This window comes from Ornithorhynchus anatinus, chromosome 5, assembly GCF_004115215.2.
Source record: "Ornithorhynchus anatinus isolate Pmale09 chromosome 5, mOrnAna1.pri.v4, whole genome shotgun sequence".
NCBI lineage: Eukaryota > Metazoa > Chordata > Mammalia > Monotremata > Ornithorhynchidae > Ornithorhynchus > Ornithorhynchus anatinus.
The window spans coordinates 6,515,892-6,657,058 of record NC_041732.1 but is presented as its reverse complement, the minus strand read 5'-3'; the positions used below and the strand labels follow the sequence as shown (position 1 = coordinate 6,657,058).

The following is a 141,167-nucleotide window of genomic DNA, read 5'->3' as shown; positions in this document are numbered from 1 at the left end:
GGAGTGAGGGGGAGGGGGAGCCACGGCAGCCGGGCCGGGAGGAGGGGCCTGGGATACCCGCAGGGGGAAGGATCTGGGCCGGACCCCGGCTCACCCCACCCTGGCCCCTCTCCCGCTCCCTTTCCTCTCACGGGACGGACTTGGGGAGGGGGCGTCCCCACTCACAGAGCTGTGACTTGCCCCACCCGGAGCCCAGCGGGCCCCGTGCCTTGCCGGTAGCCGTCGGACCCGCTGCCGGGTACCCACCCCGAAGGCCCCGCAGGGCGAGGTGGGGGTCTGAGCTGAGGCCCGAGGTTCACTGACCATTTCGGGGGGTTGGGGAGAGAGGGGTCTGGGTGGAAAGTGAGGGAAGCGCTGCCCTATCTCACCTCCCTCTGGCAGTCCGAGCAGGGGGCACGCGCCGGAGACGAGACCCAGCGGCCACCATCCGCAGGAATCCTCTGCTCTGGAAACGGTGGGGGTGGCTACGGGAGCTGGGGAAACTGAGGCCGGGGAGAGGAGTTGCCAGAGAGGGAAGGTCAGGCCGAAACTGAGAGGTTGTGACCCATGACCTCCAACCGGCATTGACGGCACGGGAGGGAGCGAGGGGCCCGCCCGAGGGGACGGGCTGTTGCTGCCACAGGACTGTAAGCCCCATGAGTGCCCGGGCCTGGGAGTTAGAAGGACCTGGGTTCTAATTCTGGCTCCGCCGGGGGTCTGCTGTCTGACCTTGGGCAAATCGTTTCCCTTCCCTGGGCCCCAGTTACCTCACCTGTGAAATGGGGATAAGTTTTGTGAGCCCCGAGTTAGACGTGGACTGTGTCCAACCTGATTAACTTATATCTACCCCAACGCTCAGTACAGTGCCTGGCACATAGTAGGTGCTTAACAGATACCAAGTGCTCCCCCAAACGCTCAGTACAGTGCCCCTCTGGACGGGTCACCTGGGTGCCGTGCCCAGGTTTCTCCTGGGGCGTCGGCAGCTCGGCCTATCAGACGGAGGGTGCGTGGGACCAGGATGGGAAAGGCCCGAGCATCTGGGACATCTTCACTCACAAGGGAAAGAGCTTCCGGAACCAGACGGCCGATTCCTCCTGCGAAAGCTACTATAAATTCAAGGTGAGTGGAAGGCTGGCGAGGCTGCCTACGTCTACACGGTAGCCGGCGCCGCTATTTGTTGAGCGCCCACCGGGTGCAGTGCGCTGGGTTACGTTTCGGGGCCGACAGAACGGGAAGAAGAGATGCGATCCCTGCCTCTGAGGAACGTCGCGTCCGAAGGGGAAGACGGAGAGCGGAAGCTCCTCGTGGGCAGGGATCGGGTCACCTCTCTGTCGGGGGCACTCAGTACAGCGCGTGGCTCCCGGTGGGTGCTCAATAAGTACTATGACTACTGTGGACACAAAGGGCTCTGTGACCTGTGGTTAAGAGAGAGAGCAGATATGAATGTTGGTCAGCGGTGAAGAGACGTGCGTGCATCGAGGTGCCCGAGCAGGCCGGGTGGCTAGGGGCTAGTTGGGGGGGTGTTTTCCCATGCCAGTGTCAAGGCCCTTTCCCACTTCTGGTCGGTCCCTCCCACCCCCAAACTGTCTCACCCCTGCTGGGGGCTGAGGAGGGAGAGGGGACTAGCCAGCTCTCTGGTGCCTGGAGGGCAGCCTGGGGGAAGAGCCAGGTAATAATAATAATAATAATGTTGGTATTTGTTAAGCGCTTACTATGTGCAGGGCACTGTTCTAAGCACTGGGGGAGATACAAGGGAATCAGATTGTCCCATGTGAGGCTCACAGTCTTAATCCCCATTTTACAGATGAGGTAACTGAGGCACAGAGAAGTGAAGTGACTTGCCCACAGTCACACAGCTGACGAGTGGCAGAGCCGGAATTCGAACCCATGACCTCTGACTCCCAAGCCCAGGCTCTTTCCACTGAACCACGCTGCTTCTCCGTGGCACCTGCTGCCCACCCCGAGTGGGAGGGAATGCTACCGGCAAGGGGTGCCACTGCGGGTCTCTCAGCACGTGGCCAGCTGGGGAGCAGCGGGTGCTGGGCGGGGAGGGGAGCCACTGGGACAGCCCAACTCGGGCCACAACTCGGGCCGTCTGGGGGAAGGTCAAGCAGACCCTCAGTTGGGAAGCGGAGGGGGCGACTTGCCCTGACACAACGTGGGCCCCCCTCCCCACAGTGCCCGGGTGGGATTGACACTGCAACTGAAGCAGGCTGTGACTAGTTGGGGTCGCCGAGTTCAGGAAACCAAGCCCCCGCACGGGGCCCCGAATCCCAAACCCCGGCCCGGCTCTCTGGATGACAAACTGGCTTTTAATCCCCACAACTCCAGTCGGCCCCGGGAAGCCTGGGAACCCGGCTGGAGTCGGGCGGGGAGGGTGGGGGTTTACCTGGACGCAATCCCACACGGACGTCTCGGACCGGCCCGGAGCCAGGGTGGCTTCGTGTGGTCGGGGGACGAGGAAGGGCTGCCCAGCTGACAATGGGATGTTTCTGTCCCCTTCAGGATGATATTCAGCTCCTGAGGGATCTGGGCGTCAGCCACTACCGCTTCTCCATCTCCTGGCCCCGGATCGTACCTACCGGGGTGAGAAGTAAGCATCAGGCCTCTGTGGACTCGGCTTTCCCTCCCCGGGTGAAGGGTGCCGTCACCCTCTGTGGTCGCCGCCGAAACCACCGGCCCTTTTAACCCAGGGATGCCCCAGTGCCTCAGCCGGCGGCTTTAAACCGGGCAATCTGCCATCCGGCCTGCCACCCGCCTCCGTCTCTCCCCCTGCATCTGGCCTTCCGGAAGTCAGGCTGTGCTGGAAAAAAATCAGGCTGAGAGGAAGGCCGTTAATAAGCATGGAAAGCAGCGGGTCCGGGTCCGGCCCTGCCCCTGTCCTAGCCCCAGGTCGCCACTCCCTCGTGGTGAACCCCATGCGCCGATCGCCATAAGGGCCCTGGCCAGAGTGGGGAAGCTGAAGATGGTCCAAGCCAGGCGGGTAGCGCTCACTGGGGTGGTGACGCTCTAACAAGGGCTTGTAGGACACATGGCGTCGGGGGTGACGGTATCGACACCGCCTCCCCGAGGCTTTCTTTGTCTCTGGTGCCTGTGGGGTGGTGAGGGAGGGGAGCCCGGGAGTAATGGGATCACCCAGCCCACCTCCCATGCTCAAGCGTCTCCCCCCGGCCCCGCCCCGTCCTCCGCAGGCGACGGGGTGAACGAGCCGGGCATCGCGTTCTACGGCGCCCTCCTCGACTCCCTGCTGCAGAGCCACGTGAGCCCCGTGGCCACCCTCTACCACTGGGACCTTCCGCAGGTGCGAGGATGCAGCGTCCGCCCCACGAGGGGCCGCCTGACTCGGGGGGTGGAGCCCGGATCTGGGGGGGAGGGGATGGGCCTAAAAAGCTGGGCCGCCCTCACTGGACACGAGGGTCCACGAGGAAACCAGACTCCCCCAGACCACCGCTCCCACTAAACAGGTTTATGCACCCCAGCAGAATCCCAACGCCTAGGGAGGGAGAGGGTCCAGGTTCTAATCCCACCTCCTCCACTGGCCGGCTGTGCGACCTTGGGCGAGTTACTTAACTTCTCAGGGCTTCACTTTTTTCTCCCCTAACTTGAGGATAAGGCACTGGCTTTTCCTCCCTCTTAGACAGTGAGCCCATGTGGGAACAGGGACTTTGCCCAATCCGTTTGTCTCCAATCTACCCCAGTGCTTAGTGGAGGGCTGGACTCTGAATAAAAGCCTAATGCATATTTTTAGAGAGCTAACCCTAAAGCAAATTGCCCCGGGCGCCTTGGGGAGACGGTCTCTCTCCGCCACGGGGGTCTCTAGGCGCTCCAAGAGAAGTACGGCGGCTGGCAGAACGCCAGCATGGTCTCTCACTTCGATGACTACGCCAACCTGTGCTTTGAGGAGTTCGGGGATCGGGTGAAGCACTGGATCACTTTCCACAATCCTTGGGTAAGCCATGGACGCCCGTCCACCGAGACCCTGTGTGTGTGTGTCTGTCTCTGTCTCTCTCCCCTACCCCGGATGCTCCTCTTTCCTCAGGCCAGCGCGGTGGGCGGCTACGACACAGGACAACACGCTCCCGGGCTGAGGCTCCGAGGGACAGGGTCATACAAGGCAGCGCATCACATCATCAAAGTAAGAGGCACAGCCACCCGTGGGCACCCGACCCCTTCTGCCCTTTGGGGGCGAGGGAAGAGAGGCAACCGCCTCAGCCAGCACCGTCATGGCGGGGAGGGCGACTGTTAGCAGTGCCTAGTGGAGAGAGCCTGGGCTTGGGAGGCAGAAGGACCTTCGCTTTAATCCCGGCTCCGCCACTTGTCCGCCGGTGTCCTTGAGCAAGTGACTTTACTTCTCTGGGCCTCAGTTCCCTCCTCTGAAAAATGGGGATGAGGACTGTGAACCCCATGCGGGACAGGACGGTGTCCAACCTGATTACCTTGTATCTACCCGGCGCTTAGATTAGTACCTGGCACATGGTAAGCCCTTAACGAATACCATAGGAAAAAAAAGAAAGGATGATGAGAGAGGGGCCAGCCAGGGTGGTACCTAGAAGGAGAGGCCGGGGCAGGGCAGAGGTCCCTGAAGGGTCCGAACAGATTTCCTATGATGTGTTCGTGCTACGCTGCTCCGGCTCGTGGTGTAACGGAGTGATCGTATTAATCCCTTCTCTGCCATGTCAGCTGTGTGACTGTGGGCGAGTCACTGCACTTCTCTGGGCCTCAGTTCCCTCATCTGTAAAATGGGGATTAAGACTGTGAGCCTCATGTGGGACAACCTACCCACGCTTAGAACAGTGCTCTGCACATAGTAAGCACTTAACAAATACCAACGTGATTATGACGGCAGGGGAGGCAGCCCGGCGTCTGAAGCCAGCCCGGCCCTAGGGACGGCCTTCCGGCGGCCGGACCGGGACCCGTACAGTCAGCTCCGAGACGGGGACCGACCCCAGGGAGCCTACAGGTCCTCCTAGGAAGCCAGTCTGTGGCCGGGTAACCGAGGGGAGTCACTTCCCTGTCGGGCATAAATGCCATTTCCCAGTGGCTTGTATGCCTAGAGGGAATGGGCAAGGCCAGACCACCTCCTTACAAAGCAGGAGGTGCCCAGCGGGCACCCGCCCAGGGACATCTGGCCAGTGACTCAAAGCAGTGATGCTGGCCCAGCTATTGGCCACTCCGTCGCTGGCCCAGGCCCCTTCCGGTTCATTGTGGGCGAACAGGAAAGAATGCGTCTTGTGCTTAGCATTCATTCATTCAATCGTATTTATTAAGCACTTACTATGTGCAAAGCACTGTACTAAGCGCTTGGAAGAGGACAGTATATCAATAAGCAGACACATTCCCTGCCCATAATGAGCTTACAGTCTAGAGGGGCAGATATTAATAGAAATAAATAAATGACAGATATGGACATTAGTGCTTTGGGGCTGAGAGGGGGGATGAATAAAGGGAGCAAGTGAGGGTGATGCAGAAGGGAGGGGGAGAAGAGGAAAGGAGGGCTTAGTCAGGGAAGGTCTCTTGGAAGAGATGGGCCTTCAATTAGGCTTTGAAGTTGGGGGGAGAGTCATTGTTGGATTTGAGGAAGAAGGGCGTTCCAGGCCAGAAGTAGGACATGGGTGAGGGATCAGCAGCGAGATAGATGAGATGGAGGACCAGTGCGCGGGCTGGGTTTAGTACAGCTTAGTACAGCTCTCTGCACACGGAGCAGCACCCTGGCCCCCAGGAGGCTCCCAGTAAATTCGGGGGAATAAAGGAAAGGAAAACTTGTGTGTACTTGTTCGGGTTGGTGAGGGGAGCCATGGTACGGCTCTGTTCCCAAGGCTCCTCCGTCCCCCGCCTGCCCCTTTCCTCACAGGCCCACACCAAGGCTTGGCACTCCTACAACAAAAGATGGCGCAAGAAGCAGAAAGGTAACCCGGGAGCGTCTGGCAGAGGCCGGGTGGCCGGGGGTGAGGCGGGGAGACTGTGGGACTCCTTGTCTTCCTTCTCCGCATCCTCCCGCTAGGGAAGGTGGGGATCTCACTGACCTGTGCCTGGGGGGAGCCCGTGGATGACACCAACCCCAGGGACGTGGATGCCGCCGAGAGATTCATGGACTTTTGCCTGGGCTGGTTCGCCAACCCGATCTTCGCCGGAGACTACCCCGAAGCCATGAAGGAGAACGTGGGTGAGTCCAGCCGCCGCCCCTTCCCTCGTCCATCCTCGTCCATGGGAAAAAACCGATTTTTCACAGACCCTGTGTCTGGGCACTAGCGAACGTCCACCTCCCCGCATCGATCTCCCCAGCTAGACCGCAAGCCCCTTGAGGACGGGGATCGTGTCCACTGACTAACTCTATTGTGTTCTTCCCCACTGCTCGTACGGTGGTGGGCACACAGTAGGTGCTCAATCTAAGGTAGCGATTGATTAATCGAGCATCTGAGGATCAGCTCTCCATGTACGGAGAGGCCTTGAGAAGCGGGAAGGTGAGGAGGACCCCTCTCTGAGACAGGACAGGGCTCCTCCATCAGTCTCTTGGCTTATTCCTTTCTCCCACCCGCCCTCTCACCCCCTCCCTGCCCCAAGGTGGCTTCTGCGGGAAATCCCAGGAGAGACTGCAAGGGTGAGGGCTTTAGGTGGATAGATCATCCCCTCCCAAAGACCCTCTTCACCTGGCTGCCTCCAGAGCACTTTGAATCATCAGTGGTATTTATTAAGTGCTTACTATGGGCAGAATATAGTTCCAAGCACTTGGAGTGCAATAGAATGCAATACAGAGTGCTATAGAACAGAGTTGGTAACCAGGTTCCCTGCCCACATCGAGCTTACAGTCGGGCTTACAGTCTACAGTTTGAAGGCAAAATAATAATAATAATGATGGTATTTGTTAAGCCCTTATTATGTCAAGCACTGTTGGAAAACTGGAGTAGATACAATCTAATCAGATTGGACACAGTTCCTGTCCCACATGGGGCTCACAGTCTTAATCCCCAGTTTCCAGATGAGGTAAATGAGTCCCAGAGAAGCAGAGTTATTTGTCCAAGGTCACACAGCAGACAGGTGACGGAGCCAGGATTAGAACCCAGGTCTTTCTGACTCCCAGGCTGGGGATCTATCCAGGGCTGGGACTCTGGAGGCGACAGCATCCGCCGGTCCCCTTCATCTGAGTCCTCGTTGTCTAAGGCTCGGGCAGAGTTGGAACGCTGATGGGTGGCATGGATTTTCCTGGGAACATTCTTGCCTCAGTTCCCTCATCTTCAAAGCGATCTGTTGTCCATCCCTCTTAGACAGTGAGCCCCGTCTGGGACCCGATGATCTTATATCTACCCCAGTGCTTGATACACAGTAAGCACTTAAAAAACCCCACAATTATCATTATTAATCTTTTTCTAGAGCCGGGCTCCTCCTGCAGCATCTTAAGCCTATTTCCCCATTGGATTCCTTTTTCCCCTGCCCCCAGGACTGAGGAGGAAGTTTCTTAGAATTTCACTTTGATTCCATTTTTCTGCCTCCCCGTTGAAGAATGTTCGCCCAACAAGAGTAGAGGTTTTAGATGTCATTAGCCAATCGTTGCCATTTATTGAGCTCCTACTGAACACTGTACTAAGCGCCTGGGAAAGTACAGCAGTGGCGAGACACCCTCTCTCCCCTCAGGGAGCATGCAGTGGAAAGGGGGAAGCTACCATCTCGGTAAACGAGGGAAACCTCAAGGCCCAAGTTGGCGGGGAAGCCCGACCTCTCGGGGTAGCGGAAGGTCCGAGGTTTGGCCGAACCCCGGCGTTCCGGCCGGTGAGGACCCGGGCCTCGTGGGCTTGTATTCCCTGGCAGGCCAGAAGAGCGCGGAGCAGGGCCTGGCGAGATCCCGGCTGCCGCTCTTCTCTGCCCAGGAGAAGAGTTACATCAAAGGCAGCGCCGACTTCCTGGGGTTGGGTCACTTCACGACCCGCTTCATCACGGACAAGATTCAGCCTTCCCGCCGGGGGCCCAGCTACCACAACGACCGCGACCTGGCGGAGCTGGCCGACCCGGACGGGCCCCAAGCCACCCCCTGGGGATTCCGCCGCCTGCTCAATTTCGCTCAGGTGAGCTCGGTGCCCTGGCTCTCCCTTCAGGAGGCCTTGCCCCTTGGAGCACCACTTATCCCCTAGTGTCCGTGTTTCCTTCAGCAGCCAGGCTGCTCGAGCCCGAGGGTAAATTCAGAAGCCGGGGCCTACCCCTTCCTCTTCTCCAAATTCCGTATCCAAGCAGCTTGTGGTGGGGAGAGATGGTTTCAGGGCAAAGCTGACGGTGCCGGGGTTGGAGGACCGTGGGGGTGCTTGCCTGCCACCCCCTCCCACCAAATGGCCTCGTCACGAAGGGAGGGGCCAGAAAATCTGAGAGGCACTTGAACCCGGGTTAATTCAGCACCTCAGGGGCCAATCTTCCCCCAGGCGCCAGCTCTCTAACTCCGTAGTCTTCACTACTCAGGTCCATGAGAGCCCCGATGCTAAATCACAATCATCATGGTCTCTGTTAAACGCTGGGGGAGACACAAGGCAATCAGATCAGACACAGGTCCCTCCCGACACGGGGCTCACAGCCTGACGAGGAGGAGGGAGACTAGCTACTCGGTCCCCGATTTTACAGATGAGGGAACTGAGGTACAGAGAAGTGATGTGCCCAAGGTCACATAGCAGGCAGACGGCGTTGCCGGGATTAGAATCCACGACCTCTGGTTCCCAGTCCTGTGTTCTTCTCACTAGATCTCACTAGATCACTAGATCTCACTAGAGAGATCAGTATCTCTCTCATACTGCCAGTTACTTACTATTATTAGTAATAATAATAACAATAATTGTGGCATTTGTTAAGTGCTTACTATGTGCCAGGCACTGTACTCGGTGCTGAGGAAGATACAAGAGCTCGGGCTTGGGAGTCAGAGGTCATGGGTTCGAATCCCTACTCCGCCACTTGTCAGCTGTGTGACTGTGGGCAAGTCACTTCACTTCTCTGTGCCTCAGGTACCTCACCTGTAAAATGGGGATTAAGACTGTGAGCCCCACTTGGGACAATCTGATTACCCTGTATCTACTCCAGCGCTTAGAACAGTGCTCCGCACATAGTAAGCATTTACCAAATACCGACATTATTATTACTATTATTACAAGGTAATTGGGTTGGATACAGTCACTGTCCCACAATGGGCTCATAGTCTTAATCCCCATTTTACTGATGAGGTAAACTGAAGTTCAGAGAAGAAAGTGACTTGCCCAAGTTAAAACAGCAGGCACGTGGTAGAGCCAGGATTAGAACCCAGGTCCTTCTGACTCCCAGGCCCGGGCTCTATCCACTAAGCCATGCTGCTTCTCCAGTACATGCACCAATGCAGTGCGGGCAGGCTGCTCCGTTACCTTGCGTTTGTTTCTTCTGCCTGCTCGGGGTTAACTCAGTCCCGTTTGTCCGGATTGAAGACATCGAGGAAGGCCGCCTCCGCCCACCTGGGACGGCCATCCCGAGTGAAGGGACAGTCACTCTCTCCCTGCTGCAACGTCCGCCGGGCCGGAGGCGGAGCCCCGGGCCCAGCCGACGGGCAGCCCTTCGTTCTGAAAGGATTCCGGTTGTCCATCTTCAAACCCGCCTCTGATTCCAGATCCAGTACGGCAACCCCGACATCTACGTGACCGAAAACGGAGTCCCCGAAAGCTTGCAGTGTGCCCAGCTGTGCGACGAGGGGAGAATTCGCTTCCTCCGGGATCACGTGAACGAAGTGCTCAAAGGTGAAAGCGTTTAAGATTTGAGAACGTGGGAGCTTTTGAAAAGGGGAAATAAAGTGCCCCCAAAGTTGCCCTTTTCTCTAGAGTCTCACAGTACGGGAGTCTAACGTAAGCAGCATAGAAAGGGGCGTGCGAATATTTTTCAGCTATCAACGACGGAGTGAATGTAAAGGGATACACTTTCTGGTCGCTACTGGATGGCTTTGAATGGGAAAAAGGCTATGCGGACAGATACGGACTATACTACGTTGAATTTAAAGACAAGCGCAAGCCCCGGTATCCTAAAGCTTCGGTTCAGTACTACAAGGAGATCATCGGAGCAAATGGCTTTCCCAGTCCGAGAGAGGTGAGACCCTCTAGCAGATGCGCACGTTAACCAACACACTGAGCGACAGAGAGGTCACTGAGTGACAGAGAGGTCTAGGGTCAGAAAGCCACCGTACCCCTGGCAGTCTTTTCGGCCCTGCTCAATAAGATTAGAGAATTTCCAGAGACCCAGGATGAAGTCTGGTTCCAAAAAATGGAGCCGTGGGCCTTACGGAATTGCCCATCTACGATGCCTACTCTCAAGAGGCTTCCAGTCTAGCAGGAAAGGCAGATGCTAAAGTTAAGGGTAGGGGGAAGCGATAGAGTGTAAAGGTAAGGGCAGAAGGGCTGGGGAGGTGAGGGGAGAGGGTAGCATGAGTGCCCAGTTCTTAGGCGGCCATTGTGTAGACATAGGTAGGGAGCTGAAAAATGGATAATAGCAGGCCTCCTCCAGGAGCTGGGACATATGGGGAGCTTTGAAGAAGGGGAGCATGGTAACTGGAGAGGACGGGGAAGGAGTCCCAGGCAGGTTGTGAGTGAGAAACACTGTAGCTTAGCCAACAGAGCACTGGCCTCGGAGTCGGAAGAACCTGGGTTCCACTCCCAGCTCTGCCACATGTCTGCTGTGTGACCTTGGGAAGTCAGGTCACTTCTCTGGACCTCAGTTACCTCATCTCCGAAATGGCGATTAAGAGCGTGAGCCCTTTGTGGGACAGGGCAGTGTCCAACCTGATTAACTTGTAGCTACCCCAGTGCTTACAACAGAGTTTAGCACATGGAAAACAAGTACTTAACTATTATTATTATTATTATTAAGTCTGTGGCAGGAGACAAGGACGAGGTGGAGCGAGAAGGTTAACTTGAGCCAACTGAAATTGCAAGCTGGAGTATAGTAGGAGTAATTGCTCCTCAATTAATACTCCCGTGAATCCCAAGTGCTGACCAGCCCCACGTGGGCATTAATTGAGAGGCAGCGTGGCTTAGTGGCTGGAACCTGGGTCTGGGAGTCTGAAGACCGGGGTTCTGATCCCGGCTCCACCACTTGTCTGCTGTCTGCGGGCAAGTCGCTTCTCTTCGCTGTGCCTCAGTTACCTCATCTGGAAAATGGGGATTAAGACTGTGAGTCCCACATGGGACAGGGACTCTGTCCAACCCACTTATCTTGTATTGACTCCACTTATCTGGTAATAGGTGCCTGGCACATAGTAAGCGGTCAATACCATAAAAAATAATAATATTGTTGACAGCCAAGGGCAGCCAGTGGCTGAAAACCATCATGCCCTCACTGCTCTTCCACATAGGCGGAAGGAAGCAAATGAAGGGACGAGGCGACATTGCTTCCACCCCTTGGCCTCCCTGCGTGGGCTGGTGGTTCACTGAGTTGCTCTTGTTAGGTGGAGAACTGGCAGACTGCAGCCACAGAGACCTGCTCTACCTCCAACCAACTCCAGGCTGCAGGTAAGACCCCGCTCGTGGCCCTCCCTGTGCCCCCCAATGCCCCACACCGGTCTTAGGCCTTTTTTTTCCCAAAGGAAGAGTACCATGGAATTAGTGGACATGGACCCTGTTCTCAGGGATCTCATTGGGCAGGGAAAAAAAAGAAGGATAGCAATCGGTGTTATTTGTACAGATGGATGTGTATCAAAACACTGAGGAAGGTTGTGAGTTCACATATCCCCTGGCATGGCAGCTGCAGGGATAATGATAATAATTATGGTATTTGTTAAGTGCTTACTATGTGCCAGGCACTCTAAACGCTGGGGTAGATACAAGGTAATGAGGTTGAGCACAGTTCATGTCCCACATGGGGCTCACAGTCTTGATACCCATTTTACAGATGAGGTAATTGAGGCACAGAGAAGTGAAGTGACTTGCCCAAGGTCGCAGAGCAGACAGAACCTGGGGAAGAGTAGAAATTAATCAGGGGAAGGTTAAGACTTGATGTTTGCTTCCAGGAAAGAAAGGTGTAGAGGGTGTAATGACTGTAAAACAGAAAGGTAGCAGTAACTATTTGGCTCACATTGGCACCTTGGGTCACAGCAGATTAATTAACAGTTTTCATTGAATACTTTAAGGTTTCTGGCCTTAGAGTAAAACGAAAAGGTATTGCAGCAAAAGTCAGATTACAAAATCTCAGTAGTGAGGGAAAGAAGGCATTTCTGGCCCTACAAATCACGAACTGCCCCCTTTTCACTAGGAAAAAGATTTAGGGGGAGGCACAAAGTGGGAAATAACCAAAATAGGATCAACAACACATGGAGATATAGAAAGGATGACTCAAAATATTTGGTCCCTTTGTGCCTCTAAGATGCACTTTCTTCAACTCTTAATAATCTGGGCAATTCACTTGTCAGTGTTAAGAAAAAAAAAGAAGAGTGCTGTGACAGAGTATATATCAGGTGCCCGGGGCTCTGCGAGACGGCTACAGTCTTGGATAAAAAAGTAATGCTGTAGAAGTTGGGGGCTAGGACTTCATCCTAATGGAAAACACCAAGGACCGGCAGCCAGTGGTGTATGGCAATAACTCTCGGTTCCCGTCTACTGGGTTGAGAAAACGCGCTGCGAGCACATGGATTTGTCTGCCCAGACTGCTTCATGGGGGTAAAGGGTGGAAGCTGTACAATCGGACATGACATACCCTTTGCACTGGCTTTTTAACTGTAAAACAGCCACTGAACTGAGCCCCCCTCCGGGTGAGACATGATCCCTGGCGATGAGTATTATTATTATTCTTTAACTTTTCCAACTCCCCTCCCCGCTTACCTAAATCTTAGAGGAACAGTGGATTTCTGCTGTTAATATTCGGAGACTGATTCACGGTCAATACCCTTTGAGCAGTGACTTGTTTTCAGACATCAAGGACGGAAGGAGGGGCAAAACACAGGACGATAACCCAAGCGGAGAATACTTTGTTATTGGGGTTTCCTATGACAAAAAAATCCATTTTATTCGAAAGGCGGGGGACATTGCTGAAGCCGTTATCCCCTTCAGGATAAAGGTGGAAGAGTCAAAGTTTGAACCTGCCTCCATCCTGCCCCTTAACCTTCAGATCCCTCGGTAAGCCCCGTGCAGATGATGACGGAGGTCGTGGTGCCCACGGTGTGCGCGCTTTGCATCCTGATCAGCGCCGTCTTCTTCTCCGTCCTCCTCCGGAGACCAAGTGGGCCAGAGCCAGCGTGAAAGGTGGCATCTCTCGGCGTCTGGTGAAAGGGATAATACAGTGTCTTCATCGTCGGGTCGATTCATAGGTTTGCGGATTCCTTTTCCCTCTGTCACTGCAATGATAGGGGAAGATCATCTCTTTGCCAGACGCAGTCAAAGGCCAACCATGTTAAGAGGCTGCATTAACAGGGAGCTGGCTTGAGGGCCCTGTCGATTCCTTTGGCATAACTCATTTTATAAAGGAGGGGAGACATTGGGAAGAGCCTACGCCTGAGCAACAACCAAGATTAAAAGGGGAACAAAGGTTTAAGGACTGGATGAAGGGAGTTTGGTCTGGATCCGAGAGTTATGAAGTGACTTCAGGTCTTCAAGAGCATGCCAGGGTTTTTTCAGAAGGAGGGCTCTAGCCAATTGTTCCCCGTGGCTGCCTAAGAGTGAGCCAGAAGAAATGAGAGCAAGAGACCATCACAGAGAGTTTGGGTTATCTACAGTGCACATTATATGATAAAGGCTGCCGTTTCTGCCGCTAAGAGTGCTCAGAAAATGGGAGCATCTGAGGTGGATTAGGGTAGCGGCCCGGTTCTACTGCACCCGGGCCAAGCCTGGAGACTGCTAGAAAGCCAAACCAGATGGTCGTGGCTTCTCTGGCCATTCACTTGCCCAAGGGAAGACCATCCCTTCCACAGGTGTGCGGACTACCAGTAAAGCCAAAACTGGGTGAGAATTAAGAATGTGAATTATTATGGATGCACTTTTATGGGCTGGGGTTCTTTTCATTCTTCAGATACAAGCAACTTTCGCTAGCAACGGTAGCTTCTTCAAGTAAGGAAGCTGCTATATATTTAATCTGAGTCCACATTACTGACACATTGCAAGGGACTTCTGTTATTTTAGTTAATCTCTTCTTGGGAACAAGGAATAGAGTGTGTTTTTCATGACCTTAAGAAGAGTAGAAATGTGTTTTGTTTTAGGATGCAATTAAAACCACAGGCCATGGGACCCGCGTCCATCGATAACACCAGAGGCGAGATCACTGTCAGATACTTTAGTCATTTTTCTGGTGCTACTGAACACAATCTCCAGGCGCTAAGAAAAACTTTTCAAAAGTTCTTTACAGTTCTAAATTTGATATTACATATGCGATTACATCTGCTCTGGGAGGATAGCTCCACAAATCCGAGAAGACTGTGTGCTGTAGGACTCAAAAATGTGCAATCTCACTTCAGACTACCTATTCAAAACTTTGAGACTTCCAATTCTGTATATTGGCATGAAAAATGAATGTTTCTGCTCCAATTCAAAAAAATAAGGTATAGGAAGGAAAGTCCTATTTCTTGATGCTATTTGAAAGGTTTTATCTTGGTGGTACATTCAAATCAGTGACAGAAAATATGTAAAACCCATGAAGCTTCTTTTGAAATTTTAAAAAAATCAACTGTTGAACAGAATGCCCAGCTAGATCACTTAAATAAATATTTGTGATGCAAACAAAATATGCCGGGAAAATCAGAAGCTGAATAGAAAATACCTTTTCGGAGAGCGTAGCTGCGCTGTCATGTAAAATACACCCGACTGCAGTTTGCCGTTGTAGTGAAATACATTCTTTCCTCAATGTTACTGTTAAATGTTGATTCAGAAAGATCTGTAGCCAAAAAAATAAAACCAGGTCAGTTTACATCTGCTCTCACAAAAGGAAAAGGTACTTTGGATCTGCTGTAGGTGACAGGTTTAAACGACCTGTAGTAGCTAACTGAAAGGAAATATCTTCATTTTCTTGAATGAGCAAGCTGTGAATGTAGTCAGAAGTTGCTGATGTGGGGCTTTTTTGTTGTTTTCTTCTTTTTGAGGCTCTGACTATATGATGCACGTCATTGTCAGGGCCTAGAAAGGGGGCTTCGCTCTGACAAGAGGTCTACATCTCCAACTCAGTCCTGGGTAAGGGGACAGGCAGTGTTTCTGCTTATTGCCTCCCACTACTCCTAATAAGACCATCCCACTTCTCTCACCTCTTCTGATCCAGGGGATGAAAATTCCTGGTTTTTTGAATTTTCAAATTACATTATCCTGGAATGCTGGAATTGGCTGGTGTTTATTCGGGAGCCTCCTTTCACCCACCCTTAGTTGCCCCAGCTCAAGCCAGGAATATGGGTAAGGCAAGATGTTTTAAGAAGGGCAAAATCCTAACGAGTCTTATTTCCTCCCCTGATAGCTTTTTGGAGTGACTGTCGGGCCAGGGTTCAAGACTCACCTTGCTTACTAAAACTGAGATGCTCCACTGGGGGGTTATCGCTCAGCTGCCAGAGGGTTTTAACCTCTTGTCCGGGTCCACTACTAACTTCCACCCTCCACGTTTGCGGGCTCTCACTTCAAAAGCCAAAACAAACAAAAGTGAAAATCCCAGCATCGGGGCTCGTTCAGTGACAAGATCAGAAAGGGGACTGCTCACCTTTGGTAAAACTTTTTGATAGCAGTGGGTCTAATGGGCAGCTGAAAGAGGTGTTGCTCGTTTAGAGGATTTTGTTGGTAGTATTTTATACAGGACCTAGAAGAAAAGTGAATTTTGAAAAGCAAAAGAATGGGGAACAAGCAGCAGTTAGACCAGAAGAAAGACTATTTATTTTTCCCCAAAAATGTAACGAGGTCCCCACCTCCAAGAGGGTGAGAGAGATCGATCAACCGATCAGTGGTAGTCATTGAGTGCCTACTGGGTGCCGAGCACTGGATTAAGCACTTGGGAGAGTACCATACAATAGAGTTGGCAGACACAATCCCAGCTCACAAAGAGCGTAGTCTAGAGGGAGAAAATGACATTAAATAGCTAGGGAATATGGCAGAGTATAAGGACATGGACATAAGGGCTGTGGTGAATATCAGGTTGTTAAGGGGAACAGACCCAAGTGCCGAGGTGATCCAGAAGGTAGGGCTAAAGAGGGAAATGAGGGTATTTACTGAGCACTTACTATGTGCAGAGCACTGTACTAAGCACTTGGGAGAGTACAATAGAACAGAGAAGGGAAGGCCCGTTGAAGGAGATATTTTTAGAAAGGGGTCGGTACCAAAGAAAAGCTATTAGCTTCGCCCTTGTGGAATCTGGGGCCGGGTGGGGAGCCGTAGCTAACCCAGACCACCACCACCCTGGGAGGGCGGTCAGTTAGGAGCCGGCAGGGCAACCAAGATGGCAGCCCCCCTTGAGGCTGCTGCGAGAGGTGAGGTGACCTTGGGTGTGTGTGTTGGGGGATGGGGGCAGTCCTACACACTCACCCTACTACTTTCTGGCCAACAACTACCAACCACGGCAAGGGAGTGGGGTCGTCTGAGGGGAGGGAGGTGGACCCTGGTCAGAAAGTGGTGCGGCAAGTGAGTGGCCCTGGGGGTGGCCACTGGCCCAGAGGCTCCAGCGTACTAACGCCAGGCTGGCTCCCCACGGAGCCCCTAGGCTGGCTGGGATAAGATGGGTGAAGGTCACTTTTGGGACCCAGGCCCCAGCCCGGAGAGCACTGCTGTGGGCAAGGACTGGAGAGGTGAGTCAGACCTTTCCCTTCCCTTCCCCCTATGCCACCACACTCAAAAAGTTGTTCATCTCCCCCAGCCTTGGCACCCAGCTACTTACTGTGTCAAAGGAAACAGGATTTCATGTTTCAGTTTAAGTAAAACGGTGCAGCTGATGACTATTTCTAGCATGTGGTGGAGTTTCTGAACCCGATGGACTTGTTCCTGAATATCTACCGCTGAGGTAATGAAGTATTCCTGGAAGGAAAAAAAATTCCAAAAACACGTGAAAGAAGAAAGCTATTTAAGAGGAACCTCTGCGATGTACACAACTCAGGGTAGGGCTAAATTCTGGGGGTGTGAAGGAGATATCAGTGTAAGGTTTCCAACTTTCAATGATCATTTTTCGAGCTTCCAGTGGCCCAAGCTCTGGAGGACCTTGTTCTCCTGACCAAAATCCAAGAGCCGTTTCCAGGTCATTCACCACACTGACATCAAGGTGGAAGACTGTTTCTCGGAGGAAGACAGAGGACTTTATCAACACTACCGCGCTGCAGCTTGGGAGAAAATCCTTTGCTCCGGTGTATGATTCTTTATGACTAAAGGAGTGGATGAAATCACAGCTGTGTCTCTACAAATAAACATATCTGCCCAACTCTCCCATTAGACTGAAAGCTCCTTAAGATAAAGGAATTTGCTTGCTACTCCACTGAATTCCCCACAATGTCTAGGCCAGTGTTCTGAACAAAGTGGGTCCTTTGTTAATGCTGACCACAACCAGAAAGAGGCCAGATGAAAACCACCGAATTATGCTAATGCTTGCTGCGCATAAGAGATATTGGTAGGTTTCCAGGTTGGACTGCTGGGAAACAGGGAGGTCTCAAGCCCTAACAGATAATAATGATTATGGTTCTTCTTAAATGTTTACCTTGTACCAAACACTGTTCTAAACATTGGGGCAGATACAAGTTAATCAGGTTGGACGCAGTCCCTGTCCCACATGAGGCTCACCTTCTTAGTCCCCGTTTTTTTTACAGCTGAGGTAACCGAGGCATGGAAGTTAAGTGACTTGACCAAGGTCACACAGGAGACATGATTTCCTCACCCATTCATGTGCTGTTCTTCCTCCTATTAGACTAGACTGTGAGCCCAGGTGGGACTGTATCCAACTTGATAATATTGTATCTCCCCTCATCACTTAGTACAGGGTTGGCCCACATTAAGCGCTAAATCCAGAACAATAACCACAATAATAATTTGGTCCATTCAGATACAAAAAGTCTCCACTAGAGCCTTTTAACGTCTGAACAGCAAAGCGATAACAGAAATACCACAAAATGATAAAAATAAAGAACTGTCCAAATAAACTCACTCACCAAGTGATTTAATGATGCCAGTTCCTGGCCTGAAAAGTAAAGACATTGTAGAGGTCAGTCAAAGCCTATACCTACTACACGTTAGCCCGGCCTTGGTGAACTTCGGCGTTTTAAACCAAACGCCGCCCAACTACTGTATTTAGAATAATAAAGTTGCCCCAGATCATTTTACCGATCAAATCCACAGGTACAGATTACTCTCTGAAATTACCGCCAGTTAACGAACACTAATTTCTAGATTTTTGATATACGCAGAGAACAGCAGTTGGTGTTCCACAACTATTTTTAAGTGCTGGTTGATAAAGGCCAAATTGCTTTCCTAGGTGTAGGAACAAAGCTTTGCGGTGGGTGTCAGTGCCCGGATGTCTGATTTCTTGTGTTATCATGTCCCCGTGTGCGTCTTCCAACTCTCCCATTACCTTCGCTGACCCTGCTAAGGCAGAATTTGAGAACTCTTTGTGTTTGGAGATTGAGGGGGATCGCTTTCTGGGGGGCGGAGGGGAGGAGGCGACGGCCGGCATACCTATGAAACAGTTGATGTAGTCTTTCTTTATTTTGTCCAAGCCGATCTCCAAAAGCATTTGGATCGGGGTGGAGCCGCTCAGGGAAACCACATCCATGGTTCCGTGGTAAGACTGCTGAATCAGCTTGCCCAGTAAACTGCTGCTCCCACTATGGAGCTGGAAAGGAAACAAGCCAGTGGTGTTGAAATAAGAAAACGTACCATGTGATAATAATAAAAAAATAATAATTTCATGGCATGTATACCTAAATACACATACATTTAATTTCCACCAGACCTGTAAGCCAACCAGTGGGCCTATATGAAATATTTCTAGCCTGGGGTGGTCTCGACTTTCAAAACTCTGGGAGGGTTGTGGCCACAACTGTGACCGGTGGGCCCTGAGCCCAGAGGAGCTCTTAGCACCATGGGCTAGTGGAAAGGGCTCGGGCCTGAATCAGAGAACCTGGGTTTTAAACCCAGTTCTGTCACTTGCTTGCTGCGTGACCTTGGGCAAGTCCCTTCACTTCTCTGTGCCTCCGTTGCCTCATCTGTCAAATGGAGATTATGACTGAGCCCCAGGTGAGACCTCATTAGCCTGAATCTATCCCGGCAGCACTTAGAACAGTGCTTGGCACATAGTAAGCACTTAATACCATAAGTATTATTCTCTGTGCCTCAGTTATCTCATCTGTGAAATGGGGATTCTCCATTCTCCCTCCTACTTAGGCTGCGAGTCCCATGTGTCTGATCTGATATGACTGCATCTTCCCCAGTGCTGGCCACAGAATGAGCACTTAATTCCACAATTAACGAGAACTCTGCTTCTCTATTCCCAGTTTGTATTCCTCCTGTTGTAGTTACCACTGCCCTGGTCTTTCATATCACTTTTGTATTTTCGTTTCACCCTTCCACCCTTTCCCTCTCAGAGGGCAGGGAACAAGTCTAATCTTCACATTCACTTAGTACAGCGCTCTGCACAAAGTAGGTGCTTGAAAAAAACCTATCCCTAGTATTTTTTTTCTCCCCCGTCTAAATCTATAAGTAGGAAGCCCTGGTCATTTATACTGCAGTCCCCAGGAGAAAACCCCAACTTTCATACATACCCACGGCTGGATGTCCCCACATTTAAGAGCCTGGATAACCAGGGTGAAGCACTTCACCAAATCTTGATATGAGGCGATACCTTGAAAGACAAAAGTTTTTCCACATCAGCCACCTGGCTTTCGGACCCAAGGCCGGCCTTGCCTGACTTCTCCGCGGCCCCCAGCGACAGCTGGCTGGCCCTCCCCTATTGGAAACCGACCGTCCCATCTATGTCGGGGCCGGGAATCAGTCAGTAAATCGTATTTACTGGATGCAGGGAATACATTAAGTGCTTGGGAGAGTACAATACAGCAATAAACCAACACATTCCCTGCCCACAAAGAGTGGGAAGCAGCCAGCCGTCGAAGTTGGGCTGGGGAGAGGTAGCTTCCCTTGGTTGTGGGGTTTTGTGGGAAAGGTCTGCTCCCCCTCCCTCACCACCATTGAGAGAGTGGAGATGAGCCCACTCACCATTCCCAGGGAAGAGGCACCAGGGATTTGGTGCTAAGAAGGACCATAAAAAAGAAGGTCCTGCAATAGAAGTTGTCCGGCAGCAAAATATCCAGGGGCACATACGCAGTCCATTTGGCTAGCTGTCGTCATTCCCATGGCAAAGGAATCAGAATCTGCCCTCTTGTGGGGATAGAAATCCATTCGTACGGATCTCGGATTTGCTACTTGGCCTGATGCCTTAAATTGAAAACACAGCCTGGAAATAAGTCCAGGCATGGCTCTCATCTTATTACCATTTTTCATTAGCGTCGGCCAAAGCATCCCTAGGCAGACACTTGAGAAGTGCAGGGGTGGAACCTGGCTGCATGAGAGAACGGGACCTTCAAGTGGAGAGGCAGTGTGGCCTCGTGGGAGTCATAGGAACTGGGTGCTAAACCTGGTTCCATCACTGGTCTGCTGTGTGACCTCGGGCAAGTCGCTTAACTTCACTGCACCTCAGTTTCCTCCTCTGTAAAATGGGGATTAAGTTCTACCCCCTCATACTTAGGCTGTGAGCCCGATGTGGGACAGGGACAATAGCTGACCTGATTATCTTGTATCCACCCCTGCTCTCAGTAGAGTGCCTGGCACATAGTAAGGGCTTAACAAGGACTGTAATTATGAGGTAAATCATGACATTTATCAGTGGTTCCGATGGAGTCCGAAAAGAGAGAAGAATCAGCAAGAGAAGCCAAATAGTGTCTCCACCCCAAATTTGGTCAGGATGGATTCCTACTTTTCCTCATCTTGCACCAAAGCTGCTCCGCGAAATCCAGGTCTCCCCGCTCCATGAAGAGCCACTTAATGGACTCGTCCACGGCAGCCGTGTCGCACTTCACCTCCTGGAAGAGAACAACCACACTTTAGAAAATGGGCGGCTCCTGAAGATCAACTCCCTGAGGTCTCCAAGAAGGGGCTTTCAAGCGCCGCTTCTGTTTTCCCGCCCCGCTACCAAGCCTGAGCAAGCAGGACAACGGGGGGAGGCCTGCGCTGCTTGCAGGCAATGCTTTTGACACACTCTCCGTTTTCTGCATACGGAAACTACGATGTGGAAGGAAAAAAAGGGGGATTTGCCCACATCCACATTCTTTTCAGAAGGTAAACTAGAATTTTTGGCTTGCCCCCTGACTCCGATAATACGGTGGGGGACTGTGGCCATCTTTGCTCTGGCTATCACTCTAGAGTCTCCTTTTAGGGGGAGAGGGTGGTCCTTCCCCGCTGCCTTCCCCTAGCAGGGTGGGCCTAGCTCCAGGCATTCTGGATGCTATTTTCAGAACTGGGCTGCTGCGGTGGACTCCTAGGTGGGGGCTGAGAGCAGGAGGGATACATCCCCCTCCCACTCCACCCCAACTCTCCTGTGGGGATGGTCCAGGCCTTGTTGAAGTGATCCCCATACGATTCAGCTTTAAGGACCACTGTGCACCAGAAAAAGCAAGCAACCGACTGACCACTTTGCAGGAATGAGTGCATTTATGCAAATTTAACAGCACCAGGACCCTTTCTAAATGCCACCCCTCACGTTAACGATCTACTAAGACTCATTTGGAAAAGTACCGAGAGGGCTAGCAGACAGGTACATTTGAGATGATACAAAAACAGTGATTTTGGACCCGGTGCCAAGGCTCCTTACCTCTGCTTCCTTTTTTCCCGAAGTAACAAATCCATCCAGTTTATTCTTTAAATCTAGAGAATAGAAAATAAGTGCCTTGAACAGGATGAACTGTAGGAGTATGAATTAAGCACCTACTCTCACTGTAATGGACGATGTGAGCAGTTTGAGGGGCACTGTCGGGAAAATAAATGAAAGGTAAAAGAACAACTAGTGAATACAGGTCTCTAATTTACAGAGATTGAGCCTAAATGCCAGGGGCTACACAGGGAACAGCTGGGCCCGGATCAACTGGGATTAGTCTGGGAAAGCTCTGTTGAAGAGCTCGGTTTTCATTCATTCATTCAATAGTATTTATTGAGCGCTATGTGCAGAGCACTGTACTAAACACTTGGAATGTACAAATCGGCAACAGAGACAGTCCCTGCCCATTGATGGGCTTACAGTCTAATCGGGGGAGACAGACAGACAAAAACAATAGCAATAAATAGAATCAAGGGGATGTACATCTCATTAAAATAATAGCATTTTCAGTCAGGCACTGAAGGAGCACGCAGTATAGGCGACAGTAGACCCTACGTAAAGGATGGTGAGCTTTTATGCTGGGTCAAAGGGAGGCCCCAGGCCAGGGGTACCTGGGAGACGGGTACACTAAGAGAAGTCAATTAGTATACAGCCTGGAAATGCTGGGTTGATTTATGATTTTTTGCCCCCAAATAACGTGGCCTAGTGGACAGAGCCCAGACCTGGGAGTCAGAAGGACCTGGGTTCTAATCCCGGCTCTGCCCCTTGTCTTTTGGGTGACCTGGGGCAAGTCATTTCACTTCTCTGGGCCTGTTCCCTCACCTGTAAAATGGGAATTAAGACTGAGAGCTCCATGAGGGACATGGGCTGTGTCCACCCTGACTAGCTCATATCTAACCCAGTGCTTAAAAAAGCGCCTGGCATATAGTAAGTGCTTAACAAATACCATAAAAAAAATTACAGGACTACTTGCTCAGCACACAGTAATCAGACCTTCAGGAGGCTGTTTCTTAGTTACATTTTCCCTGGATCTTGTCACTCAGAAGATCTAATCTAACACAGTCCACAGTCCGGAAGCTTTGAGAATACTCTTCACTACTGTTTACCTCTGGTCATTGGGCACTTTTCCCTGAATCCCAAGATGCCTTTTCATTTTGCAGTGCCTCCTCCTTGATCAAAAACCCAATCACAGGGGAGAACATCTATATACATATATATATATACTCGTATGTGTGTGTTTGTGCATTATATATATATATATGTAATTTCTGAGCCATTTTTATGGCAGAGAACACGAGAGTGAGATACAAAAATCCAATACCAGTTAGAAGCTCCTGAACAAGTTCAACAGCTGGCTTCGCTTCCAAAGGTTCTGGCCACTCTGTAATGCCGGTCTTCAAACCACCAGCCAAGACCTGTAGGGATAAGACACCCAGAGTAAACAGAGACGCCGATCTTCATATGCTTAGACATATTTTGATCCATCAATCCTATTTACTGAGTGCTTACTGTGTGCAGATGATAAAATCGCCCTACTCCATGGGCAAATGAATACAGCTGGGATTTAGTTACGGTTTAATTGCACTAGGCAGGGTAGGCTCATGGAAGGAACATGGGACCCAGAGTCAAGAGACTAAGGTTCATTCATTGGTATTTATTGAGCACTTTCCATGTGCAGAACACTGTCCTAAGTGCTTGGGAAAGGACAATAAAACAGAGTTAGTAGAAATAATTCCTGCCAACAAGGAACTTGCAGTCTAGAGGTGGGGAATAGCTCTGCCATTGACCAGTCTGTGTGAATTTGAGCACATCACTTAACTTCTCCAGACCACAGTTTCTTTATCCGTAAAATGGGGGATATAGTTTCTGCTCTCACCTCTTAAATGGTGAGCCCCTTATGGGACAAGGACTGTGTCTGGTCTGATAATCTTATATCAACCCTAATGTTAACATAGTGTTGGAGAAATTCAGTCAGATTATCAACCAAAATCAAGTCCTTCTCTAGTTTGGTGAAATTCCATTACGGCAAGATTAAAGTCTCCCAAAGAAGTTACTGCAGTGAAATTTCACCTCCAATGCAAAGGTACAGCTTTCAAAATATTGAAATCGCACTCTAGGCTGGTGTAAAAATATCGACTTCAGGGCAGCTGTGGAGTAAGAGATGAAGGTTGACATAGATTGTGCCCATATAATGTCAAATTATCAATTAGACAAGTAGCTGCCAATTTTTAAATGATAGGACAAAAATAAACTGCTCCCAGAATGCCCTAGTGAACAGAGCACGGGCCTGGGAGTCAGAAGGACCTGGGTTCTAGTCCCGGCTCCGCCTCTTGTCAGCTGTGTGAAGTTACTTAACTTCTCTGTGCCTCAGTTACCTCATCTGTAAAATGGGGATTAAGACAGTGAGCCCCATGTGGGACACGGATTGTGTTCAAGCGGATTTACCTGTATGTTCTAGTGCTTACTACAGTGCTTGGCATAAGTAAGTACTGAACAACTACCACAATAATTATTATTATGATGTTAGCAGCAAACTTCTTCAATGAAATATATTAGTAGGGACCAAAAACCTCAAAGGGAAATTTACCAGGAGAAACTTGAGTTCTCTGTGTAGATGATACAAAAGGCTCCTAGGATCCCCAGATTCCACTTTAATGTTCTGAAAGTAACAAAAGGTTAGTTTTCTCTTTAATATCATCTTTCCACATGCGTGAAGTTTCCGTTCCCGATGGGTTTCATTTCAGAGGTCTGGGCCTGCCCCAACCCGGCCCCCCACAGGCCGATCTCCGTGTGCCCCTTTAACGAGGAGTCTGGGAGGAAGAAAATTCCAACTGCGCCCACCCTGGCGGCCAATCCCCTACCCGAACCCGCCTGCTCGTCTCCCACCTAAGCCACCACACCATCTTTCGCTCCTCTCTCTCTCTGGTCTCCCTGACCCCCTCCCCTGTCACAACCTCCTTAATAGCCTCTTTCCACAACTCCCAGCCCAGGATAAATTTTTCCCCCAGAACACTCTCTGGGCTAGGAGAGAGCCCTCCAATTTTGGGGAATTCCCTAATCTGAGTTTGGTCCAGATCCGATCAGTTGGACCTGATGGACCCTGATCTCCCAGGGTCTGCAGGGCGCATCCCCCAGCCCTCAGTCCTCCCCGGGCAGTGATGGAGGAGGAGAAGCACGGCTTGACCAGAGAAAGCCCCTGATGGCCATGCCCAGGAGTCGGTGTTATTAACATGGCCTAATGGATAGAGCCCGGGCCTCGGAGTCAGAAGACCATGGGTTCTAATCCCGGCTCTGCCGCTTGTCGTGTGTGACCTTGGGCAAGTCACTTCACTTCTCTGGCCTCAGTTACCCCATCTCTAAAATGCTTGTAACTATCCCAGCACTTAATACAGTGCCTGGCATAGAGTAAATGATTAACAAAAAACATACTAATAATAATGGTACTTGTTAAGCGCTTACTTTGTGCCAAGCACTGTTCTAAGCACTGAAGTAGATACATGTTAAGCAGGTTGGACACAGTCCCTGTCCCAGATTGGGCTCACACTCTTAATCCCCATTTTTTTTTTTTACAGATGAGGTAACTGAGGCACAGAAGTGAAGTGACTTGCCCAAGATCACAGAGCAGGCAAGTGGTGGGGCTAGGATTTGAACCTATAGCCTTCTGACTCCTAGGCTCGTGCTCTACCCACAGCACCACGCTCCTTCTCTAATCATCATCATTATTATTTATTGATGAGGGAATGATGAAGATGAGGTTCAGCCACACCTCCCACCCACTGCGAGAACTGAGACAGCAGCCAGTGGCTGGGCATAAAATTCAGTTTACAGAGACCGGCCCTGGCTACAAAAGAGGGAGGGGAAGTTCTTCTCCTACCAGGGTGGCGGCCGAAGTCAGCGGTGGGATTTGAAGAACCTCGTCTACGGGGCTCCAGGATACATCCAACGTTATAGAACTCTCTAACGCACTGATCGTATCATCCAGGGCTGTGGATCTGAAGAGCTCGTACCGGGCAAAGCCCCTGGTCGCCACCTAAAGGGGATTTCACGACAGGGCACGTCTGCCATCTTACACCGTTATAAGGCGCAAATAGAGAGACAACAGCTAATGATGTTTATTAAGCATTTACTCTGGAGCAAACCACTGTCCTGAGTGTTGGGACAGACTTTTTTTGAATGGTACTGGTTAAGTGCTTACTACAATCCAAGCACTGTACTACGTACAAGCTAATCAGGTTGGACACACACCATTAATTCATTCATTCATTCAATCGTATACACTGAACACTTACTGTGTGCAAAGCACTGAACTAAGCACTTGGAAAGCAAAATTTGGCAACAGATAGAGTCTCTACCCAACAACAGGCTCACAGTCTAGAAGGAGGACACAGACAACAAAACAAACAAGTAATAATAATAATGATGGCATTTATTAAACGCTTACTATGTGCAAAGCACTGTTCTAAGAGATGGAGAGGATACAAGGTGATCAGGTTGTCCCACATGGAGCTCACAGTCTTAAACCCCATCTTACAGATGGGGCAACTGAGGCACAGAGAAGTGAAGTGACTTGCCCAAGGTCACAGAGCCGAAAGGCACACTGTTAAGATTAGACTCCAGGTCCTTCCGACTCCCAGTCCGTGCTCTATCCACTAGCCCACACTGTTTCCGAAATTTAAAAAAATATTCAATATACTAGTTAGACATAGCTTCTAACACACAATGGCGCTCACAATCCTAGAGGCTAGATTCTGCCTTTCACAGTCTTTCTGAAGAGAAAGTCACTGAAAAGATGTTTAAAACAAACAAAGCTCTTGATTTAGATTCTAGAATGTAAGCTCGTGATGGGCAGGGAACGTGTCTACCAACTCCGTTATACTGTACTCTCCCAAATGCTTAGAAAGGCGCTCTGCACACAGTTAAGTCCTCAATAAATACCATTGAATTATTATAAAAATACATACAGTCTAAAAGAGAAAAAAGCTGGTCCCTTTGTCCCCTGGGCTCCCTATGCTAGAAAAGATCTGGGAAAACAGGAGATTGCTCAGAAAGGCACCTAGCTACAGCAGAGTTTTAAAACGAGGCTTCAAAACTAAAATGACACCAAAGAGTTTGATGGAAAATATGCCTGGAAAGGGATACCTACAGTGGATGAATGATGCCTTTTCTTGTGTCTCTTTTTCAGATCTTCAAGTTTTACAAGGCAACTTTTATCAGCCACAGGCCCTGGACAAGGAAGAAGACAAATTCAGCCAAGAAGAAGGACGTTATATGTCATGGTTTAAAATTTGCAAAACCAGAATAATATATTAAACAAGGTACATCACTATTTCACACCAATAATAGTACATCTTATTTAGCATGTACTGCGTTCAGAGGACTGTGTCAAATGCTGGGGAAGAATGCAGGGGGAGAGTTAGATACAGTCCCTGGCCCTTTAGTGGCTCACAATGCAGAAATATGATGGGGAAGGGTTAGGCAACAGACACAGTAGGAAAGATGAAATAGTAGAGACACACGACAACTAAACAGTGAAACCTCATACATTCAGATCCTGTACCTGGATATTTTCTTAAGTAAAACATCCAGAATGATTTCTCACACTACGAATTTTCAATGCCTTACTCACAAGATTAATTCCAAAATAGGAGCTTTTAAAGTGTACAGGTCACAGTGCAATATTGTATGATGCCAGGGCTTAATTCTTGGAGGACATACTGAGGTTTTTGGAGGGAAACAAAACAAGGAATGACTCTACCCCTGCTGCTGGCATATCCTGATAGAGGCTTGTGACAAAGGCAAATGAATTAAATTGAGGTGCCAATGGAAAATGTATTTTTGATACATCTAATGGAACAGGATGGTAAAAATACATATTGGGCCAAGAAATTACAGCAGAACTGTTTGACTTGATATCAGATCTTGTTCTCGACAAGTGTGCTACATTTGAAGCACCCTAAAATTTGGTCTTTTCATTTACTCGGCCTGGATTTTCTCCCCACTGCTTTTCTGTACTAGTGAGGATTGACTGTATATGCAACCATTGCATTTGATGAGAGATGCCTCATAACTTGCTTGGAAAATTTGGAAAAAGAAAAACTGAAGGGAAAACAACACAAATGTTTCCCAAAGGCCTGTTGGGTACATGGCCTTGAACTTTAATTTAGAACCAAGTTGTATTCTTCCACTTAAATTCCTTTAAGAAAACAAGCAAACCAAAAAAGAGAGACACCTTGTTGCAGTGAACTCCTGACCAACATTTCAGGAGCTTTGTTTAAATGTGAATGGCTTGATTAAACCCCCAGAGTTGTCATTTAAATTATACCTCAATGGTGGTTAAACTATTTTTGCTTATTAGATCAATCAATGGTATTTAATGAGCACTGACTACAGGCAGAACACTGGACGAAGCACTTGGAAAAGTACAATAGGGTAAGAGAAATGGCCTATCAGAGCCCCAAGACTGTGAGCTCGCTGTGGGCAGGGAATGTTAGTTATATTTTCCTACTGTGTCTTCCCAAGAGCTTAGTACACTGTTCTGCACACAGTAAGCGCTCAACAAATACGATAGATTGACTGCTTTCAAGGGGCAGAGGCATCGAACTCCTTTTTACACCCCCCAAATCAATGGTACTTATTAATTTTATTTTTAATGGTATCTGTTGAGTGCTTACTTATGTTCCAGACACTGTACTAAGTGCCGGGGGAGATATAAGCCAATCAGGTTGGCCAGAGTCCATGTCCCACCTGGGGTGGAGTCTTAATCCCATTTTACAGATAAGGTAACTGAGGTCCAGAAAAGTGAGGTGACTTGCCCAAGGTCACACAGGAGACGAGTGGAGGAACCAGGATTAGAACCCAGATCCGTCTAACAGGCCCCATGCTATATCCACTAAGTTATGCTACTTCTGTAGGCAGAGCACTGTATTAAAGTACTTGGGAAGAATACTGTACCACAGAATTGGTAGACATGTTCCCTGCCCACAACGAGCTTCCAGTCTTTGACTGTTTTCCCCTCCTGTATGAGCTCCACTTGACGGAGCTCCGGACCCATCCTGGCTGGTGAATTCCCACCTGTACTGGTGACTATGTGGAACATGATTCCCGTGATGCTGCTTTTTGTTTTGAGAGGCTCGGCTCCAAGCCAGCAGGTGCCTTCCGGATCGGACCCATCACATCTTACCCACAGTGGGGGAAGAACAGGAACTGGCCTGCTAATCTCCAGATGGGTCATATTGGGATTTTGGGACATGGTGTAAAGTGCCATTAATTGCCTGGAAACCAAAAGCAAAAAGAAAAAAATCATGATATATCAGAGTATTTTTTTTAATCAACCATAATCACAAAAGATCAGTGAGGTCTCAATGTGGGCAGGGATTGTGTCAGTTATATTATTCGACTGCCCTCTTCCAAATGCTTAATAAGCAATAAGTGCTCAATCCATATGACTGTCTCCCAAAGCATGACGCTAAACTGAGCTCAAACATATTTACTGAGGGCTTACTGTGTACAGAGCACTGTACTAAGCACTTGGAAGAGTAAACCTAACAGATACAATTCCCTGCCCACAGTCAAGAGGGGCTGGCAGTTAACTGAAAAGCAGCACGTGATTTTTAACTTCAAAATAATTCACACTTGGACCGAACACAAATTAAACCTCATTTCAGGCATGTGGGAGTCTTTACTGTTTTCACTTAAACTGAAAAACACATCACCAAAGGAAGAAAAACTAAAAATCTGCTTGGCATCTTTGTCTTTAATTTAAATCTTAAGATATCTTATTTTAAAAAATGCAAGGTTATCAGTATGCCTTTGAAAAAGGCAATCCATTTCTATACATTAACGGTCTAAGGGAAAAAAAAATCTCAACTTGTTACTGTCAATTCTTTTGTCATTTTCACCCTAGGAAAGAAAATCCACTAATCTGCCATATTTACACCCTGCTGAAAGAATTCTACCCTCCCCGACAGTCCTGAAAACCAGGTTCTTTCCAGGTTCAATAGGAGCATGGTTTTATTTTCGGGTTTGGTTTGTTTTATGTTATTTGTTAGGCACTTACTATGTGCCAGGCACTGTACTAAGCATTGAGGTAGATACACACTAATCAGATTGGTCACAGTATAAATGCCCATTTTGCAGATAAGGTAACAGAAAAGTTAAGTGACTTGCTCAAGGTCACACAGCAGACAGGTGGGGGGAGCCGGAATTAGAACCCAGGTCCTTCCGACTCCCAGGCCCTTGTTCTATCCACTAAGCCATGCTGCTCTAAAACTACACCTGGCTTTGAGAAATAAAAATATAAATCTGTATGTTTTGATTTTATTTTTCAAAATCGGACAGGCCAATGTGGTCCTGGGAGTTTTAAATCCTCCTGAAAGGAAAAAAATTCAGTGTTTTCCCTCCTTTTAGCAAGAAACCTACTTCGCATCTTCTCTGCCTCCCCTCAGCAAAGGCATGGGTGAAAACAAGGTCCTGGAGACCATTTTCCTTTGGGAAATCCTAGATCAGTCAATCAAATCAATGCTATTTATGGAGCATTTAATGTGTGAGCTAACAGTCTATGGGACAAGACAGACATTAAAATCAATTCCAGATAGGTGGAATAGAGTATAACGTGATGCACATTATTGCCGTGGGTTAGACTGGAAGCTCGTTATCGGCAGGGAACACGTCTGCTAACTCTGTTGTATTATATTCTCCCAAGTGCTTAGTACAGTGCTCTGCCCATAGTAAACGCTCAATAAATACCACTGGTTGGGGCTGCGATGACTATCACAGTTTAAAGATAAGTACACAAGCCTTCAGGTGCTCAGTACAGCTCTGCAGAGTGGGTGCCCAGGACAATGCTCTGTACACAGTAAACTCTCAAAAAGTCCTTATGAATCAATGGGAGAACTGAGTTAATTAGTTAATAGGGATGCAGGATGGCCTAGTGGCTAGAGCCCGGGCACGGGAGTCAGAAGGACCTGGGTTCTAATCCTGATTTTGCTATTTGTCAGCTATGTGACCTTGGGCAAGTCACTTAACTTTTCTTTGCCTCGGTTACCTCATTTCTAAATTTAGAGGGGAGTAAGACTGTGAGTCCCATGTAGGATAGGGACTGTATCCAACCTGATTACCTTGTATCTACCCCAGCACTTAGAACAGTGTCTGGCACATCGTAAGCGCTTAATAAATACCATAAAAAAAATTAAAACCAACCTGATGAGCTGAGGAAGAAGCCAGTTGAGTCAGCTTCTGCCCCAAACATCCCTCGCCCACCAACTTCCTCCAATCTGCCATGTCCAGGTACCCACCATTAGCGTGGAAAAGATTCTCGGGAGATCATCTGGCCCAAGCTCAGCCTGTTGGCATGTGAGCAACTAAATCAACTCAGACACCTCTAACACCACCAACTCTAGCCCGTGAACTCGTTGTGGGAATGTGTCTGCCAGCTCTGTTGTCTTGGACCTTCCCAACTCCTTTGGGATGACTTTCACTAATGGGCTTCTCATTCCTTCAATCGATTCTATTGAGCGCTTACTATGGGCAGAGCACTGTACTAAGCACTTGGGAGAGTATATTCAACAATAAACAGACTCATTTTCCGCTCACCATGAGCTTACAATCTAGAGTTTTTCTTGTCCCCAGGTCTCACCCTCCCGACTATCATCTCAGCACTCTTGCATCACCTCAGCATTTATGCACTCATAAATTGCACTTTTGTATTTCGATTTACATACCCGAGCGCATACTTGAGGATTTCTTCCTAATTTTTTTTTTTTTAATGGTACTTGTTAAGCGCTTGCTATGTGCCAAGCACCGTACTGAGCACTGGAGTAGATACACCATAATCAGGTTGGATACAGTCCCTGTTCCACATAGGGTTCACAATCGTCACCCCCATTTCATAGATGAGGTAACTGAGGCCCAGAAAAGTGAAATGACTTGCTCCAGATCACAAAGCAGGCAAGTGGCGAAGCTGGGATTAGAAACCAAGTCCTCTGACTGCCAGGCTCGTGCTCTTTCAACAAGACCACGCTGCGTATTTTATGTATGGCATCCTTCCCATTAGAGTGAAAGCTCCGTGTAGGCAGCGATTGTGTTTCTTACCTCTACTGTACTCTCCCAGGAACTCAATCCAGTGCTCTGCAAACAGCAGACTTTCAATAAATACTAATAATTGGTTGACTGATTGATTTACCCTTAAAGCTCACTTCAACCTATCTTGGAAGTCCAGTCTGCGTTTTTGCAAACTTAAGAGCCAAAATGGAGGAGGTTCTCCAAGTGCTTTTCAAATTAAAAAGGATGAAACATTTTACAGTATTTTGTGCTAGACTGAGCGTGGCTTAGTGGAAAGAGCCCGGACTTGGGAGTCAGAGGTCGTGAGTTCTAATCCCAACTCCACCACTTGTCAGCTGTGTGACCTCGGGCCAGTCACTTAACTTCTCTGTGCCTCAGTTACCTCATCTGTAAAATGGGGATGAATAATAATAATAATGATCGCATCTGTTAAGCACTTACTATATGCAAAGCACTGTTCTAAGCACTGGGGGGATACAAGGTGATCAGCTTGCTCCACGTGGGGCTCACAGTCTTGATCCCCATTTTACAGATGAGGTAACTCAGGCTCAGAGAAGTTACGTGACTTGCCCAAAGTCACACAGCTGACAAGTGGTGGAGCCGGGATTAGAACCCATGACCTCTGACTCCCAAGCCCGTGCTCTTTCCCCTGAACCACGCTGCTTCAATGATGAAGACTGTGAGCCCCACGTGGGACAACCTGATTATCTTGTATCTCCCCCAGCGCTCAGTACAGTACTTGGCACATAGTAAGCGCTAAACAAATACCAACATTATTATTATTTATCGTAAATCCATTTCCTACAAACTGACTCACAAAAAAAAGCTAAAACCTCAATTTATCAGGGGAAAAAAAGGAAAACTTGCCTGGCTCTCCCAATAGATAAACCGAGTGGCCCCACATTCTCCCCTACAGAAAGCTCCGAAATCACTGTCTCCTCAGGTTGTATGTCTTCCACGTGGTTTGCTTCTTCCTCCTTTATTGGCTTTAAAAAACAATGTTCAGCATTATTTCACTGAGGGGCAGCATTGACTTTTCCCCCAAATCCTTCTGAATATTCCTAGACCACCCAGGAGCATTTATTGAACATAATTTGAGCTTCACAACTGCAGCTTCAAGACCTACATGTCCCCTGAGCATTTAAGCACTTTCAACAAGCCCTCATGTACACAGCTTTCATACCCCACCACTTGGAGACTAACTCATGCTTATTTACCCCTTTACTCTTTCCTATCTACCGTAGGGTAATACAGTGCTTGTCCCTCAGGGCAGACTGTAAACTCTCTGAGGTCAGGGATCATTTCTACTAATTCTAATGTTCTCTTCCAGACACTCAATAAATACTATTGTTTGCTTACACACAAGATACTGGATGAGGCACTTAAGAAGTTACTCCAGTTCCTTAGATTGCCCTTAATCTAGAATTAGAGCTTGCAGAGACTGATAATCGAAGACTGCACTGGGCTAGAAAATGTATTTTCCACTGGCTTTCCTCATCTCTAAAAACTTTTTTGTTTGTCCCCCTCAATCTCTGGAATCACAAGCTCCTTTAAGGCAAGGAACATGTGTCTTGCTCACGGCCGAAGCTCCTTTAAGGCAAGGAACATGTGTCTTGCTCACGGCCGAACTGCCCCATGTGATGCGTCCAGTGCTTCGCACTGGATAATCCAGTGCAGTGATTATCAGCTCCAAAAAAAAAGTCCTAATCACATAGCTGCAAAATGAAAAACACTTTGTTCCTGAAGATGTCATTTGCCTTAATGATTTTAAAGAATCACAACAATAAAACTGAACATCAACCTAGTTTTTTGCTGTGAGGAGAAAGAGGGATGGATTTCGCAAGGGAAATTCCAACTCAGGTGCTGAGATTTAGAGATAAAGGGGATGTGTCTACCAAGTCTGTGGTATTGTCATAATAATGATAGTATTTGTTAAGCACTTACTATGTGCCAAGCACTGTTCCCAAGAGCCTAGTAAAGTGCTCTGCACACAGTAAGCACTTAATTAATACCACTGATTGGAGAATTAAGAAACAAAAACCCAATTCAACTTACCGCTTTCTCCACAATAAACACCATATCCTTTCCATTCCAGAAACTTTCTAAAGGACTTTGCTGACCTGCACTGACCAACCGCACCTGGACATCCGTCTGCCAACAAACATATCGAGTGAATTAGTATTACTGTAAGAAAGAACATATGCAATTACTTATTCACCTATCTCCTCTTGATACCCTTTGTTATTATTAGGTTATCTGTTAAACATTTACCGTATGTCAAACACCGCTCTAAACGCTGGGGCAGATACAAATTAATCAGGTCGGATGGGAAGGTCTCACAGTCCTTTGAGGAGCAGAACCCACTTATTCTGGGGGACCGGCAGTGACATATGTGGGGGGAATTACTGTGTCCAACTTATTCCGCTCTCTAAAAGCCCTTTATTTTTCCTTATTCTTCCCTCCCATCTCACCAGGTAAGTTGTCTGGAGCACTGAACCCACCTGAGAAAGCCCCATAAATATACCTGCCTTGGCTAACTACATTTAAGATATCCTCTTATGACATAAGCACCGCACCCGGATTATTAACCGACATATTTGACATTAAATGATATAGTTTTTGTTTTTCAGATATTACTGAGCTTCACTGAACAATAAAGCTAAATTATTCATTCATTCATTCAATAGTATTTATTGAGCGCTTACTATGTGCAGAGCACTGTACTAAGCGCTTGGGATGAACAAGTCGGCAACAGATAGAGACAGTCCCTGCCGTTTGACGGGCTTACAGTCTAATCGGGGGAGACGGACAGACGAGAACAATGGCACTAAACAGCGTCAAGGGGAAGAACATTTTATATACCTGGTAGGTAAATGGTTCTTTCAAAATCGCTTTCTTTCCATCTTCAAATGCCCTGAAATAAAGACATACGTGGAAAATGGAGGAGAGATATCGGTCAGATTACTCTTTGAAACATGTGGTGAGGATAAAATGAGAAAAATTAATAGGAAAGTACTCTGGATAAATGAAAGTTGAAGATACTGTAACATCCCTGTGGGGTAGAGAGAGGTAGGTGCACAAGAATCATCTCTTATACATGAGGAAACTCAGAACCAGAGAGGTCACCTAAAGTCAAGTAGTCAAGTTAGGACTAGAGCCCAGGTCTCCTTATTTAATTAATCAATGGTATTTAATGAGCAATGACTGGGTAGAGAGCACCGTACTAAGCCCTGGGGAAAGTAACATATAACAAAGTTGGTAGAGACACGTTCCCTGCCCACAACCGGCTTACAGACTAGAGGGAACACCTTGCCTTTTCCACCAGACCAACAGACCTTCTCTATGAATACATTTTGAAGAAGGTATTCATGACCTTCCATTTTCAAGGTCCAGCTGCTGCTTGGTTATAGATAAATGATCATTTATTAATGTAGTGTCCTGACCTGAGGATCACTCAAAGCAACAACAGCTTCTTGGCTTCAATTATTTCTTCAGTTGACATGTTCCTATTTTAATTATTAATGAACCTAGAGACTGTGCATCTGAAAGGGGCACTGGACAAATAAACCTAAAAATCCCATAGAACAGCTGAGCAATTAAAAGAGCAAGAGTAATTTGGAGATATAATGGGTAGAATACTAGTCACTTTTTAGGGGGGAAAAGCTGTGAAAATAGTCACAAGTTGGTCTATATAACGTCTCCCCCGCCATCTCCAAAAAGCTCCTATTCCATCCCATTTTCAATATTGTTATTTACAACAGATATGCCATGCCTCAGTCTCACTCCCTTTCTGTGGGCCAGTTGTAATCACAGGACTCAACGACAGTATCAATCAACAGTATTTACTGAGCACTTACTGGGTGTAGAGCACTGTGCTAAGCACTTGGGAGAGTACAATACAACAGAGTTGGTAGACATGTTCCCCGCCCACAATGAGCTTACAGTCTAGAATAGGAGATGATAAGAAGGGTAACCACGGGATAGACTACGCTACAACATGACAATAAGGGACACAGTTGCCGCAATGTGGAAAAAGCGCAGGACTGGGTGTCGGAAGACCTGGGTTCTAATCCCAGCCCTGTCATTCCTTTACTTAGAGAAGCAGTGTGGCTTAGTGGAAAGAAAGTGCCCGGGCTTGCCAGTCAGAGGTCATGAGTTCTAATCTTGGCTCCGCAGCTTGTCAGCTGTGTGACTTTGAGCCAGTCACTTCACTTCTCTGGGCCTCAGTTACCTCGTGTGTAAAATGGGAATGAAGACTGTGAGGCCCATGTGGGCCAACCTGATAACCTTCTATCTAACCCAGCGTTTGGAACAGTGCTTGGCACATAGTAAGCACTTAAATACAATTATTATTATTGTAAACTCAGTGTGGGCAGGGAACATGTCTACCAACTGTCATACTGTACTCTCCCAAGGGCTTAGTACAGCGCTCTGCACACAAAAAGCGCTCAATAAATGATCCATTGCCTATGTGCAACCACGGGCAAGTCATTTTCCTCATCTGTAAAATGGAGATTAAACCCCCATGCTTCCATTCCTTAGACCGTCATCCCCAAGACATACAAGGACTGTGTCCAATCTGACTGTACTAGATTCACCTCAGGGCTTAGTATAATACTTGGCAAATAGTAAGTGCAAAACGAATGGTCCATGTAAATATTGAAAACATACTTGTAACTCCCCAATTTCATACTCCTCACTACAGCTCTTGGGGAAGATCACTTCAAAAAAAAATCACACCTCCTCCAGGAGGCCTTAATAATAATTTAGGTATTTGTTAAGTGCTTACTATGTGCCAAGCACTGGGGTAGAGAAGAAGCGTGGCTCAGTGGAAAGTGCACAGGCTGGAGTCAGAAGTCATGGGTTTAAATCCCGGCTCTGTCGCTTGTCAGCTGTGTGACTTTGGGCAAGTCACTTAACTTCTCTGGGCCTCAGTTACCTCATCTGTAAAATGGGGATTAAGACTGTGAGCCCCACGTGGGACAACCTGATCACCTTGTAATAATAATAATGATGATGACATCTGTTAAGCGCTTACTATGTGCCAAGCACTGTTCTAAGTGCCGGGGAGGATACAAGGTAATCAGAGTAAGCACTCAATAAATACTACCACTTACAAGCGCTTACAAGTGGCAGTGCCGGGATTAGAACCCACCACCTCTGACTCCCAAGCCCGGCTCTTTCCCGCTAAACCAGGCTGTTTCTCATTTATTCAATGGTATTTGTAAAGCGCTTCCTATGTGCAGAGCCCTGTGCTAAGCGCTTGGAATGGACAATTGGGCAACAGAGAGAGACCATCCCTGCCCAATGACGGACTCGCAGTCTAAACGGGGTAGACGGACGACAGAGCAAAACAGAACAAAACAAAAACAAGACCACATCGTCAAGATAAATTCATTCATTCAATAGCATTTATTGAGAGCTTACTCTGTGCAGAGCCCTGTGCTAAGCGCTTGGAATGGACAATTCGGCAACAGAGACCATCCTTGCCCAATGACGGGCTCACGGTCTATAAGGAGGAGACAGACGGCAGAGCAAAACAGAACAAAACAAAAACTAGACATCATCAAGATAAATTCATTCATTCAATAGTATTTACTGAGCGCTTACTCTGTGCAGAGCCCTGTGCTAAGCGCTTGGAATGGACAATTGGGCAACAGAGAGAGACCATCCCTGCCCAATGACGGACTCACAGTCCAAACGGGGGAGACGGACGACAGAGCAAAACAGAACAAAACAAAAACAAGACAACATCCTCAAAATAAATTCATTCATTCAATACCATTTATTGAGAGCTTACTCTGTGCAGAGCCCTGTGCTAAGCGCTTGGAATGGACAATTCGGCAACAGAGACCAACCCCGCCCAGGGACGGGCTCACCGTCTAAACGGCATCATTCAACCCTTCAATAGTATTTATGGAGCGCTTACTATGTGCAGAGCACTGCACTAAGCGCTTGGAATGGACAAATCGGCAACAGAGAGAGACAGTCCCTGCCCACTGACGGGCTTACAGTCTAATCGGGGGAGACAGACAGACAAAAATAGCAATAATAGAATCAAGGGGAGGTACATCTCATTAAAACAACAGCAATAAATAGAATCATCGTTGTGCTGCCCTTCCCCAAGCCCTGAGCGCAGCGTCCTGCACACAGTAGGGCTTCAGTAGTTAGGAAGGACTGGCCCTGACCAGGCCCGGCGCGGGGGATTCTGGGGGTTGGGCCCTGAGGGGCCAAAGGACCGGTCTCCTGCCGCCGAGGGGGCCACGCTCACCGCAAGAGGCGACGATACAGCCCCTCGGCCGCTCGGTTCGAATCCTGCCACATCCCGCCCGAGGCGCTGGGGAGCGTAGAAGACGCCCGGCCGCCCCGAGGCCCAGCCAACTACGCGAGCGCTGCCTCACTCGAGGCCCAAACCCACCGGCGCCCCCTCCGCCCCGCCGGAACTACTTCCCAGTCTTGCTCTCCTCACCCAGACTTCCCTTTTTTCTCCCCCTTTTCCAGCCTAAACCTTCCTGTCTCCCGCTCTAATTCCTCATCTCCTCCCCCGAAATCATGAAATTAAAAAAAAAAGCCCCGAATTCTGCGGGAGCCCGCCAAAGATCGGGGGCTCCTCCCCCTTGGTGGATTCCTCCGCCTGAGAAAATAGTCCCTGGACCTAAAGAGGCCAAGAAGGAGGCGGGGGGGTCTCTAGGAGTGTGTTTTGGTTATGAAGGGGGATAAATCTATTAAAGGTGTTTAGGGTCGGGGGTGAGAGGGGGGGAATTTGGGGTCTGGGAGGGTGTTCCCGTGAGGGGAGGTGAGGGGGGGAGGGATACATATAGCGGGAGGGGAGGATGCGCACTTCCTTTTCCTGCGGGAGCGGTCGGAGGGAGAGCAGCGTGGCGCGGCCTCTCCGCTGCCGGCCATGGTGAGTGAGGGGGTTCTCTCTATGCCGCCGCCGCCGCCTCCGCCTCCTCCGACCGCTCCTTAACCGGGGGAGCGACGTCGGGCCGAGGGGAGGCCTGGGGGTCGGCCAAGAGGGAGGACGGGGACGGGAGCCCGGCCCTCGGGGCCGGTCCTGCTTAGGCCCAGGGGCCGCCATCTTAAAGGCAACGTGGGTGAGGGGATGCGATTCAATCGACTTGATGGAGCGCTTAATGGGGGCAGAGCACTGGACTAAGCGCTTGGAATGGACAGTTCGGCCACAGAGAGAGACCAGCCCTGCCCGTTGACGGGCTCACGGTCTAATCGGGGGAGACAGACGGACAAAACCAAGACAACTTGATAGCAATCAATAGAATGAAGGGGATGGACTCCTCGTGGAGAAAATAAATCGGGTGATAAAAATGTAGGTGAGCACGGGGCTGAGGGAGAGGAGCGGGGGGGAAGGGGAGGTGAAAGGGGAGCAGGGGGGAAGGGGAGGTGAAAGGGGAGCAGGGGGAGCTCAGTGTGGGAAGGCTTCTTGGAGGAGGTGAGCTCTCAGCAGGGCTTTGAAGAGGGGAGGAGAGTCCCAGGCCTCGCTCGTCCTGCCCCTAAAGCCCCCCCCCGCCTTAAATTACCCTGTATCTACCCCCAGCGCTTAGACCAGTGCTCTGCACATAGTAAGCGTGTAACAAATAATATTATTATTATTTTGATGGCGTCTGCAGGGGCCCGACCCTGGCGTTGGCTCCAGCGCGGTCCCCTTCGTCTCCCTGCCCCTCGCCCTGCTCCTTATTTATATTTATTGAGCGCTCGCTATAATAATGGTGCCATTTGTTAAGCGCCTCGTGGCTCAGTGGCAAGAGTCCGGGCTGGCGAGGCAGAGGTCGTGGGTTCAAATCCCCCCTCCGCCGCTTCTCAGCTGGGTGACTTTGGGCCAAGTCACTTCACCACAGTGGGCCCCGCGTGGGACAACCTGATCACCTTGTATCCACCCCAGCGCTTAGAACAGTGCTCCGCACATAGTAAGCACTTAACAAACACCAACATTATTGTTATTCCTATGTGCACAGCGCCAGGAGGGGTTCAGGTTGTCCCACGTGGCCCAATTTTAATCTCCATTTTGCAGATGGGGTCACTGAGGCCCAGAGAAGGGACTTACCCAAAGTCACACAGCTGGCAGGCGGCTGATCCAGGATTAGAACTCATGACCTTTGACTCCCCAGCCCGGGCTCTTGCCACTGAGCCACACTGTTGAACCTAGGCCTATGTACTCGTTGGTTTGCTCATTCATTTCATGGTATTTACTGAGCGCTTCCTGGGTGCATAGCACCGTACTAAGTGAATGGGAGAGTACAATACAACAAACAGACAAATAATCCTGCCCACAACGAGTTTACAGTCTAGAGGCGGGGACAGACAATACGAATAAATTACAGATACATAAGGGCCTAGACAATCGATGGTATTTACTGAGCGCTTACTTTGTGCAGAGCACTGTACTAAGCACTTGGGAAAGTTCAATCCAATAGAGTCGGTATACATGTTCCTGGCCCACAACAAGCTTAGACGGCTTGCTGTGTGGGGGGGACCGTACTAAGCGCTTGGGAGAGGGCAGTAGAGTAGACACTTCCTGCCCACAGTGAGCTCGCCGTGTAGCCAGACTACCCAGTCTAAGGGCAGAGGCAAGGTGTTTTAATCCTCATTTCACAGATGAGGAAGCAGAGGCCATGAGGGACTAGCCCAAGGTCAGACACGCTAGGCAAGTGGCGGGGCTGGGATTAGAACCCAGGTCTCCTGACTCAGTCCTGTGCTCTTTCCACTAGGCCACGCGGCTTCTCCTTAAGGGGGCCCAGGAGCCTCTGGACAGCGACTGGTTGGGGTGCCTGGAGGTGAAATTGCCCACCCCCCCGGGAGGGAGAAACATCTTTAAATCAGCTTTTCCTGGCCATTCGCTACCCAGGCAAAGGTTGGGGTCTGCCCGATTGTCTAAAGTAAAAGGTATATCAGTTTTTGAATGAATGTCTTCTTCCTCCCTAACAGAATTGGTATTTATGATTAAGAGTTAGCTGGGCCGTATGGCTACCATTTTAAATAACTGACTTTGTCATTTGGACAAACTGAATGATTAGGGAAACTTTAGGTGCTACTGTGGGCCTGAGGTCGTAACCTGCTGAGCATAGACGATTGAAAGGGGAAGAATTAGAAGATTCTTTGGAAACGAACCCCAAGCCATCTCTCCGTAATAGGATTGGGAACATTGCTATGATGCTGTAATTTGCGTCTTATCCAAGCGTTCGGCGGCAGTTGCCTGCTGCCAGAAAGCTGGCGCTCTTTGGATGACGATTACTCGTGACTGAGCAATGCTTAGTGAAGCTGTTGAAATGGGATCCGCTGCCGAAGAAACTCATCTCTCCATTTCTTTTTTCCCCCCAGGCTTGTACACGTCCGCTAATCTCGGTGTACTCCGAAAAGGGGGAGGTGTCTGGCAAAAATGTTACGATGCCCGCAGTCTTCCGGGCTCCCATCCGTCCAGACATCGTTAACTTTGTTCACACCAACCTGCGCAAAAACAACAGACAACCTTATGCCGTCAGTGAACTTGCAGGTACTGTCTGTATACTAAGACTGGATTTGAAAAGTAGCTTCAAGTCTGGAAGCTGCGTTATGGGAGGGGGTGTGTAGCCGGGAAGGTCTGGCTACAAAAAGGTTATGCCTCACGGTAATGATGAAATTCCACCTCATTGGTCCGTGTTTCTGAGCCACATGATTTGTTCTGGAAGTTCTGACACTGGGCATGAGTACGGTGTTCAGGGATGATTTCTTCTGGGGGTCTTGGGGAGTAAATGTGCTCTCTTCTCTTTCCCCAGGTCATCAGACCAGTGCTGAGTCCTGGGGTACCGGCAGGGCTGTTGCCCGTATTCCCCGGGTGAGGGGCGGTGGAACTCACCGCTCTGGCCAGGGTGCTTTTGGAAACGTATCCTTTAGCTTTGCCGCCTAGATGCCGACCGTAGAGAATTGGTGGTCAGAATGGCCCTGGGGAAATGTTCTTATTGGGGGGGTGTTGGGGAAAGGGGGAGTGAGGCTCACTCACTAGCACTGTGTGGTTGGTGGGGATGAGGGTAGAACCTTCTGAGATCAAGGGAAATATAGTAGCTTGCCATGATGTCGTAATTTGCGTCTTACTCTGTTCTCAGTGACAGTTGCCTGCTGTCAAGAAGCTGGTACAGAAGGTTGACGAAAAGAAATCTCACTGAGCTAAGCTTTAACGGTCTCGCCGCTGTTCATTTAAAAGCTGGAAGCGTCATTTCTTAACTGGGGAAATAGATGTGCCGAGGCGGTCGCATGTTTGCGCCAACCAAGACTTGGCGCCGCTGGCACCGTAGAGTGAACACCACTCAGAAGCGCTATGCCATCTGCTCGGCTCTGGCGGCTTCTGCCCTGCCAGCCCTGGTCATGTCGAAAGGTGAGTGGTGATGGTCGTCGGATTCTGAAGATCAAAATGTGCGGGCCGCGTGAACACCGGTTTCGGAGCAGCCAGCCATTGAGAAGTGGCGTGGATTTATAATTTGGGAGGACCCAGAGATGTTTCCGGTTCATCTCCTGAGGTCGTTACCTTTGCGCCTTCACCAAACTCATTGTTCCTGCTGCTAAAGTGATGAGATTCCACTTCATTGGTCCGTGTTTCTGAAACTCATGATATGGTGGAAGTTCTGATTTGGCAGAATCCTAAGGCGCAGAATGATCCAGTGAAAAGATTTCAGTGTTCAGTTGTGGAAACTGATGTCAGAGAACTTGGGGAGATTAACTTCCCAGGTGGCCATGGCTTCCATATTCCATGTCGGTGGGGGGAAAGCAGCCTGACTTTTGGGCAAAAGGCTTAATTTTAACATTCACATGCTTAATCAGACCGGGGTTAATGGTAATCAATAAATTAGAGAAGCAGCGTGGCTCAGTGGAAAGAGCCCGGGCTTGAGTCAGAGGTCATGAGTTCGAATCCCAGCTCTGCCACTTGTCAGATGTGTGACTGTGGGCAAGTCACTTCACTTCTCTGTGCCTCAGTTCCCTCATCTGTAAAATGGGAATTAATTGTGAGCCTCACGTGGGACAACCTGATAATCCTGTATCTACCCCAGCTATTAGAACAGTGCTCGGCACATAGTAAGCGCTTAACAAATACCAACATTATTATTAACATTATTAAATGGGTCTTTATTGAGCACCTACTGTGCAGATCACTATATTGAGCTCTTGGGAGAGGACAGTATAACAGCGCTGATAGACACGGTCCCTGACCCCAAGGAGCTTACTTAGAGTCTAGAGGTAACCAGTGTAATGCTTCTGTCCAGGACACCGAATTGAGGAAATCCCAGAACTTCCTCTGGTGGTCGAAGACAAGGTTGAGGGATACAAGAAGACCAAGGAAGCCGTTCTCCTTCTCAAAAAGCTTAAGGCTTGGAACGACATCAAAAAGGTGAGCTTGGACTGATGTAATGGTGGAGGATCAAGTGCTGGGGCAATGTTGACGTGAGACGATTGCTGCCGTCTTCTTCCCCCCGGGGCTTCTGTGTGGACATGCAGAAAAAGGATTTGAACGAGGCGGGAGTGAGAACCAGGAAGGGATGGCAACAAGAACTGCAGGTTAATGAGCTGTGAGGTTGTCTTTGACCTCCCAGGGTGGCTAAGGAATTCTTCCTTGTAGCCTCACCAGAAATTTTTCTTTTTATTTTTTGACACTTGTAAAGTGCTTAGTATGCCAGGTGCTGGGGTAGATACAAGCTAATCAGGTGGTAGACTGGTTGTGAGCAGGGATCGTTTCTGTTATATTGTACTCTCTCAAGCACTTAATACAGTGTTCTGCATACAGGAAGGGCTCAATATATACAGTTGATTGGTTGACACGGTCCATGCCCCACACGGGGCCTAAAGTGTCAAACCCTGTTTTACAGATGGGGTAACTGAAGCACAGAGGAAACAAATGGACTTGCCTAAGGTCACGCAGCAAAGTGGTGGACCAGGATTGGAACCCAGGTCCGGACTCTATCCACTAGGTCACGCTGCTTTAAGTTTTCATCCAGAGACCACTGCGTGTGGGTGTTGTTTATTTAGGAAATAAAGGAAAGGGCACCCTGACACTGACCACACAGTATTGACTTGGGTGCTTCCCTTTTCACTTGCAGGTGTACGCCTCTCAGCGTATGCGTGCCGGGAAGGGGAAGATGCGGAACCGTCGCCGTATCCAGCGCCGGGGTCCCTGCATCATCTACAACGAGGACAATGGGATCATCAAGGCCTTCAGGAATATCCCCGGTACTGGTCCGGTTTGAGGGGATGGGGAGGTCCCCGGAGCGAGGGGGAGTCGAGCTGCCCGGTAATGATGACCCTCCACTTCATGGTCCGTGTTTCTGAAACTCGTGATTTGGTGGAAGTTCTGACTTGGGCCAGATGACAGATGGCCTCTGGGAGCAAAGACCTGCAACATTGAAACCCCGGGGGGAACCAATGACCCGTGGGTTGCCCGTGGGGGCAGGAGCGGGGCTGATGGTTTCTGATCACAGGTGCTTCTCGGTTTGCTAAGGAATCACTCTGCTCAACGTGACCAAGCTAAACCTTTTGAGACTGGCCCCCGGGGGCCACGTGGGGAGGTTCTGCATCTGGACTGAGAGCGCCTTCCGCAAGCTGGATGACCTGTACGGGACGTGGCGCAAGGCGGCCACTCTGAAGAGCAACTACAAGTGAGCGGGCTCAGGGCCGGGCTGTGCGGGCTGGGGCTCCCGAGCAGGGTGGAAGGAGGGTTGTAGCGAATCCTACAGATGATGAGATTCCATTTCATTGGTCCGTGTTTCTGAAATACGTGATTTGATGGAACTTCTGACTGGGGGCGGGGTGTTGCCGTCAACGTCCTGTGCTTACACGAGGCGCGATGGTTGAGGTGTTTGTTCTTGCCACAGCCTGCCAATGCACAAGATGACCAACACAGACCTTGGGAGGATCCTGAAGAGCCCAGAGATCCAGAAGGCTCTACGTGCTCCACGGTAAGTACTTCCATCTGGGGCGCTGAAGTTCTTGGCATGATTGTTTTCATTCATTCAGAGTGCTGCGGTGTGCTTAGAGCCCTCGAGTCCATATACGAGCCGCTTCATTGGAGAAGGCTATTTTTCCAGCTAGATCTCCGTTGCCTTGGGTCAGTGTTGAGTTGTCAGAGAAAGTAGGAAGCAGTGTGACTTTGGAGAAAGAACCTAGGCCTGGGTGGGCATCAGAAGAACTTGTGTCCTAAACCTGCCTCTACCGTTTGTCTGCAGGGTGTCCTTGGGCAACTCACTTCACTTCACCTGTTACCTTCTCTGCAAAAGGAGGATTTAAGACTGTGAGCCCCACATGGGACAGAGACTGCATAGCTTGTATCTCTCCCAGCGCTTTAGTAGTGTCTGGCACATTATAAGTGCTTAAAAACACCGTTTTAAAAAAGGCATTTTGAAACCTTTGTATCTGTGCTCAGGCAGAATTTGTCTTTGCAGTAAGAAGATCCAGCGTAGAGTTCTCAAGAAGAACCCGTTGAAGAACTTGAGGGTGATGTTGAAGCTGAACCCGTACGCCAAGACTGTACGCCGTCACACCATCCTCCGCCAAACCAGGAATGTGAGTGGATTTGAGGTCACGGGGCTAGATTGTTCTTGATTTATTTCATTTGGCTCTAACTCCTCCTGTGTTTTCATTCAGTATAAATTGAGAGAGAACAAAGCGGCGGGCATCAAGAAAGCCGACGTATACGCTAAGCTAAAGAGGCCCATTAAAACTGGCTTGAAAAAGGGAGAAAAGCTGGCAGAGGGAAAGAAGCCCGTGACGGAAAAGAAGGCTGTAGTGGCCGGAAAGAAGCCCACAGGGGAGAAGAAGGCTGCGGCGGCCGAAAAGAAGCCTGCAGGAGAGAAGAAGGCAGCTGTGGCAGTAAAGAGGCCCGCAGGAGAGAAGGTGGCTCCGGTGGCCGAAAAGAGGCCCGCGGGAGAGAAGAAGGCTCCGGGGGCCGACAAGAAGCCCGCAGGAGAGAAGAAGGCTCCGGGGGCCGACAAGAAGCCCGCAGGAGAGAAGAAGGCTCCGGGGGCCGACAAGAAGCCCGCAGGAGAGAAGAAGGCTCCGGGGGCCGACAAGAAGCCCGCAGGAGAGAAGGGGGCTGCGGCTGCCGAGAAGAAGCCCGCAGGAGAGAAGAAGGCTCCGGGGGCCGACAAGAAGCCCGCAGGAGAGAAGGGGGCTGCGGCTGCCGAGAAGAAGCCCGCAGGAGAGAAGAAGGCTCCGGGGGCCGACAAGAAGCCCGCAGGAGAGAAGGGGGCTGCGGCTGCCGAGAAGAAGCCCGCAGGAGAGAAGGGGGCTGCGGCTGCCGAGAAGAAGCCCGCAGGAGAGAAGAAGGCTCCGGGGGCCGAAAAGAAGCCTGCAGGAGAGAAGGCTCTGGGGGCCGAGAAGAAGCCCGCAGGAGAGAAGAAGGCTGCAGCTGCCGACAAGAAGCCCGCAGGAGAGAAGGGGGCTGCGGCGGCCGAGAAGAAGCAGAAGCCCGCAGGAGAGAAGGGGGCTGCGGCGGCCGAGAAGAAGCCCGCAGGAGAGAAGGGAGCTGCCGCGGCCGAGAAGAAGCCCGGAGAGAAGGGAGCTGCCGCGGCCGAGAAGAAGCCTGCAGGAGAGAAGGGAGCTGCCGCGGCCGAGAAGAAGCAGAAGCCCGCAGGAGAGAAGGGGGCTGCCGCGGCCGAAAAGAAGCCCACAGGAGAGAAGGGGGCTGCCGCGGCCGAAAAGAAGCCCGCAGGAGAGAAGGGAGCTGCCGCGGCCGAGAAGAAGCAGAAGCCCGCAGGAGAGAAGGGGGCTGCCGCGGCCGAAAAGAAGCCTGCAGAAGAGAAAAAGGCAGCAGAAAAGAAGCCGGCCCCAGAAAAGAAGCCTTCCGCATAAACACAATTCAGTGTAATTGCCACGGACCACAGTTCATGGGGAATAAAGAGGCTTCAATAATGGCATTAACATTCTCAACTGTTAGTGGTTATTGGGGAGCAAGACAACGATAATTGTTCTTAAAGCAGTTTGGGCTGAGCACTGTGCAAATAAATGCTGGGTTAGAAACCAGCTAACAGTCCCTTTCGCACATGGGGTGCAATCTTAGGAGGGAGAAGAATTGAATCCCCGTTTTACAGATAGTGAGGCCCAGGGAAGTCGGGACTTTCCAATAAATCCAAGTCCTCTGACTTGGTCCATGGTTTCTCTACTCGACCACCCCCTTGCTTCTGAAAGCTGATTATCCGTTCAAGGTCGAGGGGGTGTAGCTGGGCTTTTCCATGCCTCAACTTCTCCTAGGTAGAGTTGATCCTACCTATTAATACATATTAATCCTAAATGTCTACTATTAACTATTCTGCAGAGGGCGGCAATCATTAGTAAAAGGGGTGTGTGCCATAAGGATGAAAAATGGCAAAAATTGGAAATGGTTATCAAGTCTAAAACTTTATGTGAAAAATCTCGAGTAGGGAGCAGGTTTGTCACGTAGAGTATATGACTGAGGTAGACCCCTCTCATCCTGATGGAGCTGCATCCTCTAAATAAAAATGGGTTTGCAGAGTATCATTTGGAATTAAAACAATCCTGCAAAATTAAAGACCTGGAAAGAGGATCACCTGAACTATAGGGAATAAAACTAAGTGATTCAACAGCATCCAGAATCAAGGGGTTGACCGGGCACATGCACACAAAGAATGATGAGCAATAGGGTAGTGGTGCTGGAGGAAGCTAGTTCAGTATAGTTTCATTAATTCAATCGTATTTATTGAGCGTTTACTTTGTGCAGAGAACTGTACTAAGTGCTTGGAAGGTGCAATTTGGCACCAAAGGACAATCCCTACCCAACAAGAGGCTCAGACTGTAGTTGCAGGTTTATGGCTCAGTACAAGAGGCAGACTTGAGTCCCCCAAACATGGCCACAACTAAATTGCCAGTTACCTGATCTAGGAGAGTAGGGATTGTACAATGTGGGGCTCCCCTAGTCTGGGCTTGGGAGGGGCATAATTTCAGTGGAGGCTTTTTTAATGTTGGTATTTAAGTGCTTACTATGCAGAGCACTGTTCTAAGCACTGGGGTAGGTGCAGGGTTATCAGGTCCCACGTGAGGCTCACAGTCTTAATCCCCATTTTCCAGATGAGGGAACTGAGGCACAGAGAAGTGAAGTGACTTGCCCACAGTCAGCTGACAAGTGGCAGAGCTGGGATTCTCAGAGCCTTATGCCGAAACCCAGCAGTTGAGGTTAAGAGGAGCAAGGTGAACTGGGCATAAAAAATGGAAAATTAGTGAGTTGGGGAGAGCCTTAGAGGCAAGGGAGGATTTCTGCTTGCTGAGAAAGCTGCTGTTGATCTGAGCATAATAATGTTGGTATTTGTAAAGCGCTTACTATGTGCAGAGCACTGTTCTAAGCGCTGGGGTAGACACAGGGGAATCAGGTTGTCCCACGTGGGGCTCACAGTCTTCATCCTCATTTTACAGATGAGGGAACTGAGGCACAGAGAAGTTAAGTGACTTGCCCACAGTCACACAGCTGACAGGTGGCAGAGCTGGGATTCGAACTCATGAGCTCTGACTCCAAAGCCCAGGCTCATTCCACTGAGCCACGCTGCTTCCCTAAGTGTGTGGTATAGGCGGAGGGAGAAATTGGAAATAGAGACAACTGCTTTTCAGCTAGAATTGGACCCGTGGCTGTTGGGTGGTGAGGAAGCGGTGGAACTGTAAGCCCGTCAATGGGCAGGGATCATCTCTGTTGCCGAATTGTACATTCCAAGCGCTTAGTACAGTGCTCTGCACATAGTAAGTGCTCAATAAATACTATTGAATGAACTGGGAATTTGGAGGAACCATGGACAGTTGACTCAAATGTTATCTAAAACACTTTTTATTTTTAACCACTCAATCTCCAAGGGCTCCTTCCCCTCTGCCTTCAAACATGCCCACGTCTCCCCCATCCTAAAAAAACCCGCTCTCGACCCCACTTCCCCCTCCAGTTATCGCCCTATCTCCCTACTACCCTTCCTTTCCAAAATCCTAGAACGAGTCGTCTACAATCGATGCTTAGAATTCCTTAACTCCCATTCTCTCCTAGACCCCCTCCAATCTGGCTTCCGTCCCCTCCACTCTACCGAGACTGCTCTCTCTAAGGTCACCCGTGACCTCCTTCTTGCCAAATCCAATGGCTCCTACTCCATTCTGATCCTCCTTGACCTCTCTGCTGCCTTTGACACTGTCGACCATCCCCTCCTCCTCCATACCTTATCTCACCTTGGCTTCACGGACTCTGTCCTCTCCTGGTTCTCCTCTTACCTCTCTGGCCGATCATTCTCAGTCTCCTTCGCTGGAGCCTCCTCCCCCTCCCATCCTTTAACTGTTGGAGTTCCTCAAGGGTCAGTTCTCGGCCCTCTTCCGTTCTCCATTTACACTCACTCCCTCGGTGAACTCATTCGCTCTCACGGCTTTGACTACCATCTCTACGCAAATGACACGCAGATCTACATCTCCGCCCCTGTCCTCTCCCCCTCCCTTCAGGCTCGCATCTCCTGCCTCCGGGACGTCTCCACCTGGATGTCGGCCTGCCACCTAAAACTCCTAAGACACCTAAGACATGAGCGAGACTGAGCTCCTCATCTTCCCTCCCAAACCCGGTCCTCTCCCAGACTTCTCTATCACCGTGGATGGCATGACCATCCTTCCCGTCTCTCGGGCCCGCGATCTCGGTATCATCCTTGACTCGTCTCTCTCGTTCACCCCACACATCCTATCTGTTACCGAGACCTGCCGGTTTCACCTCTACAATGTCGCCGAGATCCGCCCTTTCCTCTCCACCCAGATGGCTACCTTACTGTTACGGGCTCTCGTTATATCCCGGCTAGACTACCGTGTCGGCCTTCTCGCTGACCTCCCTTCCTCCTCTCTCGCCCCGCTCCAGTCTATTCTTCACTCCGCTGACCGGCTCATCTTCCTGCAGAAACGATCGGGGCATGTCACTCCCCTTCTTAAACAACTCCAGTGGTTGCCTATCAACCTCTGCTCCAAACAAAAACTCCTCATTCTAGGCTTCGAGGCTCTCTGTCACCTTGCCCCTTCCCACCTCTCCTCCCTTCTCTCTTTCTACCGCCCACCCCGCACGCTCCGCTCCTCCGCCGCCCACCTCCTCACCGTCCCTCGGTCTCGCCCATCCCGCCGTCGACCCCTGGGTCACGTCCTCCCGCGGTCCCGGAACGCCCTCCCTCCTCACCTCCGCCAAACTGATTCTCTTCCCTCTTCAAAACCTTACTTAAAAATCACCTCCTCCAAGAGGCGTTCCCAGACTGAGCTCCTCTTCCCCCTCTACTCCCTCTGCCATCCCCCCTTTACCTCTCCGCAGCTAAAGCCTCATTTTCCCCTTTTCCCTCTGCTCCTCCACCTCTCCCTTCCCATCCCCACAGCACTGTACTCGTCCGCTCAACTGTATCTATTTTCGTTACCCTATTTATTTTGTTAATGAATTGTACATCACCTCGATTCTATTTAGTCGCCATCGGTTTTTACGAGATGTTCTTCCCCTTGACTCTGTTTATTGCCATTGTTCTCGTCTGTCCGTCTCCCCCGATTAGACCGTAAGCCCGTCAAACGGCAGGGACTGTCTCTATCTGTTGCCGACTTGTTCATCCCAAGCGCTTAGTACAGTGCTCTGCACATAGTAAGCGCTAAATAAATACTATTGAATGAATAAAAGGCAAGGAGTTCATCAGTGGTATTTATCGAGCGCTTGCTTATTGATTTCTCAGCGTGTCTGCCCCATTCATTAGAGTAGGGGCACGGTCCCCTTTATGCATTATTTTAAGTGCCCAGTCACCCAACCCTCCAGCCCCACAGCTCAGGAGCAGTTCTTGAGAACGGGGTGAGGGAAGGACCCCGGAACAGGTCATGGTGGAAGCTCTGGGGGCTCGGGGCTGCAGACTGACTGGCAGGATGCTGTGTGGATGATCTTAACCTATCGCCACCTGATCGTGCAACCTCTGCCTAGCGCCTTCGAGATCCATCACCGGCCACCCTACTCGGGGATGGTATTACGGTTGCAGGCTTCCGGACCGGGGAGGGAGGCAAAAGGAAAGGTGAGATCACAATGGGTAAGAGGTGGGTTGGATTCTAGACTGAGCTCACTATGGGCAGGGGCTGTGTCTATTATACTGTACTCTCCTAAGCTCTTAGTATAGTGCTTGGCACACTTGTCTGCTGTGTGACTTTGGGCAAGTCACTCCGCTTCTCTGCCTCAGGTTCCTCATCTGTAAAATGGGGATTGAGACCGTGAGCCCCCACGTAGGACAGGGACTGTGTCCAACCCGATTTGCTTGTAAAATAATGATAACGATGGCATTTGTTAAGCGCTTATGTGTGAAGCACTGTTTTAAGCACTGGGGGTATACAAGATGATCAGTTGTCCCACGTGGGGCTTACAGTCTTCATCCCCATTTTACAGATGAGGTAACAGGCCCAGAGAAGTGAAGTGACTTGCCCAAAGTCACACAGCTGACAAGTGGCAGAGCTGGGATTTGAACCCATAACCTCTGACTCCCCAGCCCGTGCCCTTTCAATTGAGCCACGCTGCTTCTCCACCCCAGCGCTTAGTACAGTGCCTGGCACGCAGTATGTGCTTAACAAAAGCCATAATTATTAAATACAAATGAATGAAGTAAAGTCAGGGCTAGAGATAGTGCTAGGTGTCTGAGCATAATGCTGCATTTTCAGTTTTTAATAACAACGTTGGTATTTGTTAAGCACTTACTATGTGGCAAGCACTGTTCCAAGCACTGGGGTAGATACAAGATTGTCCCACGTAGGGCTCACAGTCCTTATCCCCATCTTTCAGACGAGGTAACTGAGGCACAGAGAAGTTAATAATAATGATGGTATTTAAGTGCTTACTTTGTGCTGACCACTGTTCTAAGCGCTGGGGTAGATACTGGGTAATAATAATAATTATGGTATTTGCTAAGCACTTACTATGTACAGAGCACTGTTTTAAGCGCTGGGGTGGATACAGGGTAATCAGATTGTCCCACGTGGGGCACACGTGTTTTAGTCCCCATTTTTACAAATGAGGTTTATTGCTATTCTTGTTTATTGCTATTGTTCTTGTCTGTCCGTCTCCCCGGATTAGACTGTAAGCCCGTCAAAGGGCAGGGACTGTATCTGTTACCGATTTGTACATTCCAAGTGCTTAGTACAGTGCTCTACACATAGTAAATGCCCAATAAATACTATTGAATGAATGAATGTGGCCCAGAGAAGTGAAGTGACTCGCCTAAGGTCACACAGCAGACAAGTAGCAGAGCTAGGATTAGAACCCTCTCTTCCCCTCTTCAAAGCCCTCCTGAGGGCTCACCTCCTCCAGGAGGCCTTCCTACACTGAGCCCCCCCCCCCCCCCCCCGGTCCCTCTGCTCTTCCCCCTTCCCTTCAGCACTGTACTCATTTCTATATATTATTTACCACCCTATTTATTCTGTTCATGAGGTGTACATCCCCTTCATTCTATGTATCGTGATGATGTCTTGTTTTTGTTTTGTTTTGCCGTCCGTCTCCCCCATTTAGACCATGAGCCTGTCAATGGGCAGGGATCGACTCTTATCTGTTGCAGAATTGTCCATTCCAAGCGCTTAGTCCAGTGCCCTGCACATAGGAAGTGCTCAATAAATGCTATTGAATGAAGGGGCAGGAATTGTCTCTATGTGTTGGCGAATTGTCCATTCTAAGCGCTTAGTCCAGTGCTCTGCACATAGGAACTGCTCAATAAATGCTATTGAATGAAGGGGCAGGGATTGTCTCTATGTGTTGCCGAATTGTCCATTCTAAGCGCTTAGTACAGTGCCCTGCACATAGGAAATGTTCAAATACTATTGAATGAATGAGCAGGGACTGTCTCTATCTGTTGCTGAATTGTCCATTCCAAGCGTTTAATCCAGTGCTTTGCACATAGGAAGCACTCAATAAATGTTTTTGAATGAAAGGGCAGAGACTGTCTCTGTTGCCGAACTGTCCATTCCAAGCGTTTAGCCCAGTGCTCTGCACATAAGAAGCGCTCAATAAATACTATTGAATGAAGGGGCAGGGTTTGTCTCTATCTGTTGCCGAATTGTCCATTCCAAGCGCTTAGTCCAGTGCTCTGCACCAAGTAAGCGCTCAATAAATACGACTGAATGACTGCCCTCCCAGCCCGGGCCTGGGAGTCAGAGGTCATGGGTTCGAATCCCGGCTCTGCCACTTAGCTGTGGGACTGTGGGCGAGTCACTTCACTGTGCCTCAGTTCCCTCCTCTGTAAAATGGGGATTAAGACTGGGAGCCCCACATGGGACAACCTGATGACCCTGTATCTCCCCCAGCGCTTAGAGCAGTGCTCTGCACATAGTAAGCGCTTAACAAATGCCAACATTATTAACAAGTGCCATCATTATTATTATTTGGGCGCAATTATTATGTCGCCCAAGGTCACGGCCTTTTTACCAGCGGGAGAAGGGCCGAGGCGCTGAGGAACGCGGCCAACCGGAAGTCGGGTCTGCGGGCTGCCCTTAGCCAAGATGGCGGCGCCCGCCTCCTTCCGGGCGCTGGCGCGGGCGGATGACGTCACCGCGGGCCGTCGCGGCGGGGGCGGCGTCCAGGCGGCGGCGTCTAGGCGGCGTCGGGCCCGGCCGGTCGGGGGAAGATGTTGAGCCGGCTGCAGGAGCTGCGGAAGGAGGAGGAGACGCTGCTCAGGGTGAAGGCGGCGCTCTACGACCAGCTCAACCGCCTCAAGGTGACCGACCGACCGACGGAGGGAGGGAGGGAGGGAGGGAGGAAGGGAGGCTGCCCCCCCCCCCGCCCGGGCCCCGATCCACACCCGCGGTGGGGGGGGGGGCGGGGGCGGGGCCTCTGGCGAGGGCCCCGCCCCCTCTCTGAGCGCGACCAATCCCTGGCCACGCCTCGTCGTTGGCCACGCCCCCTCCTTTGAGCCCGCCCAATCCCTGGCCACGTCCCCTCGCCGCCGATCCCGTCCAATCCCTGGTCACGCCTCGTCGTTGGCCACTCCCCCTCACCGCTGGCCACGCCCATCGTGGAGCACGTTCGATTCCCGGCCACGCCCCCACCTCTGATCACGTCATTCATTCATTCAATAGTATTTATTGAGCGCTTACTATGTGCAGAGCACTGTACTAAGCGCTTGGGATGAACAAGTCGGCAACGGATAGAGACGGTCCCTGCCGTTTGACGGGCTTACATTCTGATCGGGGGAGACGGACAGACGAGAACAATGGCACTAAACAGCGTCAAGGGGAAGAACATCTCGTAAAAACCGATGGCAACTAAATAGAATCAAGGCGATGTACAATTCATTAACAAAATAAATAGGGTAACGAAAATATATACAGATGAGCGGACGAGTACAGTGCTGTGGGGATGGGAAGGGAGAGGGGGAGGAGCAGAGGGAAAAGGGGAAAATGAGGGTTTAGCTGCGGAGAGGTAAGGAAGCAGCGTGGCTCAGTGGAAAGAGCATGGGCTTTGGAGTCAGAGGTCATGAGTTCGAATCCCAGCTCTGCCACTTACCAGCTGTGTGACTGTGGGCGAGTCACTTAACTTCTCTGTGCCTCAGTTACCTCATCTGTAAAATGGGGATTAAGACTGTGAGCCCCACCTGGGACATCCTGATTCCCCTGTGTCTACCCCAGCGCTTAGAACAGTGCTCGGCACATAGTAAGTGCTTAATAAATACCAACATTATTAAAGGGGGGGTCCAATCCCTGGCCGCGCCTCGTCGCTGACCACGCCCCCCTCCCTCCTCCCACCCCCAACGGCCCGCGGCCGGCCCTTCGTCCATTCACTCATTCATTCATTCATTCATTCACTCATCATTGATAATAATAACGTTGGTATCTGTTAAGCGCTTCCTATGTGCCGAGCACTGTTCTAAGCGCAGGGGGAGGTCCAGGGTCATCAGGCTGTCCCCCGTGAGGCTCCCAATCTTCATCCCCATTTTCCAGACGAGGTCACCCAGCTGACAGGTAGCGGAGGCCGGATTAGAACCCACGACCTCTGACTCCTAAGTTCTTTCCACTGAGCCACGCTGCTTCTCATTCAGTCATTTATTGAGCAATCACTATGTGCGGAGCACTGTACTAAGCGCTTGCCCTCCCTTCCCCATTCCCCCTACTCCCTCCCTCTGCCCCTACCCGCTTCCCCATCCCACACATTTGTATATATTATAATAATAATAATATTGATGGTATTTGTTGAGTGCTTACTATGTGCAAAGCACTGTTTTAAGCACTGGGGGCTACAAGGTGATCAGGTTGTCCCACGTGGGGTTCACAGACAGTCCCCATTTTCCAGATGAAGTAACTGAGGCACAGAGAAGTGAAGTGACTTGCCCAAAGTCACAGCTGACAAGCGGCGGAGCCGGGACTAGAACCCATGACCTCTGACTCGCAAGCTCGGGCTCTTTCCACGGAGCCATGCTGCTTATGTATTACTCTATTTCTTTTATTAATGATGCCTATTTATCTCTGTTTGTCTTGATGGTATTGACACCTGACTGCTTGTTTTGTTCTCTGTCTCCCCCTTTCAAACTGTGAGCCCGTTGTTGGACAGGGATTGTCTCTATCTGATGCGCAATTACTCATTCAATCATATTTCTTGAGCGCTTGCTATGTGCAGAGCACTGTACCATTCCAAGCGTTCAGCACAGTGCTCTGCACACAGTAAGCACTCAATAAATACGAATGAATGAATGGAAGTACAGTTCAGCAGTAGAGACAATCCCTACCCACAACGTGCTCACAGTCTAGACCGGGATGGACGGACACGATAATAATGATGGCGGGCAGCTGGCAGAGGCGGGATCCGAATCCAGGTCCTTCTGACTCCCAGGCCCGGGTTCTACCCACTAGGCCGCCCGGACTTGCCTTAAACCCCTGCAGCCTGGCTTGCTTTAGTCAAACGCGTGTTTTATTTTACAGGTCGAAGAACTGGCCCTTCAGTCGATGATCGACTCCAGGGAGGGGAATGGAATGGTGTCTTCTCCACCCTTAACCGAGGACCCTCCAAATGTAAGCCCAGAGTCTGTCGTTTGAAAAGCTCCCCCATTTCTCTGCTCCCCTCCCCACCCGCCCCCAACTCTTGCACCCGAGGAGTGAAGATCGGTATTAAATCACAAGAATCTCAGGGTACCTTGGAATGTTCTTCGGGTGGTTGTTTTTTTTTTAATGTAACTGGTTCCTCCGCGTTCTGGTAATAACCTTTGAACAGAACTTTATTCCCAGCAATTGGTTGGTCTCACTTTATATTACAAGTTGGCATTGTTGGAAGTTGTGTATTAATCTTTCCTCTGCGATGAGTTTGACCAGCCTACTCTTAACATTGAGGAAAACCTGTCACAGATGCATTAAAGCTGTTGCTTTTAGGAGACATAACGCAAAAAATACACGCAGCATGGTGTAGTGGATAGAGCACAGGCCTGGGAGTCAGAAGGACCTAGGTTCTAATTCTGGCACTGCCAACTGTCTGTTGGGGACTTCGGCAAGTCACTTGGCTTCTCTGGGCCTCGGTTCCCTCGTCTGCAAAATGGGGATGAAGACTGTGAGTCTCATGTGGGACAGGAACTGTGTCCAACCTGATAATAATAATAATGATGGCATTTGTTAAGCACTTACTATGTGCAAAGCACTGTTCTAAGCCCTGGGGTAGATACAAGGTGATCAGGTTGTCCCACGTGGGGCTCACAGTCTTAATCCCCATTTTACAGATGAGGTAACTGGGGCACAGAGAAGTGAAGCGACTCGCTCAAAGTCACACAGCTGACAAGTGGCGGAGCGGGACTAGAACCCATGACCTCTGACTCCCAAGCCCGGGCTCTTTCCACTGAGCCACGCTGCTTCTCTGCTGATTAACTTGTATGTACCCCAGCTCTTAATACAGTGCTTGGCACATAGTAAGCACTTAACAAATACCATTCACTACAACAACACAATCACTTTTTTGGCAAAGTGGCAAAGAGGACCAAAAATCTTTCACGGTCACTAGGTTGAACTTGGCTGAGGTTCATGATTCTGGCCCTCTTATCGGATGATCTGGAACAATAATTTAACCTATCACCTAAGTTTCCCATTTCTTCATTAGTGGATAATAACAATTCTTCCAGAGCTGCCTGGTGGACTTAAATATTGGGGTGTTTTCAGATTTTTTAATTACACCCTCTGGACTCTTAAGTTCGTTGTGGGCAGGGAATGTGTCTGTTTATTGTACTATTGTACTCTCCCAAGCGCTCAGTACAGTCCTCTGCGCACAGTAAGTGCTCAATAAATACGGCTGAATATACATCCCTCCTCGAGCAGGAAATTTCTGCCTGCCCTCAGGTACCCTATACTCTGGCCCCGAGGGGAGAGTTTGAGCTCTTCGTTCATTTGATTGCATCTGTTGAGCGCTTACTGTGTGCAGAGAAAACACTGTCATAAGCGCTTGGGAGAGCACAGTAGAACGACAGACACATTCCCTGCCCACACGAGCTTACAATCTAAGCATTTGTGCAGCCCCCTCGCCGCCCCCAAGCCCCCCAAGCTTCAGAGGGAAGCTGGTTCCAGGTCATAAGCTACTCAGAGCCCTGGCTGTCAGGGAAGGTTCGTGCAAGGATACAGAAAATCTTTCGCAATAAGAGTGTCACAGGGAAGTTGCACAAGCAGCCACCAAGTTGGGTTTTTTTTTTATGGTATTTGTTAAGCGCTTACTGTGCGTCAGGAACTGTTCTAAGCGCTGGGGGAGATACAAGCAAATCAGGTCAGGACACAGTCCCGGTCCCACATGGGGTGCACAGTCTTAATCACCATTTTTTACAGATGAGGTAACTGAGGCCCAGAGAAGCGAAGGGACTTGCCCTAGGTCACACAGCAGACAAGTGGCAGAGCAGGGATTAGAACTCAGGTCCTTCTGACTCCCAGGCCCGGGCTCCAAGGCAGCCCTCAGGTCGGCGTTCCCACTGTAAATGTGGGACAGAATGCAAGGACTTTCTGTGGAATTTAAGGTGCCCCACCCCCACATTAGGGGGGAAGTGAAAGCGAAGCCTCAGGGGGGAATCTGGCAGCTAATTTTGCACGCCCAAAAGCATCTGACAACCTCAAGCCCAAGCAGGTCTACTGGGGAAGGGAACCGTCATGATCGGGGGTGCGGGGGGAAGACGGGCTCCCCACCCGGTAGCCAGGCAGTCGGTTGTATGTCTTGAACACTTAGTTTGTGCAGAGCACTGTACTAAGCACTTGGGAGAGTACAATACTCTGCCCCTTGTCAGCTGTGTATCTGTGGGCAAGTCACTTCACTTCTCTGTGCCTCAATTCCCTCATCTGTAAAATGGGGATGAAGACCGTGAGCCTCACGTGGGACAACCTCATTCCCCTGAATCTAGCCCAGCACTTAGAACAGTGCTCTGCACATAGTAAGCGCTTAACAAATACCAACATTATTATTATTATTGTTACTATTGTTATTATTGTTATAATACTGCATAACCTGCCCTTGAGTAATTAGCTAACACTGAGCAGCGCACTCAATGATCCCAATTCTGGGTCTGGGAATATTACCTTGGTTTAATTGAGCAGTGTGGCCTATTGGATAGAGCCTGGTCATGGGAGTCAGAAGGACCTGGGTTCTAATCCCAGCTCTGCCACTTCTCAGCTGTGTGACTTTGGGCAAGTCACTTAACTTCTCTGTGCCTCAGTTACCTCATTTGGAAAATGGGGATTAAAAATGTGAGCCTCATGTGGGACAACCTGATGACCCAGTGCTTAGAACAGTGCTCTGCACATAGTAAGCGCTTAACAAATACCAACATTAGTATTAATCCCCGCCCTGTCACTTGTCTGCTGTGTGGCCTTGGGCAAGTCTCTTCACTTCCGGGCCTCAGTTCCGTCATCTGTAAAATAGGGATTAAGCCTCTGAGCCCCATGTGGGACAGGGAATGTGTCCAAGCTGCTGATCTCGTATCTAGTCAGTCGTATTTATTGAACACTTAGTGTTTGCAGAGCACTGGTCTCAGCGCTTGGGAGAGAACAATATAACGGACACATTCCCTGCTCACAACGAGTTTACAGTCCGGAGGGGGCCTGGGGGAGAGGGCCTCTCCTCTCATATTAAATTTAATATGAATTTAAAAAATGACAGTTATGTACATAAGTGCTGTGGGCTGGGAGGCGGAGATGAATAAAGGGAGCCGATCAGGGCGATGCAGAAGGGAGCTGAAGAACGGGGAAAAAGAGGGCTTAGTCAGGGAAGGCCCCTTGGAGGAGATGAGCCTTCAATATAAGGCTTTGAAGTGGGAGAGTAATTGTCTGTCAGATAGGAAGAGGGAGGGCGTTCTAGGCCAGAGGCAGGACGTGGGTGAGAGGTCGGTGGTCAGATAGACGAGATCGAGGTACAGTGAGAATTAATTAATTAATGTTGGTATTTAAGCGCTTACTATGTGCCGAGCACTGTTCTAAGCGCTGGGGTAGACATAGGGGAATCAGGTTGTCCCACGTGGGGCTCACAGTCTTAATCCCCATTTTACAGATGAGGGAACTGAGGCACAGAGAAGTTAAGTGACTTGCCCACAGTCACACAGCCGACAAGAGGCAGAGCTGGGATTCGAACTCATGAGCCCTGACTCCAAAGCCCGTGCTCTTTCCACTGCGCCACGCTGCTTCTCTAAGGTGAGAAGGTTAGCATTAGAGGAACGAAATGTGTAGGCTAGGTTGAGCAGGAGAGTAGCGAGGTGAGATGTTTTACTACAGTGCCTGGCACATAGTGCTTAACAAATACCATAAAAAAAGAAACAGGGTGGGCAGAGAGAAGGGGAAGAAATTTAGCGCTGGTTTTTCCAATACCTTTTAAAGCAACTGAAGCTCTCCGTTGTCCCCTCCAATTCTGTTTCCATCAGATCATGGTGCACGTAGATAACGAAGTTTCTATCAATCAAACCGAACTCCAGCTCAGCCTGAAAGATCACACTGAGGAGCAGGAGGAGGAGGAAGAGGAGGAGGAAGAATCCGATTCTTGAAGGGGAAAGGTGGAGTTTTGACTTAGCCCAGATTCAAGAACCATCCCTCACTTGAATGAAGCTGTCACAGATAGACTGTGGCCAGCCCCCCCAAGGAATCAAGAACCGCCCAAGGAGGAGAGCGCGCCGTGTCATTACGCGTACGCCAAGTTCTGACGAGTCAAAATAAGTTTGTGTAGGGAATACAGAGACCCGGATTTTACCATTTAAATGTAGAGTGGGGAAGATCTTTTCACTTAGCTATACGAAGTACCTTAAAGCATTTATCTAAAAGTAAGGCCCCCTGTAATTCCAGAAACATCTCCTGGTGTTTAAGGGGGGCGGGCAGGGTGAAACGGGAGCCAGCTGATTCATAAGGCACCTCTGCTGAGAGACTGTGTGAGCCACCCCGAGGAGCAGGGCCCGGAGAGGCAGCTCGTCCTAAACCACGAAGTAGGCCACGCCATCGGCACAGCGCCGAGGAAATCCGCCTGTCGCCCTTTGCGACCGAAGCAGGCCGAAAGGTGGAGACAGAGTAAGTTTCTGTGTCGAATGCTACAGGACCAGCTCCTCCGAAGGAGAAAAAAATACAGTGATGTCGGAGACATGTGATACACATTTTACCCCTAGTTAAAAAAAAAGGTTGCTTGATAAACAGCAGTTCTGCTTTGAAGAGAGAGACGGGTTCGCTTTAGAATGTCAGGACATCAATTAAAGTTGATTTCTCGCTTTCCCCTTCCCACCCCTCAATAAAGTAAAGTGAGAGCTACAGAAAAAGGGTGTCAGTGTTGCCTCTGTGGTCAGAATTTCAGCGTACTTTCCCTTCCTCCTGGGGCAGGGTGTGGAGTTGCTGCTCAATCAGTTCTTGTTTGTGCAAGGTTTTCTTTCTATTAAAAATGGAAAATAAAGGGAACATCTTAATATAGAACTTCCTGTGAAACTACTGCAGGAAAAGCAAAGTACACGTTTCCTAACTGAGGCTCCGTGGACGGAGAGCCCCTCTTCTGAAGTGTGCAAAGTTCATCACAGAAATTGTCAAAGCAAGCTACTGAAGGTTGAAACTTGCACAGCAGGGAAAATCGTGGCCAATTTGAAGAGTGACTTTCTAGTAACTTTATTCATGCCATGGTCTGTGTTTTTTTTCCCTCCAGAGCAGACTTCAGACTTGCCTTTTCCCACCGGAGAACAAATAGGCACGCTTCTAATCGGGCTGATCCAAGTTTGCATTTTCTCAGAGGAGGAAGAGAGCAAGCATGAGGGTTTAAGATAGACCGGAACCCTTTAATTAAAGTTAAAGGTTGGCCTTTGAACAGCTAAGTGGTCACGCCAATTCATAATTAGAAAAAAGTTCTCTCCTAGACGGAAGGAGAGACGCTGATTTAGGTGAGGGTAGTTATAAACGTGCCACAATTTTTTTTTCCCCAATTGTATTCTGGTTAAGTCACCAAAATATTCTTACATCCTGCTTGCTGCTGGGGCAGAAAAGGGAGGAGCCCAAGAAGTTTCTTTGTGGGATGCTTTAATCTGACCAAGAAGTTTGTGTGTGCGGTGGGGGATAGTTTCCTTAACTGAGTGGAAGCTGCAGTTGTACAGAGAAATGAAGAGGTTAAAGCAAGGCAGTTTATTATAAACTTTCTCACATAGGCAACAGTATGAAAAAATCTGACAAGCCAAAAAATGCCTTCCATAACTTTTGGTTTAACCTACGGAATTCATCTGCCTGTTCACAATGGCAGCACAACAGTCAAAACTTTGGAATGAATCACTGAATCAGTGATACTGATTGAGCACTTACTATGTTCAGATCGCTGTTCTAAGTGTGCTTGAGAGAGTCCAATGCAATAATAATCATAATAATTGTATTTCTTAAGCACTCACTAATAAGCAGATATGTTCCCTGCCCATAACGACCTTACAGTCTAGAGGACAGAACTTCATGCTAGGGTGCCTTCCCTTGGCAAAGGAGGAAAAACCTCCCAACGCTCACTTTGGAGCGCATTCCACCTCACTTCCCATCGCTCCAGCCCAGTGTGTGCTATGAAGGGAAAAAGAAAAGTTGCCCAACATTATCATGGAGTCACTCTCAGAACCCCCATCTTTGGACAAGAGCTAGACTGAGGAGCCCCATGTGGGACAGACGATCTGATCTGATTACCTTGTATCTTCCCCAGCACTTAGAATAGTGTTTGACGCAAAGTAAGCGCTTCAATCAATCAGTGGTATTTACTGAGTGCTTACTATGTGCAGACTAAGCACTTGGGAGAGTTCAATAAGAGAGACTTAGCAGATACATTCCCTGACCATAATGAGCTTTTACATTCTAGAGGATACCATTAAAAAAATTAATTAAAGGGTAAATGGAGAGGTAACTGGGTCTTCACAAGTCCAGGGCTCTCCCTATAACCCCTTGGGTGCCTTTAGCCCCACCCTTATCGCCCCACGTTCAAAATCCAAGCACTTGCAGGTAAAATGAGCTTTGTGGAGAAAGGTGAGAAGCAAGGGCTCTCGGAAAACTCAAGCCTTAAATCTAATGCCCCCTTAATTTACAAACTTCTTTTCAATACAGGCGATGAGGTCATTTTCAAACTGTAGCGCGAAGGGTGTTGGAAGATGTTGGTAGATAAGGGTGTCCGTGGGGTGGGGGGGGGAGGGGAACGACAGGAAGTGTGAATATAGTTTCAATGATTTTGGATGTGGTTAGAAGTGTGACGTAGGGCACCCCGAGGCACGTTAGCCAGACCTATCAGCTGAGGGCTTATCTCGCTTCCTTGAAGTCCCTCACCTGCCTTATCATCTTACCAGAGACTGATTCCTGGAAAACCCCAGTTGCTATTTTCCCATATAAATCCACTTACCAAAAGACACAACCTCCCACCCTCACTACAATTTAAACAGAAGCAAGAAGAGTCCGTCTAAATATAGATTTTTTTTACGTGATAATATATTTATTAGAATAAGAGATTCAATTTGTTAAACATCTGAGGATAAAATGGTTAAAAGGATTTTCATACAATTTAGGCACTATACACACTATTGTCTTACAATATATTCTGTAGTTGGATTAGGAGAAAGATAAGCCTGGTGCGCTTTGAACATGTTGATCCGTGTGGCATTCAAAAAAACAAAAACCCACTATTTTAAAAATACCAGTCAAAAAATGGAGACAGGCCACTAAAACAATTCTGCATATCCAACACAGTATATTTAAAAATAAATATAGAGCTATAACCAGAAGCCTCTAGGCCACTCCAGTAGACTGATTCAGCCCTGTCTACTGTGGCGGTCAGGGCCTCTGGCTTGATTTCAACTGGGACATCTGAATTCTACACAAAATAGCCAAAATAAAAATAAAACCCAGCAGAAAAACCGTGACGTCCACTTTTTGGCGGTCGTTTTCATATAGCAGCGGAAAGCATGCTTCACGTGCACTGCCTGGGAAGGATCCAAGTCCTCCTGCCTCCACCGGGCGGTCATGGGGAGGGAAAGAGAGAGAGAGAGAGAGAGAGAGAGAGAGAGAGACGGGCCCAGCGCGAACGAAGCGCCACTCAAATGTCACAGAATCCCAAAAGCCACCAACCCAACAGGCGCAGACGAACAGCAGTGCGAGTTTCAATAGCAACGACTATCCATGTTCACCAAGGGTTTCACTGGCACTCCACGTTGCACACGGTTTGGTAATCGCCACCAACGGCAGCCCCCGGGCGTGATGCCAGCCCCACCCCAGGGGACCAAAATCGACACGAACAGAATTTGGCACATGCTTGTTCTTCCCCCTCCTCCGAAGGGGTGCGGCGGGGGTGGGGAGGGGAGAAACAACACATCCGACCGGACACAAAGCGCGAGGAAGAGGACCTCGGGGGCACCGTGGGGACTGCCCGACGGAGGGGGCCGGCCTGCCCCCTCCCACGAGCCACGCTTACACTCCGGCGGCGTGGGTGGGCGTGCTGGGCTGGTTCAGGCCTATGGTGGAGCACAGCCAGCCCGCAAAGTCCACGTCTTCCGCCTCGGCTCTCTTGATGAAAGCGTGAACCTGCGGGGATGGAGGGTGGACATAAAGGGCTCCGCGAGGGCCAGACGGGGGAGGTGAGGGAGAGGGGGCGCCTCCCGTGCCGGGGTCGGGGGGCGTTCGCTTACCATGAGTTGCTTCAGGTCGGCTCTCTCGGCCGGGTTTTTGATGAGGCTGGAAAAAATATGAATGACAGTTAACGTGCCTGTCCCGGCTGGGCTTTTAGACCTTTTGACTGATTGACTGACTGGTTGATTTGAGCCCATATTTGGTGGGGCTTAATGACTAACTAAAGCGTTTGGGGGGTTAAGTTCCTGGGAGTAGGCATCCTTCTCGCCATGGGAATCTGTTAGACTTCAATCGATCAATCGATCATATTATTGAGCATTTACTGTGTGCGGAGCGCTGGACTAAGCATTTCTGATCACGAGGGGCACCCTCCACAACTCAGAAAAGGGAAAACTACAGTCTGGAGGTCCAAGGAGGGAGCCTTGAAGCCAGGGCTGGGGGACTCCAGGAGCAAAAGAGAGGAGATCTTCTGAGGGGGGAAAGGAAAGGCAGAGCTCACCACCTGCAAGGGAAAACTATGGAGCTCTAAGTTCCACAGTCCTCCATGCCGATGGCTATGCGAGAAACAAACGGACAAAAAAACAAAAACAAGAACTTACCATTTATTCACAAAATCTTGAAACTCAAGACTGAAGACTCCATTGGGCAGCTTGGGCGGCGGCTGAAAGTACATTACGCAGTCAGTCAGTGTCATAGGCCCAACACCCTAGAGATGACCCTGGGATCCTGGGGCCATTTATTGTTATTAATAATAATAATAACTGAGATATTTCTTAAGCGCTTACTATTTGCCAAGCATTGTACTAAGCGCTGGAGTAGAAACAAGCAGTTGGACCCAGTCCCTGCCCCACTTGGGGCTCACAATTTGAATCCCCATTTTAAAGATGATGTAACTGAGGCTCAGATAAATGGAGTGACTTGCCCAAGGTCACACAGCAGGCAATCAATACCCCTACTTCCCACCAGTCTCACATCTAGCCCAAACAACAGAGGAAGAGGAAGAAAGGAGGAAGCGAGGAGGAGGAGGAGGAAGGAGCTTCTATTCAATAAATCGTATTTGTTGAGTGCTTACTGTGTGCAAAGCACTGTATTAAACGCTGGGGAAGTACAATTCACACACTCCAGAATTAAACCCTGCCCATCTAGCCTAAAAAATAATACTGATAATAATAATAGTATTTATTAAGTGCTTCCTACGTGCCCAGTACTGTACTCTATAGATACAGGTTAATCCAACTGGATTCTGTTCCAGTTTCACTTACAGCTCACTGTCTGAGAGACAGAATGGGAATTTAGTCTCCATTTCACAGATGCAGAAACTGAGGCCCAGAGAAGTGAAGTGAGTCGCCCAAGATCCCACAACAGGTAAGTGGCAGAACGGGGACTCGATCCACAGTCTCCTGACTCCCAGGCCCGGGCTTTTTCATTAGGCCACATCTCCTTACTGCCTAACAGGACAGGGGCAGCAAGCTTCATCTGGAAGTGGGATGGAGAATACTGTGGACTCTGGATTTCTAGGCTTTGAAATCCTGATCGCCAGAGGCAAGAGAATCCGCCTCCGATCATTAGCACCAAGCCTGGCCGAGGTGGACGTGGGGGTGACAAAAATGTCCCCAAAAAGAAAGCTGGAGCTCCCAACCCACGGCAACCCCGGACCACCACGCTTCAGCCTCAGAGAGGGCATGAATGACCCCTTCTCCAAAAGAAACATGAGCCGGGGGAGAATCATTTGCTGGTTGGCCATTTCCCCAAGCGACCTGTACTCTGGAAATTCCGCCTGTAGAGTGTTAGCTGCATGTGGGCAGAGATTGCATCTACCAACCCTTCTGCACTGTACTCTCCCAAGCGTTTAGTAAAGTGCTCCACACAGAAAGCGCCCAGTAAATACCACTGATTGACATGTTTGCTGTGACTTACTACAGTCAATGCCCAGCGGGCATTTTTTTTTAATGGTATTTGTTAAGCACTTACTATGCACCAGACTCCCATTCTCTCCTAGACCCCCTCCAATCTGGCTTCCGTCCCCTCCACTCTACCGAGACTGCTCTCTCTAAGGTCACCCATGACCTCCTTCTTGCCAAATCCAATGGCTCCTACTCCATTCTGATCCTCCTTGACCTCTCTGCTGCCTTTGACACTGTCGACCATCCCCTCCTCCTCCATACCTTATCTCACCTTGGCTTCATGGACTCCGTCCTCTCCTGGTTCTCCTCTTACCTCTCTGGCCGGTCATTCTCGGTCTCCTTCGCTGGCGCCTCCTCCCCCTCCCATCCTTTAACTGTTGGAGTTCCTCAAGGGTCAGTTCTTGGCCCTCTTCCGTTCTCCATTTACACTCACTCCCTCGGTGAACTCATCCGCTCTCACGGCTTTGACTACCATCTCTACGCAGATGACACGCAGATCTACATCTCCGCCCCGTCCTCTCCCCCTCCCTTCAGGCTCGCATCTCCTCCTGCCTCCGGGACGTCTCCACCTGGATGTCGGCCTGCCGCCTAAAACTCAACATGAGCGAGACTGAGCTCCTCATCTTCCCTCCCAAACCCGGTCCTCTCCCAGACTTCTCTATCACCGTGGATGGCACGACCATCCTTCCCGTCTCTCGGGCCCGCGATCTCGGTGTCATCCTTGACTCGTCCCTCTCGTTCACCCCACACATCCTATCCGTTACCGAGACCTGCCGGTTTCACCTCTACAATATCGCCAAGATCCGCCCTTTCCTCTCCACCCAGACGGCTACCTTACTGTTACGGGCTCTCGTTATATCCCGGCTAGACTACTGTGTCAGCCTTCTCTCTGACCTCCCTTCCTCCTCTCTCGCCCCGCTCCGGTCTATTCTTCACTCCGCTGCCCGGCTCATCTTCCTGCAGAAACGATCTGGGCATGTCACTCCCCTTCTTAAACAACTCCAGTGGTTGCCTATCGACCTCCGCTCCAAACAAAAACTCCTCACTCTAGGCTTCAAGGCTCTCCATCACCTTGCCCCTTCCTACCTCTCCTCCCTTCTCTCTTTCTACCGCCCACCCCGCACGCTCCGCTCCTCCGCCGCCCACCTCCTCGCCGTCCCTCGGTCTCGCCCATCCCGCCGTCGACCCCCGGGTCACGTCCTCCCGCGGTCCCGGAACGCCCTCCCTCCTCACCTCCGCCAAACTGATTCTCTTTCCCTCTTCAAAACCCTACTTAAAAATCACCTCCTCCAAGAGGCCTTCCCAGACTGAGCTCCTCTTCCCCCTCTACTCCCTCTGCCATCCCCCCTTTACCTCTCCGCAGCTAAAACCTCATTTTCCCCTTTTCCCTCTGCTCCTCCACCTCTCCCTTCCCATCCCCACAGCACTGTACTCGTCCGCTCGACTGTATATATTTTCGTTACCCTATTTATTTTGTTAATGAATTGTACATCGCCTTGATTCGATTTAGTCGCCATCAGTTTTTACGAGATGTTCTTCCCCTTGACGCTGTTTATTGCCATTGTTCTCGTCTGTCCGTCTCCCCCGATTAGACTGTAAGCCCGTCAAACAGCAGGGACTGTCTCTATCTGTTGCCGACTTGTTCATCCCAAGCGCTTAGTACAGTGCTCTGCACATAGTAAGCGCTCAATAAATACTATTGAATGAACACTGTAATAAGCTCTGGGGTAGACAAAAGGTTGTCAAGTTTGGACACAGTCCCTGTCCCACATGGGGCTCACAGTGTCACTCCCCATTTGACAGATGAGGGAACTGAAGCCCAGAGAAGTAAAGTGATTTGCTCACAGTCACCCAGCAGACAAGTGGCGGAGCTGGGATTAGAACCCAGGTCCTTCCGACTCCCAGGCTTGGGCTCTATCCCCTGGGCCACACTACTTCTCTTAATTGGCATAGTAGACAGAGCATGGGTCTGGGAGTCAGAAGGTCATGGGTTCTAATCCTGGCTCCGCCACTTGTCTGCCGTGTGACCTTAGGCAAGTCACTTCACTTCTCTGGGCTTCAGTTCCCTCATCTGTCAAATGGGGAGTGACACTGTGAGCCCCATGTGGGACAGGGACTGTGTCCAACCCAATTTCCTTGTCACCACCCCAGCGCTTAGTAAAGTGCCTGGCACATAGTAAACGCTTAACAAATAATAATACTAATAATGGTATTTAAGTGCTTATTCTGTGCCAAGCACTGTAAATAGCAATTTATTATTATTACCAATGTTTGGTGTTCCCCAAACATTCCCTGCTGCTAGACTCACCATGGCCTGGGCCCGGGCTCTTAGCGAGAATGGAGCCGGGAAAGTCCTCCCTGCCTAATGGGATTTTCTGCTAGTACCTCCCAGAGGAACGGAAGAGACTGGGATTCTGAAAATGGCTCCATTCATTCATTCATTCATTCATTCATTCAATAGTATTTACTGAGCGCTTACTATGTGCAGAGCACTGTACTAAGCACTTGGAACGTACAAATCGACGCTTGGAATGTACAAATCGGCTCCAGTGAGGCTGGGTCGTGGGGAAGGCACTGACTCTGCCTGGAATTGATCACTGCTCAACTCCCTCTAGCCCTTCCTAGACCAACACTCCCTGCCCGGTATAGGAAGGATCTGGAAGCAAAAATCAAGAAAGCAATCCTTGGAGCTCTGCATCAGCTCTAGAGAAGCAGCGTGGCCTAAGAGCCGGGGCCTGGGAGTCAGAAGGACCTAGGACCTGATCCCGGCTCCGCCACATGTCTGCTGTGTGACCTTGGGCAAGTGACTTCACTTCTCTGAGCCTTCCTTGTTATCTCATCTGTAAAATGGGGATTAAGAGTGTGAGCTCCGTGTGAGACAGGGACTGTGTCCAATCTGATTCACTTGCGACTACCCCAGCGCTTTGAACAGTGTTTGGCACATGGTAAGTGTTTAACAAATACCATCATTATCATCAGAATCGCTGGTTCCAACATTGCAAAACCATCACCAGGAAAAGAAACCTCATTCTCTTTTCCTGCAGCCCGAGGCTCCCTGAACTGTTATTGGACTCTGGGTCGGGACTGGGAGGGAAGCAGCAGGGTCTAGGGGCAAGAGCCGCGTTTAGGAGTCAGAGATCGTGGGTTCTAATCCCGGCTCTGCCACTTGTCTGCTGTGTGACCTTGGGCAACTCATTTCACTTCTCTGGGTCTCAGTTTTCTCATCTGTAAATTGGGGATTAAGAGTGTGAGCTCATGTGGGACAGGGACCGTGTCCAACCTGATTACCTTGTGCCTATCCAAGACCTTAGGACAGCGCTTGGCACATAGTAAGTGCTTAAAAATACCATAATTATTATTATTACTACTACTACTGAGTTGGAGGACAAAAGGGATTGTGTGTTGTCATGGGGAGAGAGATGTTCCTTGAGGGAAAGGGCAACTGGGAGCTGGGCGAGGTGAAGAGAGAAGGAGGAAGCTGGGGGATTAACAAAGGGAGGAAGAAAGGAAAACGGAGAGACAGGGAGGAAGGGAAAGTTTCCTGCCATCTTGACTCACTCTGAGCAGTTCAGAGGAACGCATGGGTCTGACAGAATGGCAACTCCATTTTAGTGTGTTTTTGGCATGCGTGAGCATGTGTATGCACGCACACATACACACACACACACACACACACACCCCCTGCCCCGCACCCAGAAACCAAGGCAAAAGAAAAATTATAAAAAATCCCAACAATATGATTCTCAACCTAAAGTGAGGTCACAAAGCCACGGCCATAATCCTGAACAAGCCACATTGCCCAGCAGCCCGGGTTCCGATTAATGACTGTGAACGACGCAGTGGCCTGGCGGTAAGAGCCCGGACCTCAAAGTCAAGGGGCCCGGGTTCGAGGCCCAGCTCTGCCACCAGGCTTGCTGGGTGACTACGGGTCAGTCGATTCACCTTTCTGGGCCTCCGATTCCTCTGTAAAAGGGGGATAAAATAGACTGGGGGCCCAGTGAGAGACAGAGAGACAGGGACTATGTCCGATCTCATAAACTTGTATCGACCCCAGTGCTTAGAGTCACTGCTCAATAAATGCCATAGTTTCTCGGTTACTGCATCTCCACACCCTCGAAAACCAAGGAACAAGCAGCTTTGGCTAAGGAGACCCAGGCAGCCTCACTCAAAATGGAGGGAAACCCACCTCCAGGAGAAGCCCTTGTCTTAACTCCGTACGTTATCGGGCAAAAACTGAGGAACATCGGTAACCCCCAGCTAAAGAGGACTTCCTCGCAATGGAAGGCGAGAGTGTGTCAGGGTAGACTGGCAGCAGCTTTGCTGGAACTGAGGCATTCTCAAGCTTTAATTCTAGAGCCATCTGTACACAGGGGCCTGGGGCCTGGGAGAGCCAAAGCGGAAAAAAGGTTGGCCATTATGTCAGGGAAAGTGAGCCCTGGGTTACTCCGGGCCGGATTCAGTACTCAGAGCCAAGTGCTAGTGGAAGAAGCACAGAACTGGGAGTCAGGAGACCAGGGTTCTAATCCTGACTCCGTCACTTGACATTCACACTGCAAATTCACACTGTAGGCGTTAAACTTTTCTGGGCTTCAATTTCCTCATCTGTAAAATGGGCATGAAATACATATTCTCCCTCCCTCTTAGTCTGCGAGCCCCATGTGGGACAGAGGACTGTGTTCAGTCTAATTGTATCTACCCCAGTTTTTAACAAACACCACAATTATCAGGACCGATCTCCCTGGAAGATAGGGAAGGACAGGGCTACATGTGTAAACTCACCCATTCGCGTGCATACACACACACACGTCAGTTCTGGTGACACACACTCTCCCCACTGGCAAAGTGTGAGTGGCATAAAGAACTCCACATGCTCGCCCTCCCGGCCCCCCCCCCCCGATCCATGCCCACTAGCCCCCACCAGCTTTGCCCGCACCCTGGGGTCCCCGGAGGAGGGAAAGGTTTTCCCAGGCCTTACCTCGTTGACGATATAGTCCAGCAGTTCAAAGATGGCCATGGGTGGTCTGTTGTCCAGGCCGTAAGCTGGAAATCAAATGACAAGACCGGAAAGTGAGCACCCAATTGGCACCTTCTGTCCATGCCATGGCAGGCCAGGGGTGGGGCCTCTTCAGTGTCTGCCCCGCCAGGCCCTGTAGGGCCCAGATGCCTATGCATGTGGCAGTCAACAGGGCTGTGTAGCTGCATCAACCACAGGCCAGAATGAAAAATGGAGCCAGGCTGGGGATGGGCCCACACTGACTGGGCTGGACTCCATGGACAAGAGAAGCTGGGTGGCCTAGAGAATGGAGCCCACGCCTGGGAGTCAGAAAGACCTGGGTTCTAATCCCAGCTCCTCCACTTGTCTGCTGTGTGACCCTGGGAAAGTCACTTCACTTCTCAGTGAGCCTCAGTTCTCTCATCTGGAAAATGGGGATTAAGGCTGTGAGGCCCACATGGGACATGGACTATGTCCAAACTGATTAGCCTGTATCTACTCCTGTGCTTAGGACAGTGTGTGGCACATAGTAAGCACTTACCAAAACCATTTTTTTAAAAAAAGAACAAGTATATTTTCCCAGATTGGGGTGGATTTCTATGTGTGGACCTGACAAGCATATATATGAAAAGTGCCCTGGGCAGGAAAACTGTTCTACAAAACCAAGCTGGAAAGAAAAAATCTCAGTGAGGGGAGGACGAAGAGACAGGTGACCCAGTGAAATCTTTTTCTCCTCCTCTGACCCCAGTCCTCCCATTGGTCTGGGTTTGGTATCCCTGGGTCATGATTAGGAAGGGCCCAGGGGGTCCTGGGAAAGAAGAGTCCTGGACAGAAATGGAAGAGGGGAAAAGGGTTTGTGCCCTAGTCCCCTGGAAGCTCATTCCAATATGGCATCTTAGGTCTGTGAGAGGCTTGTTAGGGGCCATTCCCTACTCCTAGGAGAATCCAACCCAGTCTCTCAGTTGACAGCCCTGACTCCTCCCTCTAGCCCAATTTAAGGTACTCCCGTGGCCGCCCAACCCCAACCAGGAGCAGGTAGATCCGAGACATCCTGGAACCAAATCGGGGAAGGTGAGGTGGTAAGTTCTCCCGCAAGACTATAAAGTCCTTGAGGGCAGGGAATTTGTCTTCTTAGTCTGTTGTACTCTCCTAAGCGATGAGGACAGTGCTCTGCACCCAAGGAGTGCTCAATCAAGACCATTCACTGATGGATTAGATTAACTGGGCCCTCAATCCTGCCTTGGCAGAGAAGTTGGAATCCCAGCCTTCACTCTGGGTCCTGCCTCTTTCCAGAGGAGATGACACAACTTCTTCCAAACCTGAAGGAGGGGAGTCAGGAGCTTCCAGCCTAAATCTTGACTAGGAATAATGGGAGTCGGGGGATCTGGGTTCTAATCCTACTCCATGACTTGCCCACTGTGAGATCTCAGGCAAGGCACTTCATTTTCCAGTACCTTGGTTTTCTCATCGGTAAAATGGGGATTCAATCCCCGTCCTTCTTCAGACTTCAACTGTGAGCTCCATGTTGGACGGGGTACTGCGTCTGAGCAGATCACCTTGTAGCTACCTCGGCACTCAGAGAAACAGTGTCGCTTATTGGATAAAGTACAAGCCTGGGAGTCAGAAGGACCTGGGTTCTAATCTCAACTCTGTCGTATGCCTACTGTGTGACCTTGGGCAAGTCACTTCACTTCTCTGGGCCTCAGTTACTTCATCTGTAAAATGGAGACTACGAGTGTGAGCCCCATGGGGGACAGGGACTGTATTCAACATGATTAGCTTGCATCTCACCCCAGAGCTTAGAAACAGTGCTTGGCACAGAGTAAGAATTTAATAAGTACCATGATAATGATTATTATTAGCACACAGAAAGCTCTTCACAAGTGCCACAATGATTATTACTCTTATTATTACCTACAGGGGCAGTGAATGGCGGGGGGCGGGGGGAAGAAGTGAAGAAGACCTTGAGGATGAACATTGAAATGATATAGTCCCTAGGGGCACTTACAGCTAATGGGCCTCCCCGGGGTCCGCTGTCGGGGCGACGTCTCTGAAGCGTCTCCCTCCACCGTGCATCCGAACATCAGTTCCAGCTCCTTGGAATCGGGAGGAGGGATCGGGTACCTGCCAATAGCCATCTCCACCAAGGATAAGCCCATGCTCCAGATGTCCGACTGCACTGAATAATGAGTGCCTTGTAGTCTCTCCGGCTACGAGGGAGATGGAAAATCATCACAGTGCAAAATAAAACCCATATTTCAAAGAACCTTGCGGGGGGAAGGGGATGGCAGTGCGAAGGGAGGGGGCGAATGTTCGGGCCATATTACCCCACTTCTCAAGAAACTCCAGTGGTTGACCACCCACCTCCGCATCACATAGAAACCCCTCTCAACGGCTTTAAAGCAGTCCATCACCTTGCCCCCCATCTACCTCATCTCATTACTCTCCTACTACAACTCAGCCCACACACTTCGCTTCTCTAGTCCTAACCTTCTCGCTGTACTTTCATCTCGGCTATCTCACCGCCGACCTCTCGCCCTCGTTCTGCCTCTGGCCTGGAACATCCTTCCTCCTCAAATCCGACAGACAATTGCTCTCCTGCCCTTCAAAGCCTTACTGAAGGCACATCTCCTCCAGAGGCCTTCCTTGACTAAGCCCTCCTTTCCTCTTCTCCCACTCCCTTCTACACTGCCCTGACTTGCTCCCTTTAATCATCCCCTTCCCAGCCCCACAACACTTATGTACATATCTGTAATTTCTTTATTTCTATTTACGTCTGTCTCCCCCTTCTAGACTGTAAGCTTGTTATGGGCTGGGAATGTGTCTTCGTTGTTCTACTGTTATATTACTCATTTATGGTCAGGGTCCCAGTTGGTTGATTTTTCCTTCCATTGTGACCTACACTACTTTTGGGTGCCAAATAATAGGAAGCAATGTGACCTAGAGAATAGAGTACAAGTCAGGGAGTCAGAAGGACCTGGGTACTAATCCCGGCTCCTCCACTTATCTGCTGTGTGACCTTGAGCAAGTCACTTCACTTCTCTGGGCCTCAGTTACCTCATCTGTAAAATGGGGATTAAGCCTGTGAGCCCCATGTGGGATAGGGACTGTGTCTAATATGATTAACCTGCATCTACCCCAGTGCTTAGTAATTATGGTACTTGTTAAGCACTTACTATGTGCCAAGCACTGTTTTAAGCACTGGGGTAGATACAAGTTACAGTAACGGGCACACAGTATTTAACAAATGCCATTAAAAAAAAATTCTTCACCACCCTCCCATCCAAAAAAATTACAGTTATGCCTTTGGCCAAACCCTTGGGATTTCCTCTCATTTATCCTCTGTTCTGTAAGCTTGCTGTTGGCAGGGAATGTGTCTACTAACTCTGTTATGCACACTCTCCCAAGCCCTAAGTACAATATCAGTCAGTCAATGCTATTTACTGAGTGCTTACTGTGTTCAGAGCACTATACTAAGCACTTGGGAGAGTACAATATAACAATAAACAGACATTTCCTGCCCACAGGGAGCTTTCAGTTTAAAGGGTTGGGGGAGGCGGACTTGGGGGGTGGAGCGGAGAGACAGGGACTACAGTACTCTGCACAAAGTAAGCAATCAATAAATGCCATCAATGATTGGTTTGTTTAAAAAGAAAAAGAAAAAAAGCTCAAGCATTTGGAAACATCATGAATTCAGCATGGCTTTGGAAAAAAAAAATCAAAATCTCAAAACCCCCAGTGATGCGCCTCACAGCTCCGTCTCTGGATTTAATACTTGGCTCCAGGTTTCCAGGGATGGGCTTCCAGGCAGAATGAACTGCCGATCCAAGCGGCTTGACTAATCCCGGACCATCCCGGTTCTGTCCGACATTCCCCGCTGGGGTCTCGGGTGACTGGCGGTTTCCGCCCATGTCGCTTGAGGAATGTGCCCGGAAGAATGCAGGGGTCACAGGGTGGGGGAAGGGGAGCGAAGGGAGCACGGCAAGAGGCTGGTGGTGAGCGAGAGGAGGAAGTTCAGGGCCGTGGAAATACCACCATGGGATTGTTTCCCAGGCCAGTTTCCACAGGGGTTTTCAAGAGCAAGTGTCCCTCGGGCCACAAACTTAAAAAACAACAACAAAAAAACACACTTTTTCTTGAAAAGATGTCTAACCACCTGGAGAAATGAGTGGCACTTTGAGGTCCTTTGGCAAGCATCACTTCATCAGTGACATTTATTGAGCGCAAAGCCCTTGAGGGAAGACACGACACGTGATCCCTGCCCTCAAAGTTCCTTTGCTCTCCAGGGAGACCCCCTTTTCACTGGCTGGTTGTTGCCCCGACCCCTACCTGATCATCCCCCAGGCCTTGCCCAAACCCTGCTGACGAACCAGTCAGACCCATGTGTGTTTTTGAAGGGCTCTGTCCCATTAGATTGTCCACTGGGGAAGTGTGACCTAGTGGATAGGGCCATGGTCTGGAAATCAGACAACTTGGCTTCTAAGTGGGTCTGCCACTTGTCTGCTGCGTGATCTTGAGCAAGTCACTTCACTTGTCTGGGCCTCACTTTCCTCTTCTATAAAATGGGGCCTCAAATATCTGGTGGGTTTTTTTAAAATATGGTATTTGTTAAGTACTTACTATGGGCCAGGCACTCTTTAAGCACTGAGGTAGATACAAGATAATCAGGTTGGACACAATCCCTGTCCCACGTGGGGCTCACAATCTAAATCCCTGATTTACAGATGACTGTAACAGATTACAGGTAACTGAGGCACCGGGAAGTGAAGTGACTTGCCCCGGGTCACAAAGCAGACAAGTGGCAGAGTTAGGATTAGAACCCAGGTCCTTCTGACTCACAGCCCTGTGCTCTCTCCACTAAGTCGCACTGCTTCTCCTCCCCACTTACAGTGTGAGTCCAATGTGGAGAGGGACAGTGCCTGACCTGATTCTCTTGTATCTTGGCAAGATACCTTGAGCAAGTCACTTAACTTCCCAGTGTCTCACATTCCTCATTTGTAAAACGGGGATGAAGACAGTGAGCCCCATGTGGGACATAGATTGTATCCAACCTGATTTCCTAGTTTCTACCCCAGGACTAAGAACAGTGCCCATAAAAAAAAAAATCCAAAATTCAACTGTAGTGAACTCTCCCAAGATTTTAGCACAGTGCTCTGCAAACAGTGAGCGCTCAATAATTACCACCGGTTGACTAAGGCTGGGAATAAAGAGTGAAACATTTGGTGCCATGTCTGTAACAGGCCAGGGGAAAACCAGACAATAGCCACCCTCGAGGCAGGGGCTGATGCTGGCCCACCCAGATGAAAAGAAGCTCTTCCCCCTCCTCTCTTTTTAGCCTGGAATGCCATCGGCGACCCCACCCTCCCTAATAATGGATTCCCGCCCCTTCCGGATCTCCCAGTGCAATCTCTGACACCCCGGCAGGAGGGCCCGGGGCTGGGCGGGGGAACTCGTACCGACATGTAGGACCTCGTGCCCACAAAGGAGTTGGCCATGGAGTCGATCAGCTGCCCGCTGACCCCGAAGTCGCAGAGCTTGATCTCACCGCGGGAGTTCACCAAGATGTTGGACGGCTTCACGTCTATTCGAAGAGAAATGTGGACACACGAGGGTGGAGGGTGACCGGCGTCTGAGGGGTAGCCTGTCACCGCTGGCACTGCCCTCGCCTCATGCCCCTCCAGAGGAGGGCAGGATCGAGGGGAGCGGTGTGGACTAGCAGAAAGACCCCGGACCTCGGAATCAGAAGACCTGGATTCTAATCCCAGCTCCGCCACTTGTCTGTTGGGTGACCTTGGACGAGTCACTTCACTTCCCGGGGCCTCAGTTCCCTCATCTGCAAAATGAGGATTCAAAACCTGTGCTCCCTCCTACTTAGACTGTGAGCTCCATGTGGAGCCTGATGATCTTGTATCTACCCCAGTGCTTACTACGTAGTACGTGCTTAACAAGTACCTTACATTATTATTATTATTATTACTTTTTAATGGTATTTGTTAAGCACTTACTATGTGCCAGATGCTGTATGAAGCGCAGGCGTAGATTCAAGATAATCAGGTAGGACACTGTCCTTGTCCCACATGGAGCTCCCAATTTAACCCCCATTTTCCAGATGAGGTAACAGACACAGAGAAGTGAAGGAGTTTACCCAAAGCCACACAGATTATGATGGTATTTGTTAAGCGCTTACTGTGTGTCAAGCACCATTCTTCGTGCTGGGGTAGATACAACGGGATTGAGTAGGACCCAGTCCCTGTCCCTTAATCCCCACTTTACAGATGAGCTAACTGTGGCCCACAGAAGTGAAGTGATTTGCCCCAAGGTCACACAGCAGACAAGTGGCGGAGCTGGGATTAGAACCCAGGTCTTCTGACTCCCAGTCCCAGGCCAGGGCTCTTTCCTCTAGACCGTGAATTACTAGAATGGAGGGTGCTCCTGGGGGAAGCTTTCTTCCTCATCCTCCTTAAGTGAGACTCCTCGCCAGCTTCCAGCGGGTCAGCAGTGTAGCACGCGACAGCTGTGCCATAGACCGGTGCAGGCCTTCTGGCAAGCTGCCTCCTTTAGTATCTGCCTCCCTGTTTCTCAACAGGACTACTTAGCCTGTGAGCAAGATGCACTTCTCTGGGCCTCGGTTTCCTCATCTGTAAAATCGGGATTGAATCCTCCTCCCTCCTATTTAGACTGAGAGCCCCATAAGGGATATGGACTGAGTCCAACCTGATTATCTTCTACCTACCCTGGCCCTTAGAACAGTGCTTGGCACACAGTAAGCCCCTAAATGTTATTATTATTAATTCTGTTATTATTAATCCAGGGGTGGGGGGGGGGGGGGGGGCCGGGGGAACAGTGCCCAGAATCGGGAGCCTGGAACCCTGGATTTTAATGCCACTGATCAGCTGTGTGACATTTAACCTCCCTCGGCCTCAGTTTCCTCATTTGCAAAGTGGAGATAAGACAGCTGTTCGCCCTCCTTCTCACACTGTGAGACCCTCAGGGGAAGTGGTCTGAGTTGATCGTTTCATATCTACCCAAGTGCTTATCCATTGGCACACAGTTAAGTGCTTAATAAATACCATTAACTGCAGTTCATATACCACTGAACTACAGAGAAGCGGTGCAACCTTGTGGATAGAGCCCGGGCCTGGGAGTCAGAAGGACCTGGGTTCTACTTCCACCTCTGCCACTTGTCTATTGTGTGACCTTGGCCAAGTCCCTTCACTTCTCTGTGCCTCAGTTCCCTTGTCTGTAAAATGGGGATTACGACTATAAACTCTGTGTGGGACACTGACTGTGTCCAAACTGATTAACCTGTATCTCCCCCAGGGCTGAGCACAGTGCCTGGTACATATTAAACCCTTAACAGATACCATTATGATTATTACTCTTATTATGGGTATTAAAACTGAGTTCTCTGTGGGACAGGGGTTTTGTCCAACCAGATTAGCTTGTATAATAATAATTAGAGATAGTATTTGTTAAGCACTTATTATGTGGCAAGCACTGTTCTAAGTGCAGGCGCAGATACAAGGTTATCAGGTTGTCCCACGTGGGGCTCGCAGTCTTAATCCCCATTTTACAGATGAGGTAACTGAGTCACAGAGAAGTTAAGTGACTGGCCCAAAGTCATACAGCAGAAGAGCGGCGGAGCCAGGAATAGAACCCACGACCTCTGACTCCCAAGCCCTTGCTCTTTCCACTAAGCCACATTGCTTCTCTACCCCAGCGCTTAGTACAGCGCCTGGCACGTAGGAAGTGCTTAACAAATACCATTTCAAAAAAAACGCCAAGCTTTATAAACCCAAGCGGAAAAGCTTGGGAAGGGGCAGGTCGGAGGAAAGCCCTGATGCTATGGAACTAGATGTCTCCCTCTCACTGAAACGCAACTGGGAGGGAGGGAGGCGGGGGGTGTTACCAGGCAACTCTTTCCGAAGCCCCTAAGTGCTTCGTGCTGTTCTGCTCCTTTCTCTGTGGAGGTGCAGGCAGAGTTTTTTCCAACATAATTGGCTACTTATTCAGAGTCATTACCAAGGCATTACTGGGCTGACTAAGCCCAGCGTGGAGCATTTGCAAAATAATGTGCCAGATGAATATTAAAAGCAGAGCTGGGATGGGATGGGCAAGAGGGGGCTTGTGGCATCGGCTAAGATCTGGCTGGTGGCCTTTGTGGCCTTCCAGGCCTGTAGGACTCAGGCTGAAATGGCAGAGACCGGTCAGTCAGTCGATCGTGTTTATGGAGCACTTACTGTGTGCAGAGCACTGTTCTATGCACTTGACAGAGGATAATAGAACAAGAAACAGATACATTCCCTGCCCACAGCAAGCTAACAATCTAGATGGGGGATACAGACATTAATAGAAATAAATCAATTAAAACCAGTATCTGGCAGGCCTAGCTCCCCCTTCAGCAGGCCCTTCAGCAGACTAATACGCGGGGTCTAATCCCAGCTCCACCACCTGTCTGCTGTTTGACCTTGAGCCAGTTACTTCAGTGGACCTCAGTTACCTCATCTGTAAAATGGGGATTAAGACTGTGAGCCCCTTGTGGGACAGGGACTGTGTCCAACCTCATTAGCTTGTATCTACCCTAGCACCTAGAACAGTGCTCGATACATAGCAAGTGCTTAACAAATACCATCATCATCATTATTATTATTATTATTAATTTTAACCAGCTCTCTCCTCCACTCACCTGGAAAGAAAGGCTGAGGGAAAAGGGAGTCTTCTAAGTAATAATAATAATAATTAGTGGTATTTGGGAAGCCTTTACTATGAATGAAGTGTTGAACTAAGCGCTGAGGTAGATGTGTGGCTCAGTGGAAAGAGCACGGGCTTTGGAGTCAGAGGTCATGGGTTCGAATCCCAGCTCTACCACTTGTCAGCTGTGTGACTGTGGGCAAGTCACTTCACTTCTCGGTGCCTCAGTTACCTCATCTGTAAAATCGGGATTAACTGTGAGCCTCACATGGGACAACCTGATTACCTTGTATCTGCCCCAGCGCTTAGAACAGTGCTCTGCACATAGTAAGCGCTTAACAAATACCAACATTATTATTATTATTATTATTATTACAAGCAAAGTGGGTTGGATCTAGTCCCTGTCATTCACTCAGTTGTATTTACTGAGTGCTTACTCGGTGCAGAGTACTGTACTAAGCGCTTGGGAGAGTACAGTACAACAATAAAGACACACTCCCTGTCCACAAGAGAAAGCTTACAGTCTTGGGGGGTGGGGCAGGGAGGCAGAACAAATCAATAAATGACAAATATGTATATAAGTTCTGTAGGCTGGGAAGGGGGAAGAATAAAGGGAGCAATCAGGGTGACCAAGAAGGGACAGGGAGAAGAGGAAAGGAGGGGCTTAGTTTGGCAAGGCCTCTTGGAGGAGATGTGCCTTTGCAGGGGGACCCCCATGGAGCTCGCTGTCTTCATCCCCATTTTACAGGTGAGTTAACTGAGGCCCGGAGAAGTGAAGTGGCTTGCCCAACACACAGCAGACAAGTGGCGGAGCCACAGTTAGAACCCAGGTTGTCGGACTCCCAGGCCCAGGATACCTCCTCTAGGCTATGTTGTTTTTCTGTGCCTTTCAAACACTTCTTCCCTCCTTGCTGGGCAGCTCACAGAGCTGTGGTCTCTTGGGGAATCCCCGCCATCAACCAGTCTCCGCACACGGTCTGCCTTGGGAATTTGGGTCGTGACGACTCTTAGGTCAGTGCTGGGAGGATAACTGTGCCCAAGACGTCACTGGCGGGTACCCTGCATTCTAATCAGGAGCCCACCGTTGACCCTCTTAAGGAGGTGCCCGCGTAGTAGTGTCAGGGTTTGCTGCTGTGTCTTCCCACCACTCGTCTCCAAAGGACACGCTGCCCATCTGGATACGGTCCTCCACTTTGCCTCCTTGGGCGTCACTGGCCTGCAAGGTGCCCGGGAAGCAGAACTAGCTTGCTGCCAGCAATCGGCTCCATCTGGCCAGTGACCATCTTGGTTTGGGAGGGCTTTAATAAGCGCTTAACAAATACCAATATTATTATTATTTACTGGTGCGGGCTGACTCATACCAAGCCAGAGGCAGCCACCGGACTGATCCATTCCTAGGCAAGAGCAGCTAGCAGACTGACCCATCCCTAATCAAGGGGCAGCCACTGGATCGACCCACCTCTTCGACAAACCTTTGACAGATGGCTTTGTCTTTCCCGCTCGATCACGTGGGCTGTCAGTTCCCCACCTGCCACCCCCAACAGACACACTGCCATGTCCATGGGCTGCAATGGGAGCACCTTGAAGGCAGAGATCTGCAGGGAATTTGTCTGCTTACTGTTAATTTGTCCTCTCCCTGGAGTTTAGTATAGAGCTCTGCACACAGGAAGTGCTCAAGAAATATGACTGAATAAATGAATACACATAGTAAGCACTCCAGAAATACCATTGATTGATGGACCTATACACTGCGGGCAGGGAATGTGTCTGTTTATTTTTATATTGTACTCTCCCAAGCATTCAGTACAGAGCTCTACACTCGGTAAGCGCTCAATAAATATAATTACTAAGTGTCAAGCACTGTTCTAAGCACTGGGGCAGATACAAGCATATCAGGTAGGGCCCAGTCCCTGTCCCACATGGGGCTGACAGTCTTAATCCCTCTTATACAGATGAAGTAACTGAGACAAAGACAAGTGAAGTGATCTGCCCAAGGCCATACAGCACACCTGTGGCGAAGCCGAAACTAGAACCCACATCCTCTTTCTCCCAGGCCCGGGCTCTTTCCACTAGACCATACTGCTTCCCTCAAAGTGACCCGAGGCGCGGTCTAGGAAGGGCTCCACTGCCATCAGGGACCAGGTAAGCTTCCTTGACTGGAGAGGCAGTGAGATCTAATAATAATAATTATACTAATTGAGGTATTTGTTAAGCGCTTACTTACTATGTGCCAAGTTCTGGGTTCTAATTCCAGTTCTGCCACTGGTTTACCATGTGACCTCAGCCCAGTCGCTTAACCACTCTGAGCCTCCGTTCCCTCCTCTGACAACTGGGGAAAAGAGAGTTTTTGATCCTTGTGTGGGACAGGGGCTCTGCCCACTCTTACAACCTCGTACCTACCCCGGCCCTTAGCACACAGCAAGCTATGACTAAAATGCCAGAAATCTTCTCATTGTTGGCCGAGTCACATACATCCCACTCGCTGTTCTAACTTCAGCCACCCAGCAAACAGATGTCTTCATTAAGCCTTCAATTAATTAACACTCCCTAAACCTCCTCCCTGTCACCCCTCTTATTCTTCCCGGGACGTAACCGCCAATTTAGTCCATCCGCCGATCCAGGCAGTTTTAACTGCTCTTCCTGGAGAGTGTTACCTCAAATTCTCCCTCCTCCATGCCCCTCTCCATGGCCCATCAATGCAACTGACTGAAGTCCTCGTTAAACACTTGGGAGAGTACAACAGAATTCGCAGAAATGTTTTCTGCCCATAGCAAGCTTAATAAATATCACTGATTGATTAATTGATTCCGCAGTTGGTTCCGATGAGGATTCAGCCTCAAGCATTTCTCTGGCAGGACCCCTAACTCCACGCCCCCTCCAACCCTCTGCGAGCCAAAGTCCCAGAGCCTCTACACCCATTTTAAGTCTCGGCTCTCATTAGGAGGTTTCTCTGCCGAGCCTCGTGAGCGTGTTTTTGAAATGGCTTTTCTTTTCCGGGGAGTCACTCAACTTGAGATGCTTTTTTGCCTTATACCTTCTCTTTCCCTTCCCCTCCTCTGCCCACCCCCTTCAGACCCTGAAGGGAAAACCCGTTCCTGGATCGCAGAGGGACGTGGGAGGCTTAGATTTATAATTTTTTTCCATGCTTTGTTAAGCATTTACTATGTGCCAGGCACTGTACTGAGGACTGGGGTAGTTATGAGTTGATCAGGTTAGATGCAGTCCCTGTCCCACAACGGATTCACAGTCTTAATCCCCATTTTACAAATGAGGGGACTGAGACCCAGAGAAGTGAAGTGACTTGCCCATGGTCAGACAACAGACAAGTGGGGAGCTGGAAGTAAAACCCAGGTTGTTCCGACTCCCAGGCCCGTGCTTTATCCACTAGGCCTCGCTGCTTCCCATTGCTGTTTGTCCAAAGTTACAGCTGGAACACCTAACATCCCAAAATTGCCCCTCTCTTTTTTTTTATGGTATTTGTTAAGGGGTTACTATATAAGTGCTGCAGTAAATCCAAGCTAATCGGGTTGGTCATAGTCCCTGTTCCACAGGTATCTGTTTAGTATTTAAGGGTTTACTATGTGCCATGCACTGTACTAAGCGCTGGGGTAGATACAAGCAAATTGGCTTGGACACAGTCCCTGTCCCACATAGGCCTCACTGTCTCAATCCCCATTTTACAGATGAGGTCACTGAGGCCCAGAGAAGTGAAGTGACTTGCCCAAGGTCACAGAGCAGACGAGTGGTGGGGCTGGGATGAGAACCCAGGTCCTTTTGACTCCCAGGCCAGTGCTCAACCCACTAGACCAGGCTCCTTCTCCGGGACCTTTCGCCGGAGGGTAAAAGCCATGAGACGGGCGGGTGTGGGAGGAGAGCGGTCCTTAGGCACAAGTACATGAGGAGGGCAAGATTCAGCCTTGAGGCTAACAGTTTGAAGAGAAAGAGCACCAAGAGAGCCAGAGACAGAGAGAGAGGGAGAGAGACTGAGACAGACAGAGAGACACAGAGAGAGAGCGAGAGCCAAGAGAGAAAGAAGAGCCCTCCGGCCTGAGGTGGCCAGGTCTGGGAACTGATGTGGGGAGAAAGGAACGTTTATGTCCACGGACAGTCAATCAATTTGGACATTTAGTCAATGCAGGGTTTGGGGGGTCAAACATTCAAGCGCCTGATGTAAAATGATGATAGGACTGGAAATCTCCAAGGTAGAATGGATCCAGAAACCCAAGGCTTAATAATTAAAATACTACTATGACTCGGTCGATCGTGTATATTGAGTGCTTACTGTGTGCAGAGACTTCAATCGTATTTATTGCGTGCTTTCTGTGTGCAGAGCACTATACTAAGTGCTTAGGAGAGTACAATACAACGGAGTTGGTAGACATATTCTCTGTCCACAACAAATACCCATTCTCCCTCCTACTTTGAGCCCCATGTGGTTAGTACAGTGCTTGGCACATAGTGAGTGCTTAACAAATACCATTATCATCATTACCTCTGCTATTACCAGTCATAATTGTGGTATTTGTTACGCGCTCACTCTGTACCACACCCTGAATTTAGCCCTAGGGTAAATACAAGATAATTAGGTGTGACACAGTCCCTGCCCCACATGGGGCTCACAGTCTAAGAAGGAGGGAGAAGGGATACTGAGCCTGCATTTTCATAGATGATGAAACAGGCACAAAGAGGGCTTTTTTTGGGGGGGGGGTGTGGTTCGTTTATGGTTTTGTTGCTCTGTGTCAAGCACAAGCACTGGTGTGGATAGAAGCTCATCAGGTTGACACACTCCATATCCCACAAGGGGCTCACAGTCTTAGTCCCCAGTGACAGAAAAGGGAACTAAGGCCCAGAGAAGTTAAATAACTGAGCCTAGAGCCTAGTAGCAGGCAACTGGCAGAGCTGAGATTAGAACCCAGGTCGACTCCCAGGCCCATGCTCTTTCCACTAGGCCAAGTGAACTCGGGGCCATATTCATTCATTTTCTCTCTCTCTCACACCCTCTTATTCTCTCCCTCTCTCCTTTTTCTCCAGCATTCACTGAAACCCCTTCCCCCTAAGCCCTTGCCCTGGCCTACTTCCCCTCACTGCTAAAAGGCAGCTTCCATGAGGCCTAGGACCTGGGGAGACCCGAGGAACAGGTGGCTCTGGAATCGGGCAGATGGGAGGAAATGAGAACCACAAGTGGGAAGTGAGCTGGGGTGAAGAGCGGATCTTGGAAGAGCGACGAGAACGCAGCTCCGAGCTGGCCCGGCCCTTCAGAATGCCAACCATTTCACGGCAGCTCGGTCAGGCCTCCCCACCTCCCCATCCCCGGGGGGATCCCTCTCCAACGCCCACCACTGAGAAGAGCCAAACAGGTGCTGGCCAGACGGGAAAGGGAAGGAAGACATTCCTAGGATAGCGTCAGCTTGCCTTCCCAGTTGAACACCTGTTCTCCCCTTTGGACTGGGAGACCCAACATGGGCAGGGCCTGCATCTCCCCGATTAACTTGTATCTGCTCCAGAGCTTAGCATGGTGCTGGACATATAGTCAGTGCCTAACAAGTACCACAATAATAATAGCAATTTGATGGAACCTTCTGGAGAGGGGAAGGAGGAGGCAGAATAGAGAGAAAAAGAGGCCAAGGAGCTCACCATCAAGGGGTCGCATGAATCCCGGTGATAGAAGATTAGAACTCGGGAGAGGCAGCGAACTAATTCAGCTTAGTGCAGTCCACTGCACCCAGTGGGTGCTCAATAAATAGCGTAACTACAACTACAGACAGATGGACCCAAGCTCCAGACAGAGAGAGACTCCATGAGGGAGCTTTATTTGAGTGCAAGAGACTACCGCACACATGATACCTGATGCATGATAGTTCTCCCCATCTAGACGGGAATCTTGTGGGCAGAGAATGTCTGTTATTTTGTTATATTGTACTCTCCCAAGTGCTTAGTACGTGCTCTGCACACCCTGAGTGCTCAATAAATATGACTGATTGACGCCTGCTTAGTTATGGAAGGTTACAGTACACCCCAAGATATATGTATATATCTGCATACATCTGCTATTTACTTATTTATTTATTTACATTAATGTCTGTCTCCCCTTCTAGACTGTGAGTTCGTTGTGGGCAGGGAATGTGTCCTTTTGTTGCTATATTGCACTCTCCCAAGCGCTCAGTACAATTCTTTGCACACAGTAAGCACTCAATAAAATCGACTGAATGAACTGAATGAATGAGAAGACAGCTATGGTATCTCAAAATGGTGGCTAAAAGGCCCATGAATTCCTCTGCCTGCTCTAAATCAATCAACGGTATTTATTGAGCACTTACTACGTGCAGAGCACTGTACTGAGCGCTTGGGAGAGTACAGTACAAGAGAATTAGCAGGCAAGTTCCCTGCCCATAATGAGCTTCCAGTCTAAAGGCAGGCATTCAGCTCCTGGGCTAGGCAGAACTTTATCTTCTGGGCTGGTCCCTCTCGCACTGACCCCCTCACCTCCCCACCTCCCCTGTGGGGAGACTGGATGGCCCAGCGGGCCAGAACCACGGCACCAGGGGACACCCTCTGTTTTTCCCCTCCAAGGCTGGAAGGGCCCAAAAGGGGAGAGTCCCTCTCACCTCAAGAGACCAGGAAAGTCCAGGTCTCCAAGCCGCTGGCCCAAACCAAGATCTTTCGTGCCTGCTGGGGTCTCCTCTTGGCCCTGCTTCCTCTCCTCGTCGCCACCGGCGCCCGTGGGGCTGAATCCCCACCCGGCACTGGAGACAACTACTTTAAGCCCTGCTTTCCCTCACCTCCCACTTCTTACTGCATCGCCCTGACTTGCTCTGTCTGTTCTTCCCCCGCCCCCCACTAGCCCCTCAGCACTTATGTATATAACTCTAAATTTATTTGTATTGATGTCCGTCTCCCCAACTCTAGACTGTGAGCTCGTTGTAGGCAGGGAACGTCACTGTTTACTGTTGCATTGTATCTTCCCAAGAGCTTAGGACAGTGCTCTGTACACAGGAAGCGATTAATAAATATGACACTGAATGAATGAAAGATGAAAGGGTGTTTCCCTGCCCCTTCCAGGAGCTGCTTCCCCAAAGGTTTCCTTCCTCCCCTCTCCAGAGACAGACGTTCCACAAATCCCAGAAGGGAAGTTGTCGACGGCCGAATTCCTCCACACCTAATATTAGAGTGGGCGGTCACCCGAACACCCTCTCGCCCCTCACCGCCCTCAAGAGCTCTAATCTCCCCTCACTTCACCTCCATGGGAGAGGCCATTGCAAGACTTGTTTTTATGACATTTGTTAAGCGCTTATTACGTGCCAGGCACTAACCATTATTATTAACAATAATAATAATAATAATGCTCTTATGCACTTACTATATGCCAAGCACTGTACTAAGCGTTGGGGTGGATACAAGCAAATCAGGTTGGCACAGTTTCTGTCCCATGAGGGGCTCACCATCTCGATCCCCATTTTACAGATGAGGAAACTGAGGCACAGAGGAAGTGAAGTGACTTGCCCAAGGTCACACAGCAGACAAGTGGTGGAGCAGGGATTAGAACCCACATCCTTCTGACTCCCAGGCCCACACTCTATCCACTATGCCATGCTGCTTTTCACTACGCTATGCTGCTTCTGTACTTACTATGCTTACTACATGGCAGGCACTAATAATTTATAATAATAATAACGGTATTTATTATGCACTTACTCTGTGCCAGACATCATACTAAGCAGTGGGGTAGATTCAAGCAAATGAGGTTGGACACAGTCCATGTCCCAAATGGGGCTCACAGTCAGCGCTTAATAAATACCACTATCATTATTATTATTAATCCCCATTTTACAGATGAGGGAACTGAGGTCCATAGAAGTAAAGTTACTTGCCCAAGGTCAAACAGCAGACAAGTGGCAGAGCCCTCTCAGGATCTCTTTAGAAATGCTTTTTTGGGGGCACGAATAAATGTGCGGGACACTGAGTTTTCAGAGACGTGGATTATTATCCCCATTTGGGATTGATATACTCCCAAACCACATGTGGGATCTGTAAACTTGCCACCCAGATCCTGATTTGCAAGTCTGCCTCAGGAAAACTACAACAGAAATCCATCAATATTTAGTCAGATTGAGCTTTGAAATTAGGACCAAAGTGGTAAAGCTTGCATAATATATAGCCCGCGATTCCTTTTACGAAGATTTGTGTATTTCCCCCGAAAAGCCAAAGGGATTCTCGCTCTTTGCTTCTCTTTCATGGAACACCCTCCCCACCCACCCTCCTCCCACTCCCTTTGCTGACAACTGGCTCTAACTTGGGAACCGAGGCAAAGAGGTTTCTTAGAAGCAGATGCTCAAAGGAAAAAGTAAAGAGATCCCGCTCGTAGAGACCTGTGATTCTGCCTCATCTTTAGCTGAGAAATTGCAGCCATCGGACGAGACGTTGTCTGACTCACCCACCTAAGTCGCCTGTTCCAACTGTGCAGATTAAAATGTTTTTTCCGATGCCCTCAATTCTCCCTCTCTGAGTCGAATGACTCTGAATTCTTCCATTTCAGTGTCATAATTGCTTGTCCCTTATCTGATTTCTTATAGGCAGGTCTCCTGCTCTTCAAGTTCTACGGCTATGGGGTTGATCTGCACAGCCGACCTGAACAATCAACCCAAAGCACCGCGGTATGTCAAGTGGGGAACCCACAGACATCATTCATTCATTCAATCGTATTTACAGAGTGCTTACTGTGTGCAGAGCACCGTACTAAGCGTTTGAAAAGCACAAATCGGCAATAGAGACAATCCCTGCCCACGCCGGGCTTACAGTCTAGAAGGGGGGAGATGGACATCAAAGCAAGTAAAGAGGCATCGATATAAATAAATAGAAATTACAGATATCCAGGTTCTAGGTTCCACTCAGTCACCCACTTGTCATATGACGTTAGGCTAGTCCCTTGGACGCTCTGTACCTCAGTTCCCCCAGTAGAAGAGGGAAAATACGCCCGGTGCTTGTGCTTTTAACTACAACCCCCAAGTGGTTAGCGGGGCCTAGTGGAAAGAGCCCAGGCCTGGGAGTCAGAAGGACCTGGGTTCTAATACCAGCTGGGCCAATTGTCCACTGTGTGACTCTGGGCAAGTCACTTCACTCTTCTGCCGCAGCTCCCTCGTGTTAAATGGGGATCACGACTGTGAGCTCTATGTGGGACAGAGACTGTGTTCAACCCAATTAGCTGGATCTACCCCAGGGCTTAGTACAGTGGTTAGCATATAGTAAGGGCTTAAAATATACCACAATTATTATTATGTGACTAGGATTTATTTGTAATAATGTCTGTCTCCCCCTCTAAACTGTAAGCTCACTGTGGGCAGAGAACATACCTATTAACTCTCCTGTACTGTACTTTCCTGAGCCCGTAGTACAGGGCTCTGCATACAGTAAGAGCTCAATAAATACCATTGATGATGAGTAGGAATGCCTCCAAAAGTAGATGACTGCCTGATCAAAGCCTTATTGAGGGCACATCTAATAATAATAATAATAATAATGGTATATGTTAAGCGCTTACTATGTGCAAAGCACTGTTCTAAGCGCTGGGGGAGGATACAAGGTGATCAGGTTGTCCCATGTGGGGCTCACAGTCTTAATCCCCATTTTACAGATGAGGAACTGAGGCACAAAGAAGTTAAGTGACTTGCCCAAAGTCACACAGCTGACAAGCGATTAGAACCCATGACCCATCTCATCCAAAAGATCTTCCCAGACTAAGCCCTCCCTTTCCTCTTCTCCCCCTCCCTTCTACATCGCCCTGACTTGCTCCCTTTGTTTTTCCCCTCCCAGCCCTACAGCATTTATGTCCATATCTGTCATTTATTTATTTTATAGACGTGTGTCTCCGCTCCTCTAGACTGTAAGTTTATTGTGGGCAGGGAATGTGCCTGTTTATTATTGTATTATACCCTTCCAATTGCTTAGTACAGCGCTCTGCACCCAGTAGCGCTCAATAAGTACAATTGAAGGAATACATTAATTTCAGAAAATGCCAACGGAAGAATCATGGGGTTGATGCATACCAAACGTCAGATCTCAGCAAAAAAATGTTCATTCCCGATAAGAATCACAACAATGCCACAAAAGACAGAATGCTCTTTGGCTTCCTACCGCTTGCAAAGACAGAGTGACACACCACAAATATAACAATGAAGAGACAGCGCTTACCTCTGTGCATAATTTTATGTTTCTCCCTCAGATACGTTAGACCTTTTATTACCTAGGAATGAAAGATTTCAAAGACTCAGGTTGTGTGAAACAAACATAAGAATTTATGATCACTCTAGATTAAATGGGCAACAATATTCTCGTGGACAAAAAGTGACCACCACAGAGTCAAAATAAAGAGGACAATAAGTTTGCCCCATTACTTCCTTCTTGCAAAGGAAAATAATTAAGGAGCCTGGTAAGTTAGGTTTGTCTTGCAATATAACCATATTAATGCCCGTCTCTCCCCCAGCGCTTAGAACAGTGCTCGGCACCTAGTAAGCACTTGAATACCAACATTATTATTATTAGACTGGACACTCATTTAAGGTAGGGAACGTGTCCACCAACTCTGTTGTAATGTATGAGAAGCAGCACGGCGCAGTGGATAGACCATGGGCCTGGGAGGCAGAGGGTCATGAGTTCCAATCCCCATTCCGCCATTTATCTGCTGTGTAACCTGGGGCAAGTCATTTCACTTCTCTGGGCCTCAGTGACCTCATCTGTAAAATGGGGATTGAGGCTGTGAGCCCCATGTGGGACAGGAACTCTGGCCAACGCAATTTCCTTGTACTCACCCCAGCGCTCATTACAATGCCTAGCACCTAGTAAGTGCTTAACAAATACCATAGTTATTATTATTATTACATTGCCGAAAGGCAGTTCTTTTTCAAGGCCTCTCTCTAGGATGGGGTCTGGAGCAGACCCAAAGATGTGACCCATGTTTCCGCTTTGCTTTTCATCATCACCCACGAGAACCACTTTTCCATAATGCCCTCCTTTTCCAATTTCCATTCTCCACCCGACCAATTGCCAACATACTCTTTTCTTGGAGTGACAAAGAGAATCGCTGGGTAACCAATGAGAAGCAGCGTGGCCAAGTGAAAAGAATACAGACCTGGGAGTCAGAGGACCTGGGTTCTAATCTCAGCTCCGCCACTTGTCTGCTGTGTGACCTTGGATAAGTCACTTTCCTTCTCTGTGCCTGTTACTTCATCTGTAAAATGAGGATTCAATACCAGGTCTCCCTCTGACTTAGACTATGAGCCCCAGGTGGGACAGGGACTGTGTCCAATCTGATTATCTTGTAGTGACCCCAGTGCTTGGCACAAAGTAAGTCTTTAACAATAATACCAACAATAATAATAAGCCAAATATACTTACAGCAATGCTAACTTTGCCCAGAATCTGCTCTGGAATTCTTCCGGCTTTCTTCAGGACCTGATCCAAGGACCCGCCGTCCTAAGAATAAAATTTTGGCATGTTTAGTGAATACATTGGCTTTTTTTCTAAATATGCTTCAGATTTTACATTTAACGCCACAGTCAGTGTTCTAGATCCAGAAAGGTATATGAAGAACAATTTTTGCCAAGGGGAAACTGAAATGGCTTTCGCTCCCCCTGTCATATAGGTTATCAGTGAACAAGAGACACTGAAAGTGGTCATGCCAAGGGTCACGTGCTGTCACACAAAAGCAGATTTGGGCTGATTTGACAGCAGAAAGACACCGTGAAATTCCGCATGCCATGCTTGGGGCTCATCCAACGGACACACGGGGAAGAGTTCCTGAATAGCGGAGTCGACAGCAAACTCCTCTTTTTATACTTAACTGCCTACATTTGGACTTCAGGTTTTAATGATTGTTGGGGACCCTGGGAACAAAACACCTGAGCATCAAATTCCAGACCCGCTATGCAATTATCGCTGAGAAGCACTGGGGCCTCACAGACAGAGCCTGAGCCTGGGAGTCAGGAGGACTTGGGTTCTAATCCCCAGTTCCACCACTTGTTTGCTATGTGACCTTGGGCAAGTCATTTCACTTCCCTGTGCCTCAGTTACTTCATGTGTAAAATGGGGATTACGACTGTGAGCCCCACGTGGGGCAGAAACTGTGTCCAACCTGATTAGCTTGTATCAACCCCAGCACCTGGTAACGTGCCTGGCACATAACATTTAATATAAAATATAAAATAAAAATACCCTAGGAGGTAGCCAACCCAGGGTTTCAAAAGAACTCAATTCTTCAAGGCCATCTTTATATTTTCCTGTTTTTAGAGTTTGGCACTCTCTGTACGTTCCTTGAGGACCAGGAACATATCTTCCAACTCTCTTTTATTCTTCCTGGTGCTTGATAAAATGCTTTGCACACAGTAGGTGTTCAATACATACGATTCCACTGCGTTGGGCTATAAACCCTACTCTCTATAGAGAGATATCCAGAGCTCTATAACCTCAATGGTTAAAGTGGAGTCAGTCAGGTGAAGGTGACAAAATGATCGGAAGCTCATTGGGGACAGGGAATGTGTCTACCAATTTGGTTGTATTATACTCTCCCAAATGCTTAATGCGGGGCTCAGCATGCAGTCATTTCTCAATAATAATGATGGTATTTGTTAAGCATTTACTATGTGCCAAGCACTGTTCTAAGCACTGAATAAATACCACTGATTGATTGATAGCTGACAGAACATAACTTGACAAATACCATTCAAAAAAAAAGGGGGAGGATCCTTAGCGGTTTAGACTGAGCATCTCTCAGGGTCTGCCTGTCTTCCTCTAAAGTGTGGGCAGGGATAGTGTCTTCCTACTGTATCATTCTGGACTCTCCCAACTGTTTAGTACAATGCTCTGCACACAATATGCGCTCAATAAATACCAGTGATTGATTGACTGATCGACTTTTCCCTATCCCCATTCATTTTTTAAGGGGAAATTTGGGATCAGTTGGACTGCAGTAACTGGGGTGGGGGGGACAATCTTGCAAAAGACAATTTTATGTCACTTGATTTAGGTAGAGACAAGGAGGAACAGGGGTGCTCTGTGACCTTGGCCAAGTCGGTTCACTTCTCTGGGTCTCCAGTTTTCTTATCTGTAAAATGGGGATTAAGACTGTTAGCCCCATTTGGGACAGGGACTGTGTTCACCCTGATTATCCTGTATCTACCCTAGCATTTAATACAGTGCCTGGCCCTTATAACACATATCATTAAAAAAAAAAAGGTACCAGAGCAGGAGAGAGAAGGCACCAGGTTTCCAGTTCCCATACGATAGTAGGGAAGAAGGGTGTGGGCAGTAGAGAATCCTCCATTTTAACATTTATCTTTAACTCAATCTCACTCTCCCCAAGACCAAGCACCCAGGTCCAATCAGCCCTTCTGGGATCAAATCGTGTTGCTAAGGCCCCAGGCTCATGGAATAAAACTGCCAGAGGAGAGTTTATTTTTAGCAGCCAATTATGACCTAGCTCAGGGGTGTCTTTGTGCAGAATTTCTACAGAAGAGTTCCCATGCTTTATGAAAATATCGGTTCAAAACCCTTACTGTGACAGGGTGATTCGCGGACATTCCGGGGCCCCTGCCGCGCAGGGGTCCCTGAGTTGCATGTGCCAGGGCGGGGGACCGGGGTGGGGGGGTCACTTTGCCCCAACAAAAGATTGGTTCGAGTTCCCGAAGGCTCTCAGTGATGCAGAGAAGTTGGGCCAGAAGAGGCACCTGAATTTTGGGTGGGAGCGGTTTTCTCAGATGGCAGTGATGCCCTCTGGCCTTGACGCCAGGCTGATGCCCAGGAACTATTATGCAAAGGCAGTGAATCCTAGCGGCAAGAGCCCAGGCCTGCGAGCCAGAGGACCTGGTTTCTAATTCTGGCTCTGCTACCTGCCTGCTGTGGGACCCTGGGCAAGTCACTGCACTTCTCTGGGCCTCAACTACCTCATCTGGAAAATGGGGATGAAATACCTGCCTCTGACTTAGACCTTGAGCCCCATGTGGGAAAGGGACTGGGTCTGACTTGATATCTTGTACCTACTCCAGTGCTTAGTATGGGGCTTGGCACATAGTAAGCGCTTAACAAATACCATAATTATTACAAACATATCTACCAGTTACTACTACTAATAACAATAATAATTATTATTACAGTACTTGTTAAGCACTCTCTACGTGCCAAGCACTGTTTTAAGCGCTGGGGTAGATACAAGTTAATGGTGTTGGACACGGTCCCTGCCCGACACGGGGCTCACATCTTTACTCCTCATTTTACAGATGAGGGAACTGAGGCGCAGAGAAGAGAAGTGACTTGTCCAAGGTCACACAACAGACAGGTGGCAGAGCAGGGACTAGAACCCAGGACCTTCTGACTCCCCAACCCATGCTCTACCCACTAAGTCACGCTACTCTGCTGCACTGTACTCTCCCGAGTGCTTCGTGCAAAGTTCTGCACACAGTCAGCGTTTAACAAATATCACTGATTTGAAGTCTGCCTTCTTTTATTCTCCCCAGGGCCACCTGGCTCCTGAGAAGAACAGAGAGGCACAGAGAAGAGCAGGGAGGCAGAGAGACAAGTGAATGAAAGCCCACAGGGCCATTTGTGTTTCCAGTCTCTGAGGAGAGACTGAAAACAGAACCATGACCCCCTCCTGACCGTACAGTTTGAGAAAAAGAGAGCGAAAAATATGGCCAATTCTCCCACACCACATTTCTGGGCCGACGACCTCCTGGGTAATTAGGGAACGTTCTCCGGGCAGCTCACGACTGTCAGAAGCCGCTGTGCTAGTGAGCAGGGCGTCGACTGAGGGCTAAACCTCAGTGCTGTGCCGGGGAGTGGGGCTTTTAGAGACTGTAAGCTCGTTGTGGACAGGGGATGTGTCCGTTATTGCTCTATTATACTCTCCCAAGCGCTTAGTACACTGCTTTGCACATGGGAAGCGCTCAGTAAATACGAGTGAATGAATGAATGAGTGAACCCCAAGCCTGATGGGATAACCGACGGAATTTCCCCTTTAGGGAAGGCCAGAGCATAGATGAAATCATTGTTTGGGTCACTTTGCGTTAAGAGGCGCTTAATAAACCCTACTACTATAGGCTCTAAGGGGAGACATATCCTTACTAGAGAGAGTCCACTGGCAGCTCTTCTCCCAGGTAACGCGAGGAAGGGTTCGCAACAGTCTTTAGAGTGGAAACTCACTGTGGGTAGGGAATGTGTCTCTTGCTTGAGAAGTAGCGTGGCCTACTGGATAGAACACAGCCTGGGTGTCAGAAGGACCTGGGTTCTAATCCCCGCTCCGATGTTTGTCTGCTGTATGCCCTCGGGCAAGTCACTTCGCTTCTCTGGGTCTCGGTTACCTCATCTGGAAAATGGGGATTGAGACTCTAGGCCCCGGGTGGGACAGGGACTGCATCCAACCCAGTCATCTTGGATCTACCCCAGTGCTTAGTAGAGTGCCTACCACATAGTAAGAACTTAACAAATAACATCGTTAATATATTATTATTTCTCAAGAGCTCACTACAGTACATTGCACCAAATGGGCCCTCCGATATGAAAACGCCACTATTACTAATAATCTTTAGGCCCAAAGAAAATGAGGCCAATACTTCCTATTCCGCATGGCAGGGTACCCGCTGGAAAAGGGTTGTAGGACCCTCTGACATCTTTTTTTTATGGTATTTGTTAAACGTTTACTATATGTCAAGCACTGTTCTAAGCACTGTGGTAGATACAAGTTCATCAGGCCAGATATGATCCTGTCCCACATGGGGTTCATAGTTTAAGCAGAAGGGATAAAAGAAATGGAAATGGAGGAAACTAAGGCCCAGAGAAGTGAAGCGACTCGCCCGAGGTCACACAGCAGGCAAATGATGGAGTCGCGATTAGAATCCAGGTTCTCTGGCTCCCAGGCCCGTGTTTTATCCATTAGGCCGTGCTGCTTCATTAAAGCAAGGCAACATTCCCAATCACGACCAGTGGACTACTATGGGATGGGCTGGGTCTTCCTAGCTTTGCCAGGGCCGGTGGTCTCCCTGAAGTTCACGCCCCTGCATGGAAAGAAATGGGCAGAGAGGCAGACGGGCGCCCATGAAGGGGCACTGTGGCCACCCAAAAGACAAAGCATCCGGGAATTCTCCACTCTGGAGAACCTGCTTGAGCCAACCAAGGATGAACAGGCAAAAACAGGTGGTAGGAAATAAAACCAAACTTCTCCTCCTGCAGCTGTGACACAATTATCAATTCCATTATGCAATCAACGGCAATTCTGAGCACTTACTGTGTGCAGGGTATTGCACTAAATGCCTAGCATTGGACCCACCCTTTGGAGGTTTCCACCTCTTTTTTTGCCATCCACACTTCCACCAGAGAAGCCATGTTGCCTAGTCGACAGAGCCCAGGCCTGGGAGTCAGAAGAACCTGGGTTCAAATCCCGGCTTGGCAACTGTCCGCTATGTGACTCTGAGCAAATCACGTCACCGGGCCTCAGTTACTGCATCTGCAAAATGGCGGTTAAGACTGGGAGCCCCACATGGAACAGGGACTGTGTCCAACCTCATTACTTTGCATCTACCCCAGTAGCTTAATACAGTGCCTGTTGCTTAGTAAGTGCTTACAAATATCATTTTAAAAAAAGCCACGTGAGAGCTTAGTACAGGCCTAGGCTGTCCCCCACATCTAGCCTGTCTCCCCCTCTAGAGTGTAAGCTCACTGTGGGCAGGGAATGTGTCTGCTTATTGTTGTGTTGTCCTCTCCCAAGCCTTAGTACAGTACTCTGCTCACAGTAAATGTTCAACAAATACAACTGAATGAGTGAATGAATGCTTTGCACACAGTAAGTACTCACTCATATGATGGAATGAATGAATGAACCCCAGCCCGCCAAGGAGGGAGGAACCAGAGGAGTTATTTTTCTCCCCTGCCGGCCCCTGCCGGCCCCCCGCCCGCAAGGAACTCACCATGTGCTCCATGCAGATGCTGATCTCGCCATCACTGTAGAAGGCCCCATAGAAGCCCACGATGTAAGGGGAGTTGCATTCGTGGAGCACCTGCAGCTCCCGGATGATCTGGTTCCGGATGGCTGGCTTGATCTCTAGGTGGATGAGCTGCAAAAAGAACCCATTTCCACTTGTTTTCAGTCTCCTTAAAGGCTCTTTTAAAAAAGGAAAGAAAAGAACAGAAAACTCGAAGACCAACCAGGAGAGTCTCCGCGCACCCAATATACCTACCCAGAGCCTGGGCATCAAGGAAGGTGGTCGCAGTTGAGGGAGATGGGAATTGGGAAGGATCCGAGTCTGGGCCCGAGGGGAATCGGTCACGGTGGAGGCAGATGAGAATGAGGGAGGACCAGAGCCTGGGCCCCAAAAGAAGTGATCATGGTGGAGCGAGATGGGAATCCAGGAGGAGAGGCTGGGCCAGGACACCTGGGTCCCCATGGGGAGGGAGAGGCAGCGGAAGCACCCACCACCCTCAGAGCTGTGCACTAATGGGAACCCTCGTTGGGAGGGACGAAGACCCCAGGAGGGGAGGGTTCTTCTGAAGCTTCTCTCTGGAGAACTAAGGTGGCTCCCGGGGTTGGCGGGGGCGGAAAGCAGGACCTGGGTCCAGACTCCCAGGGACGTTTGGGCGGGAAGTCATGTCAGGCTGGGTCCGCTGAGCCACTAGCCGGGGAAAAAGAAGAGTTTCCCTTCATCATCACCATCAAAGTTTACTGAGCACTTAGTATAATAATAAAAATGATGATGCCATTTGTTAAGCGCTTACTTTGTGCAAAGCACGGTTCTAAGGGCTGGGGAGGATACAAGGTGATCAGCTTGTTCCATGTGGGGCTCACAATCTTCATCTCTATTTTACAGATGGGTTAACTGAGGCACAGAGAAGTTAAGTGACTTGCCCAAAGTCACCCAGCTGACAGGTGGCTGAGCCAGGATTTGAACCCATGACCTCTAACTCCCAAGCCCGGGCTCTTTCCACTGAGCCATGTATAGGGCAGTGTACTAAGCCCTTGGGAGAGTACAATATGAAGAGTTGGCAGACTCATTCCCTGCCCACAGCGAACTTAGAATCTAGAGAGGGAGACGGACATTAATAGAATATCAACCTTTAGCCCTTTTCTCCCTTAAGCCTCCCACCAAGAGGCTCCTGGTTTATCCAGCGCTTAGTGCAGTGCACGGCACATAAGGGCTTAACAAATACCATTATAATTATTATCATCATTATCTGCTTGCTGGCATGGAGATTGGGGGCTGGGGATTTGGCTTCCAACATCGGTGGGTCAGAGCAGCCTCAGAGGCCCCAGAACCAGGAGCCTCTGGGGATTTTCTGCTGTTGTTTCAGGGGGTTTTATGGTATTTGTTAAGTGCTTAGCATGGCTTAATAGATAAAGGATGGGCCTGGGAGTCAGAAGGAGTTGGGTTCTAATCCTGGCTCCACCGCATATCTTCTATGTGATCTTAGGCAAGTTATTTCACTTCTCTGAGCCTCAGTTACCTCATCCGCAAAATGGGGAGCACGAGTGAGAGTCCCATGAGGGACAGAGCTTGGATCCATCCTGATTAACTTGTATCTACTCCAGGGCTTAGAACAGTGCTTGGCACATAGTAAATGCTTAACAAGTACTATTATTATTATTACTATGAGTCAAACACTGTACGACAAGGTAGGGTAGATGCAAGATAATCAGGTTGGACAGAGGCCATCCTCCTCCACATGGAGCTTACAGTCTAAATCAGAGGGAGGAGGATTTAATTCTCGTTTCACAGATGAGGTAACTGAGGCCCAGAGAAGTGAAGTGACTTGCTTAAGGTCACACAGCAGACAAGTGGCGGAGATAGGATAAGAACCCAGGTCCCTCTGACTCCCAGACCCAGGTTCTTCCCACTAGGCCTCACTACTTCTCTGTTTGAGAGAGGCACAGTGTCACATTTTCATCTGGGGATTCATGGACTAAGAAAACTACCCATGTTCCGAATCTGGGCCCTTTTCCAACGAAAGGAGATCCAGAGTTCATGCCAGGTGCTTCTCCAGGAAGGATGGGTTGCTGAAATGGTCAGGGAGCCAGAAAGGACTCCCCCAAAGCACACAAAAACACACCAGCACTTGACCGGAAAAACCCCATGATCTCAAGAAGGGAGGAAATTAAAATATAAAATGATAAAACATGTTAAATAAGAAATACTTTTTCTTTCAGTTTCTTTTCCCTTGAAGATGGGCTTTAAAGGCGGTGAGAGTGGGGAAGGTCCCCTCCCTATCCCCTCACCCCCTTCTTCTGTGTCCTTAAATGGCTTCAAAGCCTCACCTTTCTGGCCATGATCAGCCCAGAGGGCTTGTGGGAGACCTTGAATACCACCCCGCCGTTCCCGGCTCCCAGCTCGCTGATTTTCTCGAAGTCGTCATCCTTGAGTTCCCCGACTTTCTGTTTCTGGGTTAGGAAAGCCTCCAGTCGTTTGCGCTGCTGCTCGTCCAGCTCCAGTTCTTCCAGCTTCTTCTGGAGCGCTTCCAGGTTGGTCCTGAGCAGACAGAGGAGACACGATCACCACCAGACTCTCCCCGGCCTGGGAAGCCGAGCTACTCCAATGCTTTCCACCAACTGGCGCTTAGCACGACGTTCCGCACAGAGAAGGCATTCAATAAATACCATGCTTGATTGTGGGCAGGGAATGTGACTATCAACTCTGCTATACTGGACTTTCCTTAGAGCTCAGTACAGTGCTCTGCACACAGTAAGTGCTCAATAAATGCCACTGATTGACTGTGGGAAGGGAGTATGCCTACCAACACCATTATATTGGACTCTCCCAAGTGCTTAGTACACTGTTCCCCTACTGTAAGCGCTCAATAAATACCACTGACTCATTGACTGCAATCACCTGGTGAGTTGTCCAGGACCTATGTAGATGGGGGGTTGGAGAACTATTTTTTTGTTTTCCCCAAATGGTATTTAAGTGCTTACTATGTGCCAGGCACTCTACTAAGCACTGGGGTAGATATAAGATCATCAGGTTGGACATAGTCTGTGTCCCACATGGGGCTCCCAGCTTTAATTCCCATTATACAGATGAGGGACTGCGGTATAGAGAAGTGAAGTGACTTGCCTGAGGTCACTCACTAGACAAGTAGTGGAGCCCAGACTAGAACCCAGATCCTCTGACTCCCAGGCCCAGGTTCTTTCCATTAGGCCACGCTGACTCCCTCCCTTCTCGTTCTTCCCTCACTCCAACCCAGGCCGCACGTTTCGCTCCTCTGCCGCCCACCTACTCCCTGAGCCTCGCTCTCGTCTGTCTCGCTGTCTACGCTGCACTCGCTCCTTCCTTTCTGCCTGGAAGTCTCTACTCCTCTCCATCCGGCAAATCACTGATCTTCCCATTCTCAAAGCCTTACTGAAATCACATCTCCTCCAGGAGGCCTTCCCTGACTAACCTCTAGTCTCTCTGCTCCATTTCCCCTATCTCATTACCTATGCACTTGGGTTCTCACCTCCTAAACCCGATTACTCACCCCATCCACTCCCCCCAAAGCAGTTATCTTTATGTTCGATTGCCTCCCGTACCTGAAATTTATTCTAGTGTCTCTCTCTCTCCCCTACTAGATTGTACACTAGGGATAGTGCCTTCTAACTCTACTAGACTCTCCAAGTGAGAAGCAGCATATTTATTTTTATTAATGCCTGTCTCCTCCTCTAGACTGAAAACCCGTGTGGGCAGTTTATCATCTTCCAGTCAAAGATCCATTGGATCAGCTGTTGTCTCTAATAATAGTAATAGTGATAATAATAATGGTATTTATTTAGTCCTTACTATGTGCCAGGCACTGTACTAAATACTGGGAAACCCACAGGATCATCAGAGCTCACAGTCTTCGTCCCCAGTTTACAGATTAGGTAACTGGGTCACAGAGAAGTGAAGTGACTTGCCCAAAATTACGCAGCAGGCAAGTGGTGGAACCCAGGTCTTCTGACTCCCAGGTCCGGGCTCCTTCCACGAAGCCACGCTGCTTCTCAATTACAAGCCAGAGGGTGACTTGGTTTTATAACAGGTCAGACACTCCTGACTCTCTCTTCAGCTGTGTCCCTCCCAGAAGAAATACGAGAGAGCTGAAGTCTCACAGGCCTCAGTCAGTCTGTCAATCATATTTACTGAGCACTTACTGGGGGCAGAGCACTGAATTAAGGGCTTGGGAGAGTACGATATGATATGTTATATGTGTATAACACATTTCCTGCCCACAACAAGCTTACAGTCTAGAGGCTGGGTCTAGCCTATGTGAACCAAGCCTGTGGGGCCTGCACAGTCTCAATCAATCAATTGTATAGTTGGTAGACATGTTCCCTTCCCACTACAAGCAATCCAACTCCTGCCAAGAGTCTCAGAGGCCAAATCGCATCAGCTCCCGCCTCAAAATCTGGCCCAAGCCCTATCTTCTTAACTTGACCTGTCACTCAATCAACAGTTCTGACTGAGCACTTACTCTGTGAAAAGCACTGTACTAATATCTTGGAAGAGTCCAACAAGAGTTAGCAGACACGACCCCTGCCTGCAAGAAACTGCCAGGCCTCCTCCAGGAGGTCTTTCCAAACTGAGCCCCTCATTTCCTCTGCTCCTCCCCTACCCATCGCCCCGACTCCCCCCGGCTCTACTCCCCTCCCCGCCCCACACATTTGTGTATATTTGTAAATATTTATTATTCTATTTATTTCATTAATGATGTGTATATAAGTCTATTTATTTATATTGATGACACTGATGCCTGTCTACTTGTTTTGTTCTGTTGTCTGACTCCCCCCTTCTAGACTGTGAGCCCGTTGTTAGGTCGGGATTGTCTCTGTTGCCGAACCGTACTTTCCAAGCGCTTAGTACAGTGCTCTGCACACAGTAGGCGCTCAATAAATACGATTGAATGAATGAATGAACTTACAACTGAAGTACAATCTTAGATTAGTAAGTAATCTTAGATTAGTAAATACAATCTAACTGACAATTTAGATCAGAAAACTGAAAAACACAGAGATTCACAGTTGTGCAATTTCCAAGGAAGAGGTAAATGAGGAAAATGAGGATTCTATTTTCCTTAAACACAGCTCAAGTGTGTGTGTACACACACACACACACACACGCGCGCGCGCGCACACACATGCTCTCTCTCTCTCTCTTCTCCAGAGAACAGCTGCGATCGGCTCTCTCTCCAATCATGGTAACGGGTATGTCGTTAAAATAGACCATTGTTATCATGAATTATGCACCGTTTCCAAACTGGCAGTAAACACAAGAGCAGGATTACAAGAAGATTATATGCTTGAACGGGGAGGACAGGATGGGGAAACGTGTACTGTAGTTTGTGCTTTCAAAAACTTCAGGGACCCAAGCACAATGAGGGGAAAGAGGCATGATGTCAGAAACCTGGTCTCCTCCGTCTGCTACCTAACAGAATGCCAGGCCAGCCAAGACATTTCGTATATAATCCAACTGATCCAGTTCGCAATCAATCGATGCTATTTATAGAGCACTTACTGAATGCAGAGCACTGTACTAAGCGCTTGGAAGAGTACAATGCAAGAGAGCTGGTAGACAATCCCCTTGCCCACAAGCAGTTTATAGTCTAGTGGTGGCCTCCCCATTATTCCATTAAGGTTCCTCCCATCTTCAACTTTGAAGCCAGGCTGGTGAATGGCTGGAGTGGGAATGGAACAATAATAATACTAATAACGCCTTGCTTTTTATATAGCTTTTTAAAAATTCTTCCACAATATTTTCACATCCGTTATCGTATTTCATCCTCACAACATCCTGGAAGGTGGCTATTATTATTCCCATTTTACAGATGAGTAAACTGAAGCCCACAGAGGTTAAGTGACTCACCCCAAGTCACCCAACAGGTTTGAGTCCGGACCTCCTGCGTGACCTAGTGGAAAGAGCAGGGGCCTGAGAGTCAGAGAACCTGGGTTATAACCCCGGTTCCACTACGTACGTCCCCGTGTGACTCTGGGTAAGTCACTTTGCTTCTCTGAGTCTCTGTTCCTTCATTTGCAAAATGGGGATTCATTCATTCATTCATTCAATCATATTTATTAAGCGCTTACTGTGTGCAGAGTACTGTACTAAGTGCTTGGGAAGTACAATTCAGCAACAAATAGAGATAATCCCTGCCCACAACGGACTCATAGTCTAACAGATTCAATCCCTATTCTCCCTCCTACCTAGTCTGCAAGCCCCATGTGGGACCTGATTATCTTGAATTTACTCTAGGGGTTAGTACAGTGCTTGGCATATATTTACAAATACCACAATTATTATTACACCATTTCCTCTCCCAAACAGTCAACGTTTTGGAATTCATGCACTGCTGATGTATTAATAAGTGATTTATTCAAGTGCCCAAAAAGTCAGCTAACCTCACTCCATTTGCAGCACGCAATTACCGTGCCCCTTCCTACCTCATCTCACTGTTCTCCTGTCAGTCAGTCAGTCATAATTATTGAGCCCTTACTGTGTGCAGAGCACTGTACTATGTGTTTGGGAGAGTTCAAGAGAAGGTAACAGATACATCCTCAGCCCAAAATGAGCTTACTGTGTACAGGGGGAGGCAGATGTTAATAAAAATAAACAAATTACAGGTAAATACAGAAGGGCTGTGGGGCTGAGAGCGGAGATAAATAAAGGAAACTTGACAGGGGTGACACAGAAGGGAAAGAGCACGGGCTTTGGAGTCAGAGGTCAGGGGTTCGAAACCCGGTTCTGCCACTTGTCAGCTGTGTGACTTTGGGCAAGTCACTTCACTTCTCGGTGCCTCGGTTACCTCATCTGTAAAATGGGGATGAAGACTGTGAACCCCACGTGGGACAACCTGATTCCCCGGTGTCTACTCCAGCGCCTAGAACAGTGCTCGGCACATAGTAAGCGCTTAACAAATACCAACATTATTATTATTATTATTAAGGGAGTTGACAGTTAGGATTTAATACCATACACATTTATTCAATCTGGAATTATTATTATTCAAACCTGAAATTATTGTTATTCAACCCAGAATGAATACCGGCACTGCACTGCTGGTCGATGTTCATTCATTCAGTCAATCATATTTATTGAGCACTTACTCTGTGCTGGGTACTGTACTAAGTGCTTGAGAGAGTATAATATGACAATAAATAGAACATTCCCTGCCCACAAAGACCTTACAGTTTTAGAGAGGGGGAGACAGACATCAATATAAATAAATTACAGATATGAACCTAAATGTTGGGGGGCTGGAGGGCCGGGGGGGTTGAGGGGGGAGAACAAAGGGAGTGAGTCAGGGCGACGCAGAAGGGAGGGAGAAGAGGAAAGGGGGGCTTAGTCTGGGAAAACCTCTTGGAGGAGATGTGCCTTCAATAAGGCTTTGAAGCCGGGGAGAGTAATTGTCGGGTTTGAGGAGGGAGGGTGTTCCAGGACAGAGGCAATATGTGGGCTTGGGGTCGGAGATGACACAGGCGAGATTGGGGCACAGTGAGAAGATTAGCACTAGAGGAGCGAAGTCTGCGGGCTGGGTTATAGAAGGAGAGAAGGGAGGTGAGGTAGGAAGGAGCAAGAAGATGGACTGCTTTAAAGCCAATGGCGAGGAGTTTTTGTTTGATACAGAGGTAACCACTGGAGATTTGGAGGAGGGGGATGACACGTCCTGAATGTTTCTGTAGAAAGAAGAGCCGGGCAATGGAGTGAAGGACTGGAGTGGGGAGAGACAGGAGGCTGGGAGGTCAGAAAGGACGCTGACGCAGTAATCTACGCAGCATAGGAGGAGTGATTGTATTATTGTGGTTAAGAACTTAGTGTCAGGCACTGCACTAAACGCTGGGGTGGGCATTGGCCAGTTGAGTTGGACACAGCCCCTGTCTCACGTGGGGCTCACAGTCTCCATCTCTATTTTACAGATGAGGGAACTGAGGTAGGGGTGGACTCTGAACCCTCTAGACTTTAAGCTCATTGTGGGCAGGGAATATGTCTGTTTATTGTTGTGTTGTCCTCTCCCAAGCGCTTAGGAGAGTGCTCTGCACACAGTAAGCGCTTAATAAATACGACTGAATGAACGAATGAATGAAACCCAGTGCTGGTCCCAGGGTAAAAGCCTCTGTAAAAGCCATTGTTTTTATTTAACACCCTCTCCTACAACATTCGTCTTTCTCGGCTGCTCCAGGGGTGGGCTTGCCCCTTGTTTCCAGGGTTCATGTAGGCATGTTTTGTGTGTGCCTGCACACCTGTCACCCTCCAGGAGAAAAGCTGGCAGCCGCTCATGTGATTTGCCTGAGCAGGAACTGCTGAGAGGACAGAGTGATAGGATCTGTACTGTGCTCTCCCAGCCTGACTGGAGATTGCATAAGATGGAAGCTGCAGAAGACTGTCACATCCCCTCCCCTGCCCTCACCCACCACCGGGCGGAAATTCGGACCCTCCCAAGGGAGACATGGAGACCCGGCCCAGCGGGGGATAAAATAATAAAGAATAATGGAGATGGAGATGGAATAAAGATATGGAGCCTATCTCCACAAATGCTTACTATGTGTCAAGCACTGTTTTAAGCCTTGCAGTAGATGCGTGCTAATGAGATTGGCATTTCATGACCCGCATAGGGCTCCCAGTCTTCACCCCCATTTTACACATGAGGTAACTGAGGCACAAGGAAAGCCAAGTGAATTGCCCAAGGCCACCCAGCAGACAATTGGCAGAGCGGGATGAGAACCCAGGTCCTTCTGACTCCCAGGCCCGGGGTCTATCCGCTAGACCACACACATTCACACAGTCAGATATGGCCCACCGAGAGAGGGAATGAGGGGGGGAGAGAGAGACAGTCACACATGTGAGCCCCCGGGACAGGAACTGTGACCGACCCAATTATCCTGCCTTTACCCCAGTGCTTATTTCAGTGCTTGGATAGTAATAATAATGATGGTATTTGTTAAGCGCTTACTATGTGCAAAGCACTATTCTAAGCGCTGGGGTAGATACAAGGTGATCAGGTTGTTCCACATGGGGCTCATAGTCTTAATCCCCAATTTACAGATGAGGTAACAGAGGCATATTGAAGTGAAGTGACTTGCCCAGAGTCACACAGCTGACAAGTGGCGGAGCCAGGATTAGAACCCATGACCTCTGACTCCCAAGCCCGGGCTCTTTCCATTGAGCCACGCTGCTTCTCTTGGATCACAGTAAGTGCTTAACATCTCATCATCATCATATCATCTCCAGAAAAAAACCCATCCAAAATTGCCACTGATAAAGATACCAATTTATTCAAAAGCACTTGTTCCTTTTGAGTGATTCTGCCTAATCGCTGGCCGCCTACTCACACAGAATAATCCTCCCAAATATTGTACAGCCATACATCAAAATGAGCTGCGTTTTATTGATTTAGTGGATCAGAAAGCCCCCCTCCCCAGTGCGTGAGGAGGGAACGTAGGGGCTTGGGCGTGAGGGCTTTTAAAAATCAGTGTGGGGTAGGAGGAGCAGGGAGAGGCGAAGAAATGAGGCCTGGCTGTAGGCTTGGGTATCTCTGGGCACAACTGTGCCAGCTTCTTAAAAGAATTTGTAAACTGCTTACTTTGTGCCAGGCACTGTACTAAGCGCTGGGGTGGATACAAGCAAATGAGGTTGGACACAGTCCCTCTCCCATGTGGGGCTCACAGTCAATCCCCATGTTACAGATGAGGTAGCTGAGGCTTAGAGAAGTGAAGGGACTTGCCCAAGGGTGCCCAGCAGACAAGTGGCAGAGTCAGAATTAGAATCCATGACCTTCTGATTCCCTGGCCTGTGCTTAATCCACTAAGCCATGCTGCGTCGTTTTCTTAGTGTCACCTCTGTCTGCCTCCTAATACTATGCTCCAAGCCAGCCACAAGGGCAAGAAAACTCCATTGGGCATTCCCATCGTTAATTTATTTTTTAATGGCATTTATTAAGCGCTTACTATGTACCAGACTCTTCATCTCCTCCAAGCCGCCTAACCCTGACTAAGCCCTTCTTTCCTCTTCTCCCACTCCCTGCTGTCATCCTGACTTGCTCCCTTTATTCATCCTCCTTCCCAACCCTACAGCACTTATGTCCATATCTGTAATTATTTATATTAATGTCTGTCTTCCCGTCTACACTGTAAGCTCCTTGTGGGCAGGGAATGTGTCTTTCTGTTGTACTCTCCCAAGTGTTTGGTGCCCTGCATGCAGTAAGTGCTCAATAAATACGTTTTAATGACTATTAAGCATTGGGGTGGATATACGGTAATCAGGTTGGACACAGTCCCTGTCCCACATGAGGTTCAAAGTCTTAATCCCTATTTGACAGAGGAGGGAACTGAGACACAGAGAAGTGAAGTGACCTGCCCATGATCACAAAGCCGCCAAGTGGAGGAGCGGGGATTAGGACCGAGGTCCTCTGACTCCCAGGCCCGGGCTCTTTCCACTGGGCCACACCGCTTCTCTTCCGATAGGGTTAAAAGGTAGGGAATGTTGTACGGGTGAAGGGGTGGGAGTGAAGCAACTAGAGAGTGGATGATTCTGGCACTGGTTTAGACGATGCCAGGATGAAGGGGAGGGTGTAAAGGGTGGCAAAGTATGCCTTTACCCCCATCACCCCCACTACCCAATATTCACACCTCGGAGGGGCCCAAACCAGGATGAGATATTCTTTTTTTTTTTTTTTAACAGTATTTGTTCAGAGCTTACTATGTGTCAAGCACTGTTCTATGCGCTGGGGTAGATGCAAGAAATCAGAATGGACATAGTCCCTACCCCACATAGGAACAAGTAGGAGGAAGGATTTAATTCTCGTTTTACAGATGAGGGAACTGAGGTCCAGAGCAGCGAAGTGATTTGCCCAAAGTCTCACAGCAAACATTTGGCAGATTAAATTAGACCTCAGGTCCTCTAACTCCCTCTCTAGCTACAGACCACACTGCTTCTCAAAGCTTGGGGAAAGTGACTGGATTCCACCCCAAGAAACTCTTGCTCTCCCTGCCTCCAGGCAGTTTGCCCCACTGTGGACTGTCTCATTTTTCTGTGAACTTTGGCTCCACAGAATAACTTGCAAGGTAGCTAGGGCAATTTAGTCGCTTCCTTCTCAGTTCCTTCTCCAGTCAATGGTCTTGAGCACTTGCAGTGCACAGAGCACTCTACTAAGCACTTCAGAGAGTATGACAGAGTTGGTAGCCACGTTTCCAGCCCACAAAAAGCTTACAGTCTAACAATCCATGGTAATAATAATTTTGGTATCTGTTAAGCACTTACTATGTGCCAGGCACTATACTAAGCATCAGGGTGGATACAAGCAAATCGGGTTGGACACACACTCTGTCTCACCCAAGGCTCCCAGACTCAACCCCCATTTTACAGGTGAGGTAACTGAGGCACAGAGAGGTGAAGTGACTTGCCCAAGGCCACACTGCAGACAAGTGATGGGCCGGGATTAGAACCCACGACTTTCTGCCTCCCAGGCCTGTGCTGTATCCACTAGAACATGCTGCTTCTACCGGCGTCGCTGTGCAGCTGGTATTTATTCATTCATTCAATAGTATTTATTGAGCGCTTACTATGTGCAGCGCACTGTACTAAGCGCTTGGAATGAACAAGTCGGCAACAGATAGAGACAGTCCCTGCCGTTTATTGAGTTCTTACGGTGTGCAGAGCACTGTAGTAGTTAGAGCTTGGAGAGTACAATACAACAGAGTTGGTGGACAAGTTCCCTGCCTAAAAAGGGTTTACAATCTAGAGGGGCTAACAGGTCTCCAGACAAAACTTTCACTACGGGCGGGTGGAGGGTGTATTTGTGGGAGAGAGGAGGGGTAAATGGGTGGATGATCATCGTACGGATTTACTTTTTTTTAAAGATGTGACACATTTAGCCTACGGTCTACAAACCGCTCCCATACAAACCCAGATTTAACCTGCGTGCTTTGATTCAATCCAGAGTGGAGCATATCCATCGGATCACTAGTGAAGTTTCAAGGTCACAGGGGACGGTCACAAATAAACAAAACAAAAATCCCCAAAACGTCTGCCCCCCAAAAAGGAGTTCCTTTGATCTAGACTTATATTTTGTGAGGGTAGATCCAAAGGGAAAGAGTAAAGGATATTGATTTTTGCCAAGCGGAGGGCTTTTTCTTTCAAGATCTTAAACACCAAGAAAAGAAAAAAAGGAAACTGATCGTTAAGTCCCTTTCAAATAAGAGGCAATCGAAAGAGCGGGAGGTTCACACTAGGTATTTTCATAGAAAAAAAATCTACTTGGATTTTGGTTAAAGAATTACTGAAATCCTGAATAATTAGCTCATTTCAGAACAGGAATTTCAAGTAGAAAAGAAAGTTGCCTGTGGGTCATTAACCCCAAGCACTAAGAAAACCAACCTTCCCTTCAAGAGGCCAAGGAAATAGTTGAGAGAAAGAAGGCTCTCAGAAGAGCTAAAAACAGACCTTGCGCTTAGGACAGTGTATGACACATAGTAGGCGTTTGTCTGCTGTGTGACCTTGGGTTTCACTTTTCTAGACCTCAATTACATCACCCATAAAATGGGGATTAAGATTGAGCCCCAGGTGGGACAGGGACTGTCCAATCTGAGATTTGTTTATATTCATTCAACTCTATTTAAATGAGCACTGTGTGCGGAGCACTCCACCCCAGCATTTAGAACAGTGCCTGGCATATAGTAAGCACTTAAATACCATAATTTTTCTTTTTATCATCATTATTATTATATGCTTAATAAAAAAGAAGAGTTAAAATTCAATCTTTCACGATTTTTGAACTGCAGGTACTGTCGCGATGAGGCTCGTGCCAGAAGGTGAAAAATTCCTCACGGATATTCTACTTTTGAGGGAAACAAAAAAACCCTCGCAAAGTTCTTTACGCTTTTGAAAACAATGCAAAATACTTCTCTCTTCATTTAAAGAGAAAACAGAGCAGACTAATAAGACTACACCATCCTTATTTGAGCGGGCTGTATTTTCAGTACCTAGGCAGATTACTGGATGGGACCGCTTTGAAAGGAAGTGGTTGCTCAGGGATAAACTTTTCTGGTTTTAATCCTCAAACACCATAAAAATCCTAGGCATATGATTCAAACTCAAGGAATAACCACTTCCCTAGAGGAAGCCCTGGAAACTTAGTCTCCACTCCATCCGCCATTTCCCCCAACCCAAGCCCATTTAGAAACTTCTTCTTTATGTAGTAACACTTCCTTTTCATCCCAGTGTCTAAAAAAGATCTTTGGACACCACTCCCCGCCCTCCCCCCCCCAAAAAAAAACCTAATCCATCACCACGGTTACTCCTGGCCTGTAACAAAGAGCATTTTGAATTTTCCCCTGCCAGTCCACTGTTCCAAGACAAATTCCAAAATAGTAATTAGACCCGGGGTATTGATTCATTTAATATTGGCACACAAATTATAAATGATTATAGCTTTATGGCGGCTCAGAAGAGAGACAACTAAACTCTCCTCTGTTTTCTCTCTGAAAACTCCCCCGCCGGGCTTCCTGATACGCTGTGATTTTTATTTTGGATGAAGCTCAATCCTGGTCGATTCATCTGCCTCAGGGTGAGACTCTGGAACAAATTTATTTATTTTTTACCCACGAATTACGTGAAACTATAGCATACTGTGTGTTGGTTAGGAGGAAGTGTTTGTGTTGAGTTGGCAGCCCCACTGGGTATCTTTGCGATCCTCAAGTAGGAGAAAATTTCAAAATGTATAAAGAGGAAAAAAACAAAGAGCCCAGGGCAAGGCTCTTGTATGATGACGACGGTATTTGTTAAGCGCTTACTATGTGTCGAACACTGTTCTAATAAGTGCTGGGACAGATACAGGCTAATCAGGTTGGACACAGTCCCTGTCCCACATGGGGCTCCCAGTCTTTATCCCCATTTTCCAGATGAGGGAATGAGAGACGTGAAGTGACTTGCCCAACTTCACACAGCAATGTGGTGGAGCTGGGATCAGAACCCTGGTCCTTCTGATTCCCAGGCCCGACCACGCTCCTTCTCTAGCTAGTTTTACCTTGAAAATGCATTGATACTAGATGAGATTAAAAGAAAAGAGATAGCAAAAACCCAGTCTCAGGCTGGGTCGCGCTGAGACCTACTGCAGAAAAAGTGCCTGAGTACAAGAAAACGCAACCGCGCCTTCTCGCCCAGCCTCAGATGAACCGACTTTCCAGTTGAGTTTTTCACTTCTCCCCACCAACTTCCTTTTCTCCCAGAGTGGTGCCATTCCCGTTCATTCAATGTTTGCCACATTCTGCCAGCTAATGAACTACTCCCTCAAAATAACTTTCGAAGTGGTGTAGCCGGATAGAGCCCGGGGCCTGGGAATCAGAAGGGCATGCAATTTAATCCCGGCTCCGTCACTTGTCTACTGTGTGACCTTGGGCAAGTCGCCTCACTTCTCTGGGCCTCAGGAACCTCATCTGGAAAATGGGGATTGAGCCTAGGAGCCCCAGGTGGGACAGGGACTGTGTCCAACCTGATTAACTTGAATCCACCCCTGAGCTTAGAACCATGCCTGGCACATAGTAAGCACATAAAAAATATTTTAAAAACATGTATAAACAAAACTGGTGGAAAATGACTCTACATATATATTATAACCGTGATATTTATTAAGCCCTTAATATGTGCCAAGAAATATACTAAGCACTGGGGTAGATTCAAGATAATCAGGCCAGATATAGTCCCTGTCCCATTTGAGGCTCACAGTCTAAGCGGGAGGGAGTAGGATTTAATCCCTATATCACAGATGAGGAAACTGAGGCACAGAGAACTTAAATGACTTGCCCAAGGTCCCACCGCAAACAAGCGGCAAAGCTGGGATTAGAACCCAGATCCTCTGACTCCCAGGCCCATGATCTTTCCACTCTGCCCGCTGCTTCTGTAAGGTATAGAAGCGCAAGAGATGGTTGATGGATTTATCGGACATGGGATGCCGGGAATTAAATCAGGGAAGGCACTCTGGAGCAGGTGGGCTCTCAGGAGGTCTCTGAATACAGGGAAAGCTACAGACTGCCGGATTTCGGGGGGGGGTGAGAGTTCTAGTCTGGTGGAGGGGGAAATAGCGTGAGTCGGAGCACGGAGACGGGAGAGTGAAGAGCAGGATATGACCAGAAGGATATGACTCTTCCCTCTTCGCCTGACTCTGTCTTTCCAAGAGTCACTTCCAAGTTGAGCAGTCACTTCCGTTTGGAGACGTTTCTGTTTTTCCCCGTACATGCTCATGTCCAGTGTGACACAATCAATCGAAGGTATAATAATAATAATAATAATAATAATTATGGTATTTGCTAAGCACTTTGTGTCTCAGACACTGTTCTAAGTGCTGGGGTGGATGCAAGCAAATCGGGTGGGACCCAGTCTCTGTCCCATGTGGGGCTCATAGTCTCAATCTCCATTTTATAAATGAGGTAACAGGTTCAGAGAAGTGAAATGACTTGCCCAGGGTCATACAGTAAACACATGGCAGAGCTGGGATTAGAACCCATGGCCTCCTGACTCCTAGGCCTGTGCTCTATCCACTCTACAGGTGATCTTAGGCAAGGCTCTTCACTGCCCTGTGCCTCAGTTCCCTCCCCTATAAAATGGGGATTAAGACTGTGAGCTGCATACAGGATGGGGATTGTGTCCAACCCTATTTGCTTGTCTCCATCCCAGTGCTTTGTACAGTGCCTGGTACATAGTAAGCGTTTAACAAATACTACAATTATTATTATTATTATTTCCGTATGCAGAAGAATCCCAGGCAAACCTCGGCTACCATCTTGGCGGGCAAGTGGGGCATCATCGGTGGAGAATTCCCCCAAGTTGCCTCACTGCCTCTGTACTAAGCGTTGGCCATCAAGAGCCCAGCCCAGTTCCACTTGCTCCCGGGTGGGTTCTGCCAAGGCGACGTTTATTTACAGCAAGCATTAAACAGCCATTGAAACGCAGAAATCCCGCTAAATGTGTGGAAAATTGGCTAATGCACATCTTCTCGTTTCTGCCTCCCATTCCCCCTCTACTTCTCTCCTCCCCCACAGCCACCAAGAGAGAGTAGGAGAGCCGAGATTCTGGAAAGTCCCTGGATGGGTGTGTGTGTGTGTGTCTGTCCGTCCCACGGCCCGGATCCAGAGGCGGACTGGGAACGGACACCCAGACATGTGGTTGGAGTGAGAAGAGCTTCCAGGGGCTGATGTACATGGAGAAGAGATCTCACCCCAGACCCAGACCTCCATCCTGTCTATCGCACTGCTGACCCTCACCCACGTTCTTCTTCTGGCCTGGAACTCCCTCCCCTTCATTCATTCATTCATTCATTCGTATTTATTGAGTGCTTACTGTGTGCAAAGCACTGTCCTATGCGCTTGGGAGAGTACAATACAACAACAGACACATCCCTGCCCACAACGAGCTGGGGGGAAGACAGACAGTAATACACATACATAAATAAATAAGTTACAGATACATACATATGTGCTGTGGGGCTGGGAGGGAGGCTGAAGGAAGGAAGCAAGTCAGGGAGAGACAGAAGCGGGTGGGAAAAGGTGGTAGAGGAGGGCTTGGTCAGGGAAGGCTTCTTGGAGGAGATGGGAGTTCAATAAGGCTTTGAAGTGGGGGGAAAGCAATTATCAATCTCCCCCTTCCTATCCGACAGCCGCTGCTCTCCCCACCTTTGAAACCCTCCTAAAATCCCTTCTCTTCTAAGAGGCCTCCTCTGACTAAGCCCCCAATCCCCCTCCACTTCCTCCCCTCTGCATCGACTCTGCACTTGGCCGTGTACCGCTAAAGCACTTCAATAATTCACCCCAACACCACAGCACTTATGTCCGTATCCTTTTGACTCTATTATTTCCTCTCTCTAATGTATTTTCACGTCTCTCTCACTCCGTAGACCGTAAGCTCCTCATGGGCAGGGATTGCAACTATTGACTCTATTAATAATAATAATAATGTTGGTATTTGTTAAGCGCTTATTATGTGCCGAGCACTGTTCTAAGCGCTGGGGGAGACACAGGGGAATCAGGTTGTCCCACGTGGGGCTCACAGTCTTCATCCCCATTTTACAGACGAGGGAACTGAGGCACAGAGAAGTGAAGTGACTTACCCACAGTCACACAGCTGACAAGTGGCAGAGCTGGGATTCGAACTCATGAGCCCTGACTCCAAAGCCCGTGCTCTTTCCACTGAGCCACGCTGCTTCTCTATTGTATCGTCCCTTCCCAAGTGCTTAGTCCTGCCCTCTGCACACGCACACTTTTTTACAAAAAACGTTCAGGCCATGTTTCCCCACTCCTCAAGAACCTCTAGTGGTTGCCCATTACCTCTGCAAACAGAAACTCCTCACCAATGTCTTTCGAGCACTTAATCAACCTTGCCCCCTCCTACCTCACCGCGCTACTCTCCTACTACAACCCAGCCCACACAGTTTGCTCCTCTAATGCTAATCTTCTCACTGTGCCTCCATCTCGTCTCTCTCCCCACCGACCCCTCGCCCACATCCTGCCTCTGTCCTAGAACGCCCTCCCTCCTCAACTCCAACCATTACGCTCCCCGATTCAAAGGCGTATTGAAGGCACATTTTCTCCAGGACATTTCTCCCTAAGTCCCACTTTCCTCTTCTCCCACTCCCTTCTACATCGCCCTGACTTGCTCCCTTTATTCATCTCCCCTCCCAGCCCCACAGCACTTATATCCATATCTGTCATTTATTTATTTCTATTCATGTCTGTCACTCCCTCTAGATTGTAAGCTTGTTGTGGAAAAGAAGTGTGCTTTTTATTGTTATATTGTACTCTCCCAAGTGCTCAGTACAGTGCTTTGCACACAGTAAGCGCTCAATAAATACGATTGAATGAAGAGGCATCTGTCATCTTGTCAGTTAGACTGTAAACCCGTCAATGGGCAGGGATTGTCTCTATCTGTTGCCGAATTATACATTCCAAGCGCTTAGTACAGTGCTCTGCACATAGTAAGCGCTCAATAAATACTATTGAATTGAATTGAATTCCTGACTCTTGGGTGAGGACCCTTTTGGTGTCCTCCCTCCTATTTGAGTCAGTCAAGCAAGGGCTTACTGTGCACAGACCACTGTGATGAGAATTTGGGAGAGTACAGTAACTATAATAATGTTGGTATTTGTTAAGTGTTTACTAGGTGTCTAGCACTGTTCTAAGCTTTGAAGTAGATCTTGATCAAGTTGCTTATGTTGGGGACAGTCCCGGGTGCACATAGGAGGGAGACTAGAGATTGAATTCCCATTTTCCCGATGAGGAAACTGAGAAGAGATGTGACTTGACTCACACAGCGGACAAGTGGTGGAGCTGGGATTAGAACCCAGGTCCTCTAACTCCCAGACCTGTGCTCCTTCCACTAAGCCTCGATGCTCTTCAACGGAATAGAGTTGGTAAACATGATCCCTGACCCTGAGGAGCATACAATCTACAGGGGGAGATGGACATTAAAATAACTTACAGGTAGGGAAGATATCACTTCTGGCAGTCCACTGATCTCCCCATCTACCATACCCTATTAAAGTCACATCTCCTCCAGGGAGCCTTCCCTGACTAATCTCTCATTCCCCCATCTAATTACATCACTTATATACTTGAGTTCTTTCACTCCACGCCCTCCGCCAAGGACCTCCATTCAGATCTCTAAACTTGTTTGTTTCCCCTTCCCTGGAATTTCTGCTTTCTACGTGCAGAGCACTGTACTGAACATCTGGGAGAGACCCACTGAAATGGTAGACATTCATTCATTCAATAGTATTTATTGAGCACTTACTATGTGCAGAGCACTGTACAAAGCGCTTGGAATATACACATCGGCAACAAATAGAGACGGTCCTTGCCCATTGATGGGCTTACAGTCTAATCAGGGGAGACAGACAGACAAAAACAGTAGCAATAAATAGAATTAAGGGGATGTACATCTCACTAAAACAACAGCAATAAATAGAATCAAGGTGATGTATATTTCATTAACAAAATAAATAGGGTAATAAAAATATATAATAATAATAATAATGTTGGTATTTGTTAAGCACTTACTATGTGCAGAGCACTGTTCTAAGCGCTGGGTTAGATTTACAGGGTAATCAGGTTGTCCCACGTGAGGCTCACAGTCTTAATCCCCATTTTACAGAAGAGGTAACTGAGGCACAGAGAAGTTAAGTGACTTGCCCACAGTCACACAGCTGATAAGTGACAGAGCTGGGATTCAAACCCATAGACCTCTGACTCCCAAGTCCAGGCTCTTTCCACTGAGCCATGCTGACACGTTCCTTGCCCACAAGGAGCTTATGTTATATCCTCATCCTCAATGTACACCATTTTTGTCTGCCTCCCCGCAGACAACTCCTTAAGAACAGGCAGTATGGTCTAGTGGATAGAGCATGGGCCTGGGAGTCAGAAAGATCTGGGTTCTAACCCCGGCTCTGGCCTCCTATTCAGACTGTGACCCCCATTTGGGATAGGGACATGGACTGTGTCCGACCTAACTTGTACCTACCCCAGCGCTTAGAATACTGTTTGGCGCAGAGTAAGCGTTTAACAAATACCGTAAAAAAAAACTAATAACCGCAACAAGAACCTGGCTTCCACTGCACTCTCTGAAGCACTTAATACTGTACTTGGCATGCAGAAGGAACTCAGTAGATACCACTGATCGATGGGTGGTATCTAGGAGATGCTGACATTGTTCTATTTTGGGATGTCCTGCAGATGTTTCATAAACATCTTCTGCAGCCACCTGCCTTGCTGAAAATAATCCCATGGCTTCCTGACAGTTCTGTGGAGCGGGAGTGTGCCTGGCACCTGTCCTAATCCTTGTCGGATAAAGAGCAGCTGAAAGGCTGGGGCCGTGGAGTTAAGAGTTGTGAATTTTCCTCCCTCCCTCTCACCTGACTCTCAGCCAACATGCAGGATTCCAACAGATCCTGTCAAGAGGAAGCTCTTCCTTTTGGATTTACGCTGGGAGAGGCGTGAACTCTTTTGAGGCCCCTTCCAATTTCATTGCTTCCTGCTTCCAGGCGTTTTATAATCAATCAAATGCATTTATTGAGCACTTGCTATGTGTGGAGCACCCAACTAAGCTCTTGGGAGAGTACAACAGAAACAGCAGACACAGTCCCTGCCCATAACGAGCTTACGGTCTAGAAACCGCACGCTCTTCTAGTGGATCTTGTACGATTTGGTTGGGTTGCTCCCTTGAAGAACTTGCAATCTTCCTGATGTACACGTGGACTTGAAACAGATTTGAAAATGAACTTCTCCCCACTAAACTGTAAGTTCCTGGAGGGCAGCAATTGTGCCCTTTATTTCTTATGGTATTTGTTACGCACTTACAATGTGCCAGGCACTCTTCTAAGTGTTGGGTAAAGTAAATCAAGTTGGAACACAGTCCCTGTTCCCCACGGAGCTAACAGTCTTAATCCCCATTTTAAGATAAGGGAACGGAGGCCCAGAGAAGTGAAGTGACTTGACTAAGGCCACATAGCAGTCAAGTGGCGGAGTCGGGATTAGAACTCAGGGCCTTCTAACTCCCAGGCCCAGGCTCTAACCACTAGGCCATGCTGCTTCTTTACCAAGCCACTTGCTAAAGACTTTCCCAGCTGTTATCACAATTGTAAAGACCTTCTACGTGAGCAGACAAGATTCCTGAGAAAATCTGTTAACCTGCCATCCTTGCTGGCTGCCCTTGTCTGCTTACCCTCCCTTGGTATGGAAAACTGCAGGCCAGTAGGCATCCAACCCTTCCCAGGGCAGTGGCTGTCAATCACGAAGATTGATAGTCTGAAAGAAGCAGTAAGCCTAGGGGTTAGAGCAAGGACCCGAGAGTCAGAAGAACCTGGATTCTGACCCTGGCTCTGCCACCTCCTTGCTGTGTGACCCTGTGCAAGTCATTTCCCTGGGAAGTTGGGGAAGCAGCGTGGCTTAGTGGGAAGAGCACAGGCTGGGGAGTCAGAGGTTGTGGGTTCTAATCTTGACTCCACCACTTGTCAGCTGTGTGACTTTGGGCAAGCCACTTCACTTCTCTGGGCCTCAGTTACCTCAACTGGAAAATGGGGCTTGAGACTGTGAATCCCCTGTGGGACAACCTGATTATCTTGTATCTAACCCAGCACTTGGCACACAGAAAGTACTGAACAAATACCATAATAATAATTTAACTTCCCTATGCCTCAGTTACCTCATTTGTAAAATGGGGATTACGACTGTGAGCCCCATGTGGGATATGGAGGATTGTGTCCAAACTGATTATCTTGTCTCTATCCCAGTGCCTAGTACAGTGCCTGGCACACAGTATCCACTTTACAAATACCAGGAAAAAAAAAAGGAAGGCAGATGAACCAATCAGGAAATGTACACCTAAAGGCGTGGGTTTAAAGAGAAGACACCATATCGGTAGCTGCTCTGTAAAAAAAAGGAAGGCAGATGAACCAATCAGGAAATGTACACCTAAAGGCGTGGGTTTAAAGAGAAGACACCATATCGGTAGCTGCTCTGTATATAAAATCTTTCCAGTCAGTCATTGGATTGGACTGCCTACTGTGTGCAGATAGCCCTATACAAAGTGATTTTTCACCTGTGGGGCTTGCCACAGGCAGACAAGGACTCTAGCCCAATTTTTTTTTTTTTAAGGTACAAATTTGGGGCAACATTTGTGTGGACTTTAATCATTATCCAGCTTCCAGATGATCCTACTGCAAACTGAATTTGCCTCAGCTGCAGATTAAGATGGATTATTTGCATCCGCGCTGTGCACACACCCTCCTCTTAATTCCTTTACAGCGGATCCTCTAACCGAGACATCCGGTTGACAGATGCAAATTTATCCGGGAAGCAAATTGGTTTGACCGTAGAAACGCCCCTGCAGAGAACCATACATGGTCAGACAACGCATCAAGGGAGAAATTCCTTCCTCCCAAACATTCTTGATTCCACTGTGAGGTTCTCATCCAGAAGTCCTCAATCAATGGTATTTACTGAGTGCCTACTATGTGCAGAAAACTGTACTAAGCACTTGGGAGAGTATGCCATATTAAACACATTCCCTGTCCACAGAGCTTGCAGTCTAGAGGACCCCAGAGAATCCATTCTTACCTATTTTGACCCTCTTTCGTTTCACTCGCCATACTTGTTTGGATGCTGTAGTGGATACAGCATGGGCCTGGGAGTCAGAAGGTCATGGGTTCTAATCCCGGCTCTGTCATTTGTCTGATGTGTGATGTTCACTTTTCTATACCCCAGTTACCTCATCTGTAAAATGGGGACTGAGACTGTGAGCCCCACAAGGGACAGGGACTGCATCCAACCCGATGTGCTTCTATCCACCCCAGCACTGAGTACGGTTCCTGGCACAAAGTAAGCGCTTAACAAATACGACAATTATTGCTAATTATTATTATGACTTGGAGCCCCAGCGGGCACAGACCGGCAGGGAAGAGAGAGTGTGAGGTTGCCACGCAACCCACAGGCGTGATCATCCACACCTCTTCGCCCAGTCTTCGTCAGAAATCTCAGGACTAGTAGTAATGGTGGGAAATGTAGTTTTTAAGTGCTTACTGTCTGCCAAGCACTGTACTAGGTGCAGGGGTGGAAATTAGACACGGACTCTGTCCCTTGAGGGGTTCACGATCTATTAATAAAAGTAGGGGAGAGGACTTGAAACAATAAAAAAAAAGAAATCATTAAACCAGCCTAAGAGATGAAGTTAAATGCACAATACACAAAATAAAACTAACGTCAATAGGGAGCTGTGGCTAGAGGAGCGGAATTTCAGGCTCCTCAAGATTCAGAGCACAAGGTATACCCGTAGCCACAGCAATGGCTACCGCAACCACTAGCCTTCCTGAGGTTGGGGGCGTGGGGGGCGATGAGTGAGATAGAGAGAGGAAGAGGAAAATGAGGAGAGCGAGAGGCAGAAGGAGACAGAGATGGAGGGACAGAGAGAGACACAGGTGGAGATTTAGGGAAAGGGAGACGGGGAAACAACAGGAAGAGAAAAGAGGAGAGGCAGAGATACAGAGAGATGGAGAGACAAAAAGGGGAGAGAGGAGAGTGAGATTCTCAGGGCTGACGGGAGACTCCACTGATCGCTCTTGCAAAACGGTCAAGTCCAACTCATTACTCTATAGGTTTGAGAGAGAACAAAAGCCAAATCACAGCCCCTCTTTCTCTTTTATATGGTATCTGTGAAGCGCTTCCTACGCGTCCAACACTGATCTAGCACTGGGGTAGATACAGGCTTATCAGGTTGGACCCAGGCCTTTTCCCACACTGGGACTCACGGTCTAAGTAGGAGGGAGATCAGGGATTGAATTGAATCTCCGTTTTACAGATGAGGAAACTGAGGCATGGAGAAATGAAGTGACTTGTCCAAAGTCGCATCGCAGGCAAGTGGAAAGGCTGGAATTGGAACCCACGTCTCCAACTCTCAGGACTGTGCTCTTTCTACTACGTCATTTTGCTCCTCCTCCGTCTTCTCCCCCTCCCCCTTTTTTTAAGGTATTTGTTTAGCTCTATGTGCCAGGCACTGTTCTAAGCACTGGGGTAGATACAAGCTAATCATGTTGGACTCAGACCCTGCCTCATATGGGGCTCACAGCCTTTAATCTCATTTTACAGGTGAAGTAACTGAGGCAACTTCCTATTGTTTTCTCTACCAAATTAACAAGGTAGCTTGCTCAGACGTGACACGTGGGGTTCAGCAACTTCAGCACCTGTCCCTGGCATAGTGGAGAGAGCCTGGGCCTGGGAGTCGGAAGGTCTTGAGTTCTAATCCCGGATCTGCCACTTGTTTGCTGTGTGACCTAGGGCAAGTCGCTTCACTTCTCTGGGTCTCAATTCTCTCATCTGTAAAATGGGGTTTGAGACTGTGAGCACCACCTGGGACTTGGACCGTGTCCAACCCGACTTGCTTATATCCACCCCAGCGCTTAGTACATTGCCTGGCACATAGTAAGTGCTTAACAAATGTCATAATTATTATTAATTACTATTATTAAACCAGAATCAATACAGGGAGACCCAGGTACCGTTGGGCAGGGATTGTCTCTATCTGTTGCCGAATTGTACATTTCAAGCGCTTAGTACAGTGCTCTGCACATAGTAAGCGCTCAATAAATACTATTGAATGAATTTATTTCATCTGCCTCAACTCCTGCATTTTATTGGGGTTTCATCAAAATTACACTTCCAAACTTACCCAATGAATTGAAACTTGCCACTGAATTGCCTCTTGGAGATTTCCATTTTGCTTTTTAACTTATAAAAAACTCATAATTTGTAGCGGGATTTTAAAATTTAGGACTCTTTGTAGGCCCTGTCCTGCTCCCTGATTTTGGACTATTTTTTTATAAAAAAAGATTCAGAGGGCTCCATCCAGAAGGGGAAGAAATTTGTGCTGAATTATAACTGCTGGGAAACTATTGGTGTTCTGTTCCCCGTGTGGGCGATAACAAAAAAGTGGTGAGTCTAAAGACAACTGTTCAGCAAAACAGTAATAATAATTTTAAAAAAATGTTGCCATCTCCATCTAAAGTGCCATTCCCACGAGGTATTTAGACACTGTCTGGGTTTGGAGGTGGTCTTTTTTTCCCTGAAGGAAACTTTCATTTACCCCCAATAGGTTGCTGAACCCACCTAAGGGGATTCCTTTAAAGAGAGAGATTGAGCCTTCGAGAATAAACAGTAACGAATTTACAGACGAGATTAGAAACGCTCTTGGTCTCCGGAGAAACACCAGCTGGAATTTGGTTAGGATATATTTCTGGATTTGGTAGGGTTACTAAATGACAAAAGATTTACAGTTATTTGGGGATTGTCTTGAACTTCTAAAGTCCTTCCTGCCAAGTAATACGTCACACATATATGGAGTGTTGCTTGACCTGTAATCAGCAGAAGGAAGCAAATACTTTAAATATAAGTTCTCTGCTGAGGCAATAGATTTTCCCCCATCTAAATATATATATTTCCTACATATGCTTTGGCCACATGACTCCAACTAAAGGCCAGGTGATTACTTCACTCAAAACTCCCACACTCTTCAGGTTTAATAAGTATTACGCCATTAGTTGTATATTTTTAGATCTGATGTTTGAGGTGGGTAATTCCCCTCCGGGACAGAGGGTTGTTTTTTTTTAAAATGGTACTTATTAAGTGCTTTCTATGTACCAGGCACTGTACTAAGTTCTGGAGTAGATGAGAGCTAATCACGTTGGACACTGTCCCTGTCCCAGATGAGGGAACTGAGGCCCAGACAAGTTTAGTAACTTGCCCAAACTCACAGAGGAGACAAGTGGTGGAGCCAGAGCAGAAACAGGTCCTCTGACTCCCAGGCCCATGCTCTGCATCTCCCCTAGGCCACTCTACTTCTAAAAGACTGGAATCTGTTCATGTGGGAGGTGAAAGCCTACAGTAGATGCTCAATAAACGTTAGACAAGCAAAATGCCAGGAAAAGTAATGAGGAGGGTTTTTTTTTGTGATTTAGTTTCTGTTTCTAAAATCCCCAATCATCCATCACTTCCAAAAGGGCTGTGTTTTAGAGCCCTCTTTCTCTCCCCACTCCTTCACATAAAAGAAACAGCTCCAATCTACGGGACCCACCTGAATTGGGGAATTACCCAAATCCCATGAAATATTAATAATGTTGGCATTTGTTAAGCACTTACTATGTGCAGATCACTGTTCTAAGTGCTGGGGTAGATACAGGGTAATCAGGTTGCCCCACGTGAGGCTCACAGTTAATCCCCATTTGACAGATGAGGTAACTGAGGCACACAGAAGTGAAGTGACTTGCCCACAGTCACACAGCTAAGTGGCAGAGCCGGGATTTGAACCCATGACTTCTGACTCCCAAGCCTGGGCTCTTTCCACTGAGCCATGCTGCTTCTCATAATAGTTTGCAGCATTTAACTGGCTCTGTGCCCCATTCCCAATCCCTTTTTTTCCTCAACCACAAATCATGGCGTCTATAAAAGTGTCGGTTTTGTGCTCTAGACCTTAAGTTCGTTGTGGGCAAGGAATATGTCTTGTTGATTGTTATATTGTACTCTCCCAAGCACTTAGTAATAGTAATAATAATAATAATAATAATGTTATTTGTTAAGTGCTTACTATGTGCCGAGCACTGTTCTAAGCCCTGGGGTAGATACAGGGTAATCAGGTGTTCCTACGTGAGGCTCACTGTCTTAATGCCCATTTTACAGATGAGGTAACTGAGGCACCAAGAAGTTACGTGACTTGCCCAAAGTCACAGAACTGACAGGTGGCGGAGTCGGGATTAGAACCCTTGACCTGCACATAGCAGGCGTTCAATAAATATGATTGAATGAACAAATGCCAAGCAGCCTACTAAGACCTGGGGTAGAAAAATACAGATAGATCTCTGTCCCTCGTGATGCTCAGAGTACAAGGGGTGTTTACCCGCTGGTCTGTTTTGTTTGAAGGAGTTAAGGGGAAGAAGAAAACAAAAAAGAGGACGAAGAAGAGGAGGAAAGGTATTTAAGGTTCTGAACCGCTCCTGCCAACAGTTAAACCAAAAATAGCTTGAATCTGGAAATACACCACCATTTAAGGGGACTTTTGTCTCAGGTTATTTTGAGCTCTGCTAGTTAGTGACTGCATCGGGGCCTGCCTCTTCTCAGGAGCATGCCCTCCGCCACTGCACCCCTCAGGGGTGAAGAGAGGGTGAAGTACGGACTGAAGCCCCTGAAAATAATTTAGAGCATTAGGGCCTTTCCTTTTAATGGACTGGGGAGAGGGGAGGGGAAGGAAAAAGCTTAAGTTTGATGTTGACTTGCTTTCGTTGTTTGTCTTCCCTTTTCTAATAAATAATAACTGTGTTATTTGTTAAGTGCTTACTATGTGCCAAGCACTGTACTGAGCACTGGGGTAGATACAAGCGAATCAGATTGGACACAGTCCCTGGCCCGCGGACTTCTATGTGGATGTTTTGCGCACCTTCCCCAGTGCCTAATACCATGCTCTGCACGATGCTTCTTGGATATCAGTAATAAATAAATGGGGAACTGGCTCTACAAAGCTTAAAATTGGTTAACATCTACTATGCAAGAATAGTATGCATGGCTCAATCATCCTCCCCCACCCCACCTCTGGTCCTTATGGTTATCCGAATTGCAGAGTGAACAAAACGGGCAGTTGGAAGAAGCTTGGTTAGTTTTCTGGAAACAGTTTTCAGGACACTGGGCGAAGTTCCTCAAAGAGCTTGAGAAGCAGCGTGGCCTAGTGGTTAGAGCCCGGGCCTGGGAGTCACAAGGACCTGGGCTCTAACCGGGGCTCCGCCACTTGCCTGCTGTGTGACCTTGGACAGGTCACTTTGCTTCTCTGGGCTTCAGTTCCCTCATCTGTAAAAGGGGAATTTTAGAAAGGAAGCCCCACACGGGACATCGATGGTGTCCAACTTAACTAGCTTGTAAGCCCCAGTGCTTAGGACGGTGCCTGGCACTGAGTAAGCACTTAATAAATTCCATTAAAAGGGACAGGGAGGGCACTCTCTGGTCCTTTCATCCCTGAGGCGCTTCCATAAAAGGGAAATACAAACACAACAAATAAATATCCACCCTCCAACAACCCTTCCCTGACTAACATCAACCCTGCAACCAGCTCTGGCACTCAAGTGTTCATTAATACCCTCACTCGGCACTCGTTCATCAATAGTGCAGTCAATTATTTATTCTGCTTTCCCCTCTCATAAAGGTGTTTATACCTCTGCCTTAAGCATGGAACCTCCTTGTGTGGGCAGAGAACATTTCTCGTACCTCTGCTGTACTGTCCCGAGCCTTTCCCTCATTTCATCACCCGAACTGGGGGCTGGCTCAACTACCACTACTATTAATGATTGTGGTATTTGTTAAGCGCTTACTATGCGCCAAGCACTGTTCTAAGCGCCAGGGTAGATACAAGGTAATCAAGTTGTCCCCCATGGGGCTCCCAGTCTTCATCCACATTTTCCAGATGAGGTAACTGAGGCCCAGAGAAGTGAAGCGACTGGCCCAAAGTCGCCCAGATGACAGGTGGCAGAGCTGGGATTAGAACCCACGACCTCTGACTCCCAAGCCCAGGCTCTTTCCACTGAGCCACGCTGCTTCTCACTGAGCACAAGACATACACACTGAGTGGTAGGCCCTCTCTCCTCAGATCCAGCAGACAATTACTCTCCCCACTCCATTCAAAGCCGTACTGAAGGTCCATCTCCTCCAAGAGGCCTTCCCTGATGAAGTCCTCTTTTCCTTTTCTTCACCTTCCTTCTGCGTTGCCCTGACTTGATTCATTCCCTTCATGCCCTTTATTCATTCCCTCCACCCAGCCCCTCAGCCCTTATGCCCATATCTGAAATTTATTTATATTAATGTCCGTCTCCCCCTTCTAGACTCTAAGTTCACCGGTGGGCAGGGAATGTGTCTGTTACAGTGTTATATTTGTACTCTCCCAAGCGCTCAATAAATATGATTGACTGACGGGATGCTATTCAAATACCTTTACTACTATTATTAATAATAATAATAATAATATTGGTATTTGTTAAGCGCTTACTATGTGCCAGGCACTGGTCTAAGTGCTAGGGTAGATACAGGGTAATCGGGTTGTCCCACGTGAGGCTCACAGTCTTCATCCCCATTTTACAGTTGAGGTAACTGAGGCACCAAGAAGTTAAGTGACTTGCCCAAAGTCACACAGCTGACGTGGAGGAGCAGGGATTAGAACCCATGACCTCTGACTCCTAAGCCCGTGCTCCTTCCACTGAGCCACACTGCTTCTCTACTCAGTATGAGTATTACTACTCAGTGTTTAGTACAGTGTCTGGCTTAACACTTAACACTTAAGTGTTAACACTTAACACTGGCTTAAGAAAGCTTAACAAATACCATTATTATTTTTATTTGTACTCCTGAGCACTGTACATACCCATTGGGTGCTGCTCAAATACCTTTACTAGTATAATACTACTAAGCACTGTACATACGAGGTTTACTGAACTTGGGAGGCAGTGTTTGAACCCACACTGGAATTTCCCAAGGCCGCTCTCCCAAAAACAGTCTTAAAAGGAAATGTTCTGAAGGCGGACCAACCCTTAAAACAAGGCACCATCTGGTCCCCCTCCCATTTGTCACCTCTCCCTCCTCCTCCTCTTCTTTGTCCTCCTCCTCCTCCCTCTCTGCCATCCATGAGGCTCTTCCCCATCTGGTGCTCTTGCTGACATCCAAGCCAGGCACGTGGGAGCGGCGTGGGAGAGCAAGGAGCCAGACCGGCGTTTTAGGGGGGTCAGTGGCACGCCCCAATGCAGAGGACTCTTGTTATTTTAAAGACAAAAATGCTCCAAGCCGCTCTCCTGTGCCTTCCTTTTCCCTTTTTGAAAAATGGTATTTGTTAGGCGCTTCCTCTGTGATCGGTCCTGTACTAACCCCTGGGGTAGATACAGGCGAATGAGATGGATACGGTCTCTGTCCCATATGGGGCTCACAGTCTTAATTCCCATCTTACAGATGAGGGAAGCGAGGCCAAGACAAGTGAAGTGACGTGACCAAGGTCACACAGCAGCCGAGTGGCAGGGCCGGGAGTAGAACTCAGGTCCTCCTGACACCCAGGACCATGCTCTAGTCCTCCGACAAAACCGCACCTCAGGAGAGGATGGGAAACTAAACTCACCCCGGACGGGTTTACGAAAACTCGTCTGGGTCTCTCCGTGTGTTTCCCTCAGGATTATCACATGGGAAGCAGTGTGGCCTAGTGGAGAGAGCTCCAGGACTGGGAGTCAGAGGACCTGAGTTCTAATCCCAGCTCTGCTACTTGCCTGCTGTGTGACCTTGGGCAAGTCGCCTCATTTCTCTGGGCCTCAGTGTCCTCATTTGTAAAGTAGGGATTTAATACCTGTTCTCCCTCCCACTTAGTCTGTGAGCCCCTTGTGGGACCTGATTAACTTGTATCTACTCAAGCGTTTACTACAATGCTTGACACGTAATAGGTGCTTAACAAATGCCACAATAATTATCATTATCATTATTATTTGCTAAGCAAACAAAAGTAGAAGGTACCTTCCCTGTTCTTTGAGAGCTCAGCCCTTGACAGAAGGAAATGAGAGGATCTGTTTTAAAAGGATTCTGTTTTAAAAAGATATAGCAGGCTCAGCCAGGGGTTCCATTGATCGCAGATCTGGATGGACTGTGACAAAATCTACCACAGCTTTTTTTTTTTTAATGGTATTTATTAAACACTTACTAGGTGCTGGGCACTGAATTAAGCACTGGAGTAGATACAAGGTGATCAGGTTGGATACAGTCTCTAACCCACAAGGGGCTCAAAGTCTTAATCCCCATTTTATAGATGAGGGAACTCAGGCCCACAGAAGTGAAGTGACTTGCCCCAAGTCATACAGACGGCATGTGGCGGAGCCAGAATTAGAACCCAGGTCCTGACTCCCAGGCCTGGGCTCTTTCTACCAAGCCGCGCTGTTTCTAAATGTCTAGACTGTCCGTTGATGGGGGAGGGGAAAGCTGGCACAGCTTTGCACAAAGTGCTCGATGAATACCACTGAATGAATGAACAGCTGGGTTCCAGCGCCTCCTGACCCTCTCTGAAGCCTCGCTGCTTGGCCCCGAGAGACTGAGGAGGCTCAGACCTCTTTCCTGAGCAGCTCTGTACACTTGCCTAGTTTATTCAGTCAAACTACTTATTCAGCACTTCCTTTGCTCCAAGCACTGCGCTAGCAGCAAGGAGATAATTAGATATGAGACAGTCCCTGACCCAAAAAGGATCACGGGATAAGATACCCAATATCTTCTCACTGTGCCTTGCTCTCACCTATCTCGCCGCCGACCCCGGCCCACATCCTGCCTCTGACCTGGAACGCCCTCCCTCCTCAAATCCCACAATGACTCTCCTCCGCTTCAAGGCCTTATTGAAGGCCCATCTCCTCCAAGAGGCCTTCCCTGACTAGCCCCACTTTTCCTCATCTCCCACTCCATCATCTTTCATTCAATAGTATTTATTGAGCACTTACTATGTGCAGAGCACTGTACTAAGCGCTTGGGAAGTACAATTCCAATCTTGACTCGTTCCCTTTGCTCTCCCCTCCCCACAGCACTTATGTATATATCTGTAATTTTATTTATTCATTCAATAGTATTTATTGAGCGCTTACTATGAGCAGAGCACTGTACTAAGCACTTGGAATGTACAATTTGGCAACAGTTAGAGACCATCCCTGCCCAAAGACAGGCTCACAGTCTAATCAATTATTTATATTGATGCCGGTTTACTTGTATTGATGTCTATCTTCCCCCCACATCTAGACTTTTGTGGGCAGGGACTGTCTCTCTTTATTGCTGCATTGTATTGTCCAAGCATTTAGTACAGTGCTCTGCACACAGTAAGCACTCAATAAATACGAATGAACAAATGAATACGAGGCAGATAACCTATCCTCTGTCAAAGGCTCGCTGTAAGTCTCAGTCTAAGTGTGGCATAGTGGCTAGAGCCCGGGCCTGGGAGTCAGAGGACCTGAGTTCTAATCCTGGCTCCACCACTTGTCTGCTGTGTGATCTTGGGCACATCACTTTACTAATCTGTGCCTCAGTTTCCTCATCTGCAAACTTGGGGTTCAGTCCCTGTTCTCCTTCCTTAGATTGTGAGCCTCAAGTGGGACCTGATTACCTTGGATCTACCCCAGAGTATAGAACCGTGGTTAACACATAGTAAGAACTTAACAAACAACTATTATTATTATTAAGAGTGAAACATGAAATACCACAGTCATAATCATTATTATTATTGGTGAAACATGAGGGTCACTGAAGAGGGAGATGAGTTTTAATAGAAGGGTATCAAAACGCCACCATCTCTCCTTCCACTTCCCCCGGCCCCTTTCCACTTTAGCACTCGATATCTGTTTCCACCATAGCAGACTGGGTTGCTGCTCCAAACAATTTATCTGCAAAATGCACTAATTAAGTTACCCAATCTGTTCCGGGCTCTGGAGAGCCAGCTCGAGACCCGCTGCTAAAGTAATCAGTTCTCAACATGGCTTCAGAGGAGGTACGCGCTCTTTCAGATACGGCCAAAGTATGTGGGCTTCCTCTCACCGTAACTTTTTCATTTCAAATAGGAAGAGGAGGCGGAAAAAGAGGGGGAGGCGGAAAAAGAGGGGGAGGCGGAAAAAGAGGGGGAGGCGGAAAAAGAGGGGGAGGCGGAAAAAGAGGGGGAGGCGGAAAAAGAGGGGGAGGCGGAAAAAGAGGGGGAGGCGGAAAAAGAGGGGGAGGCGGAAAAAGAGGGGGAGGCGGAAAAAGAGGGGGAGGCGGAAAAAGAGGGGGAGGCGGAAAAAGAGGGGGAGGCGGAAAAAGGGAAGTGGAAAAAGAGGGAGGAGGAGGAAAAGGAAGAGGAGGAGGAAAAGGAAGAGGAGGAGGAAAAGGAAGAGGAGGAGGAAAAGGAAGAGGAGGAGGAAAAAGAAGAGGAGGAGAAAAAAAGAGGAGGAGGAAAAAGAAGAGAGGAAAGGAAGAGAAAGAGGAGGCAGCAGTGGAGACAAAGTAGAATCACCACTGAAGACAAGAAGTGTTTTAAGCTTGGAGACAAGCAGAACTGTTTTCTTCAACTAATCCTCCGCTCTTTTGGGTTGGCTTGAATAAAAATGCTTGATCCCCAGTTAGGCAAGATCTAGACCAAGACACTCTTCCCTTGGCTCCTTTCTGGCTCTACCGGCAAAGCCCAGGAGCACCGCCTGTGACGTGATCTGTGGAGAAAAATGTAAATGCGGGCTCAGATCTCCCGACTTCAGCGCTGCTCGGGAGAGGAATATTCTTAGTATTTCTGCTGCAGGCTGCACGCGGATTCCTCCCATCGGATCGCAGCGGTGAGTCACGGGGGTGGCTGCCCACGGAACGAGGCGTCTGCCTACAAAAACGCGGGTCATCTCTCCGGAAACGTTGGCACACACCTGCGACCCACACTACAGGTGTTCCTGGTGTCTGGTTTCCTTCTGCCAACCACTTGGTGAGCTCGATTCCACGTCGATGGCCGTGAGCTCGCTGTGGACACGTAATGAGTCTGCCGACTCAGTTGTAATGTACTCTCCCCAGCACCTAGTACAGTGCCCTGCACAAGGTGAGCGCTCAGAAACCACCACTGGCTGACTGAGAACATGTCACTGCCAGCACCAGGCGGCGGAGATGCTACCTCAGGGAATGCGTCTGTTATATCGTCGTGCTGGATTCTCCCCAGCACTTAGTACGGTGTTCACACAGTAAGCGCTCATTCAATACGACTGACTGACTGATTGATTCCTGGGTACCGACTGCGTTCAGATCCTCCAATCTTGACGTTTTGCTATTTTCAATCAGTGGTGTTTACTGAGTGCTTACTGTGGGCAGAACACTGTACTAAGCGCTTGGGAGAGCACAACATATTGTTAATGTTATATATCGTACCCTCCCAAGCATTTAGTGAAGTGCTCCACACACGGTAAGTGCTCAATAAATACGATGATCGACGGATTACAATACAAGAGAATTAACAGACTCATTCCTGGCCCATAACGATCTCCTATTTTGGGGCCTGTTTGGTTAGGGAAGTCATCAGCACAAGATCGCCACGTGCCCTGCCCCGTCGCCGCCAAAACATTCCAGATCTGGACCAGAGTGGCCCTCCCAGAGCTAACCCGGCCTGAGGCATCGACAGACAATTCCTCTCCCCCACTTCAAAGCCTTATCGAAAGCCCATCTCCTCCAAGAGGCCTTCCCTGACTAAGCTCTCCTTTCCTCTTCTCCCACTTCCTTCTGCGTCATCATGACTTGTTCCCTTTATTCATCCCCGCTCCCAGCCCCACAGCACTTCTGTCCATATCTGGAGTTTGTTTATTTCTCTTAATGTCCATCTCCCTCTCTAGACTGTAAACTCGTTGTGGGCGGAGACTCGGTCTACCAGTTATTATATTGCCCTCTCCCACGTGCTCAGTACAGAGCTCTGCACACAGTAAGTGCTCAATAAGTACCACTGATTGTCCCCATGCCCCACATGGATGGGATGGGGGGCTTACAGTGCACCCCGATTAATCTCTAATCTCCCCAACTCGTACCCACCAATTGCCACTTGAACCCTTCCAAGACAATACTTCCCCCTACTTGTAATTTATTTTAATTCTGGCCTCCCCCACTAGACTGGAAGCTCCTTGAGAGAAGGGACCACATCTCCCAACTCTATATTCTCCCAAGTGCTCCCAACAGTGCTCTGCAACAAGTAACCGCTCATTACTATTGCTTGATAAGTACTCGAACCCCACAGCACTTACACACATCTCTTTTATACTTTGCCGCTTCCTCCTAGCTGTATTTTTCTTTTTTTTAACGCTCACGCCTCCCTCGCTAGAGCGTATGCTTCTTGAGGGCAGGGCTCACGTATACTGATTCTGTTGTACTCACCCAAGCACTCAGTACATGGCTCTGCGATTCATAAAGATTATTGTTTATGCCCTCATTTCCTCTACTCCCTCTCCCTTCTGCATCACCTCTGCACTTGAATTTGCATCCTTTTATTCACCCCACCCTCAGCCCATGGCACTTATGTACATAGCCGTAAATTATTTATTTATATTAATGTCTGACTCCCTCTGGAGACTCTGAGTTCCCTGTGGGCGGGGAACGTGTCTATTCACTCTCTTATACTGTCCTCTCCCAGGTGTTCAGTACAGTGCTCTGGAGTAAGTGAGTAAGGACTCAATAAATGATCGACTGATTGAACTTCCAAACAGACTCTGAGCATTCATACAGTCAGAGATCATCATAACCCCTACCCTCCCGGGGTGACAATAAACATTCAGTAGTATTTATTGAGCGCTTACTATGTGCAGAGCACTTTACTAAGCACTTGGAATAAACACCAAACACTGGAATGTGGATATATGAACCTCACCAGGTTGCCCTGACTGGCTCCCTTTATTCATCCCCGCTCCCGGCCCCACAGCGCTTATGTCAGTATCGGTAAATTATACATTTATATTATTGTCTGTCTCCCCCTCTAAACAGTAAGCTCGTTATGGGTGGGGAATGTGTCTGCTATATTGTTCTATCGTACTCTCCCAAGTGCTTAGTACGGTGTTCTGCACTCGGTAAGCACTCAGTCAGTATGACTGGGTGACCGACGGTGCCCATAAGATAGATATTGATGAGCACACACACAACTTAAAAGCCGTGTTGGAAACTTCAGTTGTTTAACACCAACAAGTGCCATTTTTTTTTTTTTACATAAAGCAGATAGATCTCTGAGCCCTTAACTCCCAAGTGGGCAGTGACCTAAGAGGGAGATGATGTCCAGAGGTAAACAGGGCCCGTAAGGGCCTAACTTCAAACTAAAGGTGGACGAAGGTGGGGATGCGGAGAAGGCCGAGGATTGGGGGCGGGAGGAGAGGGGGACCCCAGAGCTGGGGCAGCAGCGCACCTCAGAGAGGTTGGGTGACATTGACAGTTTCCTCCTCTGCCTCTGTGGGTCTCGCAACCCGACTCTTCTCAGAGGACTACGACTCTTCTGGGAGAGAAATGAGCCGATACGGGTGGGTTCTTGTAAAGGACTAAGCAGGGGGGAAATGTAATTTCCTTTGTAGACTCCGCACGGTGCTTTCTTTTCCATGCTCCGGGAGGGAGCCGGAATGGAGGCGTTTGGCCCGGGTCAGGAGGAAATCAAGTCAGGGGCGCATTACCTGGGCCACCAAAGGTCCTGCCCTGTGACTGGCCAGCTGCTCGTTGCAGAAGCCATGAAACTGGGGGGTGGGGACAGACACGAGGCTCTGCGGGGCAATTTCACCAATCTTGAGTTGAATGGTTAATGAAATGGCCACTCCATCACGGATCCCCAGTGGGGAATTCCATCCGGCCGCTGCCGGGAGGGGCTGCGCCCCTCGGCCACCAGCCCCTGCACTCCCCACTCCCCAGCAAACTCCCCCTCTAGATCGTAAGCTCCTTGTGGGCAGGGAATGTGCCCGTTAATTGTGTACTAGACTCTCCCAAGCACTTCAAATAGTGCTCTGCATATAGAAAGCGCTCAGTAGATATGATAGATCGAAATGTAGATCCTAAGCTCCTTATGGGCAGGGAATGTACCTGTTAATTGTTGTACTAGACTCTCCCAAGCGCTTCGAACAGTGCTCTGCATACAGAAAACGCTCAATAGATACACTAGATCGAAATGTAGATCCTAACTCTGTTACAATTCCCTCTTCCAAATGCTAGGCTCTGCACACAGTAAGCGCTCAATACAACTGCTTGATGGGAATGTATCTACCAAGTCTGTTACGGTGTCTTCTCCAAAGCGCTTAGTTCAGTGCTCTGCATCCAGGAAGCGCTCAAAAAATACCATGGATTGACTGACTGATTGGAATTAATTTACTACCTCTGTATACTGTCCTCTCCCAAGTGCCCCAACCAGTGCTCTACACATAGTATGCGCTCCAAAAATACCACTGATTGATTGGACTGTATCTACCAACTCTATTATAGGAGCCTCTCCCAAGTGCTCCGTCCAGTGCTATGCACGGAGTAAGTGCTCAAAAGTACCATTGATTAATTGATTGGAATGAATCTACGATCTCTGTGGTACTGTCCTCTCCCAAGCACTCTACACATAGTAAGCGCTCAAAAAATATCCTAGATCCACAAGTTAGTATCAACAGAGAAGCAGTGTAGCTTAGTGGAAAGAGCACAGGCTTGGGAATCAGAGGTCGTGGGTTCTAATCCCGGCTCCGCCACTTGTCAGCTGGGTGACTTTGGGCAAGGCACTTCACTTCTCTGGGCCTCAGTGACCTCATCTGTAAAATGGGGATGAAGACTGGGAACCCCTAGAGGGGCAACTGGATGACCTCATATCTACCCCAGCGCTTAGAAGAGTGCTTGGCCCATAGTAAGCGGTTCACAAATACCATCATTATCATTATTACCAACTCTGTGCCACCGACCTCTCCCAAGTGCTTCGTCCAGTGCTCTGCACCTAGTAAGCACTCAGTAAATACCACTGATGGACTGGATCTTAACCACTATCCTCGTCCAAGCTCTTCGTCCCGATTGACTGGATCTGTGTCTACCAACTCTATTACAGCGGCCTCTCCCCAGTGCTTCGTCCAGTGCTCTGCACCCAGTAATCACTCCAAAATACCCTAGACTGACCTGCCTATATCATCCAACTCTGTGCCACCGCCCTCTCCCCAGCGTTTCGTCCAGTGCTCTGCACCTGGCAAGCGCTCCACAAATACCCCTGATCGACTGGACTGTACCTAGCAACTCTATTATAGCGGCCTCTCCCCGGCGCTTCGTCCAGGATTCTGCACCCAGTAGGCGCTCCCCAAATCCCCCAGACTGACCGGTCTGTATCGACCAACTCGGTGCCACCGCCCTCTCCCCAGCGTTTCGTCCAGTGCTCTGCACCTGGCAAGCGCTCCACAAATACCCCTGATCGACTGGACTGTACCTAGCAACTCTATTATAGCGGCCTCTCCTCGGCGCTTCGTCCAGGATTCTGCACCCAGTAGGCGCTCCCCAAATCCCCCAGACTGGCCGGTCTGTATCGACCAACTCGGTGCCACTGCCCTCTCCCCAGCGCTTTGTCCAGTGCTCTGCACCTAGCAAGTGCTCCACAAACACCACTGATGGACTGGATTTCTATCTACCAGCTCTACGACAAAAGCTGCTTCCCAGCGCTTCATCCAGTGCTCTGCACCCAATAAGCGCTCCCCCAAATCCCCCAGATGGACCGGACCGTATCAACCACCTCTGTGCCACTATCCTCTCCCCAACGCTTCGTCCAGTGCTCTGCACCTAGTGACTAGATTTGCATCTACTAACTCTACGACAGGAGCTTCTCCCCAGCGCTTCGTCCAACTCTATTATAGTGGCTTCTCCCCAGCGCTTCGTCCAGTGCTCTGCGCCCAGTAAGGACTCCCCCCAATCCCCCAGATGGACCAAACTGTATCAACCACCTCTGTGCCACTGTCCTCTCCCCAGTGCTTCGTCCAGTGCTCTGCACCTAGTGAGCCTGATTTGCATCTACCAACTCGATGACAGGAGCTTCTCCCCAGCGCTTCGTCCAACTCTATTATAGTGGCTTCTCCCCAGCGCTTCGTCCAGTGCTCTGCGCCCAGTAAGGACTCCCCCCAATCCCCCAGATGGACCAAACTGTATCAACCACCTCTGTGCCACTGTCCTCTCCCCAACGCTTCGTCCAGTGCTCTGCACCTAGTGAGCCTGATTTGCATCTACCAACTCGATGACAGGAGCTTCTCCCCAGCGCTTCGTCCAACTCTATTATAGTGGCTTCTCCCCAGCGCTTCGTCCAATGCTCTGCACCCAAGAAGCGCTCCCCCAAATCCCCCAGCTGGACCGGACCCTATCAACCACCTCGGTGCCACTGTCCTCTCCCCAACGCTTCGTCCAGTGCTCTGCACCTATGACTGGATTTGCATCTACCAACTCTATGACAGGAGCTTCTCCCCAGCGCTTCGTCCAGCGCTCTGCACCCAGTAGCTGCTCCATCCATCTCCCAGTTTGCCCGGACTGTATCAACTCCGAGCCCCTTTCCTCTCCCCGGCGCTTCGCCCAGTGTTCTGCCCCCAGTAAGCTCCCCCCCAAATGGAGCGGACCCTCTCTATCAAGTCCCGTGCCCCTGCCCTCTCCCCGGGGCCGGGCCGGCGGGGGGAAATCTCCCGGCTCGGCCCAGCGTTTGGCGCAGTGCTGAGCGCAGATACTCACTCGGCGGAGCTGGTGCCGTTGACGGCGGCCCCGTCCGGGGTGGGGTTGAGCTGGATGGGGTCGGGCTTCTTCCTGGGCATGGGCATCTTGCGGGCGGGGGGCCGCAAGCCCGGCGGCGGCCCGGAGGAGGAGGACGACGACGATGAGCGGGACCGGCGGCGGCTCCCGGACCCCGCGCCGCCTCCCGCCGCCCTCCGAGCTTGCCGGGGGGGATGCCGGGGGGGATGCCGAGGGGGCAGGGGGGATGGCTGGGGGAGGGAGAGCTGCGGGGGAGCTGCAGGGGGGCGGCGGACCCTTCGCTGGCGGTGTCCGGTCCTGGCCCGGCCCGCGCGCCCCCGCCTTTTCTGCCGCCGCGCCCCCGCCCCGCGCGCCCCCGCCCCGCGCGCGCCCGCCGCCGCCGCCAGCCAATGGGAAGGCGCCTCCCCGCTCAGCTGACGCGGAAGCTGCGTCACCGAGGCGGCAGCGCCCTCTGCCGGCCTCCGCCCCGCGACGCAGGGAGGCCCGCGCTCTCTCAGTCAGTCAGTCGGCCAGGCGGGCGGTCAGTCAGTGGCAGGCAGGCAGGCAGTCGGTGGCAGTCGGGCAGTCCTTCAGGCAGGCAGTCAGTCATCTAGGCAGGCAGTCTGTGTCAGTCAGGTGGTCAGGCAGGCAGGCAGTCAGCTAGCCAGTCAGTCAGCCAGGCAGGCAGTCGGTCAGTCAGTCCTTCAGGCAGGCAGTCAGCCAGTCAGTGTCAGACGGGCAGTCAGTCAGTCCTTCAGGCAGGCAGCCATGCAGTCGGTCAGTCAGTGTCAGGCAGGCAGGCAGTCAGTCAGTCCTTCAGGCAGGCAGGCAGCCAGGCAGTCGGTCAGTCAGTGTCAGGCAGGCAGTCAGTCCTTCAGGCAGTCGGTCAGTCAGTGTCAGTCGGGCAGTCAATCAGTCCTTCAGGCAGGCAGGCAGGCAGCAAGACAGGCAGTCAGGCAGTCAGTCATCTAGGCAGGCAGTCTGTGTCAGTCGGGCGGTCAGGCAGGCAGGCAGTCAGCTAGCCAGTCAGTCAGTCATCCAGGCACTCAGCCAGGCAGGCAGTCGGTCAGTCAGTGTCAGTCGGGCAGTCAGTCAATCCTGCAGGCAGGCAGCCAGGCAGGCAGGCAGTCAGTCAGTCCTTCAGGCAGGCAGTCAGGCAGCCAGTCAGTCATCTAGGCAGGCAGTCTGTGTCAGTCAGGCAGTCAGTCAGTCCTTCAGGCAGCCAGCCAGTCAGTCAGTCCTTTAGGCAGCCAGCCAGTAAGTCAGTCCTTTAGGCAGCCAGCCAGTAAGTCAGCCAGGCAGGCAGGCAGGCAGTCAGTCAGTCAGTCAGTCCTTCAGGTAGGCAGTCAGCAAGGCAGTCAGCCAGTCCTTCAGGCAGGCAGTCTGTTTCAGTTGGGCAGTCAGGCAGGCAGTCCTTCAGGCAGTCAGTCAGCAAGGCAGGCAGTCAGTCAGTCCTTCAGGCAGGCAGTCCATCCATCAGTCAGTGTGTCAGTCCATCAGGCAGTCAGTCAGCCAACCAGTCAGTCAGGCAGGCAGGCAGTGTGTTAGTCCATCAGGCAGTCAGGCAGTCAGGCAGTCCATCAGTCAGGCAGTCAGTCCATCAGGCAAGCAGCCAGTCAGTCAGGCATTCAGTCAGTCAGTCAACCAACCAGTCAGTCAGTTGAGAAGCAGCGGGGCCTAGCAGAGAGAGCCCGGACCTGGGAGTCAGAAAGACCTGGGTTCCCATCCCGGTTACACCCATTGTCTGCTGGGGGACCTTGGACAAGTAGCTTCACTTCTCTGGGCCTCCATTAGCTCATCTGGAAAATGGGGATTAAGTTGTGGGGGGAAATATTTCTACTGGTTGTTCTATTGTCCTCTCCCAAGCTTTTAGTATGGTGCTTTGCACACAGTAAGCGCTCAGTAACTACCAGTGAACGAATGAATGACTGGGAGCCCCATGTGGGACAGGAACGCTGTCCAACCTGAGAGGCAGCATGGTGTAATAGATAGAGCACAGGTCTGGGAGTCAGAAGGTCTTGGGTTCTAATCCTGCCTCCGCCACTAGTCTGCTATGTGACCTTGGGTAAGTCACGTCACTTTTCTGGGCCTCAGTTACCTCATCTGCAAAAATGGGGATGGAGATTGTGAGCCCCAAGGAGGACAGGGACTGTGTCCAACCCAATTTGCTTGTATCCACCCCAGGGCTTACTACAGTGCCTGGCACAGAGTAAGTGCTTAACAAATACCCCATTATTATTATTAATGGAGAATGTAGTGACCTTGGAGTTACTTAGGGGCGACATGAAAAGAGAGAGATGTCTCCTGTTCAGGGCCTACATTCCAGTTGTTGGTTTTTCTCAACCCTCCACCTGTTGAGAACATGACTTTCACATCTCTCCCCGGCCCCTCCGGATTGGGGATTTCCATCACTCTGGTACAAACGGCTATTCCCTACATCCGAAAAAAACTTTATTTGAGTTTATTCAATTTATCGTGAGCGATTCAGCTGAGGCATCGACCGAAAAAAGATTGAAAATGCACCCCAGGCTAGAAAGAAAGATACCATGCTGCCCTTTCACACATCGGGTCCCTCAGAGACTTCGGGGCGGGTACATGCCAAGACTGCTTCTGAAATGAATGCTTTTAGGATCAATACTTTTCACATTCTCTTTCCTCCGCACACATCATTAATTCATTCAAGATCGACAATTTTAATCTAATGGAAATGAACAAGCATTATCCGTTGACTTGCCTTTTTTTTTAGCCTCCAAAAGTTTGGCAGCGGTGCTGGTTTTTGAAATTCTCTCTATCGAGATTCCTGTAATATAGCAGCATGCTGAATGGATACCTATAAAGGCTAACACTATCCTCAGAGAGGAGGGGTATCGCTACTTCCTGCGTTCTTGATGCTAGACATTCCTTTAGCACTGAAGCCTCTGATCTATTTTGGAAGCCCCGAACTGGCCAGCTGCGCCTCATTTAAGAGAAGAGGCCGCGCTGGTGTTGGGATTTCCGATCCTCTGCGTAGATCTCGGCTTAAACTAGTCAGCGTTTCAGGAAATACCGACTTCACAGAGGTGATTAAAGTGGTATGATGACTTGACTTCCTGGACTTCCTGCAGGACAGTACGGCAAAATGCTGTGAATTCTTGCTCTCGCTGCCGTTGAGAATAATGATGATGCTAGCCCTCACTCTGTGCTAAGCATAGAGGTAAATGCAAAGTAATCCGATCGAGATACACATGGAGCTGAGCCTCTAAAGAGGGAGAGAGGAGCTGGCATCAACTCTATTTTACAGATTAGGGAACTGAGGTACAGAAGGTTCGCTGACTTGTCCAAGGTCACATAGCGGGCAGTGGCAGAGCCAGGACTAGAATCAATGAATCAATCAACTAATTATATTAATTAAGCATTTACTGTGTGCAGAGCACTGTACTAAAAGCTTGGGAGAGGGCAATAGAACAATATAATAGAACAATAGAAAACACATTCCCTGCTCACAACGAGCTTACACTCCCAAGGGGAAGACAGACATTAATATAAATGAATACATTACAGATATGGACATAAGTGCTGTGGGGCTGAGGTAGGGGATGGTGTATAAAGGGAGCAAATCAGGACGGTGCAGAAGGAATTGGGAGAAGAGGAAATAAAGCCGGGTCTCCCCTTTCCCAGCCCCATGCTCTTTCTGCCAGGCCTTGCTATCAAAGAGATGAAGCAGTTTAATCATCTCATTTTTGGGTCTGAATCGAAGCTTTCGAGTTCAATTTTATATTTAACATGAAAACGGCTTCAGGCTCAGCAAGAGCGGAGAGTTTCACCCATAGAAGGTTTTGAAACTTTGAGATTTGGCCATTGTTTGGAAAATAAGACATTGTTGGTAATCTGATTGATTGATTGGTTGACTGAGAAGGTACTACTTTACTGGAGAGAGCAGAGATATCAAATTTATTCATTTATCCCTGATCATTAGTGAGGCTTAGTGAAAAAACTAAGGTTCAAGTCTAACTCTGCCTCTGGCATGCTGAGCGGCCTTGACCGGTCACTCAACCTCTCTGGGCCTCAGTTTCATCTGTAAAACACAGTGCTTGGCAAAGAGTAAATGCTTAATTGTCACCAGAATTCACTAACTTAGGAAAGTAGCGTGGCCTACTAGAAAGAGCTCGGGCCTGGGAGTCAGACGACCTGGCTTCTAATACTGCCTCTGCCAAGAGTTAGCTGCATGACCTTGAATAAGTTGGTTAACTTCTCTGTGCCTGAGTTTCCTCCACTGTAAAATAAGGATTCAATACCTGTTCCCCCTCCCACTGAGACTGTGTGCCCCTTGTGGGACAGGGACTGTCTCTGACCTAAGTGACTTGACCTGCCCCAGCGCTTAGAGCAGTGTTTGATATAGAGTAAGAGCTTACCAAGAACCATGAAACAAAACAAACTAATCCATCTTGAACATCCTGTCTCAGTAGCTGAAAGACCTCATCCTTCCTATAGACTTAGAATTATCCTAGCAACGCACTGGATCTTCACCTACAGTCACAAACAATTGTAGTCAGGCCTACGCTAATTTCTATTTGGAAGATTTAAAATAGCATTTATCCAGAGGACTCTAAATACCAAGTCCCGTGTTTACTGTGCTCTTATAGAGTGCCAGAGAGCAAGAAATCTCAATGCTATGGATCTCATGTATACAGTGGAACCTACCTATGCAACTAATAAACACTCAAAAAATGCGATTGATTGATTGATGGTTGGATGGATCTGTGTTCTCATGGTAACATCAAGATACGGCTCTTTCGTATCTTGGATGTGCCCTGGCTGATGAAATGATTCTCTTCCCTGACCGTTGCTATAGATTGACCTCTGGTTTCTGGGTTTTGCACGCACGCAGCTGCAGGTTGAGCTCGGCACCCAGCCGATTGTTCGACAGGTAGACTTGGAGGCCAGTAGGTTGACTTGAGCTGGTAATGTTTTATGTTTTACCCCTCTGCCACGATACTAAAGATCTCACAGCTAATTGGCTTCCATATCTCGCATGCTAAAAATATAGTAGAATGCTGAAGGTGTTTCTCTTTTTTTTCCCCTCCCTCTAATCTGTCATCTTTTTCTCTTGTTTTTCAGATTGCTTTCCTAATAATTGATCTTCATCCTGCCAGTGCCTAATTGTGTTAAGATAATGCATTTCCTCGCTCGCTGTTGTGGTTTTAGCCTTTTGCAGAGCACAAGTAATTTGAAAATCAGATTTATACCAAAGTTAAGTAAATATAAGGGGTCAAATTAAAGATGATCCCCCCAAAAGGGTAAGGGACTGAGGGAATGAGTTTTTTTACATTTAAGGCATTTTGCACTATTCGCACTTCCTCTTACAACTTCAAAAAATGAAAATACTCCCCCCGCCTACCCCTGCAACTAATAATAGCCCTCTTGTTCCTTGATGCAGCACACTTGAACAGGTGTCTTTTCTCATCTTTCAGGGGACACATGTTCCCTAATTTTTCTTGTCTGCCTCGCTTAAATCGGACCAGAAATTTCTCCTAGACCGATAATGAGTCTGAATAAAATTAAAGTAATACTAATAGCCTGCAGGAGGGGAAATGGGACACACAAGGTCTTCGGTGACAAAATGAAGCAAAAAGCTGTGGGATTTTTTGTTTTTGATATTTCATTCATTCAATCTTATTTATTGAGCACTTACCATGTGCAGAGCACTGTAGAAAGTGCTTGGGAGAGGACAATGCCACAGTAAAAGATACATTCCCTGCCCACAATGAACACATTCCCTGCCCACAATGAACTTATTGCCTGGGGGAGGTGGGGAGAGTTCATTAAGTGCTTACTAGGTACCATGCACTGTTCTAAGCGCTGGGGCAGATTTAGGCAGATCAGGTTGGACACAGCCCCTGTCCCACATGGGGTTCACAGTCTTAATTCCCATTTTACAGTTGAGGTCACTGAGGCACAGAGAAGTTAAGTGACTTGTGTTACATAGGCAGGATACAGTTCAATGACACAATAGCAGATCAGGAGAAGCAGTGTGGTCTACAGTAAAGAGCAAAAGCCTGTGAGTCGGAAAACCTGG

At 48.9% G+C, this 141,167-nt stretch overlaps 5 protein-coding genes and 6 non-coding genes across 13 annotated transcripts in view; 9 read left to right on the top strand and 2 right to left on the bottom strand.

The window, feature by feature from the left end:
• The window catches only part of LCTL (lactase like), a 15,460-nt gene extending 211 nt beyond the window's left edge, over positions 1–15,249 (top strand). The window contains exons 2-13 of the mRNA XM_039912189.1: positions 899–1,098; positions 2,485–2,572; positions 3,171–3,280; positions 3,800–3,928; positions 4,019–4,114; positions 5,831–5,885; positions 5,981–6,142; positions 7,783–8,036; positions 9,584–9,710; positions 9,854–10,053; positions 11,408–11,471; positions 13,063–15,249. Coding sequence (XP_039768123.1) covers positions 899–1,098; positions 2,485–2,572; positions 3,171–3,280; positions 3,800–3,928; positions 4,019–4,114; positions 5,831–5,885; positions 5,981–6,142; positions 7,783–8,036; positions 9,584–9,710; positions 9,854–10,053; positions 11,408–11,471; positions 13,063–13,193 — 1,616 coding nt within the window. The 3' untranslated portion in view covers positions 13,194–15,249. The remainder of the gene's footprint in view (positions 1–898; positions 1,099–2,484; positions 2,573–3,170; positions 3,281–3,799; positions 3,929–4,018; positions 4,115–5,830; positions 5,886–5,980; positions 6,143–7,782; positions 8,037–9,583; positions 9,711–9,853; positions 10,054–11,407; positions 11,472–13,062) is intronic.
• Positions 12,903–38,386, bottom strand: ZWILCH (zwilch kinetochore protein). 2 transcript variants are annotated; one of them, XM_001511143.6, is made up of 19 exons: positions 38,084–38,386; positions 34,675–34,726; positions 33,868–33,963; positions 32,680–32,798; positions 28,825–29,024; positions 26,897–26,976; positions 25,628–25,783; positions 24,341–24,412; positions 23,075–23,168; positions 21,751–21,803; positions 20,857–20,962; positions 19,649–19,728; positions 18,564–18,720; positions 18,041–18,069; positions 16,786–16,922; positions 15,622–15,717; positions 15,424–15,539; positions 14,704–14,817; positions 12,903–13,213 (listed from the first exon to the last, which is right to left on the bottom strand). In XM_001511143.6, the coding sequence occupies exons 1-18, from the start codon at positions 38,134–38,136 to the stop codon at positions 14,729–14,731; spliced, it is 1,785 nt and encodes a 594-aa protein (XP_001511193.2). In that variant the 5' UTR covers positions 38,137–38,386; the 3' UTR covers positions 12,903–13,213; positions 14,704–14,728. The 2 variants fall into 2 exon arrangements, with proteins under 2 accessions (XP_001511193.2, XP_007665746.1); XM_007667556.4 differs by having other exon boundaries at positions 12,903–13,288; positions 38,084–38,384.
• A 222-nt stretch (positions 38,387–38,608) lies between these two features.
• RPL4 (ribosomal protein L4) lies at positions 38,609–46,707 on the top strand. Of its 2 annotated transcripts, XM_029064288.1 has the most exons (11): positions 38,609–38,719; positions 41,149–41,320; positions 41,583–41,689; positions 42,040–42,178; positions 43,062–43,186; positions 43,893–44,022; positions 44,291–44,447; positions 44,664–44,747; positions 45,231–45,351; positions 45,433–46,336; positions 46,376–46,707. In XM_029064288.1, exons 1-11 carry the CDS (start codon positions 38,717–38,719, stop codon positions 46,636–46,638), a joined length of 2,205 nt encoding a protein of 734 aa, XP_028920121.1. In that variant the 5' UTR covers positions 38,609–38,716; the 3' UTR covers positions 46,639–46,707. The 2 variants fall into 2 exon arrangements, with proteins under 2 accessions (XP_028920121.1, XP_028920120.1); XM_029064287.1 differs by having other exon boundaries at positions 45,433–46,707.
• On the top strand, positions 40,974–41,075 carry LOC114812592. The gene has a single exon (XR_003760243.1). It is a non-coding gene; the product is annotated as a small nucleolar RNA SNORD16 (small nucleolar RNA).
• On the top strand, positions 41,433–41,505 carry LOC114812559. The gene has a single exon (XR_003760210.1). It is a non-coding gene; the product is annotated as a small nucleolar RNA SNORD18 (small nucleolar RNA).
• LOC114812581 lies at positions 41,871–41,972 on the top strand. Its single transcript, XR_003760232.1, has one exon. It is a non-coding gene; the product is annotated as a small nucleolar RNA SNORD16 (small nucleolar RNA).
• Positions 42,363–42,433, top strand: LOC114812537. Its single transcript, XR_003760188.1, has one exon. It is a non-coding gene; the product is annotated as a small nucleolar RNA SNORD18 (small nucleolar RNA).
• Positions 44,082–44,151, top strand: LOC114812548. The gene has a single exon (XR_003760199.1). It is a non-coding gene; the product is annotated as a small nucleolar RNA SNORD18 (small nucleolar RNA).
• On the top strand, positions 44,521–44,591 carry LOC114812570. Its single transcript, XR_003760221.1, has one exon. It is a non-coding gene; the product is annotated as a small nucleolar RNA SNORD18 (small nucleolar RNA).
• Positions 46,708–53,354: 6,647 nt separating the features above from the next.
• On the top strand, positions 53,355–60,524 carry SNAPC5 (small nuclear RNA activating complex polypeptide 5). Its single transcript, XM_029064286.2, has 3 exons — positions 53,355–53,507; positions 55,705–55,794; positions 59,649–60,524. Exons 1-3 carry the CDS (start codon positions 53,418–53,420, stop codon positions 59,766–59,768), a joined length of 300 nt encoding a protein of 99 aa, XP_028920119.1. The 5' UTR covers positions 53,355–53,417; the 3' UTR covers positions 59,769–60,524.
• A 2,142-nt stretch (positions 60,525–62,666) lies between these two features.
• MAP2K1 (mitogen-activated protein kinase kinase 1) lies at positions 62,667–135,463 on the bottom strand. The gene is made up of 11 exons (XM_029066067.2): positions 135,116–135,463; positions 98,696–98,906; positions 96,357–96,503; positions 90,799–90,876; positions 89,596–89,647; positions 76,176–76,300; positions 72,728–72,929; positions 70,702–70,766; positions 64,422–64,483; positions 63,882–63,927; positions 62,667–63,777 (listed from the first exon to the last, which is right to left on the bottom strand). Exons 1-11 carry the CDS (start codon positions 135,199–135,201, stop codon positions 63,664–63,666), a joined length of 1,188 nt encoding a protein of 395 aa, XP_028921900.1. The 5' UTR covers positions 135,202–135,463; the 3' UTR covers positions 62,667–63,663.
• Between the last annotated feature and the right edge of the window lie 5,704 nt (positions 135,464–141,167).

Bases quoted from the DNA above. Each gene is read 5' to 3' on its own strand.
- ZWILCH (XM_001511143.6), bottom strand. From the start codon at position 38,136: ATGTGGCAGGATTCGAACCGAGCGGCCGAGGGGCTGTATCGTCGCCTC. The intron at 34,727-38,083 runs GTGAGCGTGGCC...TCTTTATTTCAG, and splicing joins CTGTATCGTCGCCTCTTGCG to GGCATTTGAAGATGGAAAGA. The intron at 26,977-28,824 runs GTGGGAATTCAC...TTCCTTGTCCAG, and splicing joins CCACATAGTCACCAGTACAG to GGCCTGTGGCTGATAAAAGT.
- RPL4 (XM_029064287.1), top strand. The intron at 44,448-44,663 runs GTGAGCGGGCTC...TTCTTGCCACAG, and splicing joins ACTCTGAAGAGCAACTACAA to CCTGCCAATGCACAAGATGA. The intron at 45,352-45,432 runs GTGAGTGGATTT...GTTTTCATTCAG, and splicing joins TCCTCCGCCAAACCAGGAAT to TATAAATTGAGAGAGAACAA.
- SNAPC5 (XM_029064286.2), top strand. From the start codon at position 53,418: ATGTTGAGCCGGCTGCAGGAGCTGCGGAAGGAGGAGGAGACGCTGCTC. The intron at 53,508-55,704 runs GTGACCGACCGA...TTTATTTTACAG, and splicing joins ACCAGCTCAACCGCCTCAAG to GTCGAAGAACTGGCCCTTCA. The intron at 55,795-59,648 runs GTAAGCCCAGAG...TGTTTCCATCAG, and splicing joins TAACCGAGGACCCTCCAAAT to ATCATGGTGCACGTAGATAA.
- MAP2K1 (XM_029066067.2), bottom strand. From the start codon at position 135,201: ATGCCCATGCCCAGGAAGAAGCCCGACCCCATCCAGCTCAACCCCACC. The intron at 76,301-89,595 runs GTAAGCGCTGTC...CTCTTCGAATAG, and splicing joins ACATAAAATTATGCACAGAG to ACGTGAAGCCGTCCAACATC. The intron at 70,767-72,727 runs GTAAGTGCCCCT...TTTGATTTCCAG, and splicing joins CCCGGGGAGGCCCATTAGCT to CTTACGGCCTGGACAACAGA.